Source organism: Muntiacus reevesi, chromosome 7 (assembly GCF_963930625.1).
Source record: "Muntiacus reevesi chromosome 7, mMunRee1.1, whole genome shotgun sequence".
NCBI classification, from domain to species: Eukaryota; Metazoa; Chordata; class Mammalia; order Artiodactyla; family Cervidae; genus Muntiacus; species Muntiacus reevesi.
The window spans coordinates 5,112,134-5,232,040 of NC_089255.1; the positions used below are offsets into that span (position 1 = coordinate 5,112,134).

Sequence of the window (119,907 nt, forward strand, 5' to 3'; positions counted from 1 at the left end):
AGTCTTCTTTCCCAATCAAAATAATATTTCCTTCTTTCAAGGGAAATGGTGATGGAGAATTTAGCATCGGTTAGAACCATCTCCTTTCAATTTCTGAGTTGCTTGATCCAGAAACAGGGTAAATGATGCAGAGACACTGACAGGAAGCTTCCTCTCTGCTCCGTGTGAGAGCTCAGACCTGGTGGGGTGTGTGTACCTCCAGTGTTGCGAATTCCTTCCATGTCCTGCGCTAACTGTTGGCTCCTTTTGCAGAACTGAGGACTGTTACATCATTGTCTTAACTCCATGAGTGGACAAGAAACTAGGCCAATGAGACCCAAAGGGAGACTGACTGCAGGCGTGGGTAAGGTGGCCGCTCATGGCAGAAAGAGCTGGAGCTCGTCGATGTAGACTATGTCTCTGAGACTGTCATTTCACGTTCTCCTGTGCTGCCTGCTTCTCCGTGAGGCCCATGATGTCATAGGAGAAACCCATCATGCATTTTTTAAAATTGTTACTTCCATCACTAGTCCTTTAGCTAGGAATAATGCAATTTTAATTTTTCTCCAAGAAAATGCCCATCTGGTCAGATTTCATACAGTCTTCGTTTTCTATTATCTACAATTAATAATTGAAAATATTTACATCTCAACAATTTTAGGAAGAATTTATTTATTCTTTTTTTTTTCCAAGCCAGTCAATTGTATTTTTAAAAGAAACAGTGCCTTTTAAAAAAATTATAGATTTTCTTTTTTCTGCACTGGGTCTTTGTTGCTATGTGCAGGCGTTGTCCAGTTGCGGCGAGCGGGGGTTACTCTTTGTTGCCATGCATGGGTCTCCCATTGCGGTGACTTCTCTTGTGAAGCACAGGCGCCCTGGCGTCAGTAGTTGCAGTGTGCAAAATCGGTAGTTGTGGCTTGCTGGCCTAGTTGCCCCGAGGCATATGGAATCTTCCCAGTCCAGGGATCGAACCTGTGTCCCCTGCATGGGGAGGCAGATTCTTTTCCACTATACCACCAGGGAAATCCTGAGCTAGTCAAATTTTATTTCCATTTTGTGATGTTCATCACAATTGAGAAAATCCTTGGTCCTATCTAAATAAAGATAAAAAGAAACACATAATAAGGCACGACATTATAAGCTCATCAAGAGAGTTACGGTTTAATCCACGGACTGAAAAGTTCGCTTTCCATACTTTCTCTTAACGTGTAACCCAGCAGAAGAGGAGACCCTTTCCAATGACATTGGAACAAATAGGAGCCTCAGAGCCCAGCCACGGATTTTCCAGTTTTATATAAAAGACAGATCCAAGTCCTCGCTCTGTTTCCGACCTGGATTCCCCTGTGGCTCCTGGAGTGTTCTCCTGGCTGTTGCCGCCACCGCTGATTTCATAACGGGAACATCAGCGGTTCAAGCACACAGTGTCTTCTGGATCCGTCCAGGGACCCTGCCCTGGCCTGGCTCCCTGAGGGCATCCGCATCGGTTATTGTCTTCTCCCCTCATTCCACCCCACCTCCCTTTTCCAGATGTTCATGTATTAATACTTGCCAGATCCTTGCTATTATTGCTCTTTAGAGCCCTTTCAGAATACAAAGTGGGCAAGTTTACAATTTAAACCTTATGGGTTTGAATTTTCAAGTTGTGAACTTAAACCTTTTGGTGATAACTCCTGTCCAAAATACAGCTTCCTGCCCTCATGAAAAAAAAATATCGTCTCCAAAGACATTTGGACATGAAGTAGCCATTGCAAAAGCATATATTGTTAGTGACTTGAATGTAAAGGAACTAAAAACATATGGATTGCATTTCCTTTTAAATGACCATGGTCTTTAAAATGAAGGGAGGGAATGAATTATTCAGTAATATTTAGTTGAGAGGTGGTCAGTATCAAAGTGTCTGAACAGCGAGGCAGAACACCAGGCCTGCTTCAGGCTCCTCCATCCCTGAGCAGGAAGGAACTTCTGTCTTTGGTTTGCTGAGGCCGGTCCCAGCTGTGGGACGGCCATGCAACGTAACTGGGCTGGAGTTGAGAGGCCGCCACTGTCCAAAGGCATTATTGAATGGCAAGTATTAAACATTCCAAGCCATTGTAGTATATTAGCTACCAGCCGGTCTTTGTAAACAGAGATCCTGCCTAAGTGATTGAGGGTAAATCCTTTTGCTTTTCTGGGCCTTTTTCCTCACCTCAGTGAGCATTAAATAAGACAATGTCCACAAAGTGCCAGGTTCAGACCTGAAATATTCCTGACCAGAGATTTATTTGATTCCTCAGTAGAGAGAAATGTCAATTTTTATCACTGCAAGAGAAAGCCTTTCTTGTATCAGGTCCAATCTGACATAGGTGTGTGTTTTCACAGTGTGTAGAGATTGGTCAATTTGGCACAATGTGTAGAGACTGGTCAGTGATCTGATTTTAAAAACATCTTCAGATCATCAGGTGGGGTTTAACCACCATTCTCTCTAGGTATCATCCTTTATTGGTTTTCCTTGGATTTTTGCAAATCAGAAACAAGGAGGGAAGAAATGCCAGAAATAGGATGAAGTCATCTGCACTATGTGATATTGTTTCACTCATGTTTTAGAACCAGCAAGAACAATCTTATATAATAGAGGGTACTGAGTCACAGAAAGGCAATCAAAATATCTGTGCAGAGTTGTAGGAGGATGCAGATGGAGTGGGGTGGGTATGGGCTGATGGTATGGACTATCTTTGTATGTCCAATGTTGGGCAGATTAGTGAAAGTGAAAATCTAAAATTGAGATTACTAAGAATTATTGAGTAGTCCTTAAGTGCAGGACAGTGAACTAGCTGGGGAGGGGAACATTGAGGTGAGCAGCCAGGATCTGAAGTCAACACACAGAATTGAAGATAGTATTGTAGTAACAGAAACACTGTATTGTTTAATAACTTGCCACCTAGCCCTGTGAAGAAAATGAATGTCTTTCTTCTACATCGTACTTGTACAACCTTTTTGAAATCTGGTCTGATGCATTCCTCTATCATTATAAAACAAGCCCCTGTCTCCAGGAAGAGGAACTTTAGCTGACCCAAGGGCATTCTCACATTCTTTGTTTCTTGGTCACTTTCAAAACTTTGTTGTTATTGTTGTTCAGTCACAAAGTCGTGTCTAACTCTTTGCAACCCCATGGACTATAGCACACCAGGCTTCCCTGTCCCTCACAATCTTCTGGGGTTTGCTCAAACTCATGTCCATTGAGTCAATGATGCCACCCAACCATCTTATCCTCTGCTGTCCTCTTCTCCTTTTGCCTTCAATCTTTCCCAACATCAAAGTCTTTTCCAATGAGTCAGCATTTCACATCATGATGTTGGCCAAAGTATTGGAGTTTCAGTTTCACCATCAGTCCTTTCAATGAATATTCAGGGTTGACTTCCTTTAGGATTGACTGGATCTCCTTGCAGTCCAAGGAGCTCTCAAGAGTCTTCTCCAGCACCACAGTTAGGAGGCAGTGGTTCTTCAGCACTCAGCATGGCTCTTCCCCGTGGACTCATTGCCTGTGTATCAGGTACGCAGGTATGCCTGAGCATATTTCTTTCTGCCACCCAGCCAGGTTCCCTCTGTCCACCTTCTTTCATCATTATACTGTAGTCTCCCACTGACCCAAGCAGTTTGCGTTATGGCTCTCATAGATTTATTCCTCTGCTTCATTCCCCATTATACTAAGTTGCCACATCCTGATGACTTTTTTCAAAGCATTTTATTGAGATATAGTTCACATATCATGTCATTTTCCCCATTTAAACTGTACAATTCAGTGGGTTTTAAGGATAGTTGTATATGTGTGCGACCATCATCACAGTCGATTTTAGAGCGCTTGCAACACCTCAAAAAGAAAATGTGTTCTCTCAAGCCATCCCCCTGTACTCTGCACCCTCCCATTCTAGCCCCTCCCACCGCCAGCCCTAAGAAGCACATACTCTACGTTGCGTCCCTATAGACTTAGCTATTCTGGACTTTCATATAGGTAAATCATGCAGGCTTCTTTCACTTAATGCTTTCAAGCTTCACATGTGTTGTAGTATATATCAGTGCTTCATTCCTTTTTATGGCCAAATAATATTCCATTGTCTAGATATACCATGTTTTGTTTATCCCTTCATAAGCTGGTGGACATCTCGATTTTTCCACTTTTTGGTTACCATGAATAAGGATGTTATAGACATTCATGCAAAACTTCTTATGTGTACATATGTTTTAATTTTACTTAGACCAAGGAATAGAATTGCTGGGCCATATAGTAACCCTGAGATGGATCATTTGAGAAATGGTCAGACTGTTTTCCAAAGTATAAAAGCTGTACCACTTTCCATTTCCATTAGTAAGGTATGAGGGTACTGTTTTCTTTATATACTCTCCAAGTCTTGTTCTTATCTGATATTTTGATGTTAGCTATCCTGTGGACTTTTGAAAAATTCTTTTTTTCTGAAAAAAGGCAATATCTTTCTTGTCTAGACCTTTTTTGTCCTTTCCCAATATTCCCATCTAGTTCAATACAGAAATGGAGAATTATGCAGTGTTCTGGAGTCTAAACTGCTTTCTTTCTCCCCTTTCCAAATTATACTACCCAACCCTGCCAAATTCTATATGTGAAACATATGTTAATCTGTGTTTAATCTTCCTCAAATCCCTTCAGTGCCTCCTAAGTTCCTAGCACACCAACTCTGAAGCCCTCTTGTTGGCCTTCCAGAAACTCCTGGAAAATCTGGCCCTCCTTATGCATGTCACCACAATCTTGCCTCTCCCTGACCACATGGGTAGGCAGATTTCACCCTCCTACCAGCAGTGATGCTGCTGTTGGTGATGCCTCCTTGGCCTTAGACTTCTCACTGTGAATGTCCCCTTTTCTCTTCCCTTTGACCAAAAAATATCACAGCTTCTAAGGAGTTTTCTCTGCATCTTTATCTTTCTAAGAGGTGGATGGGCTAATCCTGGGTCCAACATGTAAGCCAATCACATACTTTCTCCCTGGAATGCAAGTGTGAGCCCAGTGATATTCGGAGTGAAAAACAGAGACAGTTGTTCTCTACAAAGACTCTTCCTGCTGTTATGTGGATCCCTGATTTCTGTCCCTTCCATGATTTGACTCTTTACCTCTTGTCTCTAAGCTATCCCCTTAAATTACCATGTTTCTTTTTATCTGCCTATATTAGCCAAAGCCAGACTTTATTGATTAAGCCTGATCATCCTGATGGATACATCAAGCACAATAGTACTAGTATGGATATTTCTTCAGCATTTGCCCTGGACGAGGCACTGTGCCCATTTCTTCACCTGGGTGACTTCAGTTAAACTTTGCTACCACCCTCTGAAGTAAGTAGCATCTTGTCTCCTTTCTATGCATGAGGAAATTGTATCTTTAATAAGGCAGGAAACCATCCCAGATGACAAGCTGACTAATGGAGGAACTAGGTTGATGCTTGGTTCTAAGTATGTGCCCTGGCTACTATGCAGTAAGACCTCCCATGGCAGCTGTCCAGTAGCCCGTGAGGTCTCTGCTCCACCGAGGGCCTTATACTCTTGTACATTCTTTGGTTAGAGAACAGGACACATATTCTGATGGCACTTAATCACTGTCTTGTGATTATTTGTATATATGTTTGTGTTAACTTCCTTAGCACAGGATACAGTATATATAAGAAATAAACAGTAAGTATTTCTGAATGGATAAATGAATGTATCAGTCCAGTTCAGTTCAGTCGCTCAGTCATGTCCGACTCTTTATGACCCCATGAATCGCAGCATGCCAGGCCTCCCTGTCCATCACAAACTCCCAGAGTTTACTCAAACCCATGCCCATCGAGTCGGTGATGCCATCCAGCCATCTCATCCTCTGTCGTCCCCTTCTCCTCCTGCCCCCAATCCCTCCCAGCATCAGGATCTTTTCCAATGAGTCAACTGTTCGCATGAGGTGGTCAAAGTATTGGAGTTTCAGCTTCATAATCAGTCCTTCCAATGAACACCCAGGACTTCTCTCCTTCAGGATGGACTGGTTGGATCTCCTTGCAGTTCAAGGGACTCTCAAGAGTCTTCTGCAACACCACAGTTCAAAAGCATCAATTCTTCTGTGCTCAGCTTTGTTTATAGTCCAACTCTCATATCCATACATGACTACTGGAAAAACCATAGCCTTGACTAGATGAACCTTTCTTGGCAAAATAATGTCTCTGTTTTTTAATATGCTGTCAGGGTTGATCATAACTTTTCTTCCAAGGAGTAAGTGTCTTTTAATTTCATGGCTGCATCACCATCTTCAGTGATTTTGGAGCCCCCCAAAAATAAAGTCTACCACTGTTTTCACTGTTTCTCCATCTATTTGCCAAGAGGTGATGGGGCCAGATGCCATGATCTTAGTTTTCTGAATGTTGAGCTTTAAGTCAACTTTTTCACTCTCCTCTTTTACTTTCATCAAGAGGCTTTTTAGTTCCTCTTCACTTGCTGCCATAAGGGTGGTGTTGTCTGCATATCTGGGGTTATTAATGTTTCTTGCAGCAATCATGATTCCAGCTTGTGCTTCACCCAGCCCAGTGTTTCTCATGATGTACTCTGCATATAAGTTAAATGATCAGGGTGACAATATACAGCCTTGATGTACTCCTTTTCCTATTTTAAACCAGTCTGTTGTTCCATGTCCACTTCTAACTGTTGCTTCCTGACATGCACACAGATTTCTCAAGAAGCAGGTCAGGTGGTCTGGTATTCCCATCTCTTTCAGAATTTTCCATAGTGTATTGAGATCCACACAGTCAAAGGCTTTGGCATAGTCAATAAAGCAGAAGTAGATGCTTTTCTGGAACTCTCTTGCTTTTTCGATGATCCAGTGGACATTGGCGATTTGATCTCTGGTTCCTCTGCCTTTTCTAAAACCAGCTTGAACATCTGGAAGTTCACAGTTCACATATTCTTAAAGCCTGACTTGAAGAATTTTGAGGATTACCTTGCTAGTGTGTGAGATGAGTATAATCGTGTGGTAGTTTGAGCATTCTTTGGTATTGCCTTTCTTTGGGATTAGAATGAAAACTGACCTTTTTCAGTCCTGTGGCCACTGCTGAGTTTTCCAAATTTGCTGGCATGTTGAGTGCAGCACTTTCACAGCATCATCTTTTAGAATTTGAAATAGCTCAACTGGAATTCCATCACCTCCACTAGCTTTGTTCATAGTGATGCTTCCTAAGGCCCACTTGACTTCACATTGCAGGATGTCTGGCTCTAGGTGAGTGATCACACCATGGTGATTATCTGGATCATGAAGATCTTTTTTGTACAGTTCTTCTGTGTATTCTTGCCATCTCTTCTTAATATCTTCTGCTTCTGTTAGGTACCTACCATTTCTGTCCTTTATTGAGCCCATCTTTGCATGAAATGTTCCCTTGGTATCTCTAATTTTCTTGGAGATCTCTAGTCTTTCCCATTCTACTGTTTTCCTCTATTTCTTTGCACTCATCACTGAGGAAGGCTTTCTTTTCTATCCTTGCTATTCTTTGGAACTCTGCATTCAAATGGGAATATCTTTCCTTTTCTCCTTTGCTTTTTGCTTCTCTTCTTTTCACAGCTATTTGTAAGGCCTCTTGAGACAGCCATTTTGCTTTTTTGCATTTCTTTTTCTTGGGGATGGTCTTACTCCCTGTCTCCTGTACAATGTCATGAATCTGCATCCATAGTTCATCAGGCACTCTATCAGATCTAGTCCCTTAAATCTATTTCTCACTTCCACTGTATAATCAAAAGGGATTTGATTTAAGTCATACCTGAGTGGTCTAGTGGTTTTCCCTACTTTCTTCAATTTACATCTGAATTTGGCAATAAGGAGTTCATGATCTGAGCCACAGTCAGCTCCTGGGCTTGTTTTTGCTGACTGTATAGAGCTTCTCTATCTTTGGCTACAGAGTATAATCAATCTGATTTCGGTGTTGACCATCTGGTGATGTCCATGTGTGGAGTCTTCTCTTGTGTTGTTGGAAGAGGGTGTTTGCTATCACCAGTGCAGTCTCTTGGCAGAACTCTATTAACCTTTGCCCTGCTTCATTCTGTACTCCAAGGCCAAATTTGCCTGTTACTCCAGGTGTTTCTTGACTTCCTACTTTTGCATTCCTGTCCCCTACAATGAAAAGGACATCTTTTTTGGGTGTTAGTTCTAGAAGATCTTGTAGGTCTTCATAGAACCATTCGCCTTTAGCTTCTTCAGCCTTACTGGTTGGGGCATAGCCTTGAATTACTGTGATACTGAATGGCTTGCCTTGGAAATGAACAGAGATCATTCTGTCATTTTTGAGATTGCATCCAAGTGCTGCATTTTGGACTCTTGTTGACTATGATGGCTCCTCCATTTCTTCTAAGGGATTCCTGCCCACAGTAGTAGATATAATGGTCATCTGAGTTAAATTCACCCACTCCAGTCCTTTTTAGTCCGCTGATTCCTAGAATGTTGACGTTCACTCTGGCCATCTCCTGTTTGATCACATAGTGGTTACTTCAGCATATGATAAGCAGGGTATGTGTCTTCCACCACACAATGTGTTGACCTGATCAATAACCTTCTTTTTCATGACCAGTGAAGTGAATAAGACAAATTTACTATGTCTGATGCAAAGAGAGGTGGTAAAGGAAGTTAAAAGATTAGGGAGAAAGGCTTCTATTACAAAAAACATTTTAAAAGACAGCATTTTTTAAATATAAAGTGTTCATGGCAGTGCAGAAGCATCTTTTGTAAGATTGGCTGCATCTGCCGCTTTCAAAGAGAATTGCAGTCTAAGTACATCAAGTAAAGTGGAGACTACCCAGACTGTAGGTACAGTATGACCTCAATACAGTTCTAGCAGTTTTAATTCTTGCTAACTCGAGCTTATCTGAAGTCAGGAAAGCTAACTGTCCCAGAAAGCAAAAGACTGTTTGAAGCAATGGTGAATTTATATTATGCTGAAAATAAAAGGGATGGGGTAAAATGAACCCTGTGATCTAAACCAACAAGGTTTAATAGCCTGCCATAGCCAGTTGTATAATGTGAGTATAAAGTCACTGGATAAGAGTTGGAAAACTGGTTATGTAGCCATAGCCAAAATGCACCAGAAATCATAGACCATTGATTTTATCTTGAAAGGCAGATTTAATTTGGATTTGAATGTTTAAATTATATGCAATAATTTAATCCTCCCCAGCTTTCCAGTTTTTGCAAATTATTCTGGGCCTTAGTAGTAACATCCTTGATGCTGATTCTGTGCTGGTGGATGTAATTTCCATGGAAATAGAGGGAAAAGCAGAACTGTTTAAAATTGTTCATCAAATTGGCAATTTTTTCTTTAAACGATAACTTGTAATTTATCAGGTATTTCCAGAGAATAGGCTGCTCTATCCAAATAGATTCTGTAGGCAAGAACCAAGAAAACTTAAAAAAAAAAAAAAAAAAACCTCTTCATTTCTGTAAGGAAGTCTTACATTTTCAGTTTCCTTAAGCAAAGTAAACAGAATATAGCTAAACATTTTTTGACTTGGACATGGGTAACTCAGGGTGATCATTTAGAATATCTGGAAAGTAGAGCAGTGATCTATTAGAAAAAACACAGGATCAGGAGATCTATTTATAACTAATTCTAGTACTTGGACAAATCACTTCATCTGGGTCTCTATTTTCTCACATTTAAAATTAGGGATTGGTTTCAAAGGTTCTTCAAGAAATGAAATCCTTTACTTCTAAAGTCAACTGTGGGATTCTGCTCAAAAGCTTTGTGCTATAGCTAAATCCATGTCCTCACCTGCCTTAATTCTAGCACATTCAACACAACTGATCACTCTCTCCTCCTCAAAACATATCATTACTTGGGTTCCAAGACTTTACATTCACCTTGATTTCCCCTTCACTGGCATCCTCTTTTCTGTGTCCTTTTTGAACGTTCCTCATTTTACTGAAATCTAAATATTGGCATGTACAATCTCCTCTTCATGCATGCATCTTTCCTAGATTACTTCACTTAATTATATGGCCAAAGCCATAAAAAGATCCCAACTATTGATAACTCCCAGATTTACATGTACAGTTCTCATGTTTCTCCTAGATTCCAGGCAGCCTACTTATTATCTTCATTTGAAGACATATCCAACAGACATGTAAAAATCAATGATTTAAATAGAACTTTGATTCTCCACACAAGCCTACTCCTTGCCAAGAATTTTAGATAATAAATGACACTTCCATTTATCCTGTTTCTCAAAGGAGTCAAAGCTTTGGAGTCAGTCTTGGCTCAGCTCTTTCACTCATATTCCATGTGTTTCCCATTAGCAGATTCTTTTTGACTCTACTTTCAAAATATAACCAAAATCTAACCACTTCTCAACACTTTCAGCTTGATACTATCATAGTCCAAGACACCATCATGTGTTGCCTTGAGACTGTCTCCTCACTGGTCTCCATCGGCAGCAGGGTGATCCTGGTTGTATTCCTCCCCTGCTCGCAACCTTACACTGGTTCCCATCACACAGAGAAGGAAATCCTGAGTCTTCACTTTGCCCTGGATGGTCCAGGCCTGGCCTCATCTCCCCTCACTGTTCACGCCATGCCAGCCACATCCCTTGCTGTTTCTGAACCTCAGCACAGGCTTGCCTCGGGATCCTTGCTGCTCTTTCTTCTGGATTGCTTTCTCCCCAGGCCTTGCAGGGTTTGCTCTCCCACTTGTTTAAGTGTCCATTCTCCTGAGCGATCTTAGCTGTTCTGTCTAAAACGGCAGTTGCTCCCACTTCCATGACTCTCTTCCTTTATTGACTTCCTATTGCTCTAAAACATTTATTTCACCCCAATATTATTGATCTGTTTCCTTTTTACTGTTTCCCTGACTAGAATATTATCTTCTTGAGGGCAGGACTTTGGCTGTTCTGTTCACTGCCACATCCTTAGCAACTGTAAAAATGCCTGGTATTCAGTAAGAGCTAACTGTTTGTCAAATGAATTATGAAAGTATTGGACAGTTTGCATGTAACTTCCGGAATATTAGTGAGCACAGTGTTTGAGGGTTCTGTAATCTCCTTACTTCTCAGGGTGTGAACTTCCATTTCCACTCTTACCATTTTATAATTGGCTGCTCCTCATGAACTATGGTTATAACCTACACAAATTCCAAGGTTTCCAAGGGAAGCTAGATAAGTAAATGTAAGGACAGTGAGATTAATTTTTATGTGTGATGCTGCATTAATAGGTCTTGACTGTGGCAGTGTGAAGCTAGAATGGGACCCAGAAGCTGGGAGCTATAGTTTGCTACTTACTGCTTAATAAGTAAATAAGTAGTATTTAGTAAGTAGTACCTTACTATTCCTCTACCACCCAGCTGTGTGATGGGGGTGAGGCGCATGGATTCCCATCCCCTCTCTGTCTCTAGGTCTTGAAGATATTATCCTAGGGCTGCTGGTGAGCAGAGCACCTAAATTTGTGACAACTATTTCTATCACAGCCGGGAGGATATTTTTCTTACATTTGGATTTTGGGCTGAGTTGAGAGATGTTTGCTCAAAGTAATATAGTAGTTGATTGGAATTCAAGAATCTTATATTTCTTCACTAGTTTTTATAGAAGATTTATTAGGCTTATACTATGCCAAGCAGTAAAATAGGAATTATAAACAAAGCGGTGCATGAGACAGTCCTTATCTTTGCCTGTATGGTGTAAACAATCCAATAGACAAAACAGACCTCAAACAAACAGCTGCACCCCAAGTGACCACTAAAAAACTTTTGCAATTCTTCAGGTCAAGCGTGATGTCAGCCTGGAAGTGTACGGAGAGAAAATTAGAGACATGTTTTGGAGGCAAAACTGATAAAACTTGGCAAATTTTTGGATGTAAGTAGTAGAGACTTACTTCTGAAATGAATTTATATTTTTGTCAAAGTCATATGTACATATTTAAATGAAAACCAAACAATGCTAAAAAACCTATAATAAAAAACAGCAATCTATTACCACACCACTCTCCACACATCCTTGTAACTGCTTCAGTTTTTCCTTCTTGACTTTACTTCCATATTTCAAAATACTATGCACAGACAGAGATTTCTCACTGTAATTTTTAGAGAATATCTTTTGACATTCTCTTAAATCAAAATTAGGAATTAAGCTATCTTCTATAGCATCACCTTTCTATCTCTTCCCATCCTCCTAATAGTTTTGTCACAGTTTAATTCATATCAATAATGACTGAAATGCACATCATTCACTGCTAAACCAATAATGTAGCTGTGAATATATTTCTGTTCTGAGATAAGTTTTTCCTTCTTCTTGGAGTTAATAATTGTCTTGTTTTTTCACTTATTTGTATCCATTTATTTTCACATATGCATTGCAGTTTTCTATAAAGTATCCAATGATCAGTCAAACTTTCAGCAAAAAGGTTTCTCAAAAAACAGAACTTCTCAGATCATCCCACCATCATTCCCACACCTCCTCTAGTGGACATATATATGGACACTATATATGGATGTATAATACGTCCCTTCCCCTCTTGAATTCTTTCTAGGTCTGTCACATGGCTTTCATCCCAAGGGACGATGGACGATGAGCCCCACGTGGTTGTCTTTCTTCAGTGTGTGAAGCACATCTTTCACGGGCCTCCTAAGAAAGAGAATGCTGTTCAGTCGCTGAGTCTCTGAGACTCCAGAGACTGCAACACACCAGGCTTCCCTGTCCTTCACCATCTCACAGAGCTTGCTCAAACTCATGTCCATTGAGTCAATGACACCATCCAACCATCTCATCCTCTGTCACCCCCTTCTCCTCCTGACTTCAATCTTTCCCAGCATCAGGGTCTTTTCTAATGAATCAGTTCTTTGCATCAGGTGGCCAGAGCATTGGAGCTTCAGCTTCAGCGTCAGTCCTTCCAATGAATATTCAGGACTGATTTCCTTTAGGATGGACTGGTTGGAGCTCCTTGCAGTCCAAGGGACTCTCAAGAGTCTTCTCTAACACCACAGTTCAAAAACATCAATTCTTCTGCACTCAGTTTTCTTTAGAGTCCAACTCTCACATCCATACATGACTACTGGAGAAACCATAGCTTTGATTAGATGGACCTTTGTTGGCAAAGTAGTGTCTCTGTTTTTTAATAAGCTATCTAGGTTGGTCATAACTTTTCTTCCAAGGAGCAAGGGTTTTTTTAATTTCATGGCTGCAGTGACCATCTGCAGTGATTTTGGAGCCCCAAAAATAAAGTCTGTCACTGTTTCCACTGTTTCCCCATCCATTTGCCATGAAGTGATGGGACCAGATGCCATAATCTTAGTTTCCTGAATGTTGAGTTTTAAGCCAACTTTTCCACTCTCCTCTTTCACTTTCATCAAGAGGGTTTTTAGTTTTTCTTCACTTTCTGTCATAAGGGTGGTGTCATCTGCATATCTGAGGTTATTGATATTTCTCCCGGCAATCTTGATTCCAGCTTGTGCTTCTTCCAGCCCAGCATTTCTCATGATGTACTCTGCATATAAGTTAAATAAGCAGGGTGACAATATACAGCCTTGATGTACTCTTTTCCCTATTTGGAGTCAGTCTGTTGTTCCATGTCCAGTTCTAACTGTTGCTTCCTGACCTGCATACAGGTTTCTCAAAAGGCAGGTCAGGTGGTCTGGTATTCCCATCTCTTTAAGAATTTTCCAGAGTTTGTTGTGGTCCACACAGTCAAAGGCCTTGGCATAGTAAATAAAGCAGAAATAGATGTTTTTCTAGAAATCTCTTGCTTTTTCAATGATCCAATAGATTTTGGCAATCTGATCTCTGGTTCCTCTGCCTTTTCTAAATCCAACTTGTACATCTGGAAGTTCTTGGTTCAGGTACTGTTGAAGCCTAGCATGAAGGATTTTGAGCGCTACCTTGCTAGCATATGACATGAGCACAATTGTGCAGTACTTTACTTTTTGTACACGTTAGAACTTTACTAGTTTGTGAGATGAGTGCCATTGTGCTGTAGTCTGAGCATTCTTTGGCATTGCCTTTCTTTGGGATTGAAATGAAAACTGACCTTTTTCAACCCTGTGGCCACTGCTGAGTTTTCCAAATTTGCTGGCATATTGAGTGCAGCACTTTCACAGCATCATCTTTCAAGATTTGAAATACCTCAACTGGAATTCCATCACCTCCACTAGCTTTGTTCATAGTGATGCTTCCTAAGGCCCAGTTGACTTCACATTCCAGGATGTCTGGCTTTAGGTGAATGATCACACCATCATGGTTATCTGGGTCGTGAGGATCTTTTTTGTTTAGTTCTGTGTATTCTTGCCACCTCTTAATATCTTCTGCTTCTTTAGGTCCATACCATTTCTGTCCTTTATTGAGCCCATATTTGCATGAAATATTCCCTTGGTATCTCTAATTTTCTTGAAGAGATCTCTAGTCTTTCCCATTCTGTTGTTTTCTTCTATTTCTTTGCATTGATCACTTAAGAAGGCTTTCTTATCTCTGCTTGCTAGTCTTTGGAACTCTGCATTCAAATGGGAATATCTTTCCTTTTCTCCTTTTCCTTTCACTTCTCTTCTTTTCTTCGCTATTTGTAAGGCCTCCTCAGACAACCATTTTGTTTTGTTACATTTATTTTTCTTAGCTCCTCTTAGTCTTCTTGAAATATATAATGGAGGTACAAAATAAGTCTACTACTCTGCACATATATGAGACGAAGGACTCATCAATGTTTCTTCAGAATCTCCTCAGTATGTCCAAGTCAGTGGAAAATAAATAGCACCCCCTTGTGAGGCATAGTGCAAAACACTGATTTTCCAGTAATTTGATTTGTGATGCTCAGCACCTCAGCAGGTAATGACAACGTACTTTGTTGTCTGGGTTTGGATTCTGTGATGTGATGACCTGCCAATCTAATGATGCTGAGTTGTGTGTGGGCAGGATGCAGCCCTACAACTCCAGTCGCGGGGACTCCGTGTCCCTCAGCATGGGCTCCAGGGAAGACAGCTTTCTCTTCTGCCTCTTCCTTTCTGGTCAAGGCCCCACAATAGGAAGAAGTAGTAAAGTAGGAACTGCAGAAGACATGAGACTCTTGGCCTGTTTACAGTTGGGTTTCATTAGTTATGTTTTAGATTCTCTTTTTCTATTCTGCTTTTATATTATATTAAGGCCATGGCATCCAGTCCATTGTTTCATGACAAATAGATGGGGAAACAATGGAAACAGTGACATACTTTATTTTGGGGGACTTCAAAATCACTGCAGATGGCGACTGCAGCCATGAAATTAAAAGACGCTTACTCCTTGGAAGAAAAGCTATCTGACCAATCTAGACAGCATATTAAAAAGCAGAGACATTACTTTGCCGATAAAGTCTAGTCAAAATTTCCAGTATTCATGTATGAATGTGAAAGTTGGACTCTAAGGAAAGCTGAGCACTGAAGAATGGATGCTTTTGAACTGTGGTGTTGGAGAAGACTCTTGGACTGCAAGGAGATCCAACCAGTCTATCCTAAAGGGAATCAGTCCTGAATATTCATTGGAAGGACTGATACTAAAGTTGAAACTCCAATACTTTGGCCACCTGATGCGAAGAACTGACTGACTGGAAAAGACCCTGATGCTGGGAAAGATTGAAGGCAGGAGGAGAAGGAGGCGACAGAAGATGAGATGGTTGAGTGGCATCACCGACTCAATGGACATGAGTTTGAGTAAGCTCCGGGAGTTGGCAATGGACAGGGAGGCCTGGCATGCTGCAGTCCATGGGGTTGCAAAGAGTCAGACATGACTGAGAGACTGAACTGAACTGAACTGAAGGGCTTACATTAGGTTATATTCTTATCTAGTGAGCGTTGTGTGTCTCAATATCTTAGAACATATTCCATTATATTAATGGAATGGATAGTCTGTCAAGGCACCTGAATATGGATTCAACTCATGCTTTAGTACCTCCAGAGAAAGAAATGCCCAAACATCAGCCATCGTCTGGAAGGATGCATGTGGCATTTTGGAATCGGGCAGAGTGGTCTTCTTTAGAAGACGTGTGGCATGACTCCCTGGAGCCACTGGTTGTGCTTGACCAAGTGCTACTGGGTGCTTGAGGGTGCCTTGTGTGGGAGGAGAAAGAGCTGACCTCTAAGAGTCACAGTCTAGGGATTCCCAGCATAGGGCCTGGCTGAGCTCCTCCACTCTCCAAGAACCAGAGTGGCCTGTGCAAGGACCTAAATAAACAGGACATCTTGGGAGAATGGGCAGCGTATACACAAGGAGCAATTTTTAACAGCAACCTCATATGACAATGAAAAAAATGCCAGTGGTAGGATTAATTAAACCTTTGTCTCTCTCCTCTTGGGGTGTGACCTCCCTACCCACCTTCCATCACTGAGAATTTTCAGAAAAAGTTGGCTGGAGATAGAGTCATTTGACACAATTTTTAAACAAGTCACCCTTTGATTGGATAAATGCCAGCCAAGTTCCTGCATTCTCTGGGAGTGGGGGACAGTTTGGACGCTGCCACGCAGAGGAAAGCTTTATTATGGAGATAGCTGACTACTTGCTATCAAGGCAACTAACGAAGACTGTATCCGTGCTGCTTTTGGAGGTTTTGTGGTAGTTCATATGAGTCATTCCCTTCGCTTCATTTATTTCTAATTTAATATCTATCACTTTAATCTTTGTCTTCCTGCTTCTGCCTGGTTTTCCTTTATTTTTGTATACTTAATTTTTACATTTAAACTCTTGTAGTTTTTTAATTGAAGTATAGTTGATTTACAATATTTTGTTAGTTTCAGGTATAAAACAAAGTGTTTCAGTTAAACATATCCATGTGTGGGTGTATAAACATATAAATTTATATGATTGATAAATATGTTAATTTATAAATTTGTATTTGTATTTATAAATATATAAATATATTTATATTTCCCAGTCCTGTGGAAAATATGTGCACACATATAAATATAATTTTATATTATAAATATATACATTATATATACAATATATATAATATATATTATATTATAAAATATATAAATATATTTTATATATATATAAATATATTCTTTTTCAGATTATTTTCCTTTATAGGTTAAAATTCTTATATTCTTAAATCTATTTTTATTTCTATTTTACTAATGATAGTCTTTAATGTTTATTTCATGATCTAATCATTTATTTTTTTAAATCCTTCTGTTTTTCTAATTTTTTGTCTTTAAGAGTCTTATGATTTATTTTTGTCTTAAATTTCCATTTTTTAATATTATTCTTAATTTAAACTGACAAGATTCTTTTCTTTGGTTAGAATTTTATCTTCTCTCCTTTTTCTTTTAAATTTCTTTTTATTCTGAATTTTGAGTCAATCACGTCTTAAATGTTGACTCTATATTAACTTTATATCTTTTCTCTTTTTTACCTATCCTTCACATTTTGTTTGACTTCATGGTTTGCTTTTCTGGAACTTGGATCAAAGCTTGGCTCCATAGAAGCTGCCCCTGCAACCATCCTTCTGAGTTCCACTTGCCCTTTCAACCCTTCTGAAGAGAGCTCTTCCAAAGACCTTACTATTGGTGACCCCACCTGTGTCTCCTTCGGGCCTTACTCGCTGTGTGTGGGTGAGGGCTAACCCACCAGGAGTTGTGTGTGAGCATGTGCTCGGTTGCTGCAGCTGTGTGCTACGTTTTGCAACCCTATGGACTGTAGGCCACCAGGCTCCTCTGTTCATGGGACTCTCCAGGTAAGAATACTGGAAAAGCGTTGCCATACCCTCCTCCAGGGGATCTTCCAGACCCAGGGATTGAACCTGTGTCTCTTATGTCTCCTGCATTGGCAGGCAGGTTCTTTCCCACTAGTGCACCTGGGAAGCCCCCAGGAGTTTTAGAGACGGTTATGAGAGCATAGTGCCTCTAGGATCAAAATATACTGGCAGCCAATAGGGTTACTCCTTCATGTCTATTAGACAACAACAAGTTAAAATTGGAGACCAGGAGGCTTAGGGTGGTCATCCCAATGAAAAGTCACAATTCCTTGTTCTGTTTCCAGGCTCCAGCCAGTTTTAGATCTGAAATACATTGACTGAAGAAGTAACTGTAGAAGGAATACCATGATGTTCGCTAGTGTCTACAGACAGGATGCTTCTTGCTCTTCTGCAAAGAGATTCGCAACTGTTTACCTGGGTGACTTTACATTGGGAAAGGGGGAATAACCAGTTTTGAAGGGTACTGGACACAGAATCTGAGCTGACAAAATACTAGAGACCTAAAGTGTCTTCAGGGACGGTTGTTAGACTCAGCCATGGAGTCTAGCAAATGGAGTCCTGGCTAAAGTCCGGTTCTCAGTCCCTGAGTGCACACAATTGGAATGGTTACACTTGGTAGTTGGAACAACCCTAATATTGAGACCCTTTTCTATGAAGTTAAGAGGGAAAGACCAAATGGGAGCCTCTGAATCCATACCTCCCTCCCCCGTTAGACAGTAAATCAGAACAATCCTGTGCTCCAAGGAGGATGGCAGGAGCAACGCCACCGCTGAGACCTGAAAGATGCAGGGATGGTGATCCCCATCATACCTTCATTTAATTCCAGTCTGGCTCCTACAGAAACCAGATGAACCCTAGAGAAGACTAGACTACTGCAGATTTGACCAAGTAGCGCCAATGGTGCTCATGAACAATTATTTTGAAAAGGCCAATGGCCCATTCTCACAAGTGCCAGACCAGCCGGGAGATTTCAGCGAGCAACACGGCGCGTTCCTTTAGGCTAAGAAATAGACACAGAACAGATGGGGTCGAGAGGATCGCTGCAGTCAGTGATGATTCTTTATTTCTCAGGGTTACATTTATACTAAACCAAGAAGAGAATCTTAAGAAGAGAAAATATTTTTCCATAACTTTGAGATAACAATCACCAGAACTCTCTGATAACGTCAAGGGATAAGAAGGGCATCCTGTTTATCTTAAGGGTGGTCGTGAAAGGCTTATCTATCTGCATCATGTGTGCATTCAAGGCTTACTAGTGTTCTGATTAACTTTGGATTCCAGGAGAGGGGTGGCGGGACAGAGAGCTATGTCCTTGAAGGGAACCTTGATAATCAATCAAGACAGCTCCCAGAGTCAGCTCTTTCAAGCCGCTCCCCGCACACAAGGATGGGTAACCTGTTTGAAGTATGGGTTTGCCTTTGCTGCCTTGGCTAAAACCATTATCTAGGGGCTGTGGGAATCCTTGATCCATAGACACAGAATCCCACACAGTATAGCACCTAAGGTGGGGACCCACTTTACAGTAACAAGATCATGGCAGATGCCTCTGCCTACGGGATTCACTGGTTATAGTACATATTGCAACATCCAGAGGCAGCTGACCTTATTTTAGAATATATAATATCCTGACCTTACATCAGGATATATAATATCCCTTATAATAGGAGGCTAAAAAGGCCTTCTAAAGTTTAATTCAGCTGCTGCCTTGAAGGAAATTCTGAAAGGATTGGGTCTCACCCTTCAGAGTGCAGTCAATTTATTAAATCAGAGACCTCTAATGTGCTGTTTCCCCAGTTGGAAGGGTTCAGTATGGAAAACAACAAAAACAGGTTGGCCCTAATTACTATTCCTTCCGGGGTCTCATGAGGAAATTTGTATTTCTCATCTCTGCAAACTGGGTTCTGTGTGTGGTTGGAAGTCCCAGTGCCCTAAGCAGGTGTACTCTTCCTAGAGGACCCAGCAAGGGTACTGTTGAACTATTGCTATGGCGGCTACAGAGTACTTTGGACTCACTGTGCTCGGGGGCTAGCCAGCAAGCAGAGGCGTTGCCGTGCTGGCAGGGCTAGCTGACCCTGATCGGTGGGAGGAGACAGGATGCTTTTATGCAATAGGAACAGTGTCATGATCCAGTTGGGCACTTGAGGTACTTCCTTGCCCCATTGTAACTGTGAGTGGACATGCACACCAGCTCCAGACTGAGAAAGGTGTGATCGAGGGATCGTCACACCGTCAATCTTGGGAGTGAAGGTTTGGTTCCTATTATCAGATAAGCCACTAGACCTGCTGAGGGTGAAGGGAATTCAGCATAAATGGTGGAGGAGGGAGGGGATGTGTTCCAGTTGTGGCCTGGAGATGAACTGCCAGGTCAGGAACTACGGGACATCCGTTTAACCTACTTGCTCTTAGCTTCCCTGCAGAAAGAGAGGCCAATAGGAAATGGCAGAGGTGTGGTTCCTGGAACCTTCTTGGAGAAGCAGGGTCTCTGTGCAAGGGATGTCCCAGGCAAGAATACTGGAGGACTGCCATTTCCTTCTGCAGGGTATCTTCCTAGATCAGAGATCGAACCTGTGTCTCCTGTACTGGCAGACAGACTCTTTGCCACTGAGCCAGCAAAACCATTTCCTCTTGTCCTTTCAGCACAGGACTCCCTTGGGTCAACTGCTGCATACTTAGCTGCATGTGCATAGGCTAAAATATGATGAAGCTAGCCAGAAAACAAAACAAAACAAAAAACAGGAAGCTCTAAGAGGATTAATTCCAGAGTTCATAAAAGACTAGAGGATATTCAGGTTCCAGCCAGTCAGAGTGAAGAGTCCTTGCTGAATTTTGGGGCATTTAATCAGAAACCCCAGAGAGGAAACTCCTTGGTCGTAGGGCTGAACTAACCTGAGAAGAAAAGGCTATTTGAGACCTGGCTCACCTAAGCCTAAAAACAAGCCTCAGATGTTCCGATTGACTTGAAGAGTAAGTTATCTGTCTGTCAGAACAAAGTCACAGCTCTGTGCTAAGTCTGCATCCTCCAGGAGCAGACACCAAATGCCAAGATGAGATGAAATGTGCCAGGGTTTTATTAGGGGAAGTGCCTGTGGGGAAGAAAATAGGAGGGTAGTTGGGGGAAAATGGGAGAGTCATCAGACCTCAATGTAAATTTGACCTTGAGTGAAGGAAAGAGGGAAAGAAAGTTGGGTACAGGTTTCCTGGACTGCCCTATGCTGGCGGAAGGGTTGATGGAGCTGTTGGGAGTCCCAGGGCCACCCTGTAAGCCCAGACCCAAGTTGCTTTGCTTAAAAGCTGTCACCAAGGGAGGCCGTGCCTCCCACTGCGGGCTCTCCTCCCTGGGTTAGAAAGACACAGAGTTCCGGCTGCAGCCTCTGGACCCTGGGACACCACTTAACGACCGAACAACAAGAACGATGACTGATGGGATGCTCCCGGGATGTGGGAGTTTAACAAGAAATTCCTGATCTTATTTTGATACTGTCAGTCCATGGGAAGGCTTCTCAGGGAGGCACAAAGAGGAAAGGAAGTGGAATTTTCCAGCTCCTACCCGCTGTTCAGCTCTTTACCTGAACTTCAGCACTTCCCCCATTTTCCTTCTGTGTGGTGGTTTACACAGAGGCTGAGCTTCACTTGATGCCAGTGAGGGGCCTGTGGCCTCTGAGCAGGCTGAGTGAGATGCCAGTTATAGGGCGATGCTCAGGGAAACCCCACCTCCTCAAGGTGCAGGAAACGGAGTTGTACTTTGAGAGGGAACCCCGGAAAACCGAAGGTGCTCTTGGCAGGTCCGAGGTCCATTTTCAGGTGAACTTCACTGCTTTCCTATGGCTCATAAACGGTGTGACAAAAAATAACTACCTTGAGAGCTCTCTGTGCATCCTTAAGTATTAATGTTTGGCAATACACAACTTTCTCCCTGAGGTTTAGCTTTGTGGTAGCTTCCTTCTTATTTAATTTTGAGGCAAGAATGATTATACTAAACTTTTTTTTTCAAGACTGGAAAAGACTACTAATTGTCTCCCAACATCCATTCTTTCTTCCTTTTAGTACTAGAAATCACCACGTAGCATGTTAGAAACAAATCTAGTTTTCCTTAGAGCCAGATATGGCCACATGACTTCCTTACCATTGGAATATGGACAAAAAATACACATGCAGCACATCTGTATCACTTTCCTAAATAGAAACACTTGCCCTCCGCTTTCTGCCTTTTCCATGGTCAAGGCCAGAGTGCAGTTGTGAAGCTGGTGAGGCCTTGTGAGCAAGTGGACAAAGACGACCCCCTCAGGGGCTGGATGACGCCATGGGGGAGAGCCACCTGCCCACCTAGGGGCCTCCCATCCCCACTGCGCTATCATGTGAAGACAGAAATCTCTGCCTTGCTGCAGCCACTGCGTTTTTTAATTCCCTTGTTATTAGCAGTTTACCCTAAACCTTAAGTAATGATACATCAGGGTTTTTCGAAAAGTCACATATGACCACGGACTGTTTTGTGCAAACTTGTCTGAGAAACTCTCCTGTAATCCCTAACTTCCCACCTAAGTGAACAGGTGACCACACAAAATATTTTATTGAAAAGCAGGTTTTGTATTAGTTTTATGTGCTTAAACGGATAGCTGAAAACAGAAATGAACATGTATTTTAATGTGTGTTTTTCGGTATTATTTCTAGGACAGTTTTCTTATTCGTGTGTTTTTTCATTCATGTGTTTTTTTCCTCTCCTTTTTAAAAATCACTATTTTCCATACGTATGGTTCCCACATTATGTTGTGTGCAAGATACTACAGAGAAGAAAATACATGTCTTTGTCCTCCTTTTCTTAGTTGTTCTCAGTTATTCTACGTCAATTGTCAAAGTCAGGAAGTGTATTTTCTAATTCAGGCAAGACGGTTGGTTTACATACAGCTGATTTTCATTTTAAACACATTAGCTTAGTGAAAGTGACTAAAATATAGTATCTGATATGACAGAGTAGAAGAAATAAAATGCTTGGGAACTGATCATTTGAATTCCATTGTTCATTCTACAAATATTTATTGAATATATTGTGCTGTGAGGGTACTGGACTGAATGTTTCTTTAACACTTGGGCCATAGTTTCTATGAGAAAGGCCTTTAATATATAGGAGGGAAGAGAGCTATTTGCACTTGTCTTATGTAAAACTGTGAATGATGGAGTTAAGGCTTCTTTAAACCAGCCTCTCAGGAGAGCTTTTAAAAGGTTAAAAATAGCATCACCAAAAACTGGGAGTAACAACTACTGATAGCATCGGGAGGACTTTCTAGTGACTGCTAGTGCCGTGATGTCAGGAACAGGGCAACTCTTACTGCCTAGAAATAAATAGGAAGCCCCCTGCCCTGCCCCTGCCTAGAGATCCATGTGCAAAAAGAACAAAATTAGACTCTTACCTGACAACATAAAAATAAAAAGCCCTCAAAATGCGTCAAAGACATAAACAGAAGAGCTAAAAATATGAAACTTATTCAAGAAAACATTGGAGAAAGCCTTTGTGACACTGGATTTAACAATGAGTTGAGGAAGGTATGCAGGGAATGAGTGACTTGTTGCACCTGAGGTGGTATTATTGCCACAGATAAAGCTTTTCAAGTGGGGATACAAACAAGCGGCAGCAAAGCCTTTGGGCATTAGAGTTTCCTGAACTGAGATGCAGCGTCAGAGAAGATGGTGAGGCTGGTAGTAGGGGAGGCAGACAGTGGAGACTTCACTTCGCCCTTGTGGATCCCTGCGTTAGAGCCACTCTCATCATCTATGGGTGTGTAGGGTCCTCGGACAAATGACTTTCTCAGGACTTGGTTGGCAGCTTAGATACTCCCCTCATCCAAGTCCCAAGAGTAGATCAATTTTTCCTTTTGTGCATCTTTATCATAGGGAAGAAATACTTGATAGATTCTCCAAGAACTTAAGAGAAAAATGACTTAAGATAAAAATAAAGAGAAAGAGCATAATAGATAAAGAAGAAAAAAATGATAGAGATTCAACCCAAGAATTATGGATGTATCTGATGAAGGAAAAAAATGAAACAGAAGAAGCGATAATTAAAAACAGAAGTCTATAAAACTTTATTAAAGTCAAAAAAACTGATTACAAATCTCAAAAGAGGTTACACTTAACATTCTAAAGTTATAGCAATCCAATTTGAATTTATACCAACTTAACTTCAAAAGAACACAAAGGCTCTCTTCCTATACAGCTTGATTCTCTTCCCCCATCTTTCTGTTATTGATGTCACATCTTTATACACTGTGTGGCCATAATCACATAGGAAATAAAAAGTGGAGGTACCAGCTTTTGTAATTGTTCACTTTTTTGGATAGATCTTTATTTCTTCAAATGGCTTTGAGTTACTGCCTGCTGTTCTTTCATCTTAACTTGGGCTCCTGTTAGCATTTCTTACAGGCACATATAATGGTAGTGTTGCAGGAAGGGGGATCCCTTCCAGGGCCCGAAACTGGGCTCTTGTCTAACAACCGGAAATGAATTGTCCGAGGAGACACATGTGCTGACAAAGCAAGAGATTTTATTGGGAAGGGCACCCGGGTGGAGAGCAGGAGGGTGAGGGAACCCAGGAGAACTGCTCTGCCTCGTGGCTCGTGGTCTTGGGTTTTACGGTGATGGGATTAGTTTCCGGGTGGTCTTTGGCCATCATTCTAATTCAGAGTCTTTCCTGGTGGCGCACGCGTCGCTCAGCCAAGATGGATGCTAGCGAGAGGGATTCTGGGAAGTGGACGGACAAGCGGTGTCTCCTTTTGACCTTTCCCGAACTCTTCTGGTTGGTGGTGGCTTATTAGCTCTGTATTCCTTACCAGGATCTCCTGTCATAGAACAACTCATGTGAATGGTTACTAAAGGGCCTGGCCAGGGTGGGCGCTTTCAGTCAGTGTGCTTCCCCTAACAACTCCCCCCTGAGAGACTTCATACTCAAGATACTTCTGGGAATTGGGGCGGAGGCCTCTTTCCTCTGTAACTTCTTCCTGCTGTGCCTGGGCGTAGGCCTGCCTAGCAGAGCAGAAGTCTCTCTCTACCTGATCTAAGTTGGGGTGTTCCACATCTGAAACCAGCTTTAACCCTTGAAATAACAATTTAGTTTGAAACTGTTGGCTCCTCTCAGAGATGAAATAGACAGGGGCCAAACAGGAGACCTAACAGGATGGCCATCTCTGGTCCCCGGAAACAGAAGGCAACATTTGGGGTGAGGGCTGCAGGGTTTGTGACGCTTTTTGATTGGTGGTGGTGAGGCAACAGAGCTGTGCTCCAGGACTCTTGTGTCCAGTCTGAAATTACCATCCTCCACCTGGATGGGGGCTCCAGTTCTGTAGAAGAACTCAAAGACACTGTTATGCATATTTCTTTGAGTAGGAAATAGGACCCTGCCTCAAGGCTGTACCACCGTTTGATTGTTTCTCCTCTGTTTCTGTATTCCCTCCCTTCCCTGATTAGCAATTGTTTGAATCCACCCTTCGGAACTCAGGCAAGATCAAGGAGGCTGAATAAAGCCTATATTCTACAGACAAGAAATGGAGAACACACAGTAGATCTGTACTCCAGAGCCCCACAGAGTCCTGCTCAGTTTTAATTTAGGGAACTGGGCAACTATGACTGCAATAACTTCCTATCAAAATGGGGCATAGGACTGCCTCAGCTTGGAGAAGAGACACTGAATTGGAAGTATTCCTGAGTTCCAAGTCCTAGATCTGAGCCTTTGTATGATTAAAATCTCAATCGCTTGGTCTGCCATTTTGTTGTAACAGACCCAATTAGTAGTAGCTGGAGGAGGGATAACTGGAATTTTAATAGACAAAATAAACCTCAATTCTTTTTAGAAGAATAGGCCAGAAACCCAGCCTGGACCTGGCACTTTGGGGAGACTTGTAGCCAGGCAGACAGTTGCCTGCTTTTTATAAAAAGTAAGGTGGCAGTTACTAGCTTCCAGCAGACATTGTTTTGAGAATGGAGGCGTCTAAGCTTGCCACAACTCAGAAAACTCAAGTGTTAGCAATACAACGTCTAATCTGAAATTACACCATAGTATCACCTAGTTATTTCCCAGGATGTCTGAACCATAGCCACTCTATTTTGACTTTTTAATTGTAAAATTTTCCTTAACAGCCAGAGCAGATGTCACCATTAATGACGTCAGTGTTTCTCTAGATATGAGAAGATGCAAGAATTGGAACGTATAAAATCTGCTCCTGAAAGGATCTAACTATCTGAAGGCCTGTTCTGCCAGTTTTTCCCAGAGCACAGAGTGCCTCATTCCTGATTTTCACCCTGAACTCCTTTCAGGGGCGTTGAAAAGTCAGCAGTTGCAGTGGCAATGATTTAATCTTTGTAGATGTAGATGGCAAGTGTCAATCTTCAGTTGGCAGAGCCCCTTTTTGCTCATAAACTTGACCATGATTTTGAGGGGGGCATTTCATGACCATTTTATCCCATGGTGCTGAGAATGTCTGTTCTCAGGTTTGGCAAAGATTTGGTTGACAGGCCACTCAATGTGCTGTTACTGGACTAGGCCATAAAACAGTATCCAAAATTCTCTGGACCACCTGTCTTACTAGCCACTTGGTCCAGGAAAACATTCCCTTCTTGTTGCTTCTTCCCATACCTAGAGTTACACTGTTATCATCATCAATCTCATAGGGAACTATATGTTATTCTATCAGAGGCCTCAGAAACACATTTGGCAGTGTAAGAAACAGCAATTTTGTAAAACAGGTGAGATACAAAGAACATAGCCAGCAGTATTAGTAAAGTCACAAGTAAGACTTAAGTTAAGAGCTTCCATTAGATGTATCCCAGTATATCTCAGGTCATCTGACTTAGTCTACTCTGTACGAATCTTTATCTTTCAGGGAAATTATACATTGGCACCACTGTCTATAAGGCACATAGCTCAGTTTTCTAGTGTTACTAGACTGATTGTTCTTCAGTTCAGTTCAGTTCAGTTCAGTAGCTCAGTCGTGTCCGACTCTTTGTGACCCCATGAATCGCAGCACACCAGGCCTCCCTGTCCATCACAAACTCCCGGAGTTTACTCAAACTCATGTCCATCAAGTTGGTGATGCCATCCAGCCATCTCATCCTCTGTCATCCCCTTCTCCTCCTGCCCCCAATCCCTCCCAGAATCAGGGTCTTTTCCAATGAGTCAACTCATCGCATGAGGTGGCCAAAATATTGAAATTTCAGCTTCAGCATAAGTCTTTCCAATGAACAACCAGGACTGATCTTCTTTAGGATGGACTGGTTGGATCTCCTTGTAGTCCAAGGGACTCTCAAGAGTCTTCTCCAACATCACAGTTCAAAAGCATCAATTTTTTGGCACTCAGCTTTCTTCACAGTCCAACTCTCACATCCATACATGACCACTGGAAAAACCATAGCCTTGACCAGACGGACCTTTGTTGGCAAAGTAATGTCTCTGTTTTTTAATATGCTCTCTAGGTTGGTCATAACTTTCCTTCCAAGGAGTAAGCGTCTTTTCATTTCATGGCTGCAGTCATCATCCACAGTGATTTTGGAACCCCCCCAAAATAAAGTCTGACACTGTTTCTACTGTCTCCCCATCTATTTCCCATGAGGTGATGGGACCAGATGCCATGATTTTAGTTTTCTGAATGTTGAGCTTTAAGCCAACTTTTTCACTCTCCTCTTTCACTTTCATCAAGAGGCTTTTCAGTTCCTCGTCACTTTCTGCCATAAGGGTGGTGTCATCTGCATATCTGAGGTTATTGATATTTCTCCTGGCAATCTTGATTCCAGCTTGTGCTTCTTCCAGCCCAGCGTTTCTCATGATGTACTCTGCACATAAGTTAAATAAGCAGGGTGACAATATACAGCCTTGACGTACTCCTTTTCCTATTTGGAACCAGTCTGTTGTTCCATGTCCAGTTCTAATGCTGCTTCCTGATCTGCATACAGGTTTCTCAAGAGGCAGGTCATGTGGTCTGGTATTTCCATCTCTTTCAGAATTTTCCACAGTTTATTGTGATCCACACAGTCTTCAGCATAGTCAATAAAGCAGAAATAGATGTTTTTCTGGAACTCTCTTGCTTTTTCGATGATCCAGTGGACGTTGGCAATTTGATCTCTGGTTCCTCGGCCTTTTCTAAAACCAGCTTGAACATCTGGAAGTTCTCGGTTCACGTATTGCTGAAGCCTGGCTTGGAGAATTTTGAGCATTACCTTACTAGCGTGTGAGATGAGTGCAATTCTGCAGTAGTTTGAGTATTCTTTGAGGTTGCCTTTCTTAGGGACTGGAATGAAAACAGACCTTTTCCAGTCCTGTGGCCACTGCTGAGTTTTCCACATTTGCTGGCATATTGAATGCAGCACTTTCAGAGCATCATCTTTCAGGATTTGAAATAGCTCAATTGGAATTCCATCACCTTCACTAGCTTTGTTCCTAGTGATGCTTCCTAAGGCCCACTTGACTTCACATTGCAGGATGTCTGGCTCTAGGTGAGTGATCACACCATTGTGATTATCTGGCTTATGATGATCTTTTCTTTACAGTTCTTCTGTATATTCTTGCTACCTCTTCTTAATATCTTCTGCTTCTGTTAGGTCCATACCATTTCTGTCCTTTATCGAACCCATCTTTGCCTGAAATGTTCCCTTGATATCTCTAATTTTCTTGAAGAGATCTCTAGTCTTTCCCATTCTGTTGTTTTCCTCTATTTCTTTGCATTGATCATTGAGGAAGGCTTTCTTATCTCTCCTGGCTACTCTTTCCTTAGCATGATTTAATTGTTTCCAACACAGAGGAGGTTTTAAACCTAAATTACCATAGCCTGGTGTTATCTATATAAATCCATAAATAATTGTAGGAGATGTTTTCCTCCTTTGTTGAAACTTTATTATTGCTCTGATTGAGCTTGAGTAATAAAAAAAAAAGCTCAAATTTATGGCCAGAGTCAGAGCAGGCATTATTAATTGGCCTGGTGAGGGGATCTCATTTAGTAATATCACAGTGACCTGAATATGACTATAAATTTTTTTTAAGTAAATTTTTTCAGGGCCAACCAGTTAGAGCCTTGTAGTAGAGAAATTTACCAAAGTAACCCAGAACTAGACACAGGTAATTGGCCACAAACCCAACAACTGGATTGATTTCTAAAACTAGCATAGGATCAGGCATATGATAGAAAAGCATTTGATTTATATGCAAAGGTCTAAGAAGTCAAGAAAACATTATAAATGATCATACGAATCAGGTCCAGCATCTTGGGCAAGCTGTCTACCTCTGATGTCATCATCTTCTCATCCTGGTGTAGCATCCTGTTTGATTCTCCTGTTTGAGCATCATTTTAAGGTGAGATCAGGTCAGCTGTGTTCTCTATAGCCCATCCAGTGTAGGGGCCTTTGGAAGTGGGAATTAGTCTAAGAGTTAATTTCCCTTCAGTTTCATTGTGCATGAGCTAGTTAAGAGTACCTGATAAAAAGTCCTTCCATCCAGGTTGGAGACAGTCCCTTAAATTATGTCTTTTTCCAGTCCTTGGTTGCAGATCATGAGGCTTCTGATCTTCATCCAAAGATAGATTATTGAGATAAGGTTCAGAAACAAACTTAGGGTGTTCTTTAAGAATTCAATTAAATTTTGCATTAATATCACATAACAGCAAAGAACTACCCAAGAAATGAGTCTTACTACATGCAGACCTCCATTAACAAACCAGGATTTAACATTTATTGAGACATCTTTTTCTCCCTAAAATTACCTTCATTTTTATCAAATATAACCAAATTAATGCTAGTTTGTTTGCAAAATAGGTCTGTTCTCACTAATTTTGGTCTGATGATTTATATAACCATAATTGATCATAGAACTTTTCCTTTCCTGAAACATTTATAGAATCTCAAACTGAACTTTTAAAATAAAACAGGGCTGGGAAACTCACACCAAAGGCTTATCACAGATTTTGCTTAACAAATCTAAGTGAATTCTTCCCTTTTTAAGGTCTCAAAAATTCCTTGAGATTTTTGTACCTGTTAGTGAGATAACCTTCCTAATTCATTTGATAAACTTACTGTAAACCTAAGAGTTTCCAATTTCTGGAGGAGTCAGAGAGAAAATATAATTGTTTTGTTTACAATGTATAATTTTACCAAAGTATTGTCATAATTAGTTTGAGAGGAAGGTTTTCCCTACTCCCAGAAACCATAAGATTCAAACCCATAATTTTCCAGACAGAAACTATAAAAGTTATAAGCATATTCGCTGGTTCATTCAGTCCTTTGTTACCTTTTGTGAAGTCATCAGGCTTTTCATGAGAACACCAGGACCTATCAGAAAGTTAAGAACTCCACATAATTTCTAGGATATCTGTATTAGTAATTTTACCATACATTATAACATGAGCAGATTTATTACTCATTTGATAATCTTTTTCATGTAATTTAACCAACCAAATAAACACAGTTTAATATCTCTCTTTGGGATGTTTCAGGGGCTCTCTGAAACACCCAAAGTTAGCTAGAGGTCAAAAGAACTTCAAAAGAATTCAATTTAGGAAGTTTTATCAAAAAGATCAATTAAAGGGTTTAGAACATTTGGTCAGATTTAGTCAATATTGATGGGTGTATCATTTAGCTTGTTGATATATCACAATGGGTGTAAATACCAAGGCTCCAGGTCTAGTGAAAATCAGCTCCACCATCTTGGACCTAATTGGCTCTAACCAGTTTTCTTATGGCAGTGTCATTCCTAATAAAAGCCATTTATCTAACTAATTGTAATCCAATTTTAGAAAATCCTGATCATGCATAACTCTTTTTAGTATTTTTCATACTTTTTTTTTTTTTTACTGAAAACACATTTCCTACTTTCCTTTAGCAACCAAGAACTTTTATATTAGCATTTTATAGATTGGTGAGCATAAATACCAGTGATAATTTCTAAAACCCTTGCTTTCTTAGAACATTTTAGGATGGCACCGAACATTATTCACTTATAGTCCCAAATCTCTTTGTTTCTCTGTAAAAGGAAATTAGTGTTTAGTAGTAAATGTTTCAAAATCTTACTTTATTTGGAAATGACCTAACTATTCAATAGACTTCTAACAGCACACTTAGCACAACCCTTAGAAATTCAAGTTATGCCAATCTGGAGAGACTATTTTAGACAGATATTCCTAAAGAATAATTATTCTTAATAGAGCTTACCTAAAAGCTCATATCTCATTTACATTTTTTTAGAAGTTTCTTCACTGGAGGTGATGTCCCTGTTGACAAACTTGTAACTGATATGATAATATTTAACTTATATTAAACCTAGGTAAAATGAAAATATTCTACTTAATGTTAATTACTCTAAGACATGTCTATATTAGATAGATCAACAAACAAACATTAATGTCAGGTATTTAATACTGAATATTTCCCAGTTCACATGAACCTGAAATATATTGTTTAGTTCAGAATTATTTGATTTGTAAGTGCTTACCTTTCCTTAAGCCAATTAAATAGAGCTCATTTACAAATTAACCTCAAAAATATTACCCAGAGACAAAGACATACCAAGACACATTTAGACAGACACAGTGCAAGATCTAGCTTTATTTTCTAAGTTTTTAGTCATGAATTAGATATTACAATATAAATTTACTAGTTTATAAAAAAATAGTTGGAATAAATAAAAATTTAAAGGCTTTTTTCTATTTTTCCTCAGTCTCAGGGGTTAGAGATGGTCTAGATAAGTGTTCTTGGGAGCCCTGGTCTCAAGGCACAGGGAAAGAAAATCAAGTTCTAACAAAGTGGCGGCAGGTCTAAACCAAATGGTAGCCAGACAAAGCAAAATGGCCATCAAAACTCACAACACAGAACACAGAGTTAAAACACACACCTATATATCTGGCAGTCCTCATCAGACACTCCCTTAAATACAAGAATACAGCTTCTCAGAAAACCTCATATAAAGTTTAGATAAATGAAAATATCTCAGGTCTTCAAAGATTTGAAAGGGAAGAAAGGAAGCCAGGTTGAAAGAAGAAGCGGAAGGAGGCAGGAGAGGGGGGCAAAAGGGGTGGCCTTACAGATGTCTCCTGCCACCTGCAGACACCCAGGCATTATGGGACTCCAGAGAAGGGAGGACTGGAACTCGGCCCTACCAGAAATCAAACCAGAAATCAGAACTAGAATTTGAGTTCTCTGCCAAGAGGAGGTGATCAGTCTCCAATCCTCAGCTCAGGCTGAGGCCCTTCAACCAGACTCCTGCGTCCAGGACCAGGGGACTAGAAAAAAGGGGGAGGATAGGGAAGCTTAAGGAGAGGAAAGAGACAGAGAAGGGGAGAGAAGTCAATCAAGTCTCTTGTTCCTTACCGGTCGGGGCACTCTGGCCAGTTGTCCGCATCAGGAGGAGACCAGGGACAAAAGGGTCCCAGTTGCGGCCGCTGGGTCTGGTCCATTGGCAGGCAAGCTGGCCCCTGAGTACCTGAGTGGTCAGGATGTCAGTCTCAGTGAAGAAGATGTCCCTTCGTGGTCGCCATTTGTTGCAGGAAGGGGGACCCCTTCCAGGGCCCGAAACTGGGCACTTGTCTAACACTTGGAAATGAATTGTCCGAGGAGACACATGCTGACAAAGCAAGAGATTTTATTGGGTAGGGCACCTGGGTGGAGAGCAGTAGGTAAGGGAACCCAGGAGAACTGCTCTCCCACGTGGCAAGCAGTCTTGGGTTTCATGGTGATGGGATTAGTTTCCGGGTGGTCTTTGGCCAATCATTCTAATTCCGAGTCTTTCCTGGTGGCGCAGGCATCGCTCAGCCAAGGTGGATGCTAGCGAGAGGGATTCTGGGAAGTGGACGGACAGGCAGGGTCTCCTCTCGACCTTTCCCGAACTCTTCCGACTGGTGGTGGGTTATCAGTTCCGTATTCCTTACCAGGATCTCCTGTCATAAAACAGCTCATGCAGATGGTTACTATGGGGCCTGGCCAGGGTGGGCGGTTTCAGTCAGTGTGCTTCCCCTAACAGAAGCATCCTCCTTCAGCTTTTGTTTATCTGGGAATGTCTAATTTCTTCTTCCATTTTGATGGACAGTTTTTATTGATATAGACAGTTTCTATTGTCTATATCAAAAGTTTTTGTTGATATAGATGGTTTTTGTTGTCTATATCCAAAAAAACTGTTTTGTTTTTCAGTCCTTTGACTATGTCACCTACTGCTTTCTAGTCTCCAATATTTCTGATTAGAAGTCAGGTGATAGTCCTATTGGAAATTCTTTGTATGTGACGAAGCACTTCTTTCTTGTAGTTTGCAAGATTCTCTCTTTGTCCTTGGCTGTTGATGGTTTGATTGTAATACATTTTAGTGTGAATTTCTTTGAGTTTATACTATTTGGACTCTGTTGGGCATGTTAAATTTATAGATATATCTCTTGTAAAAATTTGGGGCAGTTTTTATACATTATTTCTTCAAGTAATCTCTTTGCCCCTTTCCCCTCTTTTCTTTTTGGTACTATGACAATCTGTATGCTGGCCTTCCTGATGGTGTCCCACAGGGCTCTTAGGCCCTGTTTCTCTCTTTTTTCACTCAGACTGGATAATCTAGTTATCTATCTTTAATTTCATTGATTCTGTCTCCTTCCTGCTTAAAAACTGCTCTTGAACTCCTCCAGTGAAGTTTTTATTTTAGTTATTGTACTTCTAACTTCAAAGTTTCTATTTGGTGTTTTTTAAAGAATTTCTATCTCATTTTTTACATTCTCTATCTGATGAGATATCATTTCCATACTTTCCCCTAGTTTTTCAAACATGGTTTCCTTTGGTTCTTTTAACATATTTAAAATAGCTAATTTTAAGTATTTGTCTCTTAAGGCCAAATTTTATAAGTCCTTAGGAACATTTTCTATTGACTATTTTCACCCCTGTGTATGGGCATATTTTCTTGTTTCTTTGGATTTCTCATAACTTTTCTGATGGAAATATATTTTACATAATGTGAAAACTCTGAAAAAATATTTTATTGCTTCTTCAGGGTTTGCTGTTGTTGTCATTTGTTTGCTTAAAGACTTTTCTAAACTAATTCAGTAAAGTCTGTATTCTTTGCTATAGTATCTACTGACGTCTATGTTCAGTAAGCTTTTTGGTCAGCTGACAAGTTGGACAGAGGTTTCCTTAAAAACCTAGAATCAGTGCGTTCCCCAGTTTTTGCCAAGTGGTTCTCTGTGTGTGTCGAGGCATCCTTTTAATACTCAGGCAGAGAGTTGGCAATTCTGCCATAGCCTGCACATCTGCCCTGAGCAGTGCCTCAAGATTAGCCAGATGTGAGTGTTTAGGGCCTTTTCATTTCCTGTCTGAGCATGGTCATGTGCAGAGCTGAATACTTGCATGCGGCCCTCTAGATTTTCAGGAATATGTTGGAGCTTTCAAAGCCCCCATGGGTATCTAATTCCTGAATTTTTCTTTTAGGCTTTCTATTGAGCTTAACGTTTGCCCCAATTGCTTGCCCACCCAGGCAGTTGCAATGTTAAACAATTGCCTATTTTTATTGTCAACCATTGCCCCTGGGGAAAGGCTGTTTGCACTGAATCAGCCCTGAGTCAAGTCAATAAAGACACCCAGGACAGTAAAGTCTTCCAGGGAATCACCAGATAATTCAAATAAATGACAACTCTCTCAGAATGAGGCTTTAAAAGAATTTAACACTTTAATGCTTCATTGACAGGTTGCCAGACCACTGGTTTTCACCACAATACCAGGTTGTTGACTTTTAACTCTACTGCAGAACTGAGGAGGGGGAAATGAGGACAAAGCAAGTTGAAATGCCATAAAGCTCACTGATTTTTTTTTTTATAACTGAAATTGGACTGTTTTTCTTGAACAAACCCTCCCTTAATGGCTGCAAGCTTTTGGTTACTTTCTTGAGTTCTGAAATAGTTAATTCTGACCATATTTCCAATGTTCATATTGGTTTCAAGGAGAAGACTTTCAGTGATCCTGGCTCTGCCTTCTTTCTGGATATCTGATTTTTGACTCTTGATAAATTTATGATGTGTTGATTGAGGTCTAAAATTTTCTCAGGAGACCCTTAGGGTCAGTTTCTTTACTGATAGTTTACAACTGGATTTATGGTCTGACTAACCTAGCTTGATTATTTCAAGAGCCTCCCTAAGAGTTTGTCCTTTGAGCCCTCTGTAAACAAGATTCCTTTCACAGAACTTAGTGGTTCTTAGTTGGTGACACAGCATGGCCCACTTAGGCAAATAAGGGCCCTTGAGGAGCTTGCATATGGCAGGTCTATCAGACTTCCAATGCTTGCCTGTCTTCTCTTTCTCTTCCTGCACCATATTATTTTTCCTTTAAATAAAAGCTTAAATGAAAGTACTCTGTGAAAGCTGGTGAATCCTTTCAAATAGCCAAACTGGGATATATTCAAAATGGTATGTACATACAGTATAATAGCATGCAGCTACAGAAAGGAACATGAAAGATATCTGTGGACTACTGATATGAAAAGACATCCAGGATATATTGTTAAATGAAAATGTAAGGTTCAGAATTGAATAGCTAGTATACTATGTTTTTTATGTAGTAAAGAGGAGCAATACAAGGGTATATAATTGTATTTGCTTGATTTGAGTAACGAAATATTGAAAGAATACAAAAAACCTATTTAAATGATTAACTATGGAAGTAATGGGAGCAAGATACAAATTTTCATATTGTTTTGATTTTGAAACTTATGAATATTCCCATTCAAAAATTAAAATTTCAAAGTAAATTAAGATAAAAGGAAAATAAAAACTAGGTCATGTGGCCCAAGAGGGATAGTAACGTATTATGGAGGCCTATAATAAATACCAAGAAAAAAAAATGGAAAAATAATTGACATGCCAAACAATAAACATAAATAATGAAAGTAAAAGAGACACAGATACAAGGGAGAAGTTTCACTTGGGTGGCATAGAAAAGGCTTGGATTATTGCTTATCTTAGGATTTCTGAAGGGTGGAGTGTCTTCATTGGAGGAGACTGTCCTGTGTCTTGCAGGCAGCCTAGCAGTATCACTGGCCTCTACCCACTAGTATCAGTCGCACCACCCCTGAAACACTGTGACGGCCAATATGTCTCTAAACATCGCCAGATGTCCAGGGGAGGGGGACACCAAGGCACCCCCAGTTGTGAATCAGTGCTTTAGCTGATTTTCTGAGCAACTCATTAAAACTTTTTTTTTTTTAATTTTCTAGTAACTGTTTTCCCGGCAGTTGAGCTGTGTCCCCAAACTGCTCTTTCATGAAAATGTCAAATATTGCATATAATAGTATTTTCCAGTCCTTTAAAAATTAACATAAGCATGACTCAACCAGTATGTTATTTTGCAACTTCTTTTTAGTGACATTAATGGTTTATCAGAACTATTTTCCCTTTAGTAAGATATTTAAACTGCTCAACCACCTGACATGATTTTATCACTTTTTAGCTTTTTATGTGGCAGCCAATCTCGGTTTCTTCAATGATATTAGAGAAGCGGAATTAAATAATTAGATCCACGTATACATTTTTCGGTAGAGCTTTCAATTTAAAAATGAGGGGAGGGACAGCTCTAACGTGAAGTAGTTCTGTTACTGACTCTTTATCTTTCTACTCTTTCCATTACCTTTCTTCTCTTTTCTTTTCTATCCTTTGTTTCTTAACCTTCCCTTGGAAGTCTGGAATCCATCAAAATGTTTCAAGAAATTGTCCAGGGAATGGTAAGGCCAATAATTAATTAGCTCCATATCTGTGGCAATCCCCATCTGGCAATGACCTACACCCAGAGGGCCTTCCTAGCTCAGGAGCTCACAATTCTGACAGCCTGACTGCTGGTAGGTCCTGCCCAGGGTAAGGAAAGGAGCTTCTCCTCCCTCACTGCTTCCCAGAATCGTCTGAGAGTGATGCACGTGATCCTAATTATTTTTAAATATGGTCATTCTGTCTCTGAAGAAAGTAACCCCACCTGTAATCACAGCACAAACCATTGCACAAGCTCGGTGTTAAGTCTTGTTCCAGAGGTCTTTTCGTTAATGTGATCAATTTCAGTTCGAGGAGCTGCGAAGATCACATGGCCCAGGAGAAGCACTGCGGGTTACCCCGTCTCTGACCTCTGGTGAAAGGGCTTCCTCACTGGAATGAAGATACGGTTCCAAGCAGAAAAGCGAAGACTTTTTTTATGGCTGCGAAGACAAAAAAAAAATTCTCTTCATTCTGTAAAAACAAAAACACCGAAGGAGTGTAAAGATGGGGTATGTCCGGAGCAGAATCTTCACCCACCTCCCCTCCCTCATCCCCAGCGCCTCCTGGGTCTTCCCAGTTGACTGGAGGGCGGCACGTAGGTGGGAACCCGGCTCACAGCGCGCGGAACTCCCCCGGAAGCATCCGGTAAATAGCAAACAGATGCCCAGGACGCCAAAGACCTCACCGACCAGGGCACTGCCTGGGAAACGAGCTCCAGCCGGCCGTTTTCAAGTGGAAAGACTAACCGCCGGACTGCCCCGTTCCCTGTACTTGAAACCAGTGGGTTTCGAAAGCAGGGCGTCCTTTGCCCCAGGCAGGGTGTGGGGAGCTAGTCCGGACTCCAGTACTGAAAGCCCATCCCTGACAGTTGCAGAGCCGAGAGACAGCTTTATGCCTGGTCTCTTCCCGAAGCAAAGCAGCCTTCACCTGGAGACGCAGGCGCTGCTTTGTCCGTTTGCTGTCCCCTCTTCCAGCCCCACTTCCCAAGCTGGGGCCCTTGACGCCCTTGCCTTTGTTTGCAACCTCGCTCTTGTGTCTGGACCGCGTGAGTCCCGAACTTGTCTAGAAAGCTAATGTAGGGCCAAATATTTAGTTCCGGAAGTTAGTTCAGACAGAGGGACGGTCTCTTGGAGGAGCATCTCAGACAATATCCTCCAGCGTCCCGGTCCTGTCGCCACCTCGGCTCCTAGCGCAAGAATCCCCAGGTGGGCGGCGGCAGGTGTGCGGCCCAAGCTCATCCCTGCCGGCCAGGGACTCAGGGTCCTCTGTACCCGTCTCTTTTGCGACAGCACTCGCTACCACACCGGGGCACGCTCAACAAATGCCATGAATCCAACTGCCCCCGTCAGAGATGCCCCCATTCCAGTCTGGTCCGACCGCGCCGATTCTAAAAGCCTCTTCTGCGTGTCTTCGCGGCGGACTCCAAGAGGCGCGCGCGCTTGTTTGCGCGCGTCCGCCTCCTCCCCCGGCCCTGGCAGGGGGCGGAGGGTGGGTGGGCAGAGGACCTGGATCCGATTAGCTGGGAGGGGAAGCTGTGGTCCCAACCACTCTCTCGTGTGTCCTCGAGGAGGAGGGAGGGACGGTGCTCGAGAGGAGGGGTAGGAGTCCCATCCCTGAGCGCTCAGGCCCGGGGGTCTGAACGCTCGCGTCTCCCCCACCCCGGGCCGCGGCCATGGGACCCCCTGCCAGCTCCGGCTTCTACGTGAGCCGCGCGGTGGCCCTGCTGCTGGCGGGGCTGGCCGCCGCGCTCCTGCTGGCGCTGGCCGTTCTCGCCTCGCTGTACGGCCACTGCGCGCGCGTCCCGCCGTCGGAGCTTCGGGACCGCGGGGCTCCGGCTGCCGCGCCCTCCCTCCCCGGCCAGCAGGAGCCGACCGCGCAGCCCGGCCCCACCCCGGAGCCCGACGTGGCGGCCACCCGGAGCAACCGGCGACCTCCGGGGCCCTGGGACCAGCTGCGCCTGCCGCCCTGGCTGGTGCCGCTGCACTACGAGCTGGAGCTGTGGCCCCGGCTGCGGCCGGATGACCTCTCGGCGTCCGCGTTGCGCTTCACGGGCCGCGTGAACATCACGGTGCGCTGCACCGCGGCCACCGCGCGGCTGCTGCTACACAGCCTCTTCCTGGACTGTGAGAGCGCCGAGGTGCGCGGACCCCTGTCCCCGGACGCGGGAGACGCCTCCGCCGGCCGGGTGTCTGTAGTGGAGAGGTGGTTCGCCGTGGACATGCAGTACCTGGTGCTGGAGCTCGGCGACGCCCTGCAGCCCGGGAGCCTCTATGAGCTGCAGCTCGGCTTCTCCGGCGCCGTGAGCCAGGAGACCAGGGAGGGCCTCTTCCTCAACCTCTACACGGACCAGGGTGAGCGCAGGTAAGGGCGGACCGGCCGGGGCCCCGTCGACCCCCCGCCCGAGGGCCCCCGCGTGCGCTGCGGGTCTGGCTGCCTCGGGGCGCATCAAGAGACGCCCTCCGCAAAGATCGCCAGCCCAGCCCTCGCGACGTTTTCTTTTAGAGTCAGAGGGTGAACGCCTCCTTCCTCCCATCCCTCCAGAAACTGCTCGGAATGACAGGCTTTGGAGACTGTGGTGCTTCTTCCGGCCAGGTTTCAGCCTCCATCCCTGCCCATCCAGATTGTTCCTATCGTTGTCCCTTTTAATTTTCTTGTCCTCTTCAGAGAACCCCTTTACCTCTAATTCAGGACGTTCTCTAATCCAGATTATCCCCAGGGCAACTCAAAGTTTGCTCCGCGGACCAGCGATAGGTGTACTGTCTGGGAGCTGGTTAGAAACGCAGACGCTTGGGCCCAACCTCGCCCAAGGGGATCCGAATATGCATTTTAACGGAAATCCTCGGGTGATTCTCCCGCGTTAGAGTTGAAGCTCAGCGCTGGAGCACCCTTGAGGCTCTTCCTCCTTAGCGTCCTTCTGCTCTTTTCCTGCTCTGCCTCTGTTAACTGGAGGCGCCCTAACTGCTGCTTTTGCAACAGAGAGACACATGTCCGGGCTGTTTGTGTCATCGCTTTTTGTTTTTTGCCAAGGTTCTCCCAAAACTTAAGAATCACCTTTTATTCCTGCCCTCCCACCCCTGCCCGGCCCCGCGTGTCGCTTTGCTGGTGAGCAGCCGGCATCCCCTGCTCTTTGACCGGCTCTGTGCCGGCGTTCAGGAGAAGTAAAAGCAGTGACAGAGGACCTCCCCTCTGAGCCTGCAAGCCCACACAGCGCACACGTGTTCTCTCCACACTCTTCTGCGATAGTGTCTCCCACGCGGAATGTTTCCAGCTCAAGAACTGCCTCTTGCCACGCTCTGGGGCCACATCCCTGACCTCAGACAAGCGCCGGGGAAACTGTTTGTTTTTTCCCCAAAGTTGTGAGCCCCTGCTTCACTCAAGTACTCGTGGAGCATTTGCGGTTTACACAACTGCATGTACTTTTCCCTTTATTATTAGAGAAAATGTTCTCAGATGTTCTCTGAGGGAAAGAAACCCACTAAATTACCCCCTAAATCGTCTCCTGAACTATTTTCAAAACTTCAGGGATTTAAAATAAGTTTTTAACAAGCCGGCCTAGGTGGATGTGTAATCTGTAACTTTTGTTTTTAAGGACAGCATGCTTGATTTTTCTCTTAAAAATGCATCAATGCTTGGGGAATAGTTTTGAAAAGTTTCTCATGAGGGTCATGCGATACCGCACTTACGGGGTTCTGGAAACCTTTTGAAATTACTGAAAAAGGGGATGCTTTTTGCACACCTATCTGACAGTGTTTTTGCTGTCAGTAAATTTTCATCTGTTCACCACTCTCTTCCTTCCGCCTTTCTTAATGAGCCTTAATGAGGCTGCCCCAGCAGACATAGGAAAGGAAAGTCCCTTTCCATTTTTCTATTGTGCTGGCAACTCTAGTGGTAACTAGAAACTGTATTTTGATAGCATTCAAATTCAAATAAGCAGAAAATTTAATGGAGTCCTACAGATGTTCATAGACTTAGGTGGAGCTCCTCCGGAACTGTGGCATCTGAGAGGAGCAGTTGCCTGGAGGTTGTTCTCGAGTCTCTGCCTCTGAAACCAGGAAGAAGAGAAACCTGCAGTTACACTTGAAGCCAAGGTCACAAAGAACCTGAACAAAACGATGACTTGTGATGGGGCAGAGTTTGGGAGCTCAACAGGCGTGAGTCTGAACTGTGTGACTTGAGGTAGTCACTTCACCTCTCTGAGTTGCCTCTTTCATCAAATAGACATAATAAATGTCAACCTTTAGAATGTTGTGAGAGTTGAATGGGAAAAGGGGGATCGTGACTGGTATATAAGCCATGTAGTGGTGGCCACCATCATTAGCTGGGGTATTATTATTAGGCACAGTCTCCTGTTATCCAAGCATGGAGCCTGTCACATTCCTGGTAGTTAAAATTCTAAGACTATTTCTCCATATGAAGAAGTTGCCTACTGTCTTCACATTTTTCTTGGGTGTCTCTAAGTCCAGCCACAGTGGTTGGGACATGTTTACTTCTGCTCCTAGATGGCCTCTTATCACAGTCCAGACAGGCTAATGTTTTTAAATAATTTTACTCAACTCTAAGGGAAGAGAGATGCGGCTTGGATCCCTGGGTCAGGAAGATCCCCTGGAGGAGGGCATGGCAACCCACTCCAGTATTCTTGCTTGGAGAATCCCTTGAATGGAGGAGCCTGGTGGGCCACAGTCCATGGGGTTGCAAAGAGTCTGACATGACTGAAGCAGCTTAGCGAACACACACACACACAAGGAAAGAGAGAAAGTCAATCCAGGAAATACAAAGAGCATCACTATTTGACTTACAAAGTTTATGTGACGACTTTTTAGCTTCAGAAGTTGCAGGGGATGCTTTCTACTCATTCTCAGCCTTTCTCTACTTGACAGGTGACTTTACGTTTCTGCCATAGGATCCATCTACTGGGTGCCTTGGACGTGTGCATCTTCCATGTGTGGAAGGTTGAGAGCAAGATCCAAACGCTAATGTCCCTCAAAGCAGTATTTCCCAAGCTTCATTTGCTGGCATGTGACTGTTTCCAGATTTTGCTGTATTCACATATCTCTGGTGGTGTGTGCTCAGTCATATCTGACTCTTTGTGACCCCATGGACTGTAGCCCACCAGGCTCCTCCATCCATGGGTTTCCCAGGCGAGTATACTGGAGTGGGTTTGCCACTCCCTCCTCCAATCTTCCCCACCCAGGGATCCAACCTGCATCTCCTGCTGCATTGCAGGCAGTTTCTTTACCACTGAGCCACCAGGGAAGCCCATCTCTGGCCATTTTATTTACTTAAAAAGTTGCTTGATTTAAGCATAAATGTTAAGTAGATTTATTGAAGCCACTCTGTATCATTGTTATAGATGGAAAACCACTTGAAATTTATAGAAAGGAATGGCACAAATACAACAAAACAAAACATTGTTAATATGTTCAATCTATTATTATTGCCTGCTGAAGGATCTGAAGGCTTTGAATAGGAAGACTGTTGTCTCTCTGTTAAAAGGGGAAATTAGAATTAGTTGTTCAAGACAAATAACACCAAGCCAATGCTTTCTCTTGACCTAATCAGAATGATTCGTAAAACTGAGAAAGGACTGACTTTATCATGTGTGAGCCTGATCTATGTAATAGTGTGTCTGAGGGTTACCAAAAATCTTTCTCCATCTATGCTTTGGGAAATCTTGAGTTGCAGTGTGGTTCAAACTTCAAGGTGCATCAGAAGCCCCAGAGGAACTTGTTAAACATGCAGATTCCAGGGGACACCCTCAAAATTGCCAGACCAGTACGATGATGTTCATAGCAACTGTTTTCACAGGAGCTATAAGGTAGAAGAACCCAAGTATCAATTTATGGATGAAGGGAAGAAACAAAATGTGGTATATACTCACAATGAAATATTTTTCAGCCTTAAAAATGAAGGCAATTCTGACACATGCTACTACACAGATGAATCCTGAGGACATTATATAAGGGACCTAGAATAGTCAGATTTATAGAATGATAAAGTAGAATGGTAGTTGTTAGGGGCTGGTAGCATGGAGAGTTTTTGTTTGATGAATATAGAATTTTAGTTTTGCAAGATGAGAATTCTGGAGACTGGTTGTACAACAATGTGAATGTACTTAACACCACTCAATATTATACTTTAAAATGGTTAAGATGGTGAATTTTATTTTATGTGTATTTTTGACCATTTAAAAATTTCAAAAGCAAAACATTTCTAGAGCAGTGAATTTTGAGTGAGGGTTTGGAAATTTGTATTTTTTAACAGTTGCTGCAGATAATCATTTTTCATGCTTATTTGCCATCTTTATATCATTTCAGTGAAATGTCTCTTAGTGTCTTTTGTCCATTTTCTAATTGAATTGTTTTGTTTCTCTACTGTTGAGTTCTGTTATTTGTTTATATATTCTACATCTGAGTCCAATGTGAGATATGTTGCTTACAAATATCATTCTCCTAGTCTGTAGCTTGTCTCTTAATCTTCTTAGTAAGATCTTTCAGAGAGCAAAAAGTTTTAATTTGAAAGAAGTCCAGTTTATCAAAAATGTTTAATAGAACATACTTTTGGTGTCATGTCTAAGCATTCTTTTTTTTAAGAGAGAGACTTTTTTTTTTTAAGAGAAGTTTTAGGTTTAGAACAAAATTTAGAGGGAAGTATAGAGATTCTTCATCTATCCCCTACCCCAACACATGCATAACCTCCCCCCATGATCAGGCACTCATTAGAATGACACTTTTTTTTAAAACTAAGGATGAATCTATAGAAATACATAGTTTACCTTAGGGTTCACTTTTGGTGTTGTGCATTCTATATGTTTGATTAATATATGACATATCCATCATTATATTATCATACAGAGTATTTTCATGCTCTAAAAATCCTGTTTTCTGCCTATTCATCTTCCCACCATCCACTCTGCCCAGCAACCACAGATCTTTTCATTGCCTTCATGGTTTTGCCTTTTCCATATGTCACATAGTTGGAATCATACAGTATATTACCTTTTCAGCATGGCTTCTTTCACTTAGCAATATGCATTTAAGGTTCCTCCATGTCTTTTTATGCGTTTTATTTCTTTTTAGTGCTGAATAATATTCTGTTGTCTGGATGTACCACAGTTTATTTATCCATTGACTTACAGAAGGACATCTTGTCTGCTTCCAAGTTTGGCAATCACAAAAAAAGCTCTTATAAACTCTATGGCCAGGTTTTTGTGTAGACATACATTTTCAACTCCTTTAGGTAAATACCAAGGTGCATGATTGCTGGGTCATATGGCAAAGCATGTGTTTGATTTTGTAAGACACTGCCAAACTGTCTTCCAGAGCGGGGGTACCATTCTGTATTCCCAACTGCAGTGAGTGAGAGTTTCTTTTGCCCCATATTCTTGTCAGCATTTGATGTGCCAATGTTCTGGATTTTGGCTTATATTCTAATAAGTATCTCGTTATTTTCATTTCCATTTCCCTGATGACATATGAGGTAAAGCATCCTTTTTTTTTTTTTTTTTTTTTTTTTTTTAATTAAAGCATCCTTTCATATGCTTCTCTGTATAGTTTCTTGGTGAATTATCTGTTGAAGTCTTTGGCCCATTTTTTAAGTGAGTTATTTGTTTCCTTTCTAAAATTTATTTTATTCAAGTATAGTTTATTTACAATGTTGTATTAATTTCTGCAGTACAGCAAAGTGATTCAGTTACATATACATAGAATGGAGTCGTTTTCTTTTTCTTCCTTGAGTGTGGGAGGGACTGCGCTGAGAAGGTTGCAGGATCTTAGTTCCCCAACCAGGAACGAGGCCAAGTCAGTGCAAGCAGTGAGTCCTAGCCATTGGACCACCAGGGAAGTCCCCCTTGTTTTATTATTGTTGAATTTTCAGGAGTTCTTTGTATATTTTGGATAACAGTCCTTTATCAGATGTGTCTTTTGCAAATATTTTCTGCCAGTCTGTCACTTATCCTCTTATTCTCTTTATATTGCCTTTCACAGAACAGATTTTTTTTTTTTTTACTTTTAGTGAAGTCCAGCTTCATTTCTTTTATTTCATTTATTTTTTCATTTCAATTATTTCTTTTATGGATCTTATATTTGGTGTAGTATCTTAAAAGTCAGCACCATACCCAGGGTCATTTAGATTTTCTTCTGTATTCTCTTCTAGGAGTTTTATAATTTTACATTTTACATCTAGATCTGTGAACACTGTGAGTCAGTTTTTATGAAGGGTGGAAGGCCTGAGTCTAGATTCTCTTTTTTTGAGTGTGGTTGTCTAGTAAGAGGTTTTCTTTGCTCCGTGGTTTTGTCTTTGCTCCTTTGCCAAAGATTAGTTGACTCTATTTATGTGGGTCTATTTCTGGGCTCTCTATTTTAGAAAGCCCAAAAATATTTAGAAATATTTCTGTTTCTACTTCTGGGCTATTTTATGCCCTTGACCTGTTTGTCTATTCTTTCGTCAGTACCACACTGTCTTGATTATTGTAGCTTTAAAGTAAGTCTTAATATCAGGTAGTATAAATTTTACAACTTTGTTATTTTCCCTCAGTATTGTGTTGCATATTCTGAGGTTTTGTTTGTTTTTGTGTCTCACTGTAAACCTTAGAATCCATCTGTTCTTAACTTGCTAGGATTTGAATTGGGATTGCATTGAATCCATAGATCAAGTTGGGTAGAACTGATATTCTGATAATATTGTCTTCAAATCCGTGAATATGAATGTGTTTAATTTGTTCAGTTCTTTTTAAAATTTCACACATCAGAGTTTTCCATTTTTTCTCTACCTAGATCTTGTACGGATTTTGTTAGGTTTATACCCAAGCATTTCATTTTTAGGGGCACTAATGTAAATAGCTGGGCTTCTCTGGTGACTCACAGAGTAAAGAATCTGCCTGCAATGCTGGAGACCTAGGTTCAAGCCCTGGGTCAGAAAGATCCCTTGGAGATGGGAATGGCTACTCACTCTGGTATTCTTGCTTGGAAAATTCCATGGATAGAGGAGCCTGGTAGTCTATAGTTCAGTCTTCTTGCCTGGAGAATTTCATGGACAGAGGAGCCTGGTAAGCTACAGTCCATAGGGACTAAATGCTTAACACTTTCACTTTTTCAATGTACATGGTATTGTGTTTTTAATTTCACATTCCATTTTTTCATTGTTGGTATATAGGAAATAAATTGACTTTTGTGTATTAACCTTGTATCCTGCAAATTTTCTATAATTGCTTATTAGTTACAGGAGGTTTTTGTCAATTCTTTTGGATTTGTAGAAAACCCAGATTATGATGTAATCTGCAAATAAGAGTGTTTTATTTCTTCCTTCCCAATGAATATACCTCTTATGTCCTTTCCTTGACTCATTGCATTTGTAATGACCTCCTGTACAGTGTTGAAAAGTGGCAAGAGGAGACATCCTTGTCTTGTCCCTGATCTTAGTGGAAAGCTTCAAATTCTCACCTTTAATTGTGCTGTTAGCTGAGTAACTAACACTTTCACTTTATCAAAATTAGGCAGTCCTCTTCTATTCCTACTTTACTGAGAAATTTAGTCATAAATGGATGTTGGAGTTCAGGAAATGCTTTCTTTGTCTCTATAAAGTGGTGATCATGTGATTTTTCTGTCTGTTGATGTGATGAATTATACCAATAGATTTTTTTAATGTTGAAAGCAATCTTGCATACCTGGGATAAATCTCACTTGATTGTGGAGCATAATTCTTTTTATGCTTTGTTGGATTTGGTTTGATAATATTTTGTTGAGGGGTTTTGTATCTGTGTTCAGGAGAGCCGTTGGCCTACAGTTTTCTTTTCTTACAATGTTTTGTTCTAATTTTGGTGTTATGGAAATGCTGGCCTCATAGAATGAGCTAAGAAGTATTCCTTCTGTTGCTATCCTCTGAAAATGTGAAATAATTGATATTCTTTAAATGTTGGTAGATTTCACCAGTGAATCCATCTGGGCCTGGTGATTTCTGTTTTGAAAGGTTATTAATTTTTGATTCAATTTCTTTAATAGATATAGGTTTTCTCAGATTGTTTCTTCTTGTATGAGTTTTGGTAGGTTGTTTCTTTCTAGGAATTGGTCTATTTCATCTAGATTATCAAATTTATGTACATAAATTAGTTCATTCCTTATTATCCATTTAGCGCCCATAGGATCTGTAGTGATGTCTCTTTCATTTCTGATATTGGTATCGATATAATAGGATAAATATATACCATAATTGTTACTTTTTTCTATTTTTTGCCTTTGTTCTTTATACTTATTTTTGTCTTCCACTATTTTTTGCTTTTCTTTACTATGCTGGATTTTCCAATCTCTGAACACAAAATAACAGCTCATTTATTTAAATCTTTAATTTATTTCATCAGCATTTTATCATTTTCAGCATATAAGTCTTATACCTGTTTTGTTAGAGTTTTGCCTAAATATTTATTTTTACTTGAACAATTATAAACAGTATTGTACATTTAATTTTAGTTTTCATGTATCTGTTTCTCCTACATAGAAGTACTGAGTTTTGTGTACTTATCTTATATCGGAGTACTTAATGATCTCACTTGAAATATCTAGGAGTTTTTTTTTTTTTTTTTTAATAGATTCCTTAGGATTTTCTGTGTAGATCATGATGTCATCTGCATGTAGAGGCAGTTTTATTTCTACCATTCCAATACATACAACATTTCTTTTCTATTATCTTACTTTGCTGGCTGAAATTTCCAGCACTATGTTGAATAAAAGTGGAAAGAGTGGAGATTCTTTTCCCTAATGTTAGGGAGAAAGTTTTAGCCTTTTACCATTAAGTATGATTTTAGGTAGAATTTTTTGTATGTGCTCTTTATTAAGATGAAAAAGTTCCTGTTGAGTCATAGTATTTCTGGGTTGCTTTTTTTTTTTTTTTAATCGTGAATGGGTGTTGGATTTTGTCACACATTATCATTAGTTGTCACAGGATAGAATGTAATGGATAATGGAGCATACAGCAAAATTAGCAAAAGTGCACCTGAGGAAGATCTCAGAGCAAGACCCTTCTTCTTCCCTTTATGGTGAGCATGGTTGGCAGTCATTGTGGCATCTGATTTATATACTGGAAATGGGTTAGGTCAATGGCCCTAGATTGTGCAAGTTATCTTTGTGATTTATTTGAGACCTGAGGGGATGTAGAATTTTTTACATGGGATAAGGATATTGACTAGGGAGCTAAAGAGGGGCCACCATGTCAGGGATCAAAGTAACTGTGTTGCAGTGAATGCTGTGGAGTGGTTGTGCAAGGTATGGTTCCAGAGGGAGCTGCAGCCAGGCTCAGAGGACTGGCCTTGTGAGCAAGAGCCCAGATGACCACCATGTTATCAGTGAGAACTGCTGGGCCTTGACTGTTGTGAAGGAATTGTTTACAAGTCATACCAGTCAAGAGAATGCAGTTAAACCAGTATGGTAAATCCAAGAAGTCCTCTCCTTTCAAGAGATCTCCTCTTTTTCTACTGACATTCAGGTGTAAGAGAAAGCATCTTAGTTCTCATGTACTTAGGAAATGAGAGATCCCTGGAAGGTAATTTGGATTTTGAATGACTATCCCCGCAAACAAGACTGTTTTAAAATCAGTAACAATGAATAACCTGTAATTGGCAAGCTTGCATTTTTTTTCCTCTACCAACTTTGAGTACAGGGGTTCCAGAGTATGCAGTCATAGGACAAGATTGCTTTACATATCTGAGTTTTGGTAAGTAAATTTCGACAATTAGTTCCCTTCATGTAAAATAAAGATTTCCTCCTACATGAATGATTAGAGCTTATAACATTTGGATTCATCCAAGCTTTCTAAACAGTTCTTCTCCATAAAATAATGTACCCCAAAACTATGTTTCATACCAGTTTCTTCTGACCTTTGGAACCTATTGCAGAGAATACTTATGCTAAATGCCAGTTTCTCAGCTCATGAAACTTTACTTAGCCATCTGATAACAGGCATATTATAAAAATTGAAATAAAAAACATATTCTTTTCTTTCCTGGTAAGTATGAGTCACTCAAATGGCCTTGGACTACAGAATGGCTAACAGGTTGTGTTTGACTGTTTTAAAGATGTAAATAGGTCTTTTCTAAAATATCTTTTTGAGGGTAAAATTGGCTACAGCAGTATTGAGAATATTAGGGGACCATGTTCCACTTATACCTCTTGAAGGTGAACTTGGCCTTCCCTGAGATGCTTCCTCATAATCACTAATCCCCATTAATAAATATACACCTTTGGGGTCAATTTCATTAGTGTGATATTTTGCCATTACTGGTTATGATAATTTTTAAATATGCATCTCTTCATTTACTGTGTGCAAGATTTATGTTAGGTATAGGGTGGACATGAGAAGCCTGGAATATCTAACTCCATGAAAAACAGCTTAAAAGCATGGCAGTACAAGAGCCACCTCCTTATTTGCTCTTATAAGTAGATTGAGAGGACTTAGAATGTTTTCAAAAAGCCTAATTCAACTGAGTAAATGTAAAGATGTTAATGGCTTTGTTCAGTGATGCATAAATCAGGCAGTATCCCATCTAGCAAATATAGAAGTGCCCACATTTTTTAAGTTCTAAAAAATGAAAGAGCCAGCAGAAGTGGTCAGGACAAAGAAGCTATACTGGCAAAGGTTTATGGCAAGGTCATCTTTCTTCAGGCAGTACAGTCTGATAGGGTCTATCAGACACATAACCTCACTAGTGATAACTAGGGTAATTCCAGGTTGAATGGTTTAAAATTCCATTCCTGGAGGAGGCTGAAACTATAATTAAGTATTCAAGTCTTGGTTTGGTAATGTGGGCATAGGACAATGACTCCATTTGGGGCCTGTTATCTTGTTTTTAACAAATAAAATCTTTTAAGTTTACTGTGAAGGAAATGGCCCCCTTTTGTTTGAAAAGCCTAACCTGCTCATGGCACTTTTGAAAGAATGTGCCCTACATGGGCCGTATACCAGTGGTCTTCTCCCCATATTCCCGTTCCAGCTTTCTTTACTATTTACATGATACATCTTTTTCTAAAGTTTTACTTTTAACCTATATGTATCTTAATAATAAAAATGAATTTATTATCAAGACATAGTATTGGGTCTTCTTTTTTTTTTTAGTTCTACCAGTTTGTTGCTGCCAACCCATCTCCCTCCACCCTCACACACGCATGCTCAGTCATGTAACCCCATGGACTGCAGCCTGCCAGGCTCCTCTGTCCATGGACTTTTCCACACAAGAATCCTGGAATGGGCTGCCATTCCTTCTCCTGGGTCTTAAAGCCTGACAATCTCTGTCCTATAATTGGGGTGTTTAGACTATTTGCATTTGATATAGTTATTGAGTTGATTGGACTTAGATCAACTATCTTGCTATTTACTCTTTATTGTCTAAATTGTTTTTTAATGCTGTTTCTCTCTCTCTCTTTTTTTTTTTGCATTGAGTAGTTTTTAGTATTCCATTTAATATTAACTCAGCTAGTTAGTTATGTCCTTTTGTATGTGGTTGAGGTGGGAAGTAGGGAAAGAGGATTGCTCTGAGGTGTATAATATGTGTCCCGAGCTTACCACAGGCTAAAGTCAAATGAAATTACTTCTCATATTATGTATCAGTCTTAGAAGCATACCCTTCCATTTTACCCATCCTCTACTTTGGGCTATAGCTGCTACACATTTTACTTTTACATAGGTTGTAAACCCTGCCATATACTGTTACTGCTTTTCCTTTACACAATTAATTGCATTAAGATAAATTTTTACAAAAGAAAAAAATTCTTTTTATTTACTTATATATATACCATCTCCAGGGCTCTTCATTCTTTTGTGTACATTTCAGTTTCCATGTTGTATTATTTTGCTTCCACCCAGAAGACTTTAACACTTCTTCAAGTTTAGGTGTACTGGTGATAAATTCTCTTGGTTTGTGTCTGTCTGAAAATTTCTTATTTTTCCTTCATTTTTGAAAGATAGTTTTGCTCAGTATAGAATTCTAAATTGGCAGGTTTTTGTTTTTAATTTCAGTAGTTTAAGGATGTTACTTCATTGGCTTATGAATTGAATAATTTCTGAAGAGAAGTCTAGAAACTTTAATTTTTGTTCCTCTGTATAAGATTTGCTCACTGAGATAATCCTATGATTTTTCTTTTTAAATATGTTAATATGGTAAATTTCACTGACTGATTGACTTTCTAATATTAAACTAGCTTTCCACTGCCATGATAAATTCCACTTGGTCTTGATGTATTGTCCTTTTTATGTTTTGTTGCAGTTTACTAAAATTCTGCTTCTGATTTTTTATCTTTGCTCATGAGACATGTAGACTCCTGGTTTTTTATGTTGCCTTACTTTTTTCCTTGCGATGTCTTTGTCTGGTTTTGGCATCAGAGTAACACTGGCTTCAAATAATAAATTTGGAGGTATTCCTTCTTTAATTTTCTGGAAAAATTTATGTAGGATTGGTATTATTTCTTTGTTAAATGCTTGGTTGATTTTCACCAATGAAGCCTCCTGGGCCTGGAGCTTCTTTGTGGAATGGTTTTTAACTACAGATTTGTTGTTGATCAGTTGCTTAGTCATGTTCAACTCTTCGTGACCCCATGGACTGCAGCATGCCAGGCCTCCCTGTCCTTCACCATCTCCCGAAGTTTGCGCAAACTTATGTCCATTGAGTCAGTGATGCTATCCAACCATCTCATTCTCTGCCGTTCCCTTCTCCTCCTGCCAGCATCTTTCCCAGCATCAGGGTCTTTTCCAATGAGTCAGTTCTTCAAATCAGGTTGGCCAAAGTATTGGAGTTTCAACTTCAGCATCAGTCCTTCCAATGAATATTCAGGACTGATTTCCTTTAGAATTAACCGATTTGATCTCCTTGCTATCCAGAGGACTCTCAAGTCTTCTCCAACACCATGGTTAGAAGGCATGAATTCTTCGGTGCTGTCTTTTTTATTGTCTAGCTCTCACATCCATACAGCTGGAAAAACCATAGCTATATAGAACTTTTAGGCAAAGTAATGTCTCTACTTTTTTTTTTTATTTTACAATATTGTATTGGTTTTGCCACATTGACATGAATCCACCGTGGGTGTACACGTGTTCCCCATCCTGAACAATGTCTCTGCTTTTTAATATGCTGTCTAGTTTTGTCATTGCTTTTCTTCCAAGGAGCAAGCATCTTTTAATCTCATGGCTGCAGTCACAATAGAAAATTAAGATCATTGTTTGGACAAATTAAGATGAGGATAGCATGATCAAAATCAATCATTTTGTGCAGGTGTCTTATTAAAGAGTGAACAGTGAATTGAAAAAGACTCCAGTTGCTTTTTATGCTAAGAAATCTGGCACAGTCCTCAGGATATGACACACAAGAGAGAAATTGAATAATATTAGGGAAGACGTTAAAAGTCTCAAAACAAGGTCAGTGAACTCAAGTGCCAGGCACATGATATCACTGGTGTCACAGAGAAAAGAGGTCAGTTCATTATCCTATAAAGATGTTGAACCCGTGTATTTTCTGTGGCTGAGTTGTTTTCTCTGGGAGATGGTTCACTCTTCAGTGTTTTAGAGCTTATATCTTTGAAAATAAGTGTAACTAGCGTATTGAAAAAGCATACCTCATATTTCAGCAAAAATGCAGTCATTTTTCTCTCACTCTCTCTTTGCAGTTTTGTCTCTGGAGTATTATCTCCTGCCTGAATCCTCTAATTTTATATATATGAAAATGCAGGTATCTTCTGTCATGTCTGACTTTTTGTGACCCTATGGACTGTAGCCCTGCCAGGCTTCTCTGTCCATGGAATTTTCCTGGCAAGAATACTTGAGTGGATTGCCATTTCCTTCTCCAGGGGATCTTCCTGGCCCAGGATCGAACCCACATCTTTTGTGCCTCCTGTATTGCAGGTGGATTCTTTCCCACTGAGCCATTGCGGAAGCCCCGCATGAATGCTCTAGCAACCCATAATTGTCTACTAATTATTAAGTAACAGAAGATCTATGCTCACTAAGTTACAAACATTATCCAGATGCAAAAAGCTTAGAAAATCCAGTCTTGGATGATACTCAAAACTCTGAACTTCAGTTACTATTAAATCTTCCTTTTCCTCTCTCCAACCTTGCTTCTGTGAGCTTGGGCTGACTTCATGATGGAAGCCTGCAGTGAGATAGAGGGTAGAGGTCCTTCCTTCTCTCCACCTCCTATTTTGAGTCCTCCACCTCTGTCCTGAGAGCTATTGTTTCAACCCTACCAGGTCCTGGGAGGAAGACAGGGAGAGGCAACAGACGGGACAGTTCTGACTCGAACCCATACTCTCACTCTTTGGTCTCACTCTGGTCTAGCAGATGCCTTTTTCCCTTCAGATGTCATGTTCTCAGACTCTTCAGAGCTTTCTCACTGTTTCTTTTTCTCCTACAATTCTCTTGTCCCTGCAGGATGCTTCTCTTATTTCTCTGTTCTGATGGTCACATGGGACTCCTTCCTCGGGCCCTAGACACACAGTAATGCATCTCCAAACTCCTCCAAGTGGCTGTTGGACAGAATCTGGACAGTCTTCATACTGGCTCACTGTGTCTCAGCGACCACAGCTCGTCCCAGGAACACTCATACATCCCTTGCCCGAGGCTGGTGTGGGTGGCAAGACAACCACACTCTCATGGTTTTGCCTCCAAAACAGTCAGTGTAGATTCCTACCTGATAGGAGTTCGATTTCAGCCAGTGTCAATTTCAGCTTTCTCAGAGTGAATTAGTCTGTCTCTCAGGGCTTTCCTGGTGGGTTAAGAATCTGCCTGCAATGCAGGAGACCCGGGTTCAATCCCTGGGTTGGGATTGCAACCCACTCCAGTATTCTTGCTTGGAGAATTCCATGGACAGAGGGGCCTGGTGGGCTGCAGTTCATGGGGTCCCAAAGAGTTGGACACGACTGACAAACTAACACACACTGTAAGTCTCAGCCTTGGGAAGCACTTTCTCTGTTCTCTGAGGGACTTTCTTCTGCCTAGCTCAGGCTTAGAGAGTAGCTGCCTGAATGCAGGATGACTTGGCAACACAATGTCCCTCCCCACCAAGGAATCTTTTCTCTGATCACTCTTGTCTGTGTTCCCTGACCCTTCTTCTGTGTCCTCAATGTAGCTGAGAATCCCAAGAGTGGCTTGAAGGTTCTTGAGGCCATTTACTTTCAAAATCTTCATAACATGGTTTGGCACCTTTCTTTGGAATTTTATTTATGTTTTGTCGTCTGGTGGAAACTTCAGTCTTAAGATCGTATTACATAAGTAATAAACAAACATGATTCATGGACCAATCCTTGAACCACAGTCCAGTGGTGTACCATCTGTCTTTACTAAACATTTTGGTTTCTGAGTGTTGCTACTGTGTTAAAAAAAAAAAAAAAAATCAGGGGAGGGGAAAATGCTCCAGAGCATCTCATTTAATCTTTAACCAGCTATGCTATTTAGCACTTCTTAACTAGAGCTGTAGGCAGACAAAGTTCACAAAATAATTTGGAGTGAAATACTGTACTGAATGGATATGTTTTCTATGATAGTAGATGGATCCCCAAGGGCATCACGTATCTTGCCTGCTAAGACTTTTTCCAGCATAAGAACATGGTGAGTCCACAATTCTCTGGCTGTACAAGAGGTCAGGAGAGTGGCTTTGCAATCCTGAGCCACTGGGAGACAAACTCTCCAAAATTAACTCTCTCCCCAGCTGACCACTCTAAACCCAGACTTCATAGGCACCATAATGACATGGTTCAGTGAGGTTTGCAGGGAGGAGAGGGTGGTAGAGGTTCTATTTTCTGAGACCAGGATATCCTAAGCAGAGAAAGAAGGGAAATAAATATCAACCTTGGGTCCCAATGTGTCATAACCAGATTGTGTGTGATGCTGGCTGGCACTGACTTTTGCAGTTAAGAATTAGCCAGAATGGCTCTATGTTGTAGGGCTTTTCCCCTTTTTGTTTCTTTGTATAAAACCAGGGAAGGAAATAACTGAGTAAAACCCAAGTGTCTTTCTTTTATTTCACTTCTCTGGAGACTGTAATCCCGGAATTGGAAGGACTCGCTTGATGCTTGATTTGTTAACACAGTGACTCCCTAAGCTTGTGTCTCCTAGTCTTTTTGACCCTGCAGCTCCTTCCAGTGAGCATGTAAGTTTCCCACCTCCTTGAAGAGTCTGATTTTCTCCCTCCTCCCCACCTTGCCACTTCCTTGAGATTTGCATGTTTTGGGAAGTCATGGCAGCGGAAAAGATGTTACCAAGCTGTATTTTCTATAGTTTCCATCACGGAAACAACAGGCATGTGTTGGCTTTCCAAATATATAAGTGTGCATTACATAGTTGCATGTGCCTTTTCACTTTACGTTGCACTTTTCATGCTGACAGATCACCGTTTGTACAAAGTATCCTGCTATTTCAGAAGGCTCATAGATCTTCTGAAGGTCGTTGTGAAAACTCCTGAGGGGCCTGGTTGTCACCATCCCTGATGGCTCAGTCATGGCCACCTCATGGGCTCTTTTTTTCTCCTGTTGGAGTCTTTTTCTCTGTTGGAATCAGTTTTAGAGCTGTAACTGGACTTACAGACTCATCTAGTCCCATCCCTGCATTTTATAGAAATGGATGTTCAGAGAGTTTAAGCAGCTTTTCCAACATTATCCCACTATGTTTACACTGCAGGTCCTGAGCAATGATTCAGGTTGCTGAATCCCCTGCTCATTTTTTCGTTTTACTATATTGTTTGTTACTTGAATCTTTCCTAGTTTATCCCATCCCCTTTTAAGATACCAACCAATATTACAAAGTAAATAAATGCCAATGTGGCATGTGGCGAACTCTACCAAAATATTTCATATTCTTCTGTATATATTAATATCAAGCTTCCTTTACTTTATAGTAACTCCAAGGCTGAGAAAATAGTTGCTGTGAACCCATATTTTTGCCAAGTTTTAAAAAATCTTACAAAGGAAAAATATATAACGCCTAATTTCTGGTAGTTTAAAATTAACTGGGGAGACAAACATGATTTATTTTCAGCTTATGGCCACCTATGATCTCTGGAACCCTTCTTTTTTTTTTTAATTTACAATGTTGTGTTTAATTTCTGCTGTGTGGGAAAATGATGGAACCTTTTTAGATACGTTTATAATTAGTGATTTCCAACTCTCCACCCCTAATCTGTAATTTATCCCTCCTTGAATTCTTCTGTAGTTCATCTACATTAAGAACAGTTTGGGAGAGTAGAAGAAATAGAAGAGAATTCACAGATCATTTACTGCTAAATTTAGTTCCTAATAATATAAAACCTCAATTAATAATGAAACAGGGCTAGTGGAATTATTTTCTAGAAGGGGAAACTGAGGCTTGGCAAGGGTGTGTAACTAGTTCAGGGTTATCATTACATAGAGCAGAGTCTTGGAACTGAAGTGGCTGCCGTCAGAGCCTCAAATCCTTTCAGTCCATGAAAGTAACAGTATAATAAATTTGGAAAAAGCAAATAAAGCAAAATAGGCTTGTTGCAAATGACAGTTTTGTCACTGTGACACTTGGAACCCATCATACTAGCTGACTGTGAAAAGCTTCTGAACATTCCCCTGTTCTGCGCACTGTTTTTAAAACTGTGAAGTTTTATGTGAACAGGGCCTTATCATGGTGGAGGAGGGATTTACAGAGCCGGATCATGGATGGACTGTGCTTTCAAGATATCTGTGTTGAATTCACCTTTTATTTATCTAAGAACTGAGCTGGAACTTCCCCAGTGGTCCATTGGTTGAAACTTTGCCCTCCAAGGCAGGGAGTGTGTGTTCCATCTCTGGTTGGGGAACTGAGATCCCCATGCCTAATGCCCTGAAAACCAAAACACAAAAAAAGTATCATAATGTCAACTAAAAAATGCACAACTGGAGAATTGCTAGTTAAGTTTTTTTGGAGCAAAATGAGGACTGCAGCTCGGGAGCCAGCACGTCAGAGAGCTCTGAGAGACTTGTCCAAAGAGGCAGTGGGGGAAGGTCAATATATAATATTTTGGTGAAGGTGGAGTTCAATACAATCAAGTGCTTACTTTACACAAGGCTTTCTGCTAGTCATGAGGAGCTGATGTCATCACGAGGGGATTTAGTGATTTTCTAGATATGAAGAGATGCAAGGATTGGGATCATGAAATCAGTTCCTGAAAATATCTAACTAAAGATCTAAACTATCATAACTAAAGCTATGACCAACTTAGCATATTAAAAAGCAGAGACATTACTTTGCCAACAAAAGTCCATCTACTGGAAAAAACTACTGGTTTTTTCCAGTAGTCATGTAAAGATGTGAGAGTTGGACTATAAAGAAAGCTGAGTGCTGAAAAATTGATGCTTTTAAACTGTGGTGTTGGAAAAGACTCTTGAGAGTCCCTTGGACTGCAAGGAGATCCAACCAGTCCATCTTAAAGGAAATCAGTTCTAAATATTCATTGGAAGGACTGATGCTGAAGCTGAAACTCCAATACTTTGGCCATGTGATATGAAGAACTGACTCACTGGAAAAGATCCTGATGCTGAGAAAGATTGAAGGTGGGAAGAGAAGGGGGTGACAGAGGGTGAGATGGTTGAATTGCATCACTGATTCGACAGACATGAATTTGAGCAAGCTCTGGCAGTTGATGATGGACAGGGAGGCCTGGCATGCTGCAGTCCATGGGGTCGCAAAGAGTCGGACATGACTGAGTGACTGAATTGAATTGAACGGAAAGATCTGTTCCACCAGATTCCCTAGAGCACAGAGGGCCTCACTCCACCCTGAACCCCCTCAGCAGTTGCTGAAGGTCAACAAGCAGCTGCAGCCGCACAGGGTTCAATCTCCACAGAGGCATTTGGCAAACACGCTTGTTGTTCAGTCACTGGGACGTGCTCTCGGAAAGTGCCAATTTGTAGTTGACAGTAACAAATTCCTTAAAGGCTTTAAAAATGGTCCACATTAAAAAAAAAAAAACTAAACAGAACTGGACCTGAAGGTGGACTGACATTAGCATGAGACATTGAGTCTCAGCACCTTCGGAGAAAAAAAGGAATTTAGCGTCCGTAATGGTCACCTAAAAGCAATCACCAGTCACAGAGTCTTGGAAAATGGACTAATGAGACAGCAGATTTCTTTGGAGGAGAAAGCACCTATGGTCTTGTCAGCCTCTAGCAGTTGTTTACAGAGGGTGAAACTGGCAACGTCCATATTTCCTCAGGGTACTCTTGTTCCTAAGCTTTTCCCCGTAAATCACCAGTCCATTGTGGGATAATATCACTTTGGAATTTTTCCATGAAGATGCAGGAAGGAGCAGCAAGGATCGATTGTTGCTGTTCAGTCACTAAATCGTGTCTGGTTCTTGCGATCCCATGGCCTGCAGCATGCCAGGTTTATAATGTCACTTTGGAATTCTTCCATGAAGACACAGGAAGGAGCAGTAAGGATCGATTGTTGTTGTTCAGTCACTAACTCGTGTCTGGTTCTTGCGACCCCATGGACTGCAGCATGCCAGGTTTCCATTCCTTCACTGTCTCCCAGAGTTTGCTCAGGTTCGTGTCCACTGAGTCGGTGATACTATCTAACCGTGTCATCCTCTGTCTGATGGAGACTGACGCTGAAGCTGAAACTCCAGTAGTTTTGCCGCCTGATGTGAAGAGCCGACTGATTGGAAAAAGCCCTGATGCTAGGGAAGACTGAAGGCAGAAGAAGAGGGCAGCAGAGGATGAGGAATTCAGTAAATCCACCCATATGCAAATGAAAGTTATTTTGTTCAGTTGGGATATGTTCATATTGGTTAGCACCAAGGGTAGGCAAATTAAAATCTTTTTAAGTCTCCAACCAGGAAAAAGAAGGAACATGTGAGAACAAGATAAAGATATAGCCATTCTTCTTCTGACTTACACCTTGGAGGGGAATGAAAGCAACAGACCATCCCCAAAGAAGTAATCCTAGTTTAAAAAATCCTTGGTTCTCAAAAGCCTGGCATTGTATATTTGTTCCTATTTTGTTTGTAAAAGGTTTTAAAGGCATATGATGTAATGAAGTAAATGTTATTTTGTGGTTGAAAATTAAAGAGTTCTTTTGTATTTTAGGTCTTACAGGAAATCTCAGGGGTAGTGAGAACTGGAATTTGTGTATATTATGGGAAGGGGAATAAGGAAGATGAGGGGAAAACATTCCAGCTCCTTTCTTCAGATAATTTTAAGCCATAATCCGTCCCTCTCTCTCTCTCTCTCTCTCTCTCTCTCTCTCTCTCTATATATATATATATATATATATATATATATATATATATATATATACACACACACATACATATACACATTTGCTTCCACTGATTTAAGATAAAAATAAGCAGATTTGTCCCCCAAATGTATTTCAGGGCCCTGTTAGCATCTCAGATGGAACCAACATTTGCCAGGAATGTTTTCCCTTGTTTTGATGAGCCAGCTCTGAAGGCAACTTTTAATATTACAATCATTCATCATCCACGTTATGTGGCCCTTTCTAACATGCCAAAGCTAAGTAAGTAATGTTTCCTATCATCTTGTATCTACGTGTAATTATATGTTTATATAAATGTATACTTATATATTTTTATATGTGCACATATATTTGTGTATTACATGTTATATATGTGTGTGTGTGTGTATTTAACTCTGTAATAGATTTTACAACAGTAGATTTTCTTGGCAGTGTATTGGGAATGTATTTTAATTATGGCATATTATAACCAGAGAGGGCAGTCACCTAGGATATGTGTCAGCACCCACATCCTGGCGATGGTAAATCCTGATCCCTTTTGTATTAGGAGCTGGGAACATTGCTCTGTTTTCATACATCAGTATCCTGTCTGCCCATTAACTTGGGCTTCAGTCTCTTCATCATTAGTGATAGCAAGCTAGTGGACTTAGTCTAAATCTGGTACATAGATGTGGATTTTTTGTTCATTTCAGTGTTTTTTTTGCTGCTAGCTCACAGCACTTTTTTTTTTCTTTTGGTTGAATTAGTATGCAACTTAAAAAAATTCTGACATTTCTCATAAAAGTTAAAATTCTTAGTTTTTTTGGGAAACTCAGACCACCCAACAGCACTGGCCCTGCACTTCCTACATGCCCTTTGGTTGCGGGTGAGAAGAGGCTGCCCCCTGTGGTCAGAGCCTGTACCCCGCCTGTCTGTGGTCCCCTCCCTGCCTATTAGGCACACCAGCCCGTTCACACTGAGCACCTGGCCCTCACAGGCATTTGAGTTTGTGATTTCCGGTTTAGAGACCCCAGTGGGACTCCACTGAGACCTGCCCCAAACCCAAGAATGGCAGAATTGTACCTTGTTGACCTGCCACGGGTCTGGGAAACTCTGATTAAGTGCTGAGAGAGACGGGCTGGACTAGGAAACAGCAGTGGATGGAAAGAGAGAAAGCAGCTCAGGGGCCTGACTGATGGCTGCTCATGGATTTGCCCTCCACCCAGACCACATTATTCATGGTGCTAATTCAGAACCAAGAATCGAGTCCTTGGTGGTGATGGTTTAGTCGCTAAGTTATATCCAACTCTTGCGACCCCATGGACAGTAGTCTGCCAGGCTCTTCTGTCCATGGGATTCTCCAAGCAAGAATACTGGAATGGATTGCCATTTCCTTCTCCAGGGGATCTTCCTGATCCAGGAATTGAACCCGGGTCTCCTGCATTGCAAGCAGATTCTTTACTGACCGAGCTAGGAGCGAAGCCTGACTCTGTCCTTCGGCCTTCCTAATAGATAGCTCGAAGGTAGAGAAATCCAAGCTATTGTACCGTGGGGAGTAGTTGGGAAGACCGTAGTTGAGTGGTTGTTGACTTGACAAATTGTTTCAAAGGTAGATAATTGTGTTCCTTATTGCTTATTTACAGTGATTTGGACTAAAATCAATTTCTTTAGGTCAGTCTGAGAAAGAAGATGTGAACGGAAGCAAGTGGACTGTTACCAGCTTTCACACCACGCCCCACATGCCCACCTACTTGGCTGCCTTTGTCATTTGTGACTATGAACACATCAGCAGGATTGAGAGGGGCAAGGAGGTGAGTGAGGCAGACGCGCCAGGCGCGGGAACGTTTTGCTGGCTGCAGGGATTCCTCGGCGTCAGGGGCTGCACCTGCACGGCCACGGACCTCTGCTGCTCCTTCCCCCAAGTCCTGTCACTGCTCGGAGCACTATGCTGCAGAGCGGAACGGAGCGCAGCCTTTCCGCTGGGGCTCTGCGGAGGGATGTCTACAGAAAGGCTGCGCCTCGCGTCCCCTAGAGGCGGATTCTGAGCCCCTTCTTCCTGGCCCCACTGCCTTTCAGAGCACAGAGAGAAGCGGGGAAGGGGCCACACTAGCATGCTGAAGCTCAGGTTGCCTGTTGTCTCCCTTGCCTACATGCTCCTGGTACCAACCCGGGCAAGCTGATGCCAGGCTGACGCCAGCTGGGGCAGCTGCTCTGGCTGAAATGCAGGCAGGTTAAGCACCGTCCCTATGAAGGAGCAGGCCTGCTGGGTATGAACACTTCCCTGGAGTTGTGGAAATAGGTGCTCTGTCCTGGAACACCTAGTTTTCACCCAGTTCTACCTTTGTTACATAATAATCCTTTGGGAAAATATCAAGGTGATTGTAACAGCACTTTATGGACTGGTTCACTTCCTATGATAGAGTGTGGGGTCAAGAGTGTGGGGTCAAGAGGCTGAGGCTGTCTCCTGGGTGCATGAACTCCCAGCCTTTGGCTTGTGCAGATAAGGAAGCTGTGAATGAACCAGCTCTTATCACCAGGGGAGAATTGCTCAAAGTTCCTCCTCCGAAGGATGAATGAATAATCCTGCATTAGATGCAAAGGACAGCTCATCATCATCCTCAGCTGTTGGCTCCAGCCTGATTTCCCTTATTGAATAATCACTGGTAGATCCTTGATATTCACAGATATAACCTGGGCCAAGTCAAGCATTCATGACGTACATTGATAAACCCATGGAGACTCGGTGTGGAAGCCTATGCTCTGTGCCTGGTATGAAGCAGTGCCTCAGCGCTCACGAGCGATCCAGGATGGCTGTCAGCATCCTCACCTCTGTGGGCCTGTTGCTCTCAATGCTGCTGCACACTGAATAATTCTTATAAACGGGTCATATCTGTTTCTTCATGAAAGATCACCTGCAAAGAAAGCTGCCGTGGAAGCAAAGAGAAAATGGAACATGCCTAAGAAAGTAATGGTCTTAGCCAGAAAATTGAAATTTGGGATGAGTTTATCAGTGGAATGTTGTGTTTGGCTATGACTCAGTTCTGGAAAGCTAAGGAATTCACCATATACTCTACAGGGAACCAGACTGTACTCTTGTAATAGCATCCAGACTCTACAAAAAGGAAAAGGACTCCCTAAATAAGAGAAAAAAATATAGCAAAGTTGAAAATGTGGTTCATGCGTGGCATGAGGATAAATATAAGACACACATAACTAAGGTTGGAAATGAGAAATGGAATATTTTCTGCTATACCAATAGAGAAGGATGTCATTGCTAAGTCGCTTCAGTTGTGTCCGACTCTGTGCGACCCCATAGACGGCAGCCCACCAGGCTCCCCTGTCCCTGGGATGCTCCAGGCAAGAACACTGGAGTGGGTTGCCATTTCTTTCCTCAATGCATGAAAGTGAAAAGTGAAAGTGAAGTCGCTCAGTCGTGTCTGACTCTTTGCGACCCCATGGACTGCAGCCCACCAGGCTCCTCCGTCCATGGGATTTTCCAGGCAAGAGTACTGGAGTGGGGTGCCATTGCCTTCTCCAGAAGGATGTCATAGTCATCAGCAGTTGCAGCCTTCCAATGTGAGCTGGTGAGCCCTGAGGGAACTCAGGTAGGAAAAGAATACCTGTCGTCTAACAGCCACTAGATGACAGCCACTCCCCAAGGTGAGCCCCAAGGAAGGAAAAGGACGTGAAATACACAGGATGTCCGCCACAGATAGCTGAGGTACATATCAAAGGAACGATTTCAGTGAGCCCTCTTGCATCTTCCCATACATAGAAAGTGCTAAATTCCTTAACTTGGGATGTCTGGGGTTTTCTTTAATTAACAGTAATCTTTTGATGTTCAGACTACCTGCCCTTTGTTGCAAAACTTCTATATAATCTGACTCCTCCCCTCGCCTCCTCAGAGCAGTTCTCTCTGGTTGCTTGAGATGCTGTCTCCTGGGCTTGAAGTCCTAAACATTTCTGCCATAACTCTCAACTTTTAGAGTGCATATATTTTTTCATTCGACAGTTATGGCAGCCATGAAGGGACGTGAACCCTCAGCTATCTGGGACCAGTACCCTGTTTTTCACATCTTGAGCTTCCTTGGGGCTGCTCACCATGGGGAGTGGCTACGGTCTGATGGCTGCTAGTGACCAGGTGTTCTTTACCTTCCTGTGTTTTCTCGGGGCTCATCGGCTCACACGGGAGGGCTGCGGTCATTGACAACTGTAACATCTTCATTTCCTGATACAGCGGGAAATATTCTGTTTCTCAGAAATAACATATTTTGAGTAGAGTTTATCACACATGTGCACGTGTAAAGATATTTCTTCTATAGAGGTTGAGGTCTGCTGGGTCTAAGCAGGACCACAAGGACACACTGGCGGGCTAGCTGTGATTTTGAAGGAACTTTTTCTTCAAAATGTCCCACATACTTGTGATCCTCACTGCCCTGCCCCTCTCCCAAAGCTTGAAATCATCATTTGCCTCCACTGTGGCTTAGAGTGGTCATTTGTGGGAGGAGCCTGTAAGCTGGAAATTTCTATACACACATTATTACTGCCTTCCCTCCCAAAATGCTACAGTTAATATGCACATAGTATCCTGAACGTGGTGACTGTTACCTCCACTCGGCAGTGTGGGCTCTGGTTTAGATGTCCTCCTGACTTTGCCTTGGAGATGAGAGCTTGAGACAGGGCAGATACAGGTAGTATAGGGGCAGGACTGAGGCCTTGGGGTGGGAGGAGGCTGGAGGAAAGGAGAGAATCCAGGCAGGAGGTTTCTAAAACAGGTGGTTACATTTTGTGAAAGGGAAGCATTCCGAAGCCCTCATGTCATTCAAAAGTCATAAAACGCAAGAGAAACTTTCCAACAGAAATAAAAGCAAAGACAAGTGAACGTTTGCTTGGAGGACAGCAATCTGCAGATATTGTTGTGCTGCTTTTCGTTTTCTTCACGTTGTCTCTTGTGTTTTATAGAGAGCTCTTTCCCAAATTAACTGTATTCACAATCAGGACGATTATCTTAATTCCCTCCTCGCTAACTTTCATTCTAGAGTTAGGTGTTTCATACGTGTGTGTAAGCATTGACACTAGCAATTCCATTTAAAAGAGTTCAGATGGTACTGTTGAAGGGGCACCATGATTTCAAAACAAAATGACAATGGATGGTAAAACAACATCAAATTAGTCACCAAAATAACACAAACAAGTTGAAGCACCCAAACAACAGTACAGTCACACTAAACTAACAAAACATGGCAGGGATTTCTTTCCATCTACTACTAGCATGAAAGTGTCATATACAGAGGATATAATTTGCTTGCTTCAATAACTGTAGAAGTCATGAAACTTTTGATGAACTTTTTAAAATTAAAGAAATTAACCTTATTTCAAAATTTGAAAATAAGATGGGACTATTCATGTTTTGGGGGCTTCCCATATGGCACAGTGGTAAAGAATCCTGCCGATGCAGGAGATGCCAGTTCAGTCCCTGGGTCAGGAAGATCCCCCGGAGAGGGAAATGGCAACCCACTCCAGTATTCTTGCCTGGGAAATCCCATGGACAGAGGAGCCTGGTGGGCCATAGCTCATGAGGTTGCAAAGAGTTGGACATGACTGAGCACACTTGCGTTCATGTTTTTTATTAACAAATCATTTTAAATTTGCATGATTCATATTTGTTTCATATGTTCTATACTCTGTAACCCCTACTAACTGCACAACTCTGTTTTGAATCACTGGAAATATGTCCTGAAAAGGGAAGCTAGAATCCTAAGGGCCCTTTTACTCTAATATAGAGTCCATGTTTTCTGTGGGGGTGGATACCACTCCCAGGATTTTTTTGATTTATCTTTTATTTATGTTTGGCCGTGCTGGGTCTCCGTTGCTCTGCAGGTTTCTCTCTAGCTGCTGCTAGCGGGGGCTGCTCACTGTGGTGTGCGGCTTCTCGTTGCAGTGACTTCTCTCGTTACGGAGCACGGCCTCTAGCGTGGCACGCGGGCTGAGTAGTTACAGCTCCCGGGCTCCAGAGCACAGGCTCAGTAGTTGTGGCACCCTGGCTTAGTTGCTCAGCAGCCCGTGGGATCTCCCTGAATCAGGGGTCAGACCTGCATGGGCAGGCTGACTCTTCACCACTGAGTCACCAGTGGTAAAGCCCCCACCCCCAGCCCCTGTAACCAGGATTATTTTTGAATTATAGAAGTTTTACATGTTATTGCAAAAGATTGAAATAACACACTTCTGGAGAATCACTGTTCCCAACTTAATGAATAGCCTCCAGGGCTTTTCTCATTGCCTGGACACATTTAAACATTTTATCACGCAACTTCTTCTGAAAAGATAGCCTTTGGCTCCAGAGCATCAGGAAATTAGAGCAAGCAGGCTGCCACTTTCCAGAATCACTGTACATATTGCTTTTCCTAATCACTGCTTAATTGTTTCTGTCTAGATACGCATCTGGGCCCGGAAAGATGCCATCGCAGAGGGAAACGCAGACTTTGCTTTGAACATCACAGGTCCCATCTTCTCTTTTCTGGAGGATTTATTTAATATCAGTTACCCTCTTCCAAAAACAGGTGACGTATCTTCCCTTACAGTGCGTTTGATTTCCTATTATGGGTGCTATAGGTTGAGATCAAAAGATACTTAGATGGGCCTCCAAGGACCCGTTGGCATTTTGCTGTTTTGGAGTCAGCCCCGCTGGCTTCCCGTCTCGTGTCCTACACGTTCCTAAACACACAGAGGCCTGCCTGCTCTCTGTCTGGTGCCGTGTGACTGGCTGCTGCTCAGAGGGTTCCCGGCTTCAGGTCCCTCCTGGGTGCTCGCTGGCTGCTTACGTCCTCCAGACCTTGCCTTCTCCCTGCCTTTCTGTCCTGTCATCTCATACCGCAAGCATGCAGTGCAGTGTTCTGGATCCTTTTTAACTGCTTGCGTGAATTATTCCAGTTTCCTTTAGCAAAGTTTTGTTGTTTTTTTTCAAAATATGTTCTTTAGCTGTGAGTCATTGGATTAGGACTTGGGGGTCCCATCAGTGAATTTTTGTTGTATAAAATTGGAATCATGTATGAACAGAATACGATCCTCGAAGGAATATGTAAACATTTTATTTCTCATAGATCTGTATGGAATGTCCTTAAAATTATGTGAGCCGCTCAGCTCAGAAAGTTGTTCCACGTTTTTTCTCTCTTGCTTGAGGGTATCATGTCAGTGTGTCTTGTCCTCTAACAGGTTCTTTAGTCGGAGTCTTGGGGGAAAGTATGCTTGGCCTCTACTGGCAGACAGTGGAAGAAGGTGGGGAGTAAAACTTAGGGTGCTCCAGGCTCCCGAATGCTGTGTAGCCGGGGCCTCTGCCACTCAAGCCTTCCGGCTGAGGATGGACGGGGAGTGAAGGAACGGGGGCCAGCCGTGCCTGCTCGTGGATCCCAGAGGTTACACCTGCCATTTAGAGAGTCAGAGGCAGGGACTGTGGCAGGCCAGTGGGTAAAACTCTTGAGTTTCTACCGCAGGGGCCACAGGTTCAATCCCTGGGCAGGGAACTAAGATCCTTGATCCCGCATGCCATACAGCACAGCCAAAAAAAAAAAACTAGAAAAAGAAGGAAAGAAAGAAAGTTGACAGCAACAGGAATCTGAGCATGGAGACCAAGTTTCTGGCACTTCTGTGTCTGGAAGATCTCAAGATGACCCTTGTCTAGGCCAGAAAATTTCTCTTTATCTTTATTTAGATAAGGAGAAGTCCAGAGTTATTCTTTTTTTTTAATTTATATTTCTTTATTAGTTGGAGGCTGATTACTTCACAACATTTCCGTGGGTTTTGTCATACATTGATATGAATGAGCCATATAGTTACACGTATTTCCCATCCCAATCCCCCCTCCCACCTCCCTCTCCACCCGATCCCTCTGGGTCTTCCCAGCCCACCAGGCCTGAGCACTTGTCGCATGCATCCCACCTGGGCTGGTGATCTGTTTCACCATAGATAATATACATGCTGTTCTTTCGAAACATCCCACCCTCACCTTCTCCCACAGAGTTCAAGAGTCTGTTCTGTACTTCTGTGTCTCTTTTTCTGTTTTGCATATAGGGTTATCATTACCATCTTTCTAAATTCCATATATATGTGTTAGTATGCTGTAATGTTCTTTATCTTTCTGGCTTACTTCACTCTGTATAACAGGCTCCAGTTTCATCCATCTCATTAGAACTGACTCAAATGAATTCTTTTTAACGGCTGAGTAATATTCCATGGTGTATATGTACCACAGCTTCCTTATCCATTCATCTGCTGATGGGCATCTAGGTTGCTTCCATGTCCTGGCTATTATAAACAGTGCTGTGATGAACATTGGGGTGCACGTGTCTCTTTCAGATCTGGATTCTTCAGTGTGTATGCCCAGAAGTGGGATTGCTGGGTCATATGGCAGTTCTATTTCCAGTATTTTAAGAAATCTCCACACTGTTCTCCATAGTGGCTGTACTAGTTTGCATTCCCACCAACAGTGTAAGAGGGTTCCCTTTTCTCCACACCCTCTCCAGCATTTATTGCTTGTAGACTTTTGGATAGCAGCCATCCTGACTGGCGTGTAATGGTACCTCATTGTGGTTTTGATTTGCATTTCTCTAATAATGAGTGATGTTGAGCATCTTTTCATGTGTTTGTTAGCCATCTGTATGTCTTCTTTGGAGAAATGTCTGTTTAGTTCTTTGGCCCATTTTTTGATTGGGTCATTTATTTTTCTGGAATTGAGCTTCAGGAGTTGTTTGTATATTTTTGAGATTAATCCTTTGTCTGTTTCCTCATTTGCTATTATTTTCTCCCAATCTGAGGGCTGTCTTTTCACCTTACTTATAGTTTCCTTTGTAGTGCAAAAGCTTTTAAGTTTCCTTAGGTCCCATTTGTTTAGTTTTGCTTATATTTCCAATATTCTGGGAGGTGGGTCCTAGAGGATCTTGCTGTGATTTATGTCAGAGAGTGTTTTGCTTATGTTCTCCTCTAGGAGTTTTATAGTTTCTGGTCTTACATTCAGATCTTTAATCCATTTTGAGTTTATTTTTGTGTATGGTGTTAGAAAGTGTTCTAGTTTTATTCTTTTACAAGTGGTTGACCAGTTTTCCCAGCACCACTTGTTAAAGAGGTTGTCTTTTCTCCATTGTATATCCTTGCCTCCTTTGTCGAGGATAAGGCGTCCATAGGTTCGTGGATTTATCTCTGGGCTTTCTCTTCTGTTCCATTGATCTATATTTCTGTCTTTGTGCCAGTACCACACTGTCTTGATGACTGTGACTTTGTAGTAGAGTCTGAAGTCAGGCAGGTTGATTCCTCCAGTTCCACTCTTCTTTCTCAAGATTACTTTGGCTATTTGAGGTTTTTTGTATTTCCATACAAATTGTGAAATTATTTGTTCTAGTTCTGTGAAAAATACCGTTGGTAGCTTGATAGGGATTGCATTGAATCTATAGATTGCTTTGGGTAGAATAGCCATTTTGACAATATTGATTCTTCCAATCCATGAACACGGTATGTTTCTCCATCTGTTTGTGTCCTCTTTGATTTCTTTCATCAGTGTTTTATAGTTTTCTATGTAGAAGTCTCTTGTTTCTTTAGGTAGATATACTCCTAAGTATTTTATTCTTTTTGTTGCAATGGTGAATGGTATTGTTTCCTTAATTTCTCTTTCTGTTTTTTCATTGTTAGTATATAGGAATGCAAGGGATTTCTGTGTGTTAATTTTATATCCTGCAACTTTACTATATTCATTGATTAGCTCTAATAATTTTCTGGTAGAGTCTTTAGGGTTTCCTATGTAGAGGATCATGTCATCTGCAAACAGCGAGAGTTTCACTTCTTCTTTTCCTATCTGGATTCCTTTTATTTCTTTTTCTGCTCCAATTGCTGTGGCCAAAACTTCCAGCACTATGTTGAATAGTAGTGGTGAGAGTGGGCATCCTTGTCTTGTTCCTGATTTCAGGGGATATGCTTTCAATTTTTCACCATTGAGGGTGATGCTTGCTGTGGGTTTGTCATATATAGCTTTTATTATGTTGAGGTATGTTCCTTCTATTCCTGCTTTCTGGAGAGTTTTAATCATAAATGAGTGCTGAATTTTGTCAAAGGCTTTCTCTGCATCTATTGAGATAATCATATGGTTTTTATCTCCCAATTTGTTAATGTGGTGTATTACATTGATTGATTTGCGGATATTAAAGAATCCTTGCATTCCTGGGATAAAGCCCACTTGGTCATGGTGTATGACTTTTTTAATATGTTGTTGGATTCTGTTTGCTAGAATTTTGTTAAGGATTTTTGCATCTATGTTCATCAGTGATATTGGCCTGTAGTTTTCTTTTTTTGTGGCATCTTTGTCTGGTTTTGGAATTAGGGTGATGGTGGCCTCATAGAATGAGTTTTGGAAGTTTACCTTCATCTGCAATTTTCTGGAAGAGTTTGAGTAAGATAGGTGTTAGCTCTTCTCTAAATTTTTGGTAGAATTCAGCTGTGAAGCCATCTGGTCCTGGGGTTTTGTTTGCTGGAAGATTTCTGATTACAGTTTCGATTTCCTTGCTTGTGATGGTTCTGTTAAGATCTTCTATTTCTTCCTGGTTCAGTTTTGGAAAGTTATACTTTTCTAAGAATTTGTCCATTTCATCCAAGTTGTCCATTTTATTGGCATAGAGCTGCTGGTAGTAGTCTCTTATGATCCTTTGTATTTCAGTGTTGTCTGTTGTGATCTCTCCATTTTCATTTCTAATTTTGTTAATTTGGTTCTTCTCTGTTTCTTAATGAGTCTTGCTAATGGTTTGTCAATTTTGTTTATTTTTTCAAAAAACCAGCTTTTAGCTTTGTTGATTTTTGCTATGGTCTCTTTAGTTTCTTTTGCATTTATTTCTGCCCTAATTGTTAAGATTTCTTTCCTTCTACTAACCCTGGGGTTCTTCATTTCTTCCTTCTCTAATTGCTTTAGGTGTAGAGTTAGGTTATTTATTTGACTTTTTTCTTGTTTCTTGATGTAAGCCTGTAATGCTATGAACCTTCCCCTTAGCACTGCTTTTACTGTGTCCCATAGGTTTTGGGTTGTTGTGTTTTCATTTTCATTCATTTCTATACATATTTTGATTTCTTTTTTGATTTCTTCTATGATTTGTTGGTTATTCAGAAGCGTGTTATTTAGCCTCCATGTGTTTGAATTTTTAACAATTTTTTTTCCTGTAATTGAGATCTAATCTTACTGCACTGTGGTCAGAAAAGATGACTGGAATGATTTCAATTTTTTTGAATTTTCCAAGACCAGATTTATGGCCCAGGATGTGATCTATTCTGGAGAAGGTTCCGTGTGCACTTGAGAAAAAGGTGAAGTTGATTGTTTTGGGGTGAAATGTCCTATAGGTATCAATTAGGTCTAGCTGGTCCATTGTGTCATTTAAGGTTTGTGTTTCCTTGTTAATTTTCTGTTTAGTTGATCTATCCATAGTTGTGAGTGGGGTATTAAAGTCTCCCACTATTATTGTGTTACTATTGATTTCCTCTTTCATACTTGTTAGCGTTTGCCATACATATTGCGGTGCTCCTATGTTGGGTGCATATATATTTATAATTGTTATATCTTCTTCTTGGATTGATCCTTTGATCATTATGTAGTGTCCTTCTTTGTCTCTTTTCACAGCCTTTATTTGAAAGTCTATTTGTCTTCAAAAGGAGGTAGGACAAAATATAAAAGAAAAAAGTGAGACGAAAGAGCTAAGGACAGAGATCCATCCCGGGAAGGGAGTCTTAATAGAGGATCTTTCCAGACACCCGGACAGACACCCGGAAACCCTCGCACTGGCGGGCCTGGGGGAAGTGTTTGAATCTCGGAGGGCAACCTGACTGGGAGGGAAACAATAAATAAAACCCACAGATTACGAGCCTAAAAGCAACTCCCAGCAGAAAAGCACCCCAGACACCTGCATCCGCCACCAGCAAGTGGGGGCAGAACGGAGAGGAGCTGGCGGCATTGCTTGGGGTAGGGTCCGGGCCTGAGTGCCCTGAGGACAATCAGAGGGAGCTTTTGTGAGTTGTCAACTTGAACTGTGGGAGAGCAAGAGAGAGAGAGAAAATTAACCGGCCGAACACACTGCCGGCCGTTGGCAGAACAAAGGGACCGAGAAAGTCCAGAGAAGAACTCGCAGGCTGCGGACCAGCCCAGCCCCACCGGAGGCAGGAGGCAGGGGGGAGGAGAAAGGGGCAGGCTCGGCCCCAAAGACCGCATCCCCTGCCACACTGCAAACAGGCCTCCAGTTTCTAATCAAAGACCTCCTGAGATTCTGGATGGTCGACATCCACCGGGAGGGTCGCGGTGAGACACAGGGCGCAGGCACCCGACCGGTGCTGGCGGAGACTGGGGCTGGGGACGCGGAAGGCAGAAGGCGCATGCACCCGACTGGCGCTGGCGGAAACTGAGACTGGGACCGCGGAAGGGAGTGGGCGCGCGCACCCGGGGAGAGTGCGCCTGTCAAGCCCCTGACTGCCTGGACCGCTCTGACAGGGAAGGCACAAAGAGCAGGCGCAGCTTTTTGTTCTGCGCTTTTGTGGAACACTCGAGGGCTGGAACCGCGGGTAGCGTGAGGCATGCTCCATATAGCGCAGCCGGGAGCCTGAGCAGCGCAGAGGGAGAAAGCAGCGCCAGCCCCTCCCCACAGCGCGACGGAAGTAGCTACCTGAATAAGAGTCCACCTCCACCCGCCTGTGTCAGGGCGGAAATGAGGCTCTGAAGAGACCGGCAAACAGAAGCCAAATAAACAAAGGGAACCGCTTCAGAAGGGACCGGTGCAACAGATTAAAATCCCTGTAGAAAACACTGACTACACCGGAAGGGGCCGGTAGATATCGAGAAGTGTAAGCTGGAATGAGGAGCTATCTGAAACTGAGCCAAGCCCACACTGACTTCAACAGCTCCAGAGAAATTCCTAGATATATTTTTACTTTTTTTTTTTAAGTAAGAAAAAAAAATTTTTTTTAATTTTTTCTCTTTAATTTTTTCTCTTTTATTTTCCTTTAAAATTCCCTGTTACTCCCCCATTACTCCTTAACTTTCATTTTCATAGAGTTTTACGATTTTTTTAATTAGGGAAAATTTTTTTTTCTCTTTCTTTCTTTCTTTCCCCCCCCCTTTTTCTCTTCTATTTTCTTTTTTTTCTTTTTCTCTTATTTCTTTTAAAGTCCTCTAGTACTCCTCTGCTACTCCTTAATTTTCATTTTCAATATGCTATAACCTTACCAAAAAAAAAAAAAGAAGAGAAGCCCTATTTTTAAACCGAACTTCATATATATTTCTAAAATTTTTTGAGTGTGTGTTTTGGTTTTTGTTTTTAATATAGCATTTTTAAGAGTCTAACCTCTACTCTAGACTTTTAATTTTTGTTTTTCAGTATATGATATAAATTGTGAACCTTTAAGAATCCAGTATTCAGTTCCCATTTTTATTCAGGAGTGTGTTGATTATTCTCTCCCAATCTTGACTCTCTGTTTTCTACCTCAGAGCACCTCTATTTCCTCCTTTCCCCTTCTCTTCCCAATCCAACTCTGTGAATCTTTTTGGGTGTCTGGGCTACGGAGAGCACTCTGGGAACAGACAACTGCGTAAATCTGTCCCTCTCCTCTTGAGTCCCCCTTTTTCTCTTCCTGCTTATCTCTATCTCCCGCCTCCCTCTCCTCTTCTTCATGTAACTCTGTGAACCTCTCTGGGTGTCCCTAACAGGGGAGAATCTTTTCGCCATTAACCAGAAGTTTTATTATCAGTGCTGTATAGTTGGAGAAGTCTTGAGACTACAGGAAGAATAAAACTGAAATCCAGAGGCAGGAGACTTAAGCCCAAAACCTGAAAACACCAGAAAACTCCTGACTACATGGAACTTTAAGTAATAAGTGACCGTCCAAAAGCCTCCATACCTACACTGAAACCAACCACTACCCAAGAGCCAATAAGTTTTAGAGCAAGACATACCATGCAAATTCTCCAGCAACGCAGGAACATAACCCTGAACATCAACATACAGGCTGCCCAAGGTCACATCTAACACATAAACCCATCTCAAAACTCATTACTGGGCACTCCATTGCTCTCCAAAGAGAAGAAATCCAGTTCCACGCACCAGAACACCAACGCAAGCTTCCCTAACCAGGAAACCCTGACAAGCCAATCGTCTAACCCCACCCACTGGGTAAAACCTCATCAATAAAAAGGAACCACAGACCTCCAGAATACAGAAAGCCCACTCCAGACACAGCAATCTAAACAAGATGAAAAGGCAAAGAAATACCCAACAGGTAAAGGAACATGAAAAATGCCCACCAAGTCAAACAAAAGAGGAGGAGATAGTGAATCTACCTGAAAAAGAATTTAGAATAATGATAATAAAAATGACCCAAAATCTTGAAAACAAAATGGAGTTACAGATAAATAGCCTGGAGACAAAGATTGAAAAGATGCAAGAAATGTTTAATAAAGACCTAGAAGAAATAAAAAAGAGTCAATTAAAAATGAATAATGAAATGAATGAGATCAAAAACACTCTGGAGGGAACCAAGAGTAGAATAACGGAGACAGAAGATAGGATATGTGAGGTAGAAGATAAAATGGTGGAAATAAGTGAAGCAGAGAGGAAAAAAGAAAAAAGGATCAAAAGAAATGAGGACAACCTGAGGGACCTCTGGGACAATGTGAAATGCCCCAACATTCGAGTCCCAGAGGAGTCCCAGAAGAAGAAGACAAAAAGAAAGGCCATGAGAAAATACTCAAGGAGATAATAGCTGAAAACTTTCCTAAAATGGGGAAGGAAATAGCCACCCAAGTCCAAGAAACCCAGAGAGTCCCAAACAGGATAAACCCAAGGCAAAACACCCCAAGACACATATTAATCAAATTAACAAAGATCAAACACAAAGAACAAATACTAAAAGCAGCAAGGGAGAAACAACAAATAACACACAAAGGGATTCCCGTAAGGATAACAGCTAATCTATCAATAGAAACCCTCCAGGCCAGAAGGGAATGGCAGGACATAATGAAAGTAATGAAAGAAAATAATCTACAACCTAGATTACTGTACCCAGCAAGGATCTCATTCAGATATGAAGGAGAAATCAAAAGCTTTACAGACAAGGAAAAGCTGAGAGAATTCAGCACCACCAAACCAGCTCTTCAACAAATGCTAAAGGATCTTCTCTAGACAGGAAATGCAGAAAGGTTGTATAAACGTGATCCCAAAACAACAAAGTAAATGGCAACGGGACCACACCTATCAATAATTACCTTAAATGTAAATGGGTTGAATGCCCCAACCAAAAGACAAAGATTGGCTGAATGGATACAAAAACAAGACCCCTATATATGCTGTCTACAAGAGACCCACCTCAAAACAAGAGACACATACAGACTAAAAGTGAAGGGCTGGAAAAAAATATTTCACGCAAATGGAGACCAAAAGAAAGCAGGAGTCGCAATACTCATATCAGAGTTATTCTTGATATTCTCTTCTGTCAAAGCATCTCCTCCATGCAGTTGGTCACCTCCTTATTATCTCCCCCTCTACCCCTTTCTTCACCATCCCCCTCATCCTCCCTAGTTCATGTCACCACAGTCTCAACCACAACTGACCTTGCTTAGTTTGACCTCTGTCCCTCTTTTCTGCTCCAATTCAACCTCCACTCTGAGGCCTGAGGGATCTTTCCAAAGCAAAATCTGATCGTGTTACTCCTGTTTAAAACTTTTCTGTGGCTTCCCATTGCCCTGGGGATCAAGTCCAAACTTCACACCCTGTCTTTAACAGAGCACCTCTTGCCAACCTCTCGGGGCTTTTGACAGTTTCTCAGAGTTGGAGGGCTGCTCTAGCAGCGTCTCTGTCCTCTTCTACACTTTCATCTTCTTCTCTTCTTGGTCAGGCTCTTGCACATTCAGTTTGCACGTCCTGCCATTCTTTTTACCCAACTTGTTGATTCTTATATTTCTCAATGCAATGCCTCCTCCTCCAGGAAGTCTTCCCTGATTCTCTCTCTCCCAAGCTTTCACAGCATCCTGTGCATCCCTGCATCCAAGTTCTTGAGATCCTAATCATCTCTGCATGAGGTCAAGGGCAAGTTGAGGGTCAGGGTCTGGGCTGTCCTTTTTTAAAGCATCTTCTGAGCCTATGACGCTGCTTCTCTCGGAGTTGTTTAGTTGCTAAGTCATGTCTGACTCTTTTGCAACCCCATGGACTGTAGCCCATCAGGCTTCTCTGTCCATGGGATTCTCTAGGCGAGAATGCTGGAGTGGGTTGCCATTTCTTTCTCCAAGGGATCTTTCCAACCCAGGGATCAAACCCATGTTTCCTGCATTGGCAGACAGATTATCTTTACCTCTGAGCCACAGGGGAAGCCCCTCTCTCAAAGTAGTTAACAGTAAACATTCTTTTTTTTTGTGGGAGGGGAAAAGATATGTTCAATGAGTTCCATAATTCCATGTAAATTCTGGTTAGATTACCAGTTCCTGGAAGTCAAATTTATGTTGGCACTTTTTTTTCCCACTGTATCTTTCATAGCATCTGAGCCAGTGTTGCTCTATGAGCACGTGTAGGTGGTGCTTAGTCAAAATTGCCTTTTGATGGATAGATGATTACAATAGAGTTTCTCTATTATTGGATGTTTAAAAGGAAGATGAACTGATGTCTCCTAATTACTTTGACTTTTGGTTGAGTCATTTAAAAACAAAACAAAAAAATATTACAGCTGCTGGTGGAGTTGGCTGTTTGGGTTGTTATAAGCTTTAAAAGAAAAGTGACATCATGATGCTTTTAGGAGTAAGTATGGGTTCAGAGAAGGCACTGGCACCCCACTCCAGTGCTCTTGCCTGGAAAATCCCATGGATGGAGGAGCCTGGTAGGCTGCAGTCCATGGGGTTGCTAAGAGGCACACACGACTGAGCGACTTCACTTTCCTTTTCATTTTCTTGCATTGGAGAAGGAAATGGCAACCCACTCCAGTGTTCTTGCCTGGAAAATCCCATGGACGGGGGCACCTGGTGGGCTGCCGTCTATGGGGTCGCACAGAGTCAGACACCACTGAAGCAACTTAGCAGCAGCATGGGTATTTAAGACTTGCAGACTTTTAAAATAGCAACTTTCCTTTTAAGTTTTAATTTTCTCTTAACTTGTAACCATAGCAGGCTAACAATGTATATTGTACATCTCAGCAAAGTTTGTATTTTGGTAGCAATAAAACTCACGTACTATATAAATCATAAAGTGGTGACATAATTACCATAATTAGTGAGAATCTACTGAGTAAATGAGAATCACCTACTACTTTTCTAGGTGCTCTCTGAATGCAGAAGCAGTAGGTGGTAGGGGCTCTGTTCAGGTAGCTGAGTTCGGGCGATAGCATCTACATGTTGGAGACAGAAGCACACAAACTGCGAAGTAGGAGACAGCACTGACTGATGAAGTCAGCATGAAGTCTCCAGAGAAAGAGGACTATGTGGCAGACACCAACACAATATTGGAAAGCGATTGTCCTTCAATTACAAATAAATACATTTTTAAAGAAACAGTTAAATGAAAAAGAAAGAGGACAATAAGTGGTAATGGGAGTAGCCCAAATATATAAAGAACACCTACAGATAAATAAGAAAAATACAATAGAAAAAAACTGGTTAAAGATATATGAATAGATGTTATACAGAAAAGGAAACACATGTGGTTAACAAACTTATGAAGAAATATTTAACCTCATTAAGCAGTCTGAGAAGTGAGTCCCCAAGGTCACAGTGACAACCTATTCAGTTGTCAACAAGTAGGCATTCTCACAAATACAAGTGTTAGAAAGTGACTCTGTTGAAAGGAGTATCAATTGTTACAACTTAAAAACCTGTTTGTTGTCTTACAAGGTTGATCATCAGAATACCTTAAAACCCAGAAATTCCATTCCTAGATATATCTTCAAGAGGAATTTCAGCACATAACGTGCCAGAAGACATGTGCAAGAATGTTTGTAGCTACACTTTTCATACTAGTGCCAAACCAAAAGCAACCAAAGTGGTCACTGATGGAATGGATGTGGCTCATTCACACAATGGAAAACCACCCAGTAGAATGGGAAACCCAGGCTGAGGCAACTAAGTGTTGAAAGATAATGGAGCCTTACCTGTTGAGGCTATATAATGATCTGAATATTTCTTACTGTACACTGTCAGCTTCAACCAAGTGTAAAGTCAACTAAAGTACTGAGCGTAGCACAGCTAAAGCATTCATGAGGCAAATGTAGCATGGACTATAGCAATGATATTCTTTCACTAGCAAAGGAAAATTTTAAAACTTGTATTGTTCTAGCTTCAGAAGCAACAAAGGATCAAATGATCATGCTGTAAAAAATTTGGAAAGATAGGGAAAGCAAAAAAAAGAGAAGCAAAATCTCTTGCAATGCTGCTATGCAAAGATGACCATGAGTAACATTTTGATGTCTATTTTCCCAGTGTCTGTCTTGTCTCAATGTCCATCTTTTGCTGCATTTGCTTCTTTGTTTTTAACAAAAATGACACCATGGAATTGATACTATTCTTTGATTTAAAAAAAAATTAACAATATAAAGCAATATGATCCAGGTAACTGTTCTTTTTTATTGTCGTTTTAACTCAGGCTGCCTACAATCAATTTGACAAAATAATTTACTTAATCCTCAGTGTTTGAAAATTTGGACTGATTTTTCCTTTCTTGAGGGGGAGGGGCTGCTTTTAAAACATGAAAGAAAACAAAAGGAAGTGTTTACAAATATCCATGCTATTTGCCTTAGTAGAAATTCCAAAAATTGAAAGACTAGGAGCATTTTTAAAAGTTACAAAGGATTTTGCTGGAGTGCTCCAAAAAAACTGTACCAGTTCACATCCTCACCAATAGGCTATGTGTCAGTTTTCCTATTCCTAATTATAAATTCTAGCCAATACTAATTATTAACCTCATACATTTGAAAGCTTAAGTTATATCATTGTTTTAATTTTTGTTTTTGATGCTAATGAAGCTGAAAATTTTAAATAAGACTTTTGGGTGTTTGAATTATTTCTTTATTGAATTGTTCACATTTTTTCTTTTTGTTCACCAAAGTTCTTTAAGTATTCAAAAAATATTATCTAGTTGTGATATAGGCTGCAAATATTTGCTCCAGTCTGTATTTTGCCTTTCAGATTTGTTTGTGGTGTTTTTTGGTGCACTAACATATTTAATTTTAAATAGACTTAATTTTTTTAAACAGTTTTAAGTTTGCGAAAAAAGTGTGACCACAGTGTGAAGAGTCCTCATATATCTCCTCTCCCTCCCCTCACCCCCACCCCTAGTTTCTCCTCTTGTTAACATCTTACACTGGTGTGGATTTTTTAAAATTACAATTGATGAATCAGTACTGGTACATTTTTGTAACTAAAGTCCGTAGCTTACATTAGGGTTCACTCTTTGTGTTGGACAGTTCTGTGAATTTCAACAAATGCATACAGTAGTGAGGGCTTCCCCGGTGACTCGGCAGTAAAGAATCCTCTTGTAGAGCAGGAGACACAGGGCACGTGGGTTTGTTTGATCCCTGGGTCGGGAAGCTCCTCTGGAGGAGGGCGGCTGTCTACTCCCGTGTTCTTACCTGAAGAATCCATGGACAGAGGAGCCTGGTGGGCTACAGCCCAGCGGGTTGCAGAGTCGGACACGACTGAAGTGACTGAGCACATACAGTAATGACATATACCCACCGTTACAGTGTCGTAGAGAGGTGCACTGTCACAAACATCCCCTCTGCTCCACCTCTGCATCCTCCCTGTCCCCGCTCCCTGACAGCCACTGGTCTTTGTACTGTCTATATAAGCTTGCCTTTTCCATAATGTTATGTGCTAACTGGAATCATGTGTAACTTTTTCTTATTGGCTTCTTTCACCTAGTGGGATTCCCTGGTAGCTCAGCTGGTAGAGAATCCACCTGCAATTCAGGAGACCTGGATTAGATTCCTGGGTTGGGAAGATCTTATGGAGAAGGGATAGGCTACCCACTCCAGTATTCTTGGGCTTCCCTGATGGCTCAGCTGGTAAAGAATCTGTCTGCAATGCAGGAGACCTGAATTTGACCCCTGGGTTGGGAAGATCGCATGGCAACTCACTCCAGTGTTCTTGCCTGGAGAATCCCCATGGAATGTGAGGTCGCAAAGAGTCGGAGATGACTGAGCAGCTTTCACTTTTCTTTCACTTAGTAACATTCCCTTAAGTTTTCTCGATGCCCTTTCATAGCTTAATAGCTCATTTCTTTTTATCTCTAAATAGTACTCTGTTGTAGGGCTGTACTACAGTTTATTTATCCATTCACCTATTAAAAGACATCTTGATTGCTTCCATGCTTTGGCAGTTATGATTAAAGCTGCTATAAACATTCATGTGCATGTTGCTGACTTCAGTTGTCAATTCATTTGGGTAAATCCTTAGGAGCTCAATTGCTAGACTGTATAGCCAACCTATGTTCTGCTTTATAAGAAGCTGCTGAATTGCTTCTGAAGTGGCTGTATCATTTTGCATTCTCACCAGCAATGAATGAGTGTTTTTATTGTTCCACACCTTCTCCAACATTGATGTTTGGTTTTGAACTGGTGTGTCATGGTATCTCATTGTTTTAATTTGCAATTTCCTAATGACATATGATATTGAACATATCTTCATCTGTTCATTTGCCATTTGTGTGTCTCTAGTGAAGTGTCTCCTTAGATCTTTTGCTAATTCTGTAAAGTTGTCTCTTATTTTTGAGTTTCAAGAGTTCTTTGTATATTTTGGATATAGGTCCTTAATCAGAAGTATTTAATTTTCATATAGTCAAAACAATTTGTTTTCTGACTCTGTCTTCTTTATGTCTTTAATGCCTTTCCCCTGCCCCTTATAGATATCCACTTGCATTTTCTTTCCAGTAATTTTATGATTTCATTTTGAGATGTTTGTATTTGGAAGTCTCAAATCTTGAGAAAGAGATGATTCATTTTTCCCTCCATTTAAATCCACTCAGATATAATTGCTTTGCCTACTTTTGACAACCGTGCAATGGAAAACTGGGGACTATTGACATTTGATGAGTCATTATTGTTGCTGCAGCCAAATGATAAATTAACAGAAAAAAAGATCATGATCTTCTATATTGTCTCCCACGAGATTGGACATCAGGCATGTGGTAAAATATTCTTTCTTATTTCACATGAAAATATTCTCCAGCTTCTGTACCAAAAGTAGCAAAAACCTCTCAAGCCCTACCGTATACCAAATTTTAAAAAATAACTTGAAAAGTGGTCCAATGAGTGAAAACAAGGAAGGAACTATGTAATCAGATCCTGATGGATTTGAACTTTTAGTGATAGATCATAGTGATGAGAAATCTCAGAACATTAGCAGATCGTATATTTAAAGAGTGATTGTGTGCCACAAAGTTCTCTTCAGGAAAAGTAAGCCAAGCACATCTATGATTATCTGCTTTTCATTCCAGCTTAAAAAAAGTCACTAGAAGATATCCCATTTCATCAGTAGATTGTCACAAACTTTTTTTTTTTTTTTTGCGAGAAGTTACAAGTTAAAGGATTACAGTCAATATACTAGTATCACTGAGGTGACAGTCATCTAAACTGTGAAATTATCTTCTTGTTATATGGAAGTTTTGGAGAAGAGTGATTTACTGTGATTAAATTATACTCTGTTACACAGTCAACACATACTTTCACAAGTCTTGATCATCACCCAAAGTGTCATTTTTTATTATAGCCTAAGTGACACATTGTTTTGGAAAATAGGGTGCTAACTATTAATACATCACTGCTATTATAAAAATTTGGTTAAAAACTAGGGTGTGGATTTGTTGGTTTTGGAAATTATTTTGTTTTTCTTTCTTGATTCTCTTCATCATCATTGACACTTTCCTTCTGTTAAGCTCAAATAGAAAATAATTACAACTGGACCGCTTTGCAGAAACAAATACTTGAGTGATTCTTACATGGTACAGATCAAATCATGTCCTTAAAACATAATCAACTGCTTACAGCAAAATCCTGATGTAGTCTGTTTAAGGTATGAGATGCTGTCATTAGTAGGTGTTAAGTGAACATTTCAGGCCTTCTACTTTAACTTAACTTTGGAGTAAAGTGGATGTTTAAGAAATGCTATTCTAGCTTACTTTATTTCTGAGCATCACAGTTTTAAAGCAAAAATTGCTTCCAGTTGTTGGATGTGAAATTTTACAGAAATACATTAGTAACTTCATGTTATTAATAAAACAACAACATGATTTTGGAGTCCTGTTTTCAAGTTTTATCACTGATAGCAAATTACGTTTAATTTTGTCTTTGACCTTACATTTATTTAACATGTAATTACAATAAATATTACTTAAATTGAAGTTAAGATTGTTCTTTTTATCCCCAACTCCAAAAGTGGTTTGGAAACTTGGTTACCATGAATTGGTGGAATAATATCTGGCTCAATGAAGGTTTTGCATCTTATTTTGAATTTGGGATAATTAACCACTTCAATCCTAAACTCCCAAGGGTAAGTATGTCTGTTAAATTAATTTATAATTATTCTTCTAATTATAATAGTAGTTAACTTTCATTGTTGAAAGTGTGTAAAATACAGAAAAATATAGAGATAATAATTTATGTGTAATATCAGAGATGCTCAATGTTTTCTTTTTGATTTGTTTTCTTTTGTCAGGCTTTTATTATTATAAATATTCCTAGAAGTGAAAATTACGCAGAAATGTGTAATGCCCTTTCTACTTCATACTATATCAAAAGCTTTTCCACAGGTCATTAGATTATTCTTGAAAATATTTTTAAATGTTGCCTAGTATTTTACCATATAACTTTATAAGATATTTTCCCTACTATTAGATTTTAGGTTATTTTCATTTATTTCTTCCTAGACTGAATTTTAAAGCACTTGCAATCAGTAGCCTACAACTTTAATAGTAAGTAATATGCTATGTTATATTACCCATAATATAGCTGATATTGCATATGATACTCATAGCTAACATTGTATCTATTATAGCTGATAATCTTTTGCTATGTTGAGTAAACAGTAACATGGAAAATTAACTTATGTGTATGCAAATCTGAATTGAAAGTTATATTTCTAATATTTAGAGTAGTTAGGTAATGCTTTCAGAATGGCATGATATTGATGTGCTTAAATATTTAGATTTAATATGATCTTTAGACACAGACCTCATTTCTTCACACCAAGTCAGGGTTTCTTTCTTCCTCTCTGTTCCCGCCTCCTGTCATCTCTCTGATGCTCAGAGCTGCTCTTTCTGCTGCTTTTTCTGGGTCTTTTTGTCCTCTCCCCTCCCAAGTGTTTCCAAGGCTCTACTTCGGGCCTCTTTTTCTTCTCTCCATACCCTTGCTCTTTAAAGTGTATTGACGTTTGACATGCTGATTTCCACTGGTCAGATCTTCACAGGCTAAATTTATTCACTTTGAAGGAGAACCTAAGATTGTTCTTTCTATTATTGTGAAAGTGAAAGTGAAAGTTGCTCACTTGTGTCCAACTCTTTGCGATCCCGTGGACTATATAGCCTGCCAGGCTCCTCTGTCCATGGAATTCTCCAGGCAAGAATACTGGAGTAGGTTGCCATTCCCTTCTCCGGGGGATCTTCCCGACCCAGGGATCAAACCCGGGTCTCCCTCTTTGCTGGCAGATTCTTTACTGTCTGAGCCACCAGGGAAGCCCATTAATATTATATTAGTTGTAAACTTTTCCCTCTTTTATGAAAGGAAGAAGATAGTAAGTAGATGATGTTTATCTTTTGTTTATTAAAAAGTTGGCAGAATAAAAAATTGACAGACCTCTCGGGCACACAGAAACTTTAAAAAAATCTTTTTTTTAACCTGTTTGTGAAATTGTGACTTCTGAGGAGCACTGATGTAGTAGTCTTTTTATTGCTCCAGTTCCATGCCACTTTGAAAGTTCAGTTCAGTTCAGTCGCTCAGTCGTGTCTGACTCTTTGCGACCAAATGAATCGCAGCACGCCAGGCCTCCCTGTCCATCACCAACTCCCAGAGTCCACTCAAACCCATGTCCATCAAGTCGATGATGCCATCCAACCATCTCATCCTCTGTCATCCCCTTCTACTCCTGCCCCCAATCCCTCCCAGCATCACCGTCTTTTCCAATGAGTCAACTCTTTGCATGAGGTGGCCAAAGTACTGGAGTTTCAGCTTCAGCATCAGTCCTTCCAATGAACACCCAGGACTGATCTTTAGGATGGACTGGTTGGATCTCCTTGCAGTCCAAGGGACTCTCAAGAGTCTTCTCCAACACCACAGGTCAAAAGCATCAATTCTTCAGCGCTCAGCTTTCTTTACAGTCCAACTCTCACATCCATATGTGACCACTGGAAAAACCTTAGCCTTGACTAGACAGACTTTTGTTGACAAAGTGATGTCTCTGCTTTTTAATATGCTGTCTAGGTTGGTCATAACTTTCCTTCCAAGGAGTAAGCATATTTTAATTTCATGGCTGCAATCATCTTCAGTGATTTTGGAGCCCAGAAGAACAAAGTCAGCCACTGTTTCCCCATCTATTTGCCATGAAGTGATGTGACCTGATGCCATGGTCTTAGTTTTCTGAATGTTGAGCTTTAAGCCAACTTTTTCACTCTCCTCTTTCACTTTCATCAAGAGGCTCTTTAGTTCTTCTTCACTTTCTGCCATAAGGGTGGTGTCATCTGCATATCTGAGGTTATTGCTATTTCTCCCGGCAATCTTGATTCCAGCTTGTGCTTCATCCAGTCCAGTGTTTCTCATGATGTACTCTGCATGTAAGTTACATAAGCAGGGTGACAATACACAGCCTTGACGTACTTCTTTTCCTATTTGGAACCAGTCTGTTGTTCCATGTTCAATTCTAACTGTTGCTTCCTGACCTGCATATAGGTTTCTCAAGAGGCAGGTCAGGTGGTCTGGTATTCCCATCTCTTTCAGAATTTTCCTCATACCCTTTGTGAACATCCTATAAAATGCCCACCGGCACACAGTCCAGCCACTCTACAGTACCTCTGCTCTTCCTCCCCTGGGCTAAACATCATTATATAGATCTGCAGAATGAAGTACTGAAAGGTTAATTTACTTGCCCAAGGTCATTTGCCTGCTTGAGGCGAAACTGTGGTTACATTCCAATGATCTGGGTCTAGGCTGAAGATGAGGATAATGATGATAATAAATATTAATAAATAATCAAAAATATTATTTAATGCCATTCACTGAGCACTTGGGACTTAACTGCCTGGTAGTGTGAGTCTTATACATATATCATCTTAATCAATCTTCAAGATGATTCTATGAGTATAGTTGTTATTTTTTCTATCTCCTATTGAGGAAACTGAGGGTAAAAGTATTAGGTAAGTTGTCCAAGATCTCACAGTTGTTAAAGGTCAGAGATGAGACTCAGCTCCAGGTTTCTCTAGCTGCCAAGTCCATGCTTTAACCCCAGGGAGTGTTCTCGTTCTCAAGGGCTTATGGTTTGTGAGCGTGTTCATTATGACTCTCTTCATATATGTGAACTATATATATATATACACACAGCAAGTCTTAGTCCTTCCATATATGCTACACCTACAAAATTGTTTATATCCCTTTTATAAAGTAGCATCTACACATGATTAGTGTCATCTGTAACTATTTTTGAAAGCATTTGGTTGTACCCCAAATTACCTCTGTGCTGAGAGTCAATGTGAGACATTCCAGTCCTTAAAACAATTAGATTCACCTGTATGTCCTTCATTGACTATACCATAAATTTCAGTTACCTTTTAATGCAACAGAAATGGCTAAGATATTATCATATCTGGAAAACATTGATGAAAACATGTTACCAATGTTTTTGAAGCTAAGATGGTAAGATTATCCTCTCATATCATTTAGTTTTATTTCTTTTTGTCATTGGTTCTTAATCACTGTTTTCTGAGTGCACATTTCTCAATCACTTGTAGAGCTGAGTGAACCATAACCCTTGCCAGAAGAGTATCAGATTTTGGAGCTTGAAAAAATTGCCATGAGCTTTGTTTTTGAAAAGCTTAAGGCTTTGTTTGAATGGTCTTTAAGAGATCAGAACTTTAGCTTCCTTTGAATCAGTTATTAGATTGAAAGTGAGTAAAGAGCATCACAGAAATGTATGCAGAAACAGATTTCCATTTTTTCTAATTCTGGTCTAATTTCAGCTGAAAGCTATTAACATACAAGATGAATGGGTCATGGTCAAGGATTCAGAACATTCCAGTTGGTTTCTTGACCCCCGAAGCTCCAGCTCTAACATTGGTACTCACTGACTTTTCTGCATCCCTCTTCTGACTGGTCTAAGGAAGCAGCAGCTCTTGTGGAGGCAAGGGGCACGTAGGGGCCTTGCAGTCAGTCAGGTCTCGCTATGTTTCCATGATCACTGTAAGCTGAGGCAAGTAGTCGAACACTTCTGAGCTTTCCTTCCTCATCTGTAACAAAGTTTCATGCAGTCATTCAATAGATTGAGTATTTAGTGGGCCCTGTTGTGACAGCCATTTACTAAGCATTCATTATGTGCTTAGAGTGTGTTGTGTACAATATCTGACTCACCCCTCTGAAGAACTAACGATGACGATATAATCACAGTAGTGCTTAACCCTTACTGAGCATATTCTATTTGCCAGTCACAGTGCTAAAAATTCTACGTAAATTAATTTACACCTGATAATAATCCAGTGAGGACAGTGTTCTCCCCATTTTCGGAGGTGAAACTGAATTTCCAGAGTGATGAAATTAGTTGCCTTTTATGAGTCACACAGTCCCTAGGAGGCTGAAGGAGGATTCAGACCCAGGTAGCTCGACTCCAAACCCTGTGTTTTCAACCACAGTGATATTCCATACAAATTTTATAATAAATACTGTTACATTTCTTAGTATAATCATAGATCTGATAAAAATAGGTTTGTTCTCTGGAATCTCACAGCTTGCATAAAGAAAGAAATGGAGGGTGTAGCGACTCACTTTATCCAGTCATTATATACAGTAGCTAGGTAATATTTTTTTAAAAACCTGATATTACTTTTTACAATAGAGTTTACCTTCCACAAGACCAGAACAGACTGGGACCAACATCACCTTATGGAAGGCCTAGAGTAGGAAAACCTGAGGAATGTTGAGTAAGAGGTGTTTGCCTCATTCATCACAGCTATCTTGTGTGATTGGGAGGATACCAAGAAGATTATGTAAACCTTATGCCAGGCAGGCTGAAGAGAGACAGACAGTCTATTCTGAAAGAAAAATATGGAAAAGGTTGTGTGTACAAAAGTATTCATTAATACATTGTCTATAACAGAAAAAAAAAACCCTGGAAACAAATGCCTACCCATTAGGCAAATGATTCAATCAGTTATAGTCCATCAACCTGAAAGGGTGTAATGCAGCTGTGCATTTGTTTATTTTAGTGTTTTGCTTTTGGAAAAGTTATATCTACCCTGTGAAATTCATGATTAAGTTTGGGGTTATTTCTTTCCAATTTGTGTTTGTTTCATTTATGATACAGCAGCCATTATTAGGAGTAGTTATGAAGATAAGATAGCAAAATTTCTAAATGAACGTGATAACAAGTAAATGAACAAGATGAAAAGTTTTTACAACTGTAAGAATAAATAAATAGGGGGAAAGATTAGAAAGAGCTGGATTAACAACATTCTAATGGGAGTTATTGCAGGATGTGGACTTACGGGAGTTTTTTATTTTGCTATATTTTCTTCCTTGTGTTTATATGGCAGCGGGGTGGACAGTGCACAGTCTCAAGAGCTCTTAGGTGTTAAATTAATAAAACCTATACTTAACGAGTAAGGTGGGACTTTATGCAAATGCCTCCTCTAAATCTTTGCTACTCAGAGTGTGGTTCTTGAGCTCTATGCCAACATCAGCATCACCTGGTCATTTAGTAGAAATGCAGACCCCAGACTCCCTGGTGGTCCAGGGGTTAAGTCTCCACGCTTCCACTGGAGGGGGCACGAGTTTCCACCCCTGGTCGGGAAACTTAAGATCCTGCATGTCTCAAGGTGCTGCCGAAAAACAAACAAACAAACCCAACCCCAGCACAGACTAACTGAATTAGAATACAATTTGACAAGATCCCCAGGGGTCCTTATGGGCAGTAAAGTTTGACATGCATTTCTCTAAATGACAGGCTTTCTCATTTTGAGAAAAGCTGAGTTTGATGATAACTTAACCAAAGTATGCATAAATCTAAACATAATATGCTAACTAGAGAGGGTTGGTTGAAACGTTGGCAAATGGGGCAGAGTTTGGAGGGGTTGAGGGAGTCAACTGTTGAGGGGTGAGGGAGTCAACGTGGGTCCACAGAGAGAGTCCCCTGGGAGCTGAGACTTCCCGTGGTTTCCAGGTGCTGGCCAAGGTGTGCCTCGGCCGCCCCTGCCCTCTCTTTGGCTCTGTCTTTGCATGCACCTCTTAACTCTTCTTTGGTTTTCCCTCTAGCTTTCCTTCAGAAAGAAGTGGCCCTGGTCACATGTCTAAGAGAGATCTAATCTTTTGGAGAGTTCTAGACCTTATTAAAATATCAATAACTGCCAGTTGCTCTGGTGGTTCAGAGGGTAAAGAATCTGCCTACGGTGCAGGAAACTGGGGTTTGATCCCTGGATAGCGAAGATCCCCTGGAGAAGGGAATGGCTACTCACTGCAGTATTCTTGCCTGGAGAATTCCATGGACAGAGGAGCCCGGCGGGCTGTAGTTCCATGGGATTGCAAAGAGTTGGACATGACTGAATGACTAACACTTTTACAGTAAAAAAAAAATTCTTAATGCATGAGCTATAAATTACAGTATACAGTTTGTAGATTTGTTTTGATTTATTTCTAATAACTAATATTACTACATCATCATCACTGTGAATTTGTAAATTTGACTTTGCTTTTGTCTTATAAATGTCCGTATAAGAGACTGATACATTTTAAGGGATTACTAATAAAGTTGCCAATAAAACTCTAGAGGATTAAAACCACCTAGAGATGCTGTTCCTTGAAGGACCTGTCTGGGTGGTCAGGGACCTCCTAACATAAGGAATGTGTTGGGTTGGCCAAGAAGTTTGTCCCATCTTATGGAAAAGTCAAACAAACTTCTTGACAAACCCAGTAGATGACTGTCTTGGAAACCACATTAACTTTTGTAATTGACTTTTTTAATTGAAATAAAAAAGGAGATCAAATGGGAAGGAAAGTATCACAGTTTTGTTATTCAAGGACTCCTGACTTATTTGGCACATTGTAGCCCAAAGAGCACTTCTCAGTTATTGATTTCTTCCCCTCCTCAGTGATAGTTTCTGGAAATATTTTAGGAGCATTGAACTTCCTGTTTCTGTGGTGCCTCAGGAGTTAGTTGTCTCAATGTTTTCCTTTTAGAATGAGATCTTCTTCTCTAACATTTTACATGGTGTGCTCAGAGAAGATCATGCCCTGGTGTCTAGAGCCGTCTCCATGAAGGTGGAAAGTTTCACAGAAACCAATGAAATAAATGAGCTCTTTGACTTATTCACTTACAACAAGGTAAAACAGTTCCACATTTATATTTGTGCGGCACTCTTGCAGAAAGCTACATAAACTGGGTTCTTTGGGTTCTAGACTAATGTGCTGCTACACAATTTTGGTACAAAGACCTTAATATTATTCGGTAGATGGATCTCAGAAAACGTGGTTAAATCAGTTCTTATCTAGTAAATGTTAATCTGTAATAGGTGCTCGATGCCATCTACCTTTTTAAATATAGACAGACAGCTGGATACTTTTAAGGTGAACTCTTCTGCCTGGTGGAAATTTGTTCTTGTGTCACTGAAAGAAAGGCACACAACATAAAAGCTGTGAGCTACGTTTTGTTCAGGAACCTGACTGAGGACTATAGCCCAGGAGACAGCCTCTCAGAGTATTCTGAGAAACTCTTCCAAAGAGACAAGCGGGCAGCCAGGATATAGCGGAAGGTTTTGTTTCGTTTTGTTCCTGGGGACAACATCCAGTCAGGTATAAAAAGACTACTGCTAGAAAAAGACGTAAAAGGAATCCAGATAGGAAAAGAAGAAGTGAAACTCTCGCTGTTTGCAGATGACATGATCCTCTACATAGAAAACCCTAAAGACTCTTCCAGAAAATTACTAGAGCTCATCAATGATTATAGTAAAGTTGCAGGATATAAAATTAACACACAGAAATCCCTTGCATTCCTATATACTAACAATGAAAAAACAGAAAGAGAAATTAAGGAAACAATACCATTCACCATTGCAACAAAAAGAATAAAATACTTAGGAGTATATCTACCTAAAGAAACAAAAGACCTATACACAGAAAACTATAAAACATTGATGAAAGAAATCAAAGAGGACACAAACAGATGGAGAAACATACCGTGTTCATGGATTGGAAGAATCAATATTGTCAAAATGGCTATTCTACCCAAAGCCATCTATAGATTCAATGCAATCCCTATCAAGCTACCAACGGTATTTTTCACAGAACTAGAACAAATAATTTCACAATTTGTATGGAAATACAAAAAACTTCGAGTAGCCGAAGTAATCTTGAGAAAGAAGAATGGAACTGGAGGAATCAACCTGCCTGATTTCAGACTCTACTACAAAGCCACAGTCATCAAGACAGTGTGGTACTGGCACAAAGACAGAAATATAGATCAATGGAACAGAATAGAAAGCCCAGAGATAAATCCACGAACCTATGGACACCTTATCTTTGACAAAGGAGGCAAGGATATACAATGGAAAAAAGACAACCTCTTTAACAAGTGGTGCTGGGAAAACTGGTCAACCACTTGTAAAAGAATGAAACTAGACCACTTTCTAACACCATACACAAAAATAAACTCAAAATGGATTAAAGATCTAAATGTAAGACCAGAAACTATAAAACTCCTAGAGGAGAACATAGGCAAAATACTCTCCAACATAAATCACAGCAAGATCTTCTATGACCCACCTCCCAGAATATTGGAAATAAAAGCAAAAATAAATAAATGGGACCTAATGAAAATTAAAAGCTTTTGCACTACAAAGGAAACTATAAGCAAGGTGAAAAGACAGCCCACAGAATGGGAGAAAATAATAGCAAATGAAACAACAGACAAAGGATTAATCTCAAAAATATACAAGCAACTCCTGAAGCTCAATTCCAGAAAAATAAATGACCCAATCAAAAAATGGGCCAAAGAACTAAACAGACATTTCTCCAAAGAAGACATACAGATGGCTAACGAACACATGAAAAGATGCTCCACATCACTCATTATCAGAGAAATGCAAATCAAAACCACAATGAGGTACCATTACACGCCAGTCAGGATGGCTGCTATCCAAAAGTCTACAAGCAATAAATGCTGGAGAGGGTGTGGAGAAAAGGGAACCCTCTTACACTGTTGGTGGGAATGCAAACTAGTACAGCCACTATGGAGAACAGTGTGGAGATTTCTTAAGAAACTGGAAATAGAACTGCCATATGACCCAGCAATCCCACTTCTGGGCATACACACTGAGGAATCCAGATCTGAAAGAGACACGTGCACCCCAATGTTCATCGCAGCACTGTTTATAATAGCCAGGACATGGAAGCAACCTAGATGCCCATCAGCAGATGAATGGATAAGTAAGCTGTGGTACATATACACTGTGGAATATTACGCAGCCATTAAAAAGAATTCATTTGAATCAGTTCTAATGAGATGGATGAAACTGGAGCCCATTATACAGAGTGAAGTAAGGCAGAAAGATAAAGAACATTACAGTATACTAACACATATATACGGAATTTAGAAAGATGGTAACGATGGCCCTATATGCAGGGCAGAAGAAGAGACGCAGAAGTACAGAACAGACTTTTGAACTCTGTGGGAGAAGGTGAGGGTGGGATGTTTTGAAAGAACAGCATGTATATTATCTGTGGTGAAACAGACCACCAGCCCAGGTGGGAAGCATGAGTCAAGTGTTCAGGCCTGGTGGGCTGGGAAGACCTAGAGGAATCGGCTGGAGAGGGAGGTGGGATGGGGGACCAGGATGGGGAATTCGTGTAACTCTATGGCTGATTCATATCAATGTATGACAAAACCCACTGAAAAATAAAAAATTAAAAAAAAAAAAAGAAAAAGACTGCTGCTAGTCACAGGAAACAGACATCTCAAATGAATACTTACAGTGCATTTCTGTGTATGGAAGGATGCAAGAACCTGGGGTCATTGAAAAGTTTCTTTAGATATATATCTGAACTATCTTGGGATTAGTATATTCAAAACAAAGAATGCTTCTTAGTTTTCTCCATCCTCGATTCTCCCCTGCCAGCCCCCTACACCCACCCCGGGACATTGTCAGTAGACAACCACAGTAGCTAATTGCTGATTCTTGTAGAACTGGAACGACAGGCAACTTTTATTTATTTACACTTGTCATGTGAGTCTCTCAATTTAAAAAGTTTTCTGTACCCTGAATTCTTATATGTAGGACATTTTCTCATCTTTTATCTATTAATCAGTGACAGTTTATTTTATTAGCACATTTTGGGGTAACCCAGACATTCAGTTGAGGTATACAATGCAATGAGGAGCACAGCCCAAAGTCTTGTATGCCAAAATGGAATGTGTCAGTATTTAGATACTGAATTTTGTTCAAATAATGGACAACTTCTTATGCCTTAGGGAGCGTCTCTGGCCCGGATGCTAGCTAGTTTCTTGAATGAGAAAATATTTATCAGCGCACTTAAGGTGAGTTTACAAAGTTGTTACCTAAAGACAGTAAACATGAACTGCTTTGGCACGTTATTCATTTTAACCTTACCTTTTCTATTTTAACAGTCATATTTGGAGACTTTTTCTTACTCAAATGCTGAGCAAGATGATCTGTGGAGACATTTTCAAATGGTAATTCTCTGACTCTCTGTCGCGTTTTTGCTGTGTCGTGCTGTAGGATCTCGGGGCCGTGTGCATATGCTGACGCCACAGGAAAACCCCCTTCCCTTGTCTGTGACTCTGCTTTAAGTCGGAGGTTACTTCTTTAGTCTTCACCACTGTATTCCCAGGCTTCCCTGGTGGTTCCGACGATAAAGAATCTGCTTGCAGTGCAGGAGACCTGGGTTCAATTTCTGGGCTGGGAAGGTCCCCTGGAGAAGGGAATGGCAATCCACTCTAGTATTCTTGCCTGGAAAATTCCATGGATGGAGGAGCCTGGTGCTACAGCCCATGGCATTTTGAACACAGCTGAGTGACTACTAAGACACCATGTTTCTAGTGCCCAGGATAGAGCCTGCATATATTAGATCCATAAAAAGTGTGTTCAGTGATTGAATGAAAGGATGAACTAAGGAACCACTCATATATACAGAGATGAACAGAATTAAATTTGATCCAGAAATTCCCCACTGGGTTTTACTATATAAATGAGAAATACAATCACTACGTATTGATGGTTCCTTTTAGGAGTTGGCTACCTCAGAAGATTTGGATGGTAAATAACCGCTTTTGTGATGATTTTTTTAAAACAGGCCATAGATCACCAGAATAAAATTCTTTTGCCAGCAACAGTAAAAAGCATCATGGACAGCTGGACACACCAGAGTGGTTTTCCAGTTATCACCTTAAATGTATCCACGGGCGTCATGAAACAGGAGCCATTTTATCTTGGCAAGGTTAAAAATCAGACTCTTCTAACCCACAAGTAGGTAGATTTGCTCCTGTCTTCACCTTCCTTGGGACTGAGCTCTGATCAGAAGGAAACCAGCTTGTGGATGAGGAAGCGTAACTCCCACTGGATGCACACCTCCATGGGATGACGGGGATGGTGACACGGTGCTCCGAGCAGGATGGCACCGTGCTAGGGCGGGGCAGAGCCCCTGAGGTCCTGACCGAGGCCAGAGACCTGCCTTTAGGGTTCTTGCAGTGCTTCTCCCCTGGGGCTTAGCTTTGCATGTTAGGCATTTCTTTTTTGTTCTTTAGACGGAGGTAATGAATTACTCGGAATTCTGTGTGAAAGCCAGTAAAATTGAATCTGAATGGCCTTACCTTAGGTAAGAAGAAAGGGGATCTGGTTGCCAGGTCGTCTTCCCTTCTCTAGAAATGGAGCTGAATGGTGACCATATCCTTGAGGAATAATTCTGTGCATGTAAGCCCACACATGTGTATGTGCTTTTGTAACCATACATAAAATATGAGAGTTATAGATCCCAAATTCAAACCTTAGTCTTATTTAAAATCTCTGAGTTTCAGTTTCCTTATCTATGAAGCAAATGTAATGATACAAACCCCAGGGGCTTGTTGTGGAAGTGAAATGAGATAGGAAGTATACCGTGGCTTAGCAGTCATCTCCTTCTCCTTCTGTTTCCTCTTCTTCCTTAACTTGTTAGTTTTCAACTGTTTTTGATAAAGGGTTTTGTTCTCAGATCACATTGTATTAAGCATAAGCACAAACGAGTAATTTATTTTCATGTACCATCACCAAAGTTTTCAGGTTGTCCCACTCTTTCTTAAAACCCCAGGGGAGGAAACAGGAGACCTGCAGGTCCCTTCTCCCTGTGATATTTCATGACTTTTGAGAAGAGGTGGCCTTAGCTATCATATGAACAGAGACTCTCAGTTCAAAGTCTGAGAGGCCAGACATGCGAGCATTTGAGCAAGATTGGAAATATTGTCTAAATTCCGAGTAATGTGTGTCTTCAGATGACTAATGTCCTCCTCGTGGTTAGTGACTTCATCCAGGTCACATCCACCAGCACAGGGAGTGTGCCAGCGTTCAGCGAATATGAATAATCTGGCTGATTGTTGTTGAACACTTTTCAAACTGGGAAAAAACTTGAGGTGGAAAAGCATTTTGAAATGTTTGTCATGCTTTTTCTTCTTAAATGATTATTCAGTTTTCTTGGCCCAGATAGCTTTGGGTATGTCTGCAGCATTTGAATGACCCCTGAGTAAGGCCAGATGGCTATAATTGAATATAAACAGGCCTTGAAAGTTTCAGATACAGGAGAGCCTTAGAAGCTTACCCTGAGTTGCAAGAATAAGCAAATCTGTGAGGCACAAGAGAAGAAATAAATAGCCAAACCTGGCTTGTGAAACAAGAGTGAATAATTCTAAAACCGAGTCCTGTATATCCACAAGGAATGACCAAAGAATTTGAGTTCTTTTGTCATCTTTTTTAATATTGGCTCAAAGCTCTTATTCTTATGTGTGAACAATAACTGAAGTTTTCATTTTTTTCCAAAAAGTGATACATGGATTATACCGATTCTTTGGATAAAAAATGGAACCACACAGTCTTTAGTCTGGCTAGATAAAAGCAGCAGTAAGTAACAAATTTTTTAAAATACCTTCATATATATATGCAAATATATATATACACACACACATATATAAAAGCAGAGAATAAAATGTTAAAATGTCTAGCTTTTGAATAGCTTATTTAAAAGTAAAATATTACATCATTCTTGTTGAACACAGAGCTTTAAAGAAACATTTCTAATCAAAAGTTATTGTATGTGAAAAAATATAGTTATATGGTAAGATCAATACATATTTTAGAATATCTTTACTTTTTGTTTAACTGGATTTGTTGTTTAGAATTAAGAGGGCATAGTAAAACACATAGTGAAATATTTTTAAAATGTACCAGTTCAAACTGTTCGCTTGTTTCTTTGTAGAAGTATTTCCTGAAATGCAAGTTTCAGATTCTGACCATGACTGGGTGATATTAAATTTGAATGTGACTGGATATTATAGAGTTAACTATGATAAATTAGGTTGGAAGAAATTAAATCAACAGCTTGAAAAAGATCCTAAGGTAAGTTTTATTTTTATACCTTTTACTGACTATCATTAATACTGTACTCTCTAGACTTTATAGGCTGAGCTCTTATTAACCTGACTGGTGGGAACCTGACCCCTTTGCCACCCCTCAATACCAAGACATGCTGGATTTTTTGTCTTAGAAAAGAGAGGTTTTGGTTGAATGTATTGTGTTTTTGAACTTTAATCTCACTTTTCCATAATAATTTTACCTTTCTAAGTGAAAAATCAAAATAATTTCTGATTAACTGTTAATTTTGTGATCTTAGGCAAGTTACTTAAATGTTCTGCTTCAATATCTTCACTTTAAAATAGGAATAATACTGTATCTTTCTTATTCCTTATGAGAATTAGAGATAAGGTAAGTCAACAAATACTTTAAATGTCTAGGGACTTCCCTAGTAGTCCAGTGGTTAAGACACTGTACTCCCAATGCAGGGGACACAGGTTCAATCCCTGGTCAGGGATTAAGATTCTCCCATGCTACCTGGTGTGGCCAAAGCAAAAATCAAAACAAAAACCTTTCTAAGCACATAATAGGTACCAGTACATAAATGCTAGAAAATGTTAATTTTCTAAAAATTGTATTTTCAATCTTCTGGCCAAGGAGATAATTTAATTCACAAGATATCAGTAATAATCCAATATCACTTTAAAGTTATCAAATAACTGTAAATTATTATACAGTATATAAAAATTAAAATATTGGCTAGCTCTTATCAGTCAGACTTTACTTGGTTGAATTAAACCAAATCTCCATTAGTGGAGATGGATGCTGGCTTAGAAGTCTGTAGAGTTGGCTCTGCTGTGAAATCTGGGTCAGTTCATTTAGTCTCCGTTTGTAAAACTAGTGTGTTGAACTAAAAGATAACTTAGGTGTCTCTGTCGTCAAAATTTCTGTGAGTCACCCAGCGAGTCTCTGGCAAAAGAGGCAGTGCACAGAACTGGCAGAGCTTGGGTTCTGGGTCAGATCAACTTGTGTTCATATTTTTGATCGTCATTTACCAGATGTGTGACCTTGGGCCTCTTATTTAGCCAGTCATGTCTTGGATTCCTTGTCTGTATAATAATGGGTATAGTGGACCAATGTTAAAAGCTTGTGAAGATTAAATAAGATGATGTATGTATGATGTTTAAGAGAAGCCTAACCCAATTCAGGCATTCAGAACATGATCAGTAATTTTAAAAGATTTATCACTGGGCTTTTGAATAAAGGTACAAAAACCAGCTGAAATAATACTTTATTTAAAAATCTTTTTCAGAGTAGCTAAATTTTTTTTCATTTCTAAGGGCAGTCTTAGCTATGGAAACACTAGGTCATGCCATTATAGCAATGATTTCTTGAAGCCCTTGTAGATTTTACTTATTGAAAAAATGAAGTCAGTTATTCCTACAGTATAATTGCTGAGCAAACAAAACATTTCTACTATTAATATTAATCTAGAAAATGTAAGTACTATTATTACTGCCAGAAAAGATATGTGACTACTGCCAAGGAAAGAATTAGGCTTGGCTTGTGCAGATGCTCAAAGGGATGTTGTGAAGATAAATCTTCTGGGACCACATATATGAATATGCTTGGTGGGGGTGGGGGTGGGGTATTGCTATTGAAGGAATGCTGTCAGAAGCTTTGGGACCCTTGGACACAAGCTGAGATGGTCCTGTGGCCTGGCAGTGCTGGGGAGCTCAAACAGAAGCCTGAGAAGCTAGGTTGGCAGTTGACTCCTTTCCATGATTCAAAGGGCTCTGTTGGTGGTACTGTGTCGAATTGGTAAACTCTTGAGAAGAGAGATACCACTGAAAAGAGGACCTCAGCATTGCCAAAATAGTGCTAGTAATATTTATTTAAGGCTTTCTATGCCAAAGAGTCCCCTGACAACAATTTGGACATTGTGATACAATTAACGTATACTTTTTGTTTCGGAGAGGCCCTTTAAACTTGGCTCCCTGTTTTATTTTTTAACATGCTGTTTTTCACGTGGTATTTTGGCAGAACTCTCAGCCATATTTAAGCCATATGATTGATGTCCAAAGGGACCGCTTATCAAAAACAGATGTATAATAAATAAATTATGGAAATCATCCTTAGAAATGATCATTTCTCTGTACATGAGATAATGCACATTAAAGTGCTTTGTAAGCAGCAATGATCTTGAAATGTTGTTATTATTTTGAAAGTTATTTTTCTACTAAAAATGTTCTCATCTTTTCCTGAGCATTTTTGGATCTCATCTGCAGGCTATTCCTGTTATTCATAGACTTCAGCTGGTTGATGATGCCTTTTCCTTGTCTAAGTGAGTATATTTTCTTCTCTCATCATTTAACAGTGTAGCTTGAAAAATTTACAAAAATAATAACCTCATCCCTATGAAGTTGGCTCCTTAGTTTATACAAGCCCTAACTTATTAAGATTAGGGTGAAATTCTGTGGTTATTGTGAAATTTTATGATATAAAAGATGCTGGACAACATGAATGGACCTAGAGAGTGTAATATTGAGTGAAGTAAGTCAGACTGAGAAGAAATATCATATTACATCCCTTACATGTGGAATCTAAAAAGAAATGATACAAATGAACTTACTTACAAAACGGAAAGAGACTCACCGACTTAGAGAAAGGATTTAACGTTTGCTGGGGGAAGGATGAGGGGAAGAGACACGGAGTTTGGGACAAACATGTAAGCACTGCTGTATTTAAAATAGGTAGCCAACAAGGTCCTACTGCATAGCAGATGGAACTCTGATCAATGCTATACGGCAGCCTGGGTGGGCTGGAGTTTGGAGGACAATGGATACACGTTATGTGTATGGCAGCGTCCCTTTGCTGTTCACTTGGAGCTATCACAACGTTGTTAACTGGCTACAGCTCAGTGCAAAATAAAAGGTTTAAAATCTTTTTTAAAAGTTGATGGAATATGCAACAACATAGATGAACCTTGAGGACATTATGTTGTGTGAAATAAACCAGTCACAGAAAGACAAACACTGCATGTTTCCACTTATATGAGCTATGTAGAGTAGTCAGAATCATGGAGACAGAAAGATTGGTGATTGCCAAGGATTGGGGCGGGAGGGTGGCAGGGGCATGGGGAGACACTGTTTAATGGGTGCAGAGTTTCAGTTTCACAAGATGAAAAGAATTATCTAGATGGCCAGTGATGATAGTTGTACATTATGAAGGTACTTTAAGAAATTTTTTTGGAGTACAGTTGATTTACAATGTTAGTTTCTGCTATGCAGCAAAGTAAACCATTTATACATATGAATGTAATTAATACCAGGGAACTGTACACTTTAAATGGTTAAGAAGACAAACTTTATGTTATGTGTATTTTGCAACAATAAAAAATTAGAAAAAAAAGACAATTCAAAAAAGGTCATCATCAGGAAAGAGCAATAACATTTACTACTAATAAAAATGAAAGCCACAGGAAACAATGTTTTTTATAACAGTTTGACTAGACGGAATATATGTTCTTTGTCAAGTCAAAATTTGGTGGTTCATTATATGAAAGTCCCATGTATTTTGATTAAATTAACTTTGGTATAATAAGATTTAAAGTGATCATGGAGAAATTTTGAAAGGCTCTTAAAGGAGCAGTGAAGAAAATTTAGTGTTTTAAAGGGAAGTCCTGAGGGGAAGGGAGGATAGATTAGAGTTTGAGATCGACATGTACACACTACTATATTTAAAATAAAATAAAGTGCCTTTCCATGATAAAAAAGAAAAAGGGGGAAGCCCTTAAAGGAAAACCTTTAGAAGGATGCAGTAGAGATGATGTAAGGAGGAAAAGGTAATAGTGTTTAAATATTTATAGGATTATTACAAAATGTATAAGAATCATTATTTTAAAATCTAGATCAAGAGTGAAAACTTAGGTAACATACATGGAGCTCAGACTTGCATTTGTAAAGACTGTTAATGTTCAAATGAATAAATTTAGGAAGATTATGGAAGATATTTTCATATGATTCTAAGATATTGGAAGTTAAGGAAATAAAGTCACTGATATACCCAAAATAAAGAGTTTTGGAAAGAAGGAGACTATCAGTTAAGACTTTGAAATGATTTTTGTTACCCACAGGTGATGGCTGTATGTGTTTTTAATGAGCCTAAATTCTAATGTATTACAGAATGATTGATTTCATTGGTAGTGGATTTACTCTACTGCTAATTTTCTAACCAGGGAAATGAATATATGTTCAGAATTTGAATTTTTAGACAGTAAAGCTAAAGAGTACACATAATAAATTATCCAATGTGTTCTCTTTTTCCTTCACCTGTTGTATTTCTTGAATGAATGTGTATTTTATCCCTCCTTTTTTCCTACTTTCCCCCTCGATGTAGAGCACATTTCCCCACCCACTACTTCACTGAAACATTTCTCTGAGATTGCCATGAATTTAGTATTGTTAACCACATCCTCCTGCAAACTTCTTTTTTGACTTCCTGAGACTTCAGTGTGCAAACATGGTTCTCCTCCAGCATCTGACTTCTTTTTCCAGCTGCCCTGAGCATCTTTAAGACCAGTCGTGGTTATGTTATTTTCTTCTATCTTTCCTCTGAGTAGTTCTTGCCTTCTTATGGTTTCAGTGATCATTTTATTATATATATGTACAGTACCCACCAGATATAAGGTATTCAATAAATGTTTGTAAAGGATATGTTGATGACTTCTAAATCTATGTATCTACTTATCTCCTCCTGTCTTCTGTTCATCTTGAGGTTATTTAAATTCACTGAACTTTATTTCTGTCTCTAAATTGCTCCTACTATCAATCTCTCTTTGTCAAAGTACTACTGTTCTTCCCATCTCCCCCACTTGAAACATCAGAGATATCCTTGACTCTCCTCTCTCTCTCTCCATCTCTCATCAAGTCACTGTGTCTTATCTATTCATTCTGGGGATCTGGGGAATGTCTTTTGGATTCTCACCTCACTTACCACCTTCATTGCTTCCTTGCTAAGTCAAATTTGCTTCACCCTTTGCCTGGCCTGTCACATTAGCTTCTAGCTGTTAGTCCTTTAGAATTCCATTCTGTCTTCTGTAGCACAAATGGAAACAAAATTTTAAGGCATCAATTTCATGATGTTACCCTGATTGTTTAAATACCTTCCCACCAAATGTAAATTCTTCATCCTGACAGTCAAGCCTCTCCACACTTTTGATTACCTATTGGCCCCCATCTCTCAGTACACACAAAAGAAATTCCCTGCCTTGGTTAAGTTGGTCTGCCGTGAACCCACTCGTTGTCCTAACTGCCTTCCTCTATCTTTCTACTCATTCCAATCCCACCCTTCCTTCATTCTTTTTTCAAATCCCCCTCCAGAAAGCCTTCCCTGCCCCTCCCATCACATGCCTATATTTTTCTTCTTTGCTACTTTATTGTATTCATTGACCTTTAATCTATCAAGCTGAAATGGAGAGCCTGTCACCATTGCTTGGGTTCCACCTTATCAATGAGATGGAGCGTTTGTCCTCTAGCTTCTTGATTTCATTTACCTTCTTGAAATCAGGCACTGAATCATATAAGAAACATGAAAAGTGTGCAGATCATTTAGCAAGGAAAGGCTTTTTTGAATTTTTGTTGTTTTTTTAAAAACCAAACAGAAATGATTATATCGAGATTGAAACAGCACTTGATTTAACCAAGTACCTTGCTGAAGAAGATGAAATCATAGTGTGGCATGCAGTTTTGATGAACCTAGTAACCAGGGATCTTGTTTCTGATGTGAACAACCATGATATATATCCATTGTTAAAGGTAAATTCTTTCTTTGTTAGATGGTTTTTACAAATAATTCTTTTGTTTCATCTTCCTTCTATATTTTAGATAGCATCTGTGAAACTAGTCTTTCCCAAAATAAGAGACTGTTAGTTCTGTATATATCCATTTCCTTAGGAACAGTTACTTATTCTTAGAAGAAAATACCTTGGTCAGAGAACTGCCCTAGGAGACGTATTTGAGAGAAGGTGCTGAGTTCTTGCTGAGGTGTCAAAGTGTCTTAAGAAACCAGAAGTGGATGGAAATGGTATACTTCTCTTTTTTTATAAAGAAAGGATAGTGTCTGTTAACAGCTGTTTTCCTAAAAGATTGTTGGTAAACAGAATGACTTTTCATGGTTCTATATCCATAATTTATATACTCTCATTTATAAGGCCAGCACTTAAAACCAGAGAGCTATATTCCAGAAAAGTAAATATTTTGAAGTTGTTTTTGATGTTGGGAAGAGAGATGCGGAGTTAATGAATGAAGAAATGACTGTGCCATCTTGTCCTTTTAAAAGGGGAAAATAGCATCAATAAAAGGGGAAATTTCTATTATTAGGTCTTTAATGGTGATCCAGTGATCATAAGATAGATGGCATAGGAAAAGCCTAAGTTTGGGAGCAGCCTCTCGGAGATTTGGGGACCGCAAACAAAATAGCAGATGTGTTAGGTGATGATTTCAAGTGAGTCTCCAGGGCCATCTGAGAGCAAAGTCACAAGCACCTTGGAGTTCCAGACTTTCTTCTATCTAGTGTCTGAAGTGCTGTTGTGAATGTCCTTGAGTGGGGGCATAGTGACCAATAGAAGGCGCTTGGATGTCTGTGGGGTTGAGGTGGCTCATTGATGACATCTGATCCTTGGCCCATGAGTAAAGAAGTAAAAGTTCATTTTTGTTTTTAGAGAATTTCAGTGAATAATACTATTCTGAGGGATGTATTGGTAAATATATGACTGTTAAAATGCTGTTATTTACCAGCCAGTGGCTCAGTTAAATCTTATTTTGGATCCAGGGTTTACATTGTCCAAGGCATAAATCAGTGTTCCTTGTTTTCACATCTATATATACATATATATATAGTTATATATAAATATATATATGCACTAAGCATGAAAGTTTGAAAGTTTCAAGGTAGAAAGTTTCTCTTATATTTTTCCCTTTTTTCCCTGTATTTTAAAGGCAACTAGAAATTTTGGGGTGATAGTAAATGATAAGAGTGGCTAATATTGATGAAGCTCCTACTATGTGCCAGGCATTGTGCTCATACACATCATATTGTCTACATATTGCTTTCATATGAAGAAAGTGAACCTAAAATGTTTAAAAAATTCAGTTAAGCATTTAGTAACAGATGAAGTTTATTTCTGAAGAAATATCAGTCACCTCTCTGTTAATGTCTTTTCAGACAAAGGGAAAAGCAGTGCAAATTGAGTGTTGTGAGCAGAACTAGCTAATATTCTCTTTATTGTTTATAGAAGTATCTGTTGAAGAGACTCATCTCAATATGGAATACTTACTCAACTGTAATTCGTGAAAATGTGACAGCCTTGCAGGAGAACTATTTAGCTCTGTAAGTACTTTCTGAACAGTGACAATTGGATTAAATGATTCATATTAATGGATAGGTTTCCAGTTCATAAAATAAGATCCTAATAGTTAGCAATTCACTGAGAGATTTGTGTGCAATTTGAGAATAGTAGCTTTGAGATTGGTGAGCTACATATATCTTAATGGGAAATAGTAGTTAGGGATCTTAATTTACCTGCAAAGGAATACGTGTACACACAGTTGTTTATAGCTTTATATTCTCAACTATTATGCTGCTGGTTGAAATCTTAAGTAAGTTGTACTATTGGTGAAGAGTTGTGGGAGACACGGGGAGGAGCTGGAATGGAGAGTGGATAGGCAAGTTGTCTGAGCGAACAGAAAGGCCCAACCAGGCAGCACCTTTGTTAACCAGCTGTGGCCTTGGCTCTGCTACACTGGCCTGAAGCGACCTGTTTTTGGTAGCATCCTGGGCCAACCTCAGGAGTTAGATTGTGCTTCCAGAGAATTGCTTCTTGCTGCTGCCAGCTTGGGAAGAGTGGAGAAAGGGGTGAATGTGTAGTGAGTGATCAGAAGGCTTCCACCCCTGGTCTTACTACTGCTGCTTATCAGACGGTCAGGCCAGGCAGAGAGCAGACCAGAGGGAGGGTGGGACAAAGGAGATTTGGCTCTTGTGTTTTCTGGAAAACTTCTGACCCTTCTGAATTCCTTTACCTCTGACTCCAAACTGCAGGGTGTGAGGAGTCACACGTCACACTTATCTGGATTTATCATTGTTCCTCTCCGTGTTCTTTTGAACCCGCTTTCTTTGCAATCATAACACATACCTCTGCTCAACTATAAAAACAAAAACAGAAACCTCCGTTCCTTTTCTGGGGATGACATTAATAGCCAGGAGGAGCAGAGAGAAAAATGGAAGCTGAAGTGAGGGAAGGCATAGTGTCAGAGGAGAGAAATAAACCATTCCCTCTGTTTTCATGTGTAGAGAAAGAACTGTATTTTTAAGTGTATTATATCAGATACTCTAAAGTCATTTTTTTAAATCTGTAAGCCAATTGTTGTATGAGAGAGAAAAAATAAATTGATAACAGATGTGGTGTGTGTGTACACCCATGTGTGTTTGAGGGAGATGAAGGATGGCAGTAATTTATTTCTTACCTTCAAAAAACTACCAGTCTGAGAGCTTATTTGGTGCCTGAGAGCGTCTCAGCAAATATTTCCCTGAACCTTAAATATAGTTGCCATCCACTAAGGCTATTTTTTAACAAACCTGATATTATTGGAAGGATGTTTTTAAAATACCCATCTTTTTATGAAACACATATTCTTGGAAGCAGAAAAAATAAATGTAGTAATGAAAAATAAATGTTCTTTGACTTTTCCTTCAAGAATATCACTGGAAAAAGTTTTTGGAACTGCATGTTGGTTGGGTCTTGAGGACTGTCTTCAGCTGTCCAGAGAACTCTTCAGAAGCTGGATGAACCACCCAGAGAATGAGTAAGAGTCGTATTGTAACTGCCCTTCTTTTCGCCCCATTTCAGCACCAACAGTCTCTCAATGTTTCGTGCCATTACTCTGGGAAGGAACATTTTGTTTTTACTTACATAATCTCTTTCTCTTTTTACTTTTTTTCAAATATCCTTTAAAAACAGATACACGCACACAGAGAATTGTCTCATGTGGGTCTGTGCATAATAATCAGTTCAGTCCAGTCGCTCAGTCGTTTCCGACTCTTTGCGACCCCGTGGACCGCAGCACGCCAGGCCTCCCTGTCCATCACCAACTCCCGGAGTTTACCCAAACTCATGTCCATCGAGTCGGTGATGCCATCCAACCATCTCATCCTCTGTCGTCCCCTTCTCCTTCTGCCCTCAATCTTTCCCAGCATCAGGGTCTTTTCTAGTGAGTCAGTTCTTCGCATCAGTGGCCAAAGTATTGGAGTTCCAACTTCAGCATCAGTCCTTCCAGTGAATATTCAGGACTGATTTCCTTTAGGATGAACTGGTTGGATCTCCTTGCACTCCAAGGGACTCTCAAGAGTCTTCTCCAACACCACAATTCACAATAGATCAGAATTTATACACTGAATTCTCACCCAGGACCTCTCATTACCAGTGCATCCCCTAATAAGCACCTGTGCTTATTTCAAGTCTTACTTAGGTTGTTCTTTATGGTTATTTATTCATATATATAAAAGTGCATCAGTGCATCTCTATGTTTTCAGCCTCATTGACAGCTGAGACTCATACTCTTATCATTTTGGTGTTATTATATTACCTTGAATATATGCCCTCAGATGGACTCTTAGAAAATGTGACAATATATGAAATCAAACAGAATTATCAACATACACTGTTGGTACTATTCTGTTTCTCCCTCAAATCTCCTTAGTTTCTAAACTAATTTGATGACCTCAAGATATTAGTGTGAATGACAGTTTTCACAGTTGCTTTTCTAGATTCTAGCTTTTGATATTCATATCTGAGATTTTCTAGATATGAAATATGAAAATGAAAACAGATTTTCATTTTTTCTAGATTTATACTTCTAAATATATGACAACCTAGATTAACATATAACTTAACTACTATGAAAAATATCATTGCATGTTATATCTTACAGAATACCTAATCCAATTAAAAATGTTATTTTATGTTATGGCATTGCCTTGGGAAATGATAAAGAATGGGATTTTTTGTTAAAAATCTACAATAATAACACAAAGGAAGAAGAAAGGATTCAACTTGCTTATGCAATGAGCTGCAGTAAAGATCCATGGATACTTAACAGGTGATTATTATAACTTAACTTGAAAAGGTTCTTGGTGGAGGAATGCAATTAATAAACTAAAAGGAGAAAAACAGACATGGGCTAATGTAAGAATTAATATGAAACATATTTATGCACCACTAACTTAGAACCATATGGGATTTTTAACTCCACTTATATAAATGTATTCTTTCTGTTGAATAATTTTTACATATTTATTTTCTGCCAAATGCACTTTTGCAGATATATGGATTATGCCATCACTGTGTCTCCTTTCACTTTTAATGAAACAAATGTCATCGAAGCTGTTGCAGCATCTGAAGTTGGGCGATATGTTGCAAAGGACTTTTTAATCAACAATTGGCAAGCTGTGAGCGAAAGGTGAGGAGGAAATGTGAAACCGCCCTTTTCTTTAGGTCATCAGTCTGGTGCTAGTGGCTCAGCTTTAGTCTGGCTAGGTCCCTAAAGGCCTTCACATTGCCTAGAAAAGTGGTTGTTTTTCCTGCTAGTGTCTTACCACACACTAGCTTTGTGGAAGATAAGGTCACTTATCCTTGGTTTTGACTTTCTTTGTGAATGTAGTTTTGTGTGAGATACCTATCTACCTCAGTTTCCCCATTGTGCCCACTAAGAATCTTGTCTTCAGAGACACAGATTAGAGTTAATTCCTGTTTTTTGGTATGAGTGTACATTTTCCATTTTGTTTTGTGAAGTACATCGCCGTATCTTAAAGAAACAACATATGCAACATATTACTACATACACTTGGATGCTGAGCTTGTGTCTTTTGTCAGATTCCCTTTATATATTTGGGTTCCATATTATTGAACGTTTTATGTCTTTCACCTTTTAAGATTAAATATGCTTGCTTCATAGCCTGTCAGGTAAAATAGACATTGAAATGCACAAGTCAAATAACTTACCTTTAATAATTGTTCTTTCTAGAACATGACTTAACCATACATTCTTTTTTGGGAGGGTGAGGGAATCAAGCTATTTTACTGATGGTCTTCGGCAGACAGTCAAAGGGCAGGAAGAAAATGAGATCCAACATCCTTCTGGCTGGAACCTCCCCAGCTTCAGAGTCACTGCAAGCCTTAACCATGCCTTCTTAAAAGCCCAGAATTAAGACACAGCTTCACGTTACTTCCCAGGCTCAGTGCTTCCTAGTGCCTGGCACTTGTGTGTATTTGTGAGTGTTGAGGACTTTTCACATGGTGCCTGTCAGTCCAGGGTCACATCCACGCTCAGACAGGTGAGCACAAGCACAAACCTGACACTTGCCAGTGTTATGTGCTTAGACTTCTCTGACTCTTTGCAACCCCAGGGACTGTAGCCCACCAGGATCCTCTGTCCATGGAGTTTTCCAGGCAAGAACACTAGAGTGGGTTGCCGTTTCCTCCTCCAGAGGATCTTCCCAACCCAGAGATCAAACCCAAGTCTCTTGTATCTCCTGCATTGGCAGGCAGATTTTTTACCACTGACCCCCCTGGGAGGCAGAGCTTTGTAATTACCTGGAGTGGCTGATACATCTAAAGGCTTCCAAGCCCACCTACTCCTTGAAAATCAGAATCTGTCAGAATAGGGTGCAAAATCTGTAGCTTTCCTTAGTCCCCTGAGTGACCCCGGTGTAGTTTAACAAGGAACTGATTGGCACCAGATTAAAAAATTAACTAAGGCTGCATTGCTCAATACACTGGCTACTAGCTAACATATGGCTATTTAAATTTAAATTAACTGCAATTAAATAAATTTAAAATTCAGTTCCCGAGTTCTACCAGCCTTGTTTTACGTGTTCAGTGTGGCCAGTAGCTACCCGAAATAGACTGACCAGAGAGCATTTCCATCCTGGAGAGAATTTGACTGCACAGCCCTGCTCTATGGGGTAAAACAGCCCCTCGATTCATTTTCCCTCTCTTTCTATACCATACAAAGCACATCTAACTAGTGAAGCTCTTGCAAATGGCTTTGAGCAACCTATGGGAAAGATTGCTCTTAATTTAAATGTGTTTTAATTTTTATCCCTCAGAAGAATTTTTTCTGCATTTGGAGAGAGCAGAAACATGTTTGCAATACTCTAAAAAGTCCATTGTCTAGTAATTTATTTAAATGATCTAACTGTATTAAACACGAGTATAGAAGGACTTCCTTTTTTAAAAAAAAAAGAACAACTCTAAATGGATATTTCATCATCCCTGAGAAGCTCTTAGAATTATAAATGCATTCACTTTGAACCATGGCTTAAATTTTTTTATCTTTTAACAAAATGCTATGTTCATAAAATAGATGCTTTTCTTTTCTATTTATGATAAATTAATCTCAGTTCACTCCTCTTGCCCATTCTGCTACAAAACATCTTTGAGACTCAAGTAAATTTGCCTTCTACATCTAAAAGATTTATTTTTAGGATTCAATATATAGTCACCAGTCTTGCTGAATTTTGAAAATGATTTTGAATATATATGGATTGTAAGAGGACATAAAAGTTCAAATTAATAATCAAATGTTTTCTACATTGAAATGGCACCAGGATGCTTACCTTATTCTTTGTATATCAGAATGTTTTCTTATCACTTATTAAACAGTTATATTTGACATGAATAGTTGTATGTCACCAGTCTTCATAAAATGATATGAGACAAGTAAACAAACGCTATGACAAATTTTGCATTTATCTTATTTAAGTGAAAAGGATTTATTCTGAATTTGCTAAAATGTGACTAATCACTTGTGAGTTAGCTTTGAAACTTGTGTTTTGTCCAGAGTGTTTCACTGAGCATTGTTCATGGAAGATATTGACAAGCCTTCTGCAAACAAGGGAGGCAGTAGCCCAATCAGTTTGGAAACTATTTTAACTCCCTCAAATTCACAGTGTATGTTAGCATCATAAAGCTCCGAGAAGCCCGGCAGAAGGAAATCTAGCATCTAGCCCAGGGTCTTGTCACTGTGATCCTGCTTTGCACTGTCTGTGCTAACATAAACTGTCATTCTGCCAGTAGATCAGTTGTTCCAAAACAAAGACAGATGAGAAAGTAAATTTTCTAACCCTCTCATCAGGAACTGAAACTAGACCAACATTTATTTATTGATGGCCCACTAGTTAACTTTTAGGCCTTGGTTAAAAGTTGTATAAAATGGAAGATATTGTATGTGATCGACTGTAAGGTTCTTTCTGGTCATAAATGTTCTAGTTTTTCTATGCCAGGCACAGTTAGCTCAAACTGTTGTAGGGGTTGTAAAGTGATGAAGACATGGTGTCTGATAAATGTTACTACCTTGGACAGATGGAAAGGGGATTGAGAGAAGAAGGGGGCTTGAGTTGGAAGAAATCACCTCCTGTGAGGAGGGGAGGACACCAGTAAATGCCGGGAGGGCAGGGCTGAGAGTCTGACTTGGGACGGGCCTCATAACTGGCTGGAGCGTCAGGCCCTGGAAAGGAGGAGGTAGGGCTGGTCAAGCGAAACAGTGGAGACTCTGCCAGTAGCAGTCCAGGGACATCTGTTTGCAACTGAGCCCAAAGCTCTTCCCAGGGAGCCAGATCTGAAAATGTGTGCAGGACCGTTTGCCTGAGTAAAACGGTTTCCTCTTGCTTCTCACTCCCCTGTTCAGGGCTCTGCTCCGGCAGCTGTGCGGCATTTAGTTCATTGTTAGATGAGCAATCTTTTGGATCCTGATCCCAGTGAAGGAGCTTCCATTAACCATAAAGACATCTTTCAGATTACAGAGAAGTCACTATATACCTGCAGCTGTGGACAGACCCTATGAAAGAATGTGTAAATAGACATAAAGCAACACGACTTTTTGTGATGTTTTATTGGATGCGGTAGAAAGGTTGTTTGTATTATCCTTGTTACCTTGCTTTTGAATTTTATAAGACAATATAGACTTTGTGGCCTATTGGAAAATCCTAGTTTTACTTGAATATAAAATACAAAGTATCATCTGTTTCAAACTGAATAAACCTTACCCTCTTCTTCCCCAAATGCTTAATTTCTTCTCCAGATAAGTTTTCTATCTTCCCAAAAGTTTGTGCCATTTTATTTACTTATTTAATTTTTTTGTGCCATTTTAATTGGCAACACTTTTCTCTTTCTTTTTTTGATTGCTCCAGTTTATTTCTTTAAATTTATTATTCATTATATATTATATATAATAAATATGTATAATAATAATATATGAATTACAATAATATAAATTGTATACATATGTTGGCTGAGCCACACAGCATGCAGGATCTTTGTTCCCCCACCAGGGATCGAACCTGTATCCCCTGCAGTGAGAGTGTGGAGATCTAACCACTGGACCAGTGGGGAATTCTCTCCAAATATATTATACTGGCTGAAGTCTTAAGCTTAAAAACTTACACTCATTTTCCCTTTACTCTTTTGTATTTCATGATGGGGAACATGGAGCTGAAAGGGTTAGATTGGAACAACCTAGAGAATTAAGATGTTATCAGAGTGGTGTGCTGAGGCGCTGGAGGGCCCATTCCCATTGCCTGTCACCGGGTCAGGCTAGATGCCTGGGTGCCTCCATGCTTGTTGCAGGAAGCCAGATGTGGCAGGAGAAGGGATGGGAGGGGAGGACGGACGCGAGAAAGGAGGGAGGCGGAAGGTGTGGAAGGTGAGACGGACTAACGTTCTCCATCACCCTGGCTAGCACTGAATGTTGTCAGTTTTTTGAAGGGGCAGCTATACTGACAAACACTGGCTCCTGCCTTCATGTTAATACGCTTGACTACTGGCAGGATAAACTATTTGTAACATACATTTTCTTGTTGAGTACTATTTCAGAGAGATTACTCTCTCAACAGGAGTGAGAAATCATCTGTCTCAAAAATATCTCCTCTTGCAACTTTCAAGAATAGGAAGGAATGAAGAGTGCCACGTACCCTGATCGGTGCTTCATCACACATAATCGCATTTAATCTTCACACCAATGCTTTAAACTATATGTGATTCCCCATTTTGACAATTTATAAGTTGTCCCAAGGTGTCTTCAAACCCAACTCAGCTTTTAGCATAGCTTTTCTCTTTATTTGGTAGAAAAATGACACATTGAGAAACGTAAGTAGTTTTCTTCTATTTCCTACCTCCCTTTTTTTTTTTGGAACTCAGTTTCTTTGCAAATTTTGTCAAATTTCTTGAGTCATTTCACAGGCTTTTTATACTTGGTCAACAAAAATGAAGAGCTAAGAAACATTTCCTCTTTCCCCATAGAAACAGGTTTGCTTGCCTGGATTATATGTAGACTGTCTCTTGTTTTCCACTTTGCTGAAGTAGATTTAGTTTATCTTATAGCTGGGAACTTACAAAAGGATGAAAGCAGTGTTCTCTTCCACCTTTGTCATCCAGATGCCAGTGTTAACTCTCAGAAATTTTAGTTTCAAGTATACATTTTGGGAGTGAGTCAGTTTTGTGGATCAACTGTGAATAGGACAATGGCAATTCAACCCTTTCTTGTCCATTCCATTGTATTAACCTATTTTAATTTTCTTTCTTTTTTAACGCATCCAAAAGTCTTTCTTTACTTTTTTAACCACAGCAGCACTCCGAGCAGGTATGTGTCACTGTCTTTCCACAGCGATGCTTCGTGGCTGTCAGGCAGTTCTTGTCAGATGTTCGGGGTCACTAAACTAAAAGGGGAGTTTCAGTGGCCAGGCCTGTCGAGGGGGTTCGAGGAGACCCAGAGTACTGAGCATCAGGGAGCACCAGCATTTCCAGAATATCTGAAGATGTGGCTCCTCTTTCCAAAAAGCACAAATACAGAAGTTTCAGTAAGCTTTCAGGGCATTTTAGTCAGAGCTTCTGAAACTGATTCTATATTACCTACATTTTTAAGGAAGGTACTTTGAGTATTTCCTTGTTCTCTTTTAAATTTTCTTAATTTTGGATGTGTGACATCTATTCTAACCTCTTCATTTTAAAAGATAAAAGCAGTTGCTTTTACTGATTTTAAGAAGAGCTTTTTATGTTTAAATGAAACTTTTAAAAAACCATGTGTTACATAAATCAGTATTTAACTATAATTACTTCTTTGTGGTAATAGACTTTTCTACAGCATGAATTTTCTATCAAAAGATGAAGCTAAACTACTCTGTGTATGGTTTTGCTTAGATCTGGGAGACAGGGATTCATAGGGACTGTGTGCTCAGCATTTACCTGCTGTACAGCTCTGTCTTAGAAAACATTTTCCTCTCCTGATTAGCGTGTTGTTGCTCTGCAGGTATGGAACACAATCATTGGTCACCCTGCTATATGTAATCGGGAGAACCATAAGTACAGATTCACAGATCTTAGAGGTAAGTAGTATAGATATTGTGAATTATGACAATGTAGAAGCCATTTTTATGTAATTTGGAGTTGCTAAAATTAAACATAATAAGCTTATCTGAACTGTTACCTTCTGTGCTCTATTGATGCTATTATCACTGTGCAGGAAATGTCTTTTAATTCTGCTTTGCTCCTGAAATAGAGGCCATTCTTGTTCACGGAGGGTTGGATTTCACCGTTTCTCATCTGCATCATTCCAGTAGATTGTGGCCTCCGCACCCTGGTCCTATCTTCCCTCCATCCCATCCATCATAGTGTTGCCGCTCATTGCCCTGCTCCCAAAGCTTCAGTAGCTCATCATAGTTCTCACAAAAAATTTAGAAGTCTTTTCATTAGCACACAAGACCCTTCATAATCTGGCTGCCTTACTCTCCATCTTAATTTTTGCCCTCTTCCCGAACCGTTTCAGAGAATAAGAAATACAGGCACCTCTGCACACATTTCCTTTAGTTACACTGTTCCACTTGAAAATTTTCTTAAATTATCATGTCATTGCACATTTCCTAGATTTCAGAAGCACTGTACCTTCTGTCTCATGGCCTCTTCATGCCTGTCTTTGGCTGGATAATTCCTAATCATCCTTTTAGACCCTGCTCCAAACACAAACTCTAGGACATTTTAAATTAACTGATTGACACCCTCTCCTTCATGCACGCAAATCATCCTATGTAGTTGTTACTGTGGGAGAGGAAGGACTGATAGTTCCTGGAGGAATGATCTTTGCTTGAGTTTTGGCCTGCCTGAGGCTGAGCTGTCAGGACATAATTTATCAGGGATTCCCCAGATGAGAGAGTGAGGGACACACCCAAAAATGCTGGAATGACAACTCCTAGAACCAAAACTGAGTTGTGTTGATCTCTGCAAAAGTGCCTCAGTTCAACTTTGTGTCTACAGAACCCACTGTTGCTATTGTTATTGAATGAGTGAGTGAAGTTTGTGTAACTTTAGCACTCCCCAAAGTTCTAAAACTCTACAATCACTGATGGCTTATTTCTTTCAAAATGCAAAACTGGATTTAGTAGTGGTTCAGTTATTGCAATTTTGAAAACAAGTAAGTTAGCTCCCATGAATATCCTTATCAAAAAGCTGCTAACACCCAACAGTCCTATTTGAATCAGTTCACATGGTAATATCGAAAATAATTGCTAAAAAAGGAAAATGAAAGTCACATGAATCCTTTTCCCTCCATACCAGCAGTTTTTAATCCACTCTCACGTCTCTTGACCTGGTCTTTCTACTCTGCCCTGCTGGAGCCTGGCCTCTCTCATGCTCTCAAGCACCTATGAAGCCCCGTCCACTGTCCACAGCCCCACACTCCCCTCCTGCCCCCTGCAGACACCCAGTCTTGGGCAGTGCTGCTGGCATGCGGCTCCCACTACCTGCCAGGAATGCCCAGGTGTGGGGGGTGGAGAGAGAGAGGTTTGCTCTTGTTCCCTTAATCTACTTTTTCCTAGAACCTTACTTTTCTTCTGCAATGCAGTTAGTCATGACAACCCTATTGTTACTTAATTTCAAATATATTAAAAGTTTAAGTGACCTTTTGTGAAATTTGTTGGCTCTGTGGTAAAGAATCTACCTGCCAATGCAGGAGACTGGGATTTGATTCCTGGGTAAGGAAGATCCCTTGAAGAAGGAAATGGCAACCCACTCCAGTATTCTTGCCTGGAGAATTCCATGGACAGAGGAGCCTGATGGACTTGAGTCCATGGGGTCGAAAGAGTCAGACAAGACTTATCGACTAAGAAACAGGAGCAATTTAGTTCAGTCGCTCAGTCATGTCTGACTCTGTGTGACCCCGTGGACTGCAGCACGCCGGGCTTCCCTGTCCATCACCAACTCCCAGGGCTTGCTCAAACTCATGTCCATTGAGTCAGCGATGCCATCCAACCATCTCATCCTCTGTCCCCTTCTCCTCCCGCCAGGAGGAGAAACAACAGGGTACGCTATCATTTTATGGTAATGTATGTTCTGAGTTCTTATCCAGTGACACAGAAATAGACTTTTGAAATATATCTTATCCACCACTTGGGGTCTGGCTTGTATGTAATATTGGAACAAATGTTCTTATAACTGAATGCTTGACGTGACTCAGTGAAGGAGTTTAGCCAATGGATGATCCACTGTCAATACTCTTAAGGATAACATCTGTAAAGAAACAGATGCTGTATGCTGGGTTTGAGCTCTGGAAATTATGTTATTTTTGAGAAGAGGGAGGGTCTCTTATATCTCTGTCCCCAAGTCTGGTCTAATATCCAACAGGAATCAGGAAATCTTTGTTGAACACCTACTCTGTGCTGCCGGGGGAATAGAGCAGCAAATAAAGCAGACAGATTTTCTACTTCTGGACCTTCCTCTCTACATCGGCTTCTTCAGGACAGGTGTCTTCTTCGTCACATTTTCTCAGTCGCAATCTCCTCAGGGACACACATTTCTACTCATTCCAATGGCCATTCATCCATTTGCGAGATCACGCTACTACCTAACATGAACTGTGGCTTACTGTGTCTAAGTGAGAAGTTCAGTTACACTGATGGACTGACCATCTATTTGTTCTTTCAGCTGCAGCAGTTTTGCAGTAACATGTTGGAGGAGCACCAGAGACTCACAGTTCAGGCCAAATTACAGACAATAAAGAACGAAAATCTGAAAAACAAAGAGCGAAGTGCCAGGATAGTGGCGTGGCTACGGAAAAACACATAATTTAGTGGTGACTTTCAGCCTTTGACTTGCATATTATAATGTGCTCACAGTTTTGTCTTCCAGGATTCTCTGAGTCTGGAAAACCACATGTTTTGTTGTTTGTATTTCAGTCACATTTGCTGCTCAGAGTCCTGTTCCTCCCACGTCGTCACATTTGGCCCCGTGGCTCAGTGACTTTTGGGGATTTGGCCAACCATGCTGCATTTCTGCGGAAGATTTTGCTTCATGTCAGGCTACAAACCACATAATTTACTTTAAATGCCTTGGAAAAACAAATTTACCTTGCAAAATTTCATTTATTCTGTTGTGAAGGCCAGTGGAATATTACATCGTTAGCTAAATGAGAGCATTCTTTTCTGAGGGAAACACAAATTTGCAATACTCCAGGGTTTATTTAGTTCAATACTGAAAAGAGTAATAAGCAAATGACACAACAGTGTAATGAAACAGAAACCAGAAAAATAATATTCACTGGCAGACAGAAAAGCCAAAGAAATGCAAGTTTTAAAAAGAACAATTTTATGAGCCACGTTAAGTGCCCCAGAGGCAAGAAACGAGTCTCCTCCTGCCCCTGTCTCTCTCCCCAGTGTCTGCTGCATTGTCCCACACTTTACTGGCTACTGAACCTCCTGGTGTCACAAAGAGACTGGGATCATAGCACCCAGGAAGTCCCCGTAGGATCGCTGTTGTGGAGACCAGATGGAGACCAAGGCTCTGCTGAAGCTCTGGACTGTATACTTCACCTGTGGGATGGACTGTCTTTCAGCCAAAGTGTAGCCGCAAAAATAGTGATGTCAACAGACAAATAGCAATTATGGGCTCATCTCTAGTGCAAAGGAAAATGGTCAAATAAAGAGAAATAGAACTAAAGGATTAACCAGAGCATCATCTTTACAACTTTGCACTCATGGGGATTAAGTTTGAAATATGGTTTTGATTGGCCAAATTGAACCTGTTTGTAGTCTGGACAACTTTAAACATTGTCATCAGTCCCAGTGTACAGAATTAGCTCAGTTTTGTTACCTCTGATTTAATCAGGACTGCTAAGGCAAATCACCCTACTCTAGACTTTGTGTGTCTACTGTTTTAATTCTCATTTAATTTTGACTTTGTTTTTACAGAATGGGGGTAAAACTACAGATCTCCTATCTACCTCAGAGTGATGCTGTAAAGATTAAGGATTATGTCAATGAAAAGCCTCTATTTTTTAAATTTAAAAAACAATTGGAATATAATTGCTTTACAATGTTGTGTTAGTTTCTGCTGGGCCACAACATGAATCCGCTGTGTGTATGCTTATGCCTCATCTCTCTTGAGCCACCCTCCCACCCCTCCCATCCCATCCTTCTAGGTCATCCCAGAGCACCGGGCTGAGCTCCTTGAGTCATAGCAGCTGCCCTTTAGAAAAAAGCCCTTAAATATGTCATATAAGTTCAAGGCAATGTGATCTAAGGGTTGTTTTTTTTTTCCTGTTTCTTCTTTAAGTTAATACTCAGAAACTAATGTGCAAGACAAAAGCTCACTTTCATATTCACTTTCCAAGTAGATTCTCCCTGTGAGGAAGTGGGAAACTATGGGACGTGAGAACAAACCAAAGCCGTCTGTGCAGACTTGATCATGGATTGTGGGTCCAAGAGAGTGTTCTTAAATTCAGCAGTTTAAAATGTAGCAATAAACTGCCTCCATGGCTTCGAATGATTACTGTGCAATATCTCCCTGTGTCTTTTTAAAATGTGCAATCTCTATTTCCTGTGTTTCTTCCAATCATCCGTCTCATCTTTCCATCACCGAGTCACATATCCACTCCACTGCTCTCCTCCTCCCTTCCTCTCCTCCACCTCCCCCACTCTCTCCCCCTGGGACCCCGTCCTCCTCCTCCCTTCCTCTCCTCCACCTCCCCCCTCCCCCCCTGGGTGCCCTATCCTCCTCCTCCCTTCCTCTCCTCCACCTCCCCCCACCCTCTCCCCGTGGGTCCTCTATCCTCCTCCTCCCTTTCCAGTCCCCTCGGCCGCCCTCCCCCTGGTTGTCCACGGCCCCTCTCCTTGGCCGTCCTCCCCTACTGTGCTCTCACTCCACCAGGCGGACACTGGTGCTCAGGGGTCCAAGCGGGCGCTGACGCCTGTTAGCAGGTGATGCCAAGCCCTGATCCTACCAGAGGAGCACCCTGGGTGCTTCAGACCATCTGCGGACCAAGTCCTATTATACCATAGCTTCTGTAGTCATTATATAGCACTGAAAGTGTTTATTCAAACCCAGTGCCTACATATTTTGCTGATGGTCCCTCCTCTAAATATGAACAAGAGTTTTGAACAATATACACTTTCTTGTACTTGGATGAAGCCAGTTATTCCAGATAAGCATTTTATTATTAAATCATACCTTATATTTAGTATAAAAAGAAGTAATTATTGATTACTATGATAGGAGTAAGTCAGGCAGTGACACTGTGGCAGATTTGTCTAAATGATAGAGATACTTTAATGACCAATCAACCAGCTTATCTACTAGCACCACAACTGTAACACAATTTTTTGACCCATCCAGTTTGCTTTACACTGTTCATCCTAAAACAGGTTCATAAGATATACAATGTATTCATGATTTTTTCAACTTGACAACCAGAAATTAAAGTTTTCCTTACAATCTTATCCTTTTTGGCTCCTCAGACCCATTTGGTGACTTTCCATTTTTGACCTTAAGTGAAAGAACAAATGCCTTAGTCTTGAGGACTCTGGATGCTCTGTAACTTAGTGCTCTGGGGCCAGTTTGTACGGCAATTTATTCTGAAGAAGGAAGAAGCAAAATGAGCTTTTAAAAGCTCTACTTGATTACTTTTCCTGTTTACTCCAGTAAATGCTATCTTTTTTTCCATCCAGATTCTAGCAGGATCATCCCAAGCTTTAAGAGAGGCTTAAAAATAAATATAACTGCTCCTTTGTATGAACGAATTATGTAGCATAATCAGCAGCATTAGAAACTACACATATATTGCCTCTAGCTCGATCTTCTGTCCAATTACACAACATTAGGCAAAGATGTTCTTCACTGCACATGTGTTGAAAAGTTACTTGGACTCTTCCTTTCCCCTTCCTTTCATAAACAGGTCAGTCCTAAGTGGGAACTGAGGGGCAGCTGGAACTGGGTGTAACAGCTTGAGTAGGTGAAGAGGGAGTCCAGCCAGCAGGGAGCAGCTTGAAGGGTGAGTAGAGCTGTCACACAGGGCAAGGAGCTAGCTTATGACACAGACCGTCAGAGCCCACACAGGGTGAGAGTGGGGGAGTCCCACTGTGGGGTGGAGAGGACGTTCAGCATAAGGCATCAGTGCCTGAGGAGAAAGAGGAAGGTATTCTATGGGATGGGGGAGAGGCAGAGATGGAAGCATGGTTACCACTGGGTTATGGATCAAATAAGACAATTTACAAAATGACAATAGGATCCAGATTTCTCACTGCCGGAGAAGGGAGTTGCAGATATGCAAAGGGAAAAACTAGAATGAACCCTTTGTTGTTGGATTGAAATTGAAGGTATTACTAGCTGTTCTCAGAGTTCTCAGTAAATGGATAGATTTACACATATGTCTTCCCAGGTGGCGCTAGTGGTAAAGAACCCATCTGCCAATGCAGGAGATATAAGAGATGCAGGTTTGATCCTTGGGTTAGGAAGATCCCCTGGAGGGGGGCCTGGCAACCGACTCCAGTATTCTTGCCTGGAGAATCCCATGGACAGAGGAACCTGGCAGGCTACAGTCCATGGGGTTGTAAACATACATGATCTCACACAGACACAAAATTAAAGAGATAGAAAAAATTTTTTTCTTGTGATGAGAATTCTCCATTCACTCTCTTAACTTTCATATATAATACATATAAAGCAGTGGTAATCCCCATGGACGGGGAGCCTGGTGGGCTGCAGTCCAAGTGGTCGCTAAGAGTCGGACACGACTGAGCGACTTCACTTTCACTTTTCACTTTCATGCATTGGAGAAGGAAATGGCAACCACTCCAGTGTTCTTGCCTGGAGAATCCCAGGGACGGTGGAGCCTGGTGGGCTGCTGTCTGTGGGGTCCCAGAGAGTCAGACACGACTGAAGCGATTTAGCGGCAGCAGCAGCAGCTTAGTCACTCAGTTGAGTCGGACACTTTTCGACCCCATGACTGTAGCCCGCCAGGCTCCTCTGTCCATGGGGGTTCTCCAGGCAAGAATACTGGAGTGGGTTGCCATGCCCTCCTCCAGGGGATCTTCCCCACCCAGGGATAGAATCCAGGTCTCCCGCACTGCGGGCAGATTCTTTACCGGTTGGGCCACCAGGGAAGCCCATGAATACTGGGGTGGATAGCCTATCCCCGCTCCAGGGGATCTTCCTGGCCCAGGAATCGAACCAGGGTCTCCTGCAATGCAGGCAGATTCTCTACCAGCTGAGCTCCCAGGGGAAGCTCATGTTTTTAAGGTATAACTGACTAACAACACTAAGAGAGTTCCTGGTTCACAGCAGTGATTTTATATTTCTGTACATTACAAAATGGTCACTACAGTGAATCCAGTTATGATGTCACCATATGAAGATATTATAGAATTACTGACTATATTCCCCGCGCTGTGCACTTCCTACCTGTGACATTTATTTACTAGCTGGTAGCTTGTACCTCTTCATCCCCTTTACCTATTATTCTCCTCTCCAGTATTTGCTTCCCTCTGGCAAGGACGACCTGTTTGTTCTCTGTACCAGTGACCTTGTTTCTGTTTCCTTATGTGGGTTCATTTGTCTTGATTTTTAGATTCTCAATTTACGCGAAATCATACATTATTTGTTTTTCTCTGACTTATTTCTCTTAGCATAATACCCTCTGGGTACATCTGTGTTGTTGCAAAATGAGAGATTTAATTTTTTTGTAGCTGAGTAATATTCCATTATATGTATCTACACCACATATTCTTTATCCATTCATTCAATAACGGGCATTTGTGTGTGTGTGTGTGTGTGTGTGTGTGCGCGCACGCGCGTGTGTGCACGCTCAGTCGTGCCCCACCCTCTGTGACCCCATGAACTGTAGCCTGCGAGGCTCCTCCATGGGATTTTCCAGGCAAGAATACCAGATTGGGTTGCCATTTTCTACTCCAGGGGCTCTTCCCTACCCAGGGATTGAATCTCCTGCATTGGCAGGCAGACTCTTTACCACTGCGCAGTTGCTTCCGTATTTTAGCTATTGTAAATAATGTGGCTATGAGGGTAGCTCAGCTGGTAAAGAATCCGCCTGCAATTCAGGATACCCCCGGTTCGATCCCTGGGTTGGGAAGATCCCCTGGAGGAGGGCATGGTAACCCACTCCAGTATTCTTGCCTGGAGAACCCCCATGGACAGAGGAGCCTGGCGGGCAAGAGTTCATGGGGTCACAAAGAATCGGACATGACTGAGCCGCTAAGCACAGCACACATAGGGCGCATGTATCTTTTCTAATTAGCTTTTTTACTAATTAGAAAAGGGAGGGGCCAGGGCCAGGGCCAGGGCCAGTGCACCATGGACACATTTGGCGGGTGGGGGCCGCTGGCTGCGGTGCCCGGAGGTAGCGGGGGCTAGTGCCAGCCCTGTGGCGGGCGGGGCTGTCCTGACCTTGCGGTGACCCGCCCATTAGCCTGCCTGCTAATGGGTGGGGCTATGTCCCTTCCCAGCCTGCTGCTCGGCCCCAGGCGGTCAGATCCAGTGCAAACCGGTTGGTGGGTGGGGCCTGGACCCACACTAATATAAGCTGGAGGTAGGACTCTGAAACGGTGTTTACCACCTCCAACGTTCTCGTGGGGGGCTGCCGACAGTACCTGTGTCCCCGGGGTGAGTCCCAACTGCCTCCTGCCTCTCCAAGAGCGTCTCCCGAGGTCAGTAAGTGGGTCTGGCCCAGGCTGCTTTCCCATTGCCGTCTCTGCCCTGGGTCCCCGAGAGTGTGAGATTCTGTTTGCGCCCTTTGAATGGAGTCTGTGACCCACGGCCGTCCGGCCCTCCTGAAAGGAAGCCCCCCACTGGCCTTCGAAGACGCATTTCTCGGTGGCTTCTCTTCCCCTGACTGATAAGGCCAGAGTGGGGTTTGGCTCCTCAGCCTCGGGGAGAACCCCTGCAGTTGGGACTGCCTTCTCATGGGTCTTCCCCTTAATAGCTCAGACGGTAAAGCGTCTGCCTACAGTGCGGGAGACCCGGGTTTGATCCCTGGGTCGGGAAGGTCCCCTGGAGAAGGAAATGGCAACCCACTCCAGTACTCTTGCCTGGAAAATCCCATGGACCGAGGAGCCTGGTAGGCTACAGTCCATGGGGTCGCAAAGAGTCGGACACGACTGAGCGACTTGACTTGACTTCACTTCTCAGGGGTCAGTTGCAGGG

General features: G+C 40.9%; 1 protein-coding gene, 1 long non-coding RNA gene and 1 other non-coding gene across 4 annotated transcripts; 2 read left to right on the forward strand and 1 right to left on the reverse strand.

The window, feature by feature from the left end:
- Positions 1 to 23,872: 23,872 nt before the first annotated feature.
- On the reverse strand, positions 23,873 to 38,742 carry LOC136172023 (uncharacterized). Its single transcript, XR_010663953.1, has 3 exons — positions 38,621 to 38,742; positions 32,006 to 36,864; positions 23,873 to 24,504 (listed from the first exon to the last, which is right to left on the reverse strand). It is a non-coding gene; the product is annotated as an uncharacterized lncRNA (long non-coding RNA).
- On the forward strand, positions 37,918 to 115,221 carry LVRN (laeverin). Of its 2 annotated transcripts, XM_065941142.1 has the most exons (21): positions 37,918 to 38,754; positions 58,742 to 58,884; positions 60,274 to 60,413; positions 65,036 to 65,162; positions 79,608 to 79,762; positions 81,017 to 81,130; positions 88,009 to 88,152; positions 91,295 to 91,360; positions 91,451 to 91,516; positions 92,137 to 92,309; positions 93,853 to 93,929; positions 94,285 to 94,424; positions 96,668 to 96,723; positions 100,042 to 100,195; positions 101,674 to 101,768; positions 103,133 to 103,240; positions 104,366 to 104,533; positions 104,756 to 104,893; positions 110,738 to 110,813; positions 113,404 to 113,551; positions 113,655 to 115,221. In XM_065941142.1, the coding sequence occupies exons 1-20, from the start codon at positions 38,066 to 38,068 to the stop codon at positions 113,542 to 113,544; spliced, it is 2,970 nt and encodes a 989-aa protein (XP_065797214.1). In that variant the 5' UTR covers positions 37,918 to 38,065; the 3' UTR covers positions 113,545 to 113,551; positions 113,655 to 115,221. The 2 variants fall into 2 exon arrangements, with proteins under 2 accessions (XP_065797214.1, XP_065797213.1); XM_065941141.1 differs by having other exon boundaries at positions 113,404 to 115,221.
- On the forward strand, positions 94,825 to 94,897 carry TRNAG-CCC (transfer RNA glycine (anticodon CCC)). Its single transcript has one exon. It is a non-coding gene; the product is annotated as a tRNA-Gly (tRNA).
- Positions 115,222 to 119,907: the final 4,686 nt, after the last annotated feature.

Excerpts from the sequence above, each read along its gene's own strand:
- LVRN (XM_065941141.1), top strand. The coding sequence starts at position 38,066 with ATGGGACCCCCTGCCAGCTCCGGCTTCTACGTGAGCCGCGCGGTGGCC. Across the intron at positions 88,153-91,294 it reads ACTTATTCACTTACAACAAG|GGAGCGTCTCTGGCCCGGAT; the intron begins GTAAAACAGTTC and ends CTTATGCCTTAG. Across the intron at positions 103,241-104,365 it reads ATGAACCACCCAGAGAATGA|AATACCTAATCCAATTAAAA; the intron begins GTAAGAGTCGTA and ends TATATCTTACAG.